At 37.1% G+C, this 113,600-nt stretch overlaps 9 protein-coding genes and 1 long non-coding RNA gene across 12 annotated transcripts; 6 read left to right on the plus strand and 4 right to left on the minus strand.

Moving 5' to 3' along the window:
- Positions 1–17,961: 17,961 nt before the first annotated feature.
- LOC104889446 (uncharacterized) lies at positions 17,962–19,088 on the plus strand. Its single transcript, XR_789569.4, has 3 exons — positions 17,962–18,148; positions 18,264–18,357; positions 18,902–19,088. It is a non-coding gene; the product is annotated as an uncharacterized LOC104889446 (long non-coding RNA).
- A 22,048-nt stretch (positions 19,089–41,136) lies between these two features.
- On the plus strand, positions 41,137–47,912 carry LOC104889448 (thioredoxin-like 3-3). 2 transcript variants are annotated; one of them, XM_010674670.4, is made up of 5 exons: positions 41,137–41,409; positions 41,528–41,621; positions 42,065–46,818; positions 46,919–46,944; positions 47,545–47,912. In XM_010674670.4, exons 3-5 carry the CDS (start codon positions 46,606–46,608, stop codon positions 47,762–47,764), a joined length of 459 nt encoding a protein of 152 aa, XP_010672972.2. In that variant the 5' UTR covers positions 41,137–41,409; positions 41,528–41,621; positions 42,065–46,605; the 3' UTR covers positions 47,765–47,912. The 2 variants fall into 2 exon arrangements, 1 of the variants encoding a protein (XP_010672972.2); XR_008968513.1 differs by lacking the exon at positions 46,919–46,944 and having other exon boundaries at positions 47,545–47,686.
- Positions 47,913–47,985: 73 nt separating this feature from the next.
- On the minus strand, positions 47,986–53,286 carry LOC104889449 (L-galactono-1,4-lactone dehydrogenase, mitochondrial). The gene is made up of 6 exons (XM_010674671.4): positions 52,543–53,286; positions 51,111–51,361; positions 50,065–50,250; positions 49,251–49,653; positions 48,452–48,592; positions 47,986–48,367 (listed from the first exon to the last, which is right to left on the minus strand). The coding sequence occupies exons 1-6, from the start codon at positions 53,167–53,169 to the stop codon at positions 48,209–48,211; spliced, it is 1,767 nt and encodes a 588-aa protein (XP_010672973.1). The 5' UTR covers positions 53,170–53,286; the 3' UTR covers positions 47,986–48,208.
- A 968-nt stretch (positions 53,287–54,254) lies between these two features.
- LOC104889450 (uncharacterized) lies at positions 54,255–56,950 on the minus strand. The gene is made up of 3 exons (XM_010674672.4): positions 56,591–56,950; positions 55,690–55,954; positions 54,255–54,806 (listed from the first exon to the last, which is right to left on the minus strand). The coding sequence occupies exons 1-3, from the start codon at positions 56,835–56,837 to the stop codon at positions 54,566–54,568; spliced, it is 753 nt and encodes a 250-aa protein (XP_010672974.1). The 5' UTR covers positions 56,838–56,950; the 3' UTR covers positions 54,255–54,565.
- Positions 56,951–62,323: 5,373 nt separating this feature from the next.
- Positions 62,324–64,459, plus strand: LOC104889451 (lycopene beta cyclase, chloroplastic). Its single transcript, XM_010674673.4, has one exon. The coding sequence runs from the start codon at positions 62,804–62,806 to the stop codon at positions 64,304–64,306; it is 1,503 nt and encodes a 500-aa protein (XP_010672975.1). The 5' UTR covers positions 62,324–62,803; the 3' UTR covers positions 64,307–64,459.
- Positions 64,460–64,912: 453 nt separating this feature from the next.
- On the minus strand, positions 64,913–70,523 carry LOC104889452 (pyrroline-5-carboxylate reductase). 2 transcript variants are annotated; one of them, XM_048641649.2, is made up of 8 exons: positions 70,243–70,523; positions 69,916–69,964; positions 69,136–69,227; positions 68,932–69,004; positions 66,943–67,063; positions 66,699–66,804; positions 65,712–65,759; positions 65,443–65,631 (listed from the first exon to the last, which is right to left on the minus strand). In XM_048641649.2, exons 1-7 carry the CDS (start codon positions 70,438–70,440, stop codon positions 65,745–65,747), a joined length of 654 nt encoding a protein of 217 aa, XP_048497606.1. In that variant the 5' UTR covers positions 70,441–70,523; the 3' UTR covers positions 65,443–65,631; positions 65,712–65,744. The 2 variants fall into 2 exon arrangements, with proteins under 2 accessions (XP_010672976.1, XP_048497606.1); XM_010674674.4 differs by lacking the exon at positions 65,712–65,759 and having other exon boundaries at positions 64,913–65,631; positions 70,243–70,518.
- A 13,546-nt stretch (positions 70,524–84,069) lies between these two features.
- Positions 84,070–85,865, plus strand: LOC104889453 (uncharacterized). Its single transcript, XM_010674675.4, has 2 exons — positions 84,070–84,290; positions 85,007–85,865. Exons 1-2 carry the CDS (start codon positions 84,141–84,143, stop codon positions 85,661–85,663), a joined length of 807 nt encoding a protein of 268 aa, XP_010672977.1. The 5' UTR covers positions 84,070–84,140; the 3' UTR covers positions 85,664–85,865.
- Positions 85,866–86,968: 1,103 nt separating this feature from the next.
- LOC104889454 (uncharacterized) lies at positions 86,969–88,912 on the plus strand. The gene is made up of 2 exons (XM_010674676.4): positions 86,969–87,209; positions 88,059–88,912. The coding sequence occupies exons 1-2, from the start codon at positions 87,045–87,047 to the stop codon at positions 88,701–88,703; spliced, it is 810 nt and encodes a 269-aa protein (XP_010672978.1). The 5' UTR covers positions 86,969–87,044; the 3' UTR covers positions 88,704–88,912.
- Positions 88,913–94,474: 5,562 nt separating this feature from the next.
- On the plus strand, positions 94,475–97,819 carry LOC104889456 (mitochondrial fission 1 protein A). Its single transcript, XM_010674677.4, has 5 exons — positions 94,475–94,752; positions 95,602–95,737; positions 96,597–96,721; positions 97,339–97,402; positions 97,497–97,819. The coding sequence occupies exons 1-5, from the start codon at positions 94,660–94,662 to the stop codon at positions 97,580–97,582; spliced, it is 504 nt and encodes a 167-aa protein (XP_010672979.1). The 5' UTR covers positions 94,475–94,659; the 3' UTR covers positions 97,583–97,819.
- Positions 97,820–109,939: 12,120 nt separating this feature from the next.
- Positions 109,940–111,879, minus strand: LOC104889593 (GDSL esterase/lipase At1g28610). The gene is made up of 2 exons (XM_010674851.2): positions 111,566–111,879; positions 109,940–110,956 (listed from the first exon to the last, which is right to left on the minus strand). Exons 1-2 carry the CDS (start codon positions 111,831–111,833, stop codon positions 110,100–110,102), a joined length of 1,125 nt encoding a protein of 374 aa, XP_010673153.1. The 5' UTR covers positions 111,834–111,879; the 3' UTR covers positions 109,940–110,099.
- Positions 111,880–113,600: the final 1,721 nt, after the last annotated feature.

The raw sequence follows: 113,600 nt of genomic DNA on the forward strand, positions 1-113,600 counted from the left end.
CAGATAGGCGGGCGTGACTCGGACAGGGGCTAATGAGCCCTGGAGAAGCCGACCAGATACCCTCTAGTATCTGGTTTTACCGACCGAGTAAGGGGAATTGTAGAGACCTGGTCGGACAATGGGTAAGGTAGCCCCATGTGACCGACCAGGTTCTAGATGACGGATGCAGCTCGGACAAGGGCTAATGAGCCCTGGAGAGGCCGACCAGGTGCCCCCTAATACTTGGTTGCATTGGCCACGTAAAGGGGAGTTGTGGAGACCTGGTCGGACAATGGGTAGAGTAGCCCCAGGTAACCGACCAGGTTCTAGATTGACGGGCGCTGCTCGGACAGGGGTAAACGTGCCCTGGAGAGGCCGACCGGGTGCTCCCTAGCACTTAGCAAATTTGGCTAAGTGAAGGAGGCAAGCAGAGACCTGGTCGGGCAAAGGGTGATGCAGCCCCAACTTGACCGACCGGGTCTGGATTGACGGGCGCTGCTCGGACAGGGGCTAACATGCCCTGGAGAGGCCGACCGGGTGCTCCCTAGCACTTAGCAAATTTGGCTAAGTGAAGGAGGCAAGCAGAGACCTGGTCGGGCAAAGGGTGATGGAGCCCCAACTTGACCGACCGGTTCTGGATTGACGGGCTGCTCGGACAGGGGCTAACATGCCCTGGAGAGCCGACCGGTGCTCCCTAGCACTTAGCAAATTGGCTAAGTGAAGGGAGCAAGCAGAGACCTGGTCGGGCAAAGGGTGATGGAGCCCCAACTTGACCGACCGGGTGGATTGGACGGGCGCTGCTCGGACAGGGGCTAACATGCCCTGAGAGGCCGACCGGTGCTCCCTAGCACTTAGCAAATTGGCTAAGTGAAGGGGCAACAGAGACCTGGTCGGGCAAAGGGTGATGGAGCCCCAACTTGACCGACCGGGTTCTGGATTGAGGGCGCTGCTCGGACAGGGGCTAACATGCCCTGGAGAGGCCGACCGGTGCTCCCTAGCACTTAGCAAATTGGCTAAGTGAAGGGTGCAGAGAGACCTGGTCGGGCAAGGTGATGGAGTAGGACTCTCTTGCCGACCGACTCGGATACGCTGTTAGCCGAAGGGTGCTTTGAGCTGGAAACCAGTGGCTTGCCACATGGCGTTTCTCAGCTGGGTAGTTGAGCTGGATGGGACTTTCTGGAAATTTTGACGTTTCATCTTCCATTGGCCATGTGGAGGCACTTGATAGGTTTATGGAGAGACGCGTCCCGAAGCACGCCTATATATTTGTACGGAGAGGAGAGAGAAATCATTTGTGCAAAATCTTCCAAAAATTCTTCACTTTCTCTCTCTAAAAGCTCTCGCTTCTCTCTAAGTTTCTGCAATTTCTCCGGTTTCCGTCGTCCGACCAGGTACGCTCTTGCTTTTTTAGTTTTATTTCGCTTTTTCTTTTCAATAACCTCGGCCGACTCCCTTGTCAATACAATAATGGGAGAATCGTCCGAGTCGGTGACACCTCCGACCTCACCTCCCTAAATCGGTTCGAGGAGGTGAGGGGGATGGGAATAACGTTGGTGTCGACCTTAATAAGTTGCCCGACCCCTCGGCCGTTCCTGACGCGGTTCTGCTTCCGAGCCCCTCATCGTCACTAGAGGAAGAGGCCGAGGGCGCTGTTCCCTTCCCCTGGGAAGTGTCCCTGGCCTTTTCTTCTAAAGCCAGTTACTTAGATAAATACCTTGCTGATGGTGTAGTGAGGGTGACGATGTCGGACAGCGAAGAAGTGTCAACCTCCGGCCGACCGGAGTTTCCGGATCCAGATCCGCAAGGAGGACCGGGGTCTAAGTTCCCGCTCCCCGCACTAATGAAGGCCCTTCTTGATGATCCGAGGGGGCAGGCTGCCAGGTTTCACATAAGGGACCCTTATATGTTAGTCCGACTGGAGGCCTTTCATACGGTTCTTACTCCTCCCCCGGGCTGCACCGCGGTCTATTATAAATCTATGGAGATGGGGCTCCGATTTCCTTTGACTCCCTTTGTGAAGGATCTCCTCAACGCCTACAATTTGTGCATAAGTCAAATCTCCCCGAATTCCTGGGGAGGAATCATCGCTGTTCAGACTTTATGCGCTATGCTGAGCGTCCGACCGCAACTATCAGGCTATGGCGCAATATGTTCAAGTTGGTTGAGATGTCGGCCGGAGACAACGGTCCAGGTTTGGTGGTATTTTCAAGCCCGACAGGGTACAAGGTGGTGCTCGACCTGCCTACGTCTCAAAAAGGCTTTAGGAGGAGTTCGCCTTCGTATTTTTTGGAGGGGACTGGGGAATCCCACAGTCCGACCGGATGTCGAGCCCAACCACGAGCTTAACTTCAGGGTTCCCGAGATGTCTGAGGAAGAAGCCGTTGCGGCTATATACATGCAGACTGAGGCCCAAATTGTTCAAGGGGGAGAAGTTTATGTGCTAGCAACTGATACCGAGCTGCCGCTTGTTCAAGAGCGAGCACTTGCTGTCGGCGGTCGGGCTTAGCCGGACATTCCCCAGGGGTAATCGGCCGAGGGGTTACTTTGCATGTTTGTTTTTGTTTATATTCCAACTTTATGACAATATGCTTCTCTTTGCAGCTTGTTCTTTGACGCGTCTCTTGGAATCCGACCCCGAAATGGCTGAGAAGTTGAACTATGCGGCAATGAGGGCGGCCCAGCTCAAAGCTGAGTTGAAGGCAAAGAAAATCGGAGTTCCCAACCCTCCAAAGGTATGTCTCGGGTTTTGGCCGAGTACTTTTTCTTGCTAGTTCCGAGCTGATCTTGAAACTTTGCAGGATCCGTCGAAGCCTAAGGCTTCCAAGAAGAGAAAAGAGCGGGATCCTCAGAAAGTGGCCAAGACTGAGAAGGCGTTGGCCAAGTCCCAGGACGAAAAGGCTAAAAAGGCCAAATCTGTCGAAGTCAATAGTCCCCGACCGGAGGAGCGGGCAGACAGGTCCGAGGGGACTCGGATTTCGGTCCATTTGAGGATTTCCGACGGTTCAGAGTCCTCAATATACGCCGGCCACTCCTCGCCCTCATGACGACCCGGAAGGAGCTCAACCTTGCGCTGGCCAACACGTTCGCCGAACTGGATGCCCAGGGCTCGACACCCGTTGGATGAATGCGGTCGAGTGCCTGTACAGCCCCACCGACCGGGAATACATTGCGCAGTCCAGCGGCCCGGAGGAGACGAACGACCTCTTCCGCAGCTGGGTTGAGGTGAGCTCCTCTCGTTTTTTTAACTTTGCCGCTTTCTTTGCCAAGTACTGAATCTTTTTGTTATTGCAGTTCTCGCTCGGCTGGTCAACGTGGCTCGGAACAAGGTGCACCTGGCCGACAAGGTCTCTGACTTGGAGGCTCGAGGCAAGAAGCACTATGAGGAGCTCCGCGCTGCTAAGGAGGGCCAAAGGATAGCTGAGGCCGACCTCGTCAACGCCAAACGCTGCATCGACCGGGACCAAGAAGACTTTAAGGCCGAGCGGGCGCAGTGGGATTTGGCTAAGCAGAAACTCATCAAGGAGAGGGATGAGGCTGTGATTGCCAAGACGGCTGCTGAGGCCCGAGTGGTGGAGGCGGAGGGCCAAATTACCCAGCTGCGATTCCAACTTGCTGAGCTAGAGAAGGCCCCCAAGACCGAGGACCAATGGTTTGCGGGTTGGAAGGAGACTAAAGCCTGCGAATTGTTCGTCAACGAGGTCGGCTCACGCCCAGAAATGGGGGTGGATGACGCCCTCAAGGGATGAAACGGCCTTGGGAGATCCATCCTCTCTTCCTTGGTCCGAGGTCATGGGGAGCTATGAAGCTCTTCTGAAGGAGGAGGATCAGGCCATCCTCTCGAGCTGCATATGCCCTCTCGGATGATGACGATGATGTGATGATGAAGAGATGAGCGAAGAGGCGGTGGCTGATGAGGGACAAGACCAAGGGGTGGCTAGGTCCGAGGAGCATCATGGAAGCACCAATGATCAGACCGACGCCCCTGTAGCTTAGGCTTTGCTTTGACTTGTATTTTGTTTTTCTTTTTGCTCTTAACCTTGGTAGTACCAAGGTTTTAGGATGTAATATTTTTCTAACTTTAATGAAATCCTCTTTCTATTTTATCCGAGCACCTTTTATGTTTGTCGATTGCAATTTTCGTACTGATTCTTCGAACTGGTTAAGTTTTGCCTGATAGTGCTGGTCGGATTTAACTCGAACAACTCGTGATTGAAACTGGTTAAGTTTCGAAAAATATAGTTGGTCGGCTAAATTCGAATAATAAACTGGTTAAGTTTAATTGAACAGACAATAAATGACTGGTTAAGTCTTTTTATAACTTAGAAGATTGACTGGTTAAGTCTTAAAATTTCCCGGACTGGACCGAGTGACTACATGCCACGTCTGGCCAGTATCTCGGCTATATGCCCCTAATTGCAATTGACTATACATAGTATTTCTTTAGATTATCCAGATTCCATGGCCGAGCAAGTGGTATGCCTTCAGGATTCTCGAGCTGAAATGTACCAGGCTTGATGACTTTGGTTACTTTGTAAGGACCGTCCCAGTTGGCCCCTAGTTTGCCTTTCAGATGTGATAGCCCCGTAGCTTCGACCTTTCCTGACCACCCAATCTCCGAGCTGGATCGGCCTTGACTTGACTCGACGATTGAACTGCCGAGTTACTCTTTGCTTGTAGCGGATCGACCTTAACAATGAGTTGCCCCTTGTTTCTGGCAGCAGGTCGAGGTTGACAGGCTTTTCTTCTTCATTTTGCTCGAAGTCATAAAAGGTGATCCGAGTGATGGGATACCGACCTCTACGGGTAGTACTGCCTCACTACGTAGACTAGTCCGAACGGGGAGTGTCCCGTTGCTTCCTTTACAGTTGTCCGAGCAGACCACAAGACTCCAGGCAGGTCGTCCACCCAAGCCCCTTTTGCTGCGTCAAGGGATTTTTTGATCCCCTTGAGCACTATCTTATTGGCCGCTTCGCTTGGCCGTTAGTTTTGGTCGGGACAACGGCAGAGAACCTGGTCTGTATTCCAAAACGAGCACAATATTCCCGAGTTGGTCCACTATTAAATTGCCGACCATTGTCCGAGACCAGGGCTCGGGGACTCCAAACCTTGTGATTATGTTCCTCCAATGAAGGCTTGGACTTGTTTGTCAGTGATGGAGGCAAGGGGTTCGGCTTCAGTCCACTTGGTGAAATAGTCTATGGCCACTATCAAGAACTTCCGCTGACCGATGCTGGTGGGAAGGGCCGAGCAGGTCCATGCCCCATTTGTCAAAGGTAGAACTGCCTGAATGGGATTGAGGGGCGTAGCTGGGGATCTGGGAATATCCGAATGGATTTGGCAAGATGGGCATCTCTTCACCAATTCTTGTGCATCTGCCTTGAGGGTAGGCCAGTAATACCCAGCCCTTAGAGCTTTTCCTGCTATGGTTCTCCCCCTTGATGGCTGCTACACGCCCCTTGGTGTATTTCCCTTAGGATGTAATTTCCTTCTTCAGGGGTTACACACTTCAGCAATGGGTGCGTGTATGACTTCTTGTAGAGCTGCTCGTCATGCCATAAGAACCAACCTGCTCGGTGCTTGATCCTTTCGGCTTCTTTGGCATCTGTTGGGAGGACTCCATCCCTTAAGTATCCGACCACCTCATCCATCCAAGTGGCCGTTCGGTCTAGAATCAATTGTTCCTTGGCATTTATGCTGGGCTGGCGAAGCACCTCCCACATGATAGTCCGAGGGGCTGACCCCTCTGCGAACTAGCCATACGAGCCAGAGCGTCGGCTTGTTGATTCTCCGACCTGGGTATGTGGCTGATGCGGAAATGGGAGAGTTTTTTGATGAACTCTTGTGCCTTGGCCAGATACATTCTCATATTGTCCTCCTTGGCCTCGTACTCTCCCGAGACCTGACCGACTATAAGTGGGAGTCCGATCGGGCCTCAATGGCCGTGGCTCCTGCAAGAATGCACAGCTGAAGTCCGAGGATAGAGCCTCATATTCCGCTTCATTGTTCGACCCCAGGAACTCGAATTTGATTGCATACTCCATTTTTTCTCCGACCGGGGGCTTAAGCACTAGCCCCGCCCCACATCCTGACTTGGTGGAAGAACCATCCACGTATAGTTCCCACTCTTCATTCTGGCCGACCGGGGGCCGAGTTGTGCATTCAGTTATAAAGTCCGCCAAGGCTTGAGCTTTGATGGCCCTTCTGGGCTCATATTCCAGGCCGAAATCAGCCAACTGGTCAGCCCAATCAGTCATCCGACTGGAGTGGTTCCTGCTTTCTATGACCTTGCGGAGAGGCTGTCCGGTAAGGACCTTGATTTGATGGGCTTGGAAGTATGGTTTCAGCTTTCTACTAGCCATGACGAGGGCGAAGACCATCTTCTCCACCTCACTATATTTTGCTTCTGCCCCTCGAAAGGCATGGCTTATGAAGTAGACCGGGTGCTGCGTCCCTTCCCTTTCGGCTACCAGAACGCACTTAGGGCGTATTCGGATACGGCCAAGTATACAAACAATGTTTCCCCCGGCAAGGGGGACATGAGCTTGGGAAGAGTTGATAGATGAAGTTTGAGGGAGGCGAAGGCTTGCTCAGCTTCTTCGTCCCATGAACTCTTTTCTCTTAAGGGCCTTGAAAAGAATAGGCTCTTATCAGCCGACCGTGATAGGAACCGTCCAGGGCAGCTAGACATCCTGTTAGGCGCTGCACCTCCCTGACGTTCCGAGGGGACTTCATTTCCAGAACTGCCTTGATCTTGTCGGGGTTGGCTTCAATACCCCTTTCATCCACCAGAAATCCGAGGCACTTGCCCCCTTTCACTCCGAAGACGCACTTTTTAGGTTGAGCATCATACGATACTTCCTCAGTGTGCTCAGCGTCTCCCTCAGGCGTCTGGATGATCAGAGTGGGCCTTGCTTTTGACGATCATGTCGTCAACATACACCTCGATGTTCCGACCCAACTGATCACTGAAAATTTTATTAACTGTCCGCTGTAGTGGCTCCGGCATTTTTCAGTCCGAATGGCATCATTTTATAGCAGTAACCCCTTGCGGGGTGGTGAAAGCGGTATGAATCCGATCATGTTCCGCCATGGGAATTTGGTGATAGCCTGCATTAGCATCCATGAAGCTTAGAAGGGCATGACCAGCTGTCGAAGTCGACTAACCTGTCTATTTTGGGCAGAGGATGGTTGTCTTTCGGACAGGCCTTGTTCAGGTCTGTGAAATCCACGCACATGCGCCAAGCCCCGCTCGGCTTTTTCACCAATACTCACATTAGCCAGCCATTCCGAGTACTGGCATTCCTCAATGAATCCTGCCTCGAGCAGTTTCTTGACCTCCACTGCGGCAGCTTTGCACCTTTCCGGACCTTGATGCCTTAGCTTTTGCTTGACTGGTTTGTACTTACCCCTTCTAATATTCAGCTCATGACACATAATTTTGGGGTCAAGTCCGGCATCTCTGAGGCCTCATAGGCGAACACGTCCTGGTATTCCCTGAGCACTTGCACTACTTGTGCTCTTGTTTCTGGGTTTAGGGCCTTGCCCACTCTTACAGTCCGACCGGGTTCTGTCCCGATCTCTACTTCTTCGTCTTCCTCAGCTGGCTGAGGTCGTTCGTACTGTTTGGGGTTTTCTGTATGTACACCCCCAAGTTCCTTGGTGAACTTTCTTCCCTTTCTCTTCTTCGAGTCCTCTTGGACGTCGATCTCAGTTCTGCTCTTTAAGCTATTAACATAGCATTCTCGTCCAGCCTGCTGATCTCCCTGAATTTTTCCGACCTTCCCCTCATCTGTTTCGAACTGCATGAGGAGTTGGTAGTGGAGATAGCAGCTTTTGTTTTGTTCAGAGTGGGTCGCCCATTATTATGTTGTATGGAGGGGATGTCGACCACTAGAAAGTCGATCGGTAGGCTTCTGCCTTTGCCTTTCTCACCCATCCGAGTGGGGAGCTTTATCGATCCAACGGGTTGTACCGAGTTACCCCCGAAGCCTATGAGTGGCTGGTCGAGTGGCATGACATCCTTTTCGCTGTACTTCAGCTTTTTCAGGCATTCTAGAGTTATGATGTCAGCGGATGACCCGCTACACCAAGACTCGCCTACCCGGGAGTTGGCTACCTTGAGCTCGATGACCAGGGGGTCATCGTGGGTACACTGACTGGTCGACTGGATTCCCCGAAGGTCATCACAGGACAGTCCGACCGGCTTGGTTTGACCTCGAGTACTGGTGCTTGAGGTTTTGGAGATGAGCTTTCCTGGCTCGGCCGGTTAGGCCCCCGAAGCGAAGCCACCCGAGATGACCCCAATGTAGCCCTCTGATCCCCACTTTGGACTGACCGACCTTCTGCTTTCCCTTCTCTTCATCGTGTGCTTGAGGTAGCGGTTCAGCTTCCCCTAGTCAGCTAGATTGTCCAACTTTTTCTTCAGCTCCCTGCAATCTTTTGTGGTATGACCACATTCCCGGTGGTATTCGCACCACTGGCTTTTGTCCCTCCGGTAGGCTGAGGTCCGGATGGGTTGGGGGTTGGGCAGCATGGACTTGTGCTTGATGTCCAGGTATATTTCTCTTCTGTTTTATTGAAACGAGGGTCGTTTCCATGATCAGTGAACCTATCCGACCTACCGCCCGTTTTCTGCTGTTTGGGCTGATCTCTGTTTTTCCTTCTTCCTTTCTCTTCTTACTTCCCTTTCCGAGTGGCGGCAAATATCCGCCGCTTGGATAAATCTTTGAGCCTTTGCCATGGCCTCTGAAAGGTTTTGACCTCACTCTCAGCCAATGTCCATCTTAGCCGGCCAGGTTGTAATCCGGACATGAGAGCAGCGAAGGCCACAGCATCTTGTAGGTCGGATACTTTCAGGGACTCTTCATTGAATCTTTTTATGTAGTCGGCTAGACTTTCATTCTTCTCTTGCTTGACCCCCATGAGTAGGGGTGAAAGTTCGGTGTGCGGTTTGGATTAGGGCCTAATCCAATCCGATCCGAATAAAATTTGGATTTCAATTTTTCAATCCGAATCCAAACCAATTAGGGTTTGAATCCGATCCAATCCAATCCGAAATTTCATACTCTAGATTGGATCCGATCCGAAAATCCGATCTTTTTAAAACTTTAATTTTTCGATGAAATGAATTAAGCACAATAGCAGCCTAGTAGATTTAGGAAATGAGGAATTAAGTGTAGTTAGTGCTTTAGGGGAAGCATTGAAGTTCTATGTGTATCGGACTATGGAGTAGGTTTTTTTATAATAAAAAATCAGGTAAGCACTTAAGCCCAATCCAGATACATAATACAAGGCATATTACTATTCGGTTATATTGGATTTTTGGATCCAATTACCCTCAATCCAATCCGATCCGAAAATTTAATTTTTCGAAAATTCTCAATCCGAATCCAATCCGAACACGATTCGAATCCGATCCGAATTACTAATTTGGATTGGATTGGATTGGATTTTGGATTTGATCCGAATAACTTTCGCCCCTACCCATGAGGTGTAAGCTAGTTTTCTTTTGCCTCTTTCCGGCCACGAACTGATGGGTAAACATATCCTCGAGTACGGCGAAGTCGGTGATGATTCCGGCCGGCAACTCTTGGAACCAATTTAGCGCGAGCCCTTTCAGTGTGGTAGGGAAGAACCGACACCATGTGGCCTCGCAGCTGGTCTGCACACTCATCTGAGCCTTATACGTGGCCATATGGTCTTCCGGGTCGGTTAGGCCCGCGAATGGTTCGATCAGCGGCGTTTTGACTTTCCCTTGGGTAGGGGTATCAATAATCTCTCGGCTGAACGGGGTCATGAACTTGAGGCTCCCATTGTCGAGCCTTAGGGGTTTGGACTGAGCGGAATCACCATGACCCTCTCGCTGAGCAGCCTTGCGATCTAGGAACTGACGAGCATCATATCCCTGACTACGGCGTTTCTCATTAAGGATATTTCGAGCATCTTCCGGTTTGCGGCCAGGATTCCCCCTTGGCGATCTGGAAACATGTGTCTCCTCCCTTCGGAGAGCAGCTTCCCGAGGGGCCGACCTCTCGCCCAGAGGAGGGCGTTCATCTTGCCGGGAGGGGGGCCTTTGAGACCGAGTAAGCTCCCGAGCAGCTGACCTTTGCCGGTTAGGCTGGTCATGAAGGGAGCGAGGGTTTCGCTCTTCCCTATGAGAGGGTCTCTGGACGTTGTCCTCACGTTGCTGGAGGTTGAGCTGGTTATGCCCTTGCCCTTGCTGGAGAGTGGTCAGCATTTGCATGATGCTTTGTTGCAAGGTTTGTTGCAGCTGAGCTGCTATGAGTGCAATGTCAGCTGTGAGTAGAGGTTGGGGGTCAGCGCGCTGTATTTCCCGAGAGGGAGAAGGCTGAAGTTCCTGGGAGAGCTCCAGGTTAGGGTCCAGTGTATGAACCGACGGGGATCTAGTTCGTGCTGACCTCCTTGGTTGGGGTGAGGGTTCCCTCTCGGTTTGCTGAGGTTGGGTAGATCTGTTACGGGCGTTCTTGGAAGGTGCCATGGCTGACTAGCACTGTGATTAAGTCCTGCTGAGCAGCAAGTGAGTCTTTCGAAGTGGTGGCGAAGTAACTTTTTGTACTATCCCCACAGACGGCGCCAAACTGTTTCTGTCTAGAAATTAAGGTTAATGGTCTGTGCTGAACAAGTCCTTAGGTCCGAGCGAGTGCTGGTTATCAGTTCACCGGAAACCTGCAAAACACAGAAAAACTACCCCGGGGGTTGTTCCGGGATCGCCCCTCCGACGCTCAAGTCAGTTGATGATTGAGGTAGAGAGAGAATCTAGAGTGAGAAACTCAAGTTAGTTAGGTGAGTATTCAATACCTTTGCATTGATGGGACAAGAGGTATTTATAGTGGTGAGAATTTCCATAAAGTGGTGTGCTGGACATGACAGCTCACTTGGGGATTGGTGATACCTTTTCAAAGGGTGATTCTGGTGGGGCCCACGATCCTTAGGTGGCGGTGCCACGTGGCATAATTTCCTTGGAAGGATTTAATGGGCCCAAACAGTGGCTATTGCTCCTGCCCTGTATCCTTAATTGATAAGAATAATTTCAACTGCATGAGTCACGTTAATTACCTACGATTCCAATAATCGTTCAATAACATTACTTAATAATAAGATATAAGTTTGTTACTAAAACGAACGTAGATGGTTGAAGATGGATTTGGTGGCAATTGTTGTCATCAAATTTGTTTTATTATATATTGTTTAATGAAGAATACAAATGCAAAAAATTAATACCGTAATATGAAATCAACAAAACAACAAATATGTATGGTCAAGCTCAACATTAAGAATCTGAAACTAATTGGAGCGAAGCATGGTGTAAGGACAGTCAACATCTTTGCTTCCAGTATTAAAATACCATATGAATTAATAAAAATGCAGACTAAAAATGATGATTAAACCGTAAGCATAATTGATTATTGCATGACTACATAGCAGCCAATTAGCAGGTTCGTTAGATCATCATTTAACAAGTGATGCTGTAGTTAAAGCATCGTAGTCATAGATCCTTCAATGTACACTTGCTAATGATAAACATTTAATTAACTTGAACTGACGTGTGATATGTCAATAAATCCCAACTTAATATTAACATAATGCTAATTAACTTATTACATCGGATAAAACAAGTTAAAAGTCAAAATGTGTAGATTGCAAAAAAGCATATGTAATATATTGAATGCTTTTATGTAAATATTAAATAGTTTTCAGTGTTGAGTAAATGGAATATACATTTTTCATTGATATGTGGATTTATTTTTCCTAATAGATGGAAACTCTTGAGTCTGCCCTATCTCATGGCGACAAGGCCCGATTATGCAAGAGCCTAACACTATTCACTCCCTTACCCTCGGTCCCTTAACTTCGAAACTGCTATCATGTAAATTCAGAGTTATGACGATGTCTTAAATTTTGGAGTGAGCTCTACTAAAGTGTCACCTTTTCTTTATGAAATTTTTAATTTGTTTCTTTTTTCGCGTCATTTTTTTTTTTTTACAAACATGAGCATGGGATGAAGCCAAATTAAGTGAAAATGTCCATTAATTCAAATTGTTTCTGCTTATGTAAACAAGCATAGAGAGCTTCTCAAGATTTCGAGCTCGTAGAGCGCGACAGTTCTAAGCATAGAGAGCTCCTCAAGATTTTGAGCTCGTAGAGCGCGCCACGTAGAATTGTCATGTCATCAATTTCTATTTTTACTTTTTACAAAAAATAGAATTCTACATAGATTTAAATACATATATGAAATTCTAGATAAGCAATAATTAAAATTTTATTTTGAATCAACAACCTAATTTATCAAATTAGATAAATAATTGTGTATAACTTTTGCTACATATTTCAGAATATTATGATTTCATACCGTTTGAGAGCATTCGAAAAATGCTTCGAAACATCATCCATTTACAATATAGTTCGATAACTTTTGAAATGGAGAGCGCCAAGTTGGATTGTCATGCCAAACATTTTTATTTTTAGCTTTTAAAAAAATAGAGTTCTATATAGATTTAAATACATATAATGAGGTGTAGATAAGGGAAAATTAGCATTTGGTTTTGAATGAACAACCTAAATTATTATATTATGTAAATTGTATATATCTTTTGCTACGTAATTCGAAATAATATAATTTTTGTACCATTGGATTGTGCCTGAAATATGTTTCGAAATAAGATTCATTTACAATATAGTTCTACAATTTATGAAATAAAGAGCGCCATGTAGCACTGTCATGTCATTAATTTTTATTTCAAATATTTTAAAAAAGTAGAGTTCTACATATAGTTAAATACATAAAAGGAGTTTTGGATTGGGAAGAATTAGTGTTTTATTTTGAACAAATAACTTAAACTATTATATTATGTAATTAAATATAACTTTTGCTACCTAATTCAAAACGTTATAATTTTTTAACATTGGAGAGTGTTTGTAATATACTTCAAAATAAGATCCATTTATAACATATAGTTTTACTACTCATGAAAATATATTTATTTAGATGAATCGTGAGACATTATATAGTCTTTTTTTAGATAAATATAATAATTACTATAAGTATAGTAAACTATATATATATGTGTGTGTGTGTGTGTGATTATAGCCTTTGATCATAGGTCCGATTTACGGGATCAAATATATTATTTTTCAAAACCCCGGTCTTACTCAACGAACCAAAATAGTTTAGTATTGCAACAAATTTGTTAAGGAAACTTTGTTGCTACAACAAAAACTAAAAACTATATATCAATAAAGTTACATATATATTAGAGTTTGGATGATGAAAAAGTAGAGTTTGATTTTAAAAAACAACCTTAGAGTAAGAATACCGGTAGTCTGGAGCACCAAGTCTCAGCGCAGACTTCGGTGAGTTTGGCTCCAGACTGCTGATAATCTTATGAAATGGAAAGGTGAGTCTAGGATTGAGTTTTGGTTTCCCAAACTCAATCTCAGACTTGCTTATGGACCCCACAAATTATTTTCCTTTTTTTGTCTTCCTTCAATGCAAATAACACTCATTTGCTTCTTAAAAAAAAGCATAAAATAAATGTTATATAAAATAATATATTCAACTTTTGGTAGAGAGTCTGGAGTGAGTATGAGGGATAAAGTGTAAAACTGGAATGAGTCTGGAGTAAGTCCGAAAAATAAAGAGTAGTAAAAATTAGTGGAAAGCTGATGTGGCACAGTCTGAAGGTTGGGTTTGGGGATCTGAGGGATAAACTCACCCTTAGAATATTTTACTCCATCCGTTTCATTTTAATCTACATACTTACACTTTTCACGCATGACAATGCAAAACTTTGATGACATATATCTTTAGTTTTGTATTTGTAAAAATTATAAAAAGTACATATTAATAAAATACATGTTATGATGAATCTAACAAGATCCCACGTGGCTATATTTTCACCCGCTTATAAATCACAAATGATGGTCAAAGTGAGATTTGTGAATAGTGTAAAATATCAAAGTGTAACAATTAAAATGAAACAGATGAAGTAGATTTTTAACTAATTGTTGCAATAAAAAAAAAAGAACGGAGAAAGTATATAAATATAATGGTGTTGAAAAATCTCATTACACAACAACACAAAATCAACGATGTAAACAAAATTTGTAGAAAGTAAAATAAGCAACAAACTCGTACAACGCACGTACTCCAAAACTAGTAATCCACTCTATTATTGTTGAAGAAAGATGAATCACCCGATCGAGATCAAGATTGTTTGCTTAAACCAATCAACATAGCCCACATGTGTAAAAATATGTCAAATTAGAACATAACAAAGATATGGTTGAACGCGTATTACATGGCTCCATCAAAGTTTTGTCAAATTGATCACGCACTCTTCTTGGGACAACGACAGCTTAAACAACCCCCTTTTATAATATCTTTCTTTTCTTTCATTCTATCATTTTTCCTTACAATATTATGGCGAATATATTCCCAACTTAAATGTTCCCTTTAATTTGCTTTCGGTTAATAAAAAGAAAGGAATCTGATTAACTTTATCACATGTATAAGGTATTACTTAGTTTGATCACCATTATAAAGAAACGCAAAATAAAAAATGGCTTTTTTCTTTACTCAAGTGTGGCAAAAAGTTGAAAAACCCTTTGAATTAACCATAGATCACCAGCTTTTGCATGTTCTTTTCACAAGTTCTGAGTTGTAAAATAAATCTTTGGAGAGCTTCAAAGTTATGTTCTATTTAAATGTTCAGACTATAGGGTTTAAAGAATATTCTTAAAATTACTATTCCCCGATCTATTTTTTTTAATAGATAAGAAAAATCATTTGGACTGTCATTGTACAAAGCCTCCACCTAAAGGTTGATTACAATCATACATCCATCCTATTTTAAATTCCAAGTGAATACTTAGCGGAGAAATTGAACCCTAAACTTCATCAGCGAAGATTATAAGAAAGCTCACTATTTTGTCCAATGGACGGAAAAAGTTTGTCACTCAATAGGTGATTTAACAACTAGAAATAAACATCAATAATAATTAGTAAAGTACAATTTAGTAGATTTAATTATTTTTTAATTGTTTATTTCTAGTAGGTAGATTATAATCTTCATATAACTAAGTGTATAATCATCTCGACACGTAAAATGATCAATATAATAGGTGTTGCCAAAAAAAAATATGTTGTATTTACATTAGTACACCCGTGGTTGTAACAAATTCTGAAATTCATGATAGATTTTTATATTTATAGTTTTTCTTCCGCTTATTTTTTTTTCAATTACAAGTATATCTTAAATCTCCTCCAGAACTAATTAATGACAACTCATGGTTTTGTTTTTTCTTCAAAATTTTCTTTCTTGATCTAGTGACTGATGTCCACTAAAAGTGCCAGCCTCAATCAAATTTTAGTTTTGTGTATGCTTAATGCTTTACCAGTTTACCTCTTCAAGAACTTTTTTGTCGTCTCGCAACGTCACTTATGAATGTAAGTACTAAGTTGTAATATAAAAAAAATAGTATTTCCTCCGTCCCATAATATAGTGTTATTTTTTTTTTTTACATGATCTCCAAGATGTAACTTTGACCTTTAATATATTCAATTTCGTATTAATAAAAAATATAAAAAGTTGATAGTATGAAACTAGATATAGAGACCGCCACATGATGAATTATATGTTATTTTATATATACAAATGAGAAAATTCGGTTAAAGATTTTAAAGTTTGACCCACCAAAAATGAAGTAGGCCCTATATTATGGGACGGAGGGAGTAATAATTTTGATGGATTAATGTAAGGGTCTATTCTCCCCCATCTTATTTTCAGTTCAGTTTAGTTTAGTTTAATTTAGTTCAGTTTAGTTCAATTACAATTAGTTCAGTTCGATTCGGTTCACTTCATCCAGTTGTAATCAGTATAGTTCAGTTCAGTTCAACTCCAACTATAATTTCTATAAGTTATAAAATTTAATTCATTTCAATTCAGTTGCAATCAGTTCAGTTCAATTCGGTTCAGTTCAGTTGCAATCAGTTCAATTCAGTTGTTTTATGTCGAAAAGAACAGGCTCTAAGGCTTATCAATCTCTATTATATAAGGGAAGGAAAAGTTATGGTGTCCTCTTATAGATTTATGTACTTAACTGCCCATCTATAAATCAATTACTACCAAGAAAATGGGGAACAGAGTCAAACTCTAATATAGCATTAAAAATTCAACTAAAATATTGATGGCAATAAAGTTATAATTGAGCCATCAGAAAAAAGAAACACTAGAAAAGGAATATTACATTTATGTTTTAAAAATTAATCAAATATCTTATCAATCAATTCACAAACATAATCAAATATTACATGAAAACGAAAAATTCAATCAATAAACAAAGTGAAATGATGTGTTTCATTAAAAAAAAGATTGTGTTAATACAACATAAGAAATCATAAATAAATGCACTTAACATTGTTATCAAGTTTAAACTTTGAGACATAAAAGCAAGAATAAGTAAAAAAAAAATTAATAAAAGAAGGGTTAAGTAATAGACGCTTAACCTACTAAATTTAGCCAAAAAAATGTCTAATGTTCAAATTTTTACCCCTATTTATACCCAAAAGGCTAGAATCTATGTTTTGAAATATAAGAAAAAATCAGGCATGCATCGCATAATTTGCTAGTTTCGATTTTTCTATATCATTAAAAGGTCTCTATATAGTTTCGATTTTTCTAACCTATGCAACTCGTGCATAGGTTTAACTATTTGTTTTTACTTTTATTCAACAAAATTGACAAGTATGGTATAGTTAATTAAAGATATTATTCTCATAATTAATATCTAATTTCTGTTACAAAAATGATATTTTTAATTAACTATATCACACTTGTCAATTATGTTTAATAAAGCTAAAAATAAATAGCTAAATATTACACTAGGTGCATAGGTTAGAAAAACCTATATAGTTTTAAATAGTACTATATATTAAGAAATATTGTTCTTAGGGAAATTCTTAATAATGAGTCTTACAAAAAAAAATCGAACTAAGATCAAAGATGCGAGCAAAATAGGAATAGGAGTCCTAACAAATTACATAGAATAAGACTTTAAATGCATGGATTGGTGTGATGACGATTTATTAATTTGTTGTATGTAATCTGGTCTACCGGCCTTATAATTCGCTTGATCATGATATAAACATGGCTGAATTTTAATTTGTCATTTGTTAAAGCAAAAAACCAATATCTCTGTAAATAACAAGCTATTAATAACCATATAAATAGCCAATGACCTTGGAATCTTGAGCAGTGAACACCGTGATATGACCAACAAATTGGTGTCTTCAACCGACAAATTGAAAGGAAAAACAATATCCATACATATCAATAGTCATTGCTATTTCGAGAAATGCTACAACTGAATTCAATATCCAAAACATTCTATCATAATAAGGGCAACTGTTATTTTCGGGTAAATGGATTTCTTGTAACTGAGTAAGCCAAAATAGTATTATTAGGTCACAGCACAAACTGAAATCAAAGTTTTGAGGAAGTTATGACTTAATGCAAATTATGTTGATGTCATAAAGTCGTAACTTCGTGGATAAAATTGAACAAATAGCTGAATTACCTTGGATTCTTAACCACGTATAGCTGCAATGTTAACCGTATCCGAGATTCCTTAACTTAGCTCCTCATAGAATAACAAGATTTCTATTTTATATCCGTGAAATGTGAAATATACCAATAATAAACATTAGCCTAACCAAGTGATCATAGCTTAGTGCGTGGTTGCTCAATTCGCCCCTTAACCAATTGATTCGGGGTTCGATCCTCAACCTTTGGGAATGGAAAAGCATTTGGGACGAGGAGATTAGTTACTACTATCGTCAATCGATACCTTGATTGTTCAAATAAAAAAAAAACTTTAGCTTATTTAGAACCTTCTTTATTCTTTCTTTATCATCCAGCTAGTCTATATATGCCACCTTTTACCTTCTTTTCCTATATATACTTACAAGTTGGTGATGCCATAACCCATGATTAACTATTTACATCTTTTCATAGAAGGAAAAAAAGAGAAGAGCATCATTGAAGTTTGCACAAACAACTACAACAACTCCTTTACCAAACACAAAACAACATGAACAAGACAGAAAATCAACAACAACAACAACAAAACATGGACAACGTTCCTCCTCCTGGTATCTTATTTCTCTCTTTTTCATTATCAAGCATATTAATTAAAAAGAAAGTAACTAAGATTGTTACATTTTTTTTTTTACTTGAACTTTAATGGTTTTAATTTTATGATTATAGGGTATCCAACTTTGAATTCTCCTGAAGGAAAGATGAAGAAGAAGAGTTGGTTCCGCACCAAGAAGAGGGGAGAGAAGGGTTTCATTGAAGGATGGTACGTCAAAAACGTTCTCCCTTATTTTAATTATATTTTCGTATGTAAGCAGGTGAGATGTAATTCGTTTAACTTCAAAATAATGTTTTGGCGACCTTAAATTCCGACTTGCTTCTTATAAGATCGGAGTCGGATTATGCATAATTCGGTCCAAATCCGACCTGTTATCATTCCTACGTATATTAGTATCAGGCCACCAAGACTTTCCACAACCTTCACTTAATATTTTGTGAGCATGAAAGATTTAATGCATGAAAATCGTGGTAATGTTAGACTTACACTATAATTTACTAAATTACCACTCAATTTAGAAAATTCTCAATTTTTCCCTTAACAATCTAATCTGAATCCCCTAATTGTTACTTTCTTTTTATGCACAATTATGGAGGCTTCATTATGTTTTGTCTGCTCCCATCCTTAAACTATGAAAGAGTTTAAGGAGGCATTAATTATAGAGATTGTGAATAAATTTAAGTTAAACTCATTTTCGATTAGGGTTCTCTTTTTATTCTAAATTTGTGTATATTGTCAACTACTATTGCAGCTTGGCTGGATTATGTTGTTGTTGGATATGTGAAGAGTGTTGCTGCTAAAAAGATCATGGCTTGGCTTGGCTTGGTGATCAATATATGTCATGTTCTTTAAATGTTTTATGTAGTATCTGAATTTTATTTTTGGAATATGTGTAATTGATATGAACATACCATGCTATATATATATTTTTACATATATATGTATGTCGTGTGATCTAAAATCATTTGTTACTAGTTGTTCAATGATCAATTGTGGTCTAATGTTTGTCCGATCCATTTTTTAATTGATTAGTACACCTTGCACCCTCATTATCGTTGTTAAAGTCTTCTCCTTTAAAAAAAATTATTATTTCTTTTTGGAGACACCATATTAGATGAAAAAACTTGTGAGTTGCGATAATAATATTATATTTAGTGGGTTGAGAATGAGAATCAAACTCTATGAAATCGAGCCTCGCTCCTATTCTTCCTCATCAGCTCACTAATAGAGCACTCGACTATTAACTTATCTTTTCGCTCTTTAAAAATTTTGATATGGAGTTTAAGTCTAGTGAAATTTATGATGAAATTAAGAAAATGACACAAGGAAGCTAAAGGCCAAGTAGATAAGGGTGGTTATTAAGATTCTTGCAGAAAGTCTAGACCTATGTAGATGCGTAGAAAATAATAAAGATTATTGTGGACCTCCTTTTTTAATGGTGCCCACAAGTGATTCCCTCCAATCGTATTCTTTAATCGTGATAATAAGCATTAAAAAATCAGCAACATTTGTGACTATCTTGGTGGAAACTTGGAATCATGACAAACTTCAAAGATTATTGTGGATCAATTGATAACCATGAAACTTGCCGTTGGAACTTGGAATACCATTGATCCATTATGACTGTCTCACTATCTCTCGAGGTCTACCAACTTGGAAAATCATTGATTCATTGGATTATCCAAATTAAACATTCTCCTACCATCATGGTTAAGTCAATAATTTTTTTTAAAATTTATATGAACTGCGAAGGCAGTACAAAGTACAAAGTAGGAAAGAAGGGATTCGAACGTGTGACCTATCATTCACAGCATCTCATTCTTAACCACTGGGCCAAAACATCCTTGGTTTAAGTAAATCAATAATAAATAAGTTTAAAGACTTCTCAATTTTCTTTGAAAGTTTGGAACTTGCATTTCCTTTTCAATGTCTACCTTTTCCAGTCATTCTAGCTATATTCACTGTCGTCCTCTTCTGTAGACTTTATCTTTGAATGGAGAGAGAGTATATGCTTATATATATGATCATATATACATCAATTACATATCAATTAGTTTTTTAATAGATATATTAGCTCCTATATGAGCATAAGATACATTAGAACGAGGTGATACGCCTAAAGGATACAAGAGCATAAGACGATGTTGCATATAACATGATGAGCCATGCATGAATGCCATCTATCTATGAGAAGGGAAGAGGAAAAAAAGAAAATTACACATGTTTTAAGCTACATATTCTTTTAGTTACATCTCTATGTTCTTTCTATTATAAATGTACTTGCGTGAACTTTTTGTTGCACTTTTCATACTTTTTAAATCAATGTACTTGCATGAACTTTTCATTGGACTTACAAGTTTTTGTATCTAGCATTCACATGTTCTTTTTATGATACATCTATATTCTCCCTACAACCATGTGTAAGTGAGAGCAATGATGCGTATTATCCTCCCAAGTGGAGAATGTAAGCAGTGTGGAAGGAGGCCAGATAGGGTTAATAATCAGGATTCCTGAGTAAAATTCTATACTTATATCCAACACATGTTAAACAAAATAAGTATATTCCTTGTTTTTATTCTTATCTTATTTCATCAACTTTTTATCATCATATCATTCTTGAATTCCAATCATCTTTATCCAGCATATTAAGTCTCATAAACACAACAAACCATAATATGTACAACATGTGAGAGTTTGGTGAAAAGTTATTTTATTAACAAGCCAAAGGTTGACTTTAAATAGTACAGCAAGAGATTAGCCTACGCCTATAGTTTGTTACAAAGATTAGTTTACAGAATAATATCTTCCCATATTATAGGGATATGCTAAAGAGATAAGTATGGAATACAAGATTACATTATACAAGATAATATAGGAAGGAATCTGTTAGTTAACTTCGTCAACTCTATCATGGCCCCGCAAGATGGAAGGCCGTCGGGAAATTAAAGTCCAATCTTGGATAACAACATATGAAGGCGTGGTCGGGCCAGTGGCTTTGTAAGAGCGTCAGCCAGTTGATCATCTTGAGCAACATGAGCCACACGCAGGATACCACTTTGAACTTTTTCGCGAATGAAATGATAATCTACCCCAAGATGTTTCATGCGAGACTGGAAAACAGGATTAGCGCTGAGACGCGTGGCACCAACATTGTCACAATAAATAGCAGGAGTTGTAGTGAGGGACACACCAAGCTCATGAAGCAAGTTGGTGAGCGAGACAACCTCTGCGGCAGTTTGAGCGACTGAGCGGTATTCAGCTTCGGTGGACGAGCGAGCCACTGAACTTTGCTTTTTGGAGCACCAAGAGATGGGGTTGCGGCCAAGATAAACAATGTACTCCCCTGTGGAGATAAAATCATCACGGTCGCCAGCCCAATCATCATCCGAGAAGGCATGAAGATGAGTGGTGACTTAGCATGAAGAGTGGGCCATAGTCTATCGTGCCTTTGAGATACCTGAGCAACCGTTTGAGAGCTTGCCAATGAGCAGTGTGGGGCGCCATGAACAATGCAAGGCGATTAGTGGCAAAGGCAATTCGGGGGTGTTAGCGCAAGATATTGTAGGCCGCCAACTAAGGCCCTTGTCCTGGGACAGTCGAAGTATGCCTGAACCCAAGGTAGCTGTGATGTGGTTCCATGGGAGTGGAACGGTTGGCTCCCACCATGGAGCTTTTTCAAAGTAAGTCCGGTGTACTTTCGTTGGTTGAGAAAGAGGCCGTGAGGGCATGGTTGAACTTCCACACCAAGAAAGTAGGAGAGGGACCCAAGATCTTTGAGCGAGAACCGTCGAGCCAAGTAATGAATGAATGTGGAGACATGAGTGGAGTCCGGACCTGTAACAATAATATCGTCAACATACACGAGGACATAAACTTTGTTAGTGGGGTGAAAAAAGAGGGAAGTGTCGGACACTGCATTGGTGAAGCCACAATCAATGAGATATGTACGGAGCTCAGTATACCACGCCTGGGGGGCTTGCTTAAGACCATAGATAGCCTTACGAAGATGGCAAACATAGTCAGGATACTTAGGATCCTTGAAGCCCGGGGGTTGCGCCATGTAGACATCCTCAGTGAGGGTGCCTTGAAGAAAGGCGTCATTAATGTCCAGTTGGCGGAGGGACCAACCGCTAGTGACAGCTAGGCTCAGGAGAAGGCGAACGGTGGATAATTTAATTACCGGGCTGAAGGTTTCGGTGTAATCTAAGCCAGGACGTTGATGAAATCCTTTGGCGACTAATCGAGCCTTGTATTTGTCAATGGTGCCATCGGGTTTTTACTTGGTTCGGAACACCCATTTACAACCAACAATGTTTTGCGTGGGGGTGCGCGGAACAAGATCCCAAGTTTTGTTATTGAGGAGAGCCGTGTATTGGGTGGTCATGGCAGCATGCCACACAGGGAGGGTGAGAGCAAGTTTTACGGAAGTTGGTTCGGGGGGGTGAGTTGGGCTCAAAGATTGAGTTTGGTGATGGGCTTGTAGATGTGGTGGGAGGCTCGAGTGTTGTAGGGATGAGGAGGAGGGAGGAGAGAGAAGGAAGGTGGGCGGAAGCGGAGACGTAGCAGGTGGGGTAGGGAGGAGGCAGGAGGAGAGGATGGGGGGAGCGAGGCTTAGGAGGAGGAGACTGGGAAGGGGAAGAGGGGGGTGAGGGGGTTGGGGGAGGCGAGGCAGCAGGGGTGAGTGAGGGTATTGCGGCAGGAGAGACGAGGGTGGGGAGAGAGATGGAGCACCACTCATCAGGGGTGGGGTGCGGGAGGGGTGGACAAGACGGGGTAGGAGTGGCGAAGGGATAGATGTGCTCGACAAAACGCACATGGCGTGAAGTATAGACACGATTGGTGGCGGGGTCGAGACACCAATAGGCATGTTGAGTGGGTGAGTAACCGAGGAAGACACAAGCAATGGATTTGGGATCGAGTTTGTGGGAGGTGTAAGGACGGAGCCAAGGGTAGCAGAGGCACCCAAATTATGAAGTTGTAGTATTGGGAGGATGGCCGAAGAGTTTAGAGTAGGGGGAGAGATGACTAAGAGAAGGGGTGGGCAAACGATTTATTAAATACGCAGCCACTTGAAGAGCATGAGACCAGTAGGTAAGGGGCATCGATGCGTGATGAAGTAGGGCGAGGCCAGTTTCAACCACATGACGATGGCGGCGTTCAGCATAGCCATTATGTTCAGGAGTGTGGGGAGGGGAAGTGAAGTGAGAGATGCCATTTAGAGAGAGATAGGGAGTGAGTTTTTGAAATTCACCACCATTATCGTAGTAGAGAGTGAGAATGGGACGACTAAAGTGCTTTTCGACAAGAGCACGAAAGCGGTGAAAAACGGCCTCCGTGTCGGATTTGTGTTTAATAGGGTAGCCATCAAATGAGTAGACAGGAGAAGTCCATAAATCACTAAATAAAACTTCTAAAGGAAAAGATGTGGTGAGAGATGAGTCGCCAAACGGCAATTTGTGACTTTTATTGATAAAGCATGAATTACAATGCGAATCGGGACAAGAAAAAATAGAAAAATGAGATAACAAGTGCTTCAAAATAGCAGGGGAAGGGTGACCAAGGCGATGATGAAGATCCGAAGACTTGGAGGTGAGGGCGTGGACTTGAGGAGAAGAGGAGAAGGTGGTTGGCCATTCATAAACGCCGTCCTTAGCTGGTCCTATTAGTAGTGTTTTCCCCGAGGTGGAATCCTTGACACAAAATACATGAGATGAGAATTGAATAACAACATTGTTATCTTTCAAAATGAGAAACAGATAGGATGTTTTTATGCATAGCAGGCACACATAAAACTTTAGAAAGTGAAAATGAATGTAGAGAAGAGGAAAGATGAACTGAACCAATGTGAGAGATGGGTAAACCTGAGCCATCACCAATGACTATTTCATCAGTACCGTCATAGGGATGATGTAGAGAGAGATTGGCGAGGTCGCTGTGAGTGTGAGAAGCACCACTATCGAGAAGCCAAGGGGACGAGGAAGAGGGGGGTGAGGGGGGGGGGGAGCCACGGCAGTTTGGGCATGGGGAGGAGTATGAGTAGGGCGAGGTGGGCGAGGGGGGGTGCGAATAGTGGGATGAAGGGAGCGGAAGGTGGGGCAGTAGGTGAGAGTGTGGCCCTGGACGTTACACCATTGGCAACGTCCTTTGAAAGGGTTGCGAGGGTTCTGATTGGGCGAGGAGGGGGCTGGGTGAAGGTGGGGGAAGGGCGAGGGTGAGTTGGATTGGCGGTTGCAGGGAAGGCTGAAGAGAGAGAGGGAGAAGTAGTGTCATTGGCAAGTTCCTGTTGAATCAATTTTTCATGAAGTTCCTCGAAGGATATGGGGGTGTCGCGAGCGCGAACAGCATCAATAATAGGTTTAAACCCGGGATTGAGACCATCGAGAATTTGATCGGTAATATCTTCCGGATCAAGAGTGGTGCCGAGGAGGGAAAGTTCATCAACAACACGTTTGATGGCTTGCATATAGGTATCAATATCACGAGTGGCTTGGGTGAGATGTTTAAATTTGTGTTTGAGTTGTTTAATATGCCCGCGAGAGGGTAGGGCATAAGTCTTGGAGAGGATATCCCATGCATCTTTAGAAGTAGATGCACGAGTGATGAGGGGTCCAAGAGAGGGAGAAAGGGTGCCGGCGAGGGCACCGAAGAGGAGTTTGTCTTGACGGATCCATGAGACATGGGCGGGATTAAGAATAAAGGCACCATAAACAGAGATTTTGGCTGGAGGACAGGGAGTAGATCCATCAATAAACTGATGGAGATCATACCCAATAAGGAGGGCAGACACTTGAGCCTTCCATATAAGATAATTGGAAGAAGTAAGTTTCTGGACATATTGCACATTCACCATGACAAGGGGTTTAGTAGGATCGTGAGAGTTGGGAATAAGGGAGGTTTCGGGATTCATGGTAAAAAAAAACTCAAGCTCTAGATACCATGTGAGAGTTTGGTGAAAAGTTATTTTATTAACAAGCCAAAGGTTGACTTTAAATAGTACAGCAAGAGATTAGCCTACGCCTATAGTTTGTTACAAAGATTAGTTTACAGAATAATATCTTCCCATATTATAGGGATATGCTAAAGAGGTAAGTATGGAATACAAGATTACATTATACAAGATAATATTGGAAGGAATCTGTTAGTTGACTTCGTCAACTCTATCACAACATTTGTTACAAGCAACAATTGATAAGAATAATTTCACCTTTGACCGGTATTCTTATAATAGTTAATTCACCTTTTAATAATTCAAAAAATAATCCCTCCTTTAAGGAATGTATTCAAAATGGGTCACCTGATTTAATATATTTTAAAATTAAATACCTAAATTTAATTAGATTACAAATTTAATGTAAGCCACCATCTCCCCCCTCCTTCCTCTTCCACTAGCCCCCACCCCTGAAATAGAGTACTAACTACACAAGGAGCTCCGGCACGCCAACGTGACTCTTGGATACCAGTTAGAGTAGCACAGATAGGCCTAAATAGAAGCTGAACAAAAAAAAGAGACAATTGAGAATGAGTTAGAAATCTGTATGTATTCCCCATCTTATATGATTTGAATCGGTGATATGATATATGATGCCAGTTGCTTACTCATCATCCCTAATGATTCTCTCGCCATTCCAATATATTTCCAGAACCATTCTTCAACAATTTCTTCCACCAAAAAACCAAAATTTTCTCACTTAATTATGCACAAATTTTATTCGATTCTCTCTAAAAAATGGCAGGAATTTGGGTACCCATTTGTTGAGTCATGTAGTGTTTTGATGATTGTAAACAAATGATGATTATCTAACTAACATGTGTATTTGAGATGTGCATATCACATTAATATAGAACAAGCTAGTCATAGAAGGTTAAATATATCACATCATGAGGAGTTCCTAAAAGAAATCCAATAAGTGAAGCTCATGAGGAAGAAATCCAAAGACAGAAGACGTTTATATACAGTGCTAGACTTTGTGTAAGTTTCTAAGATGGAACCAAGCATAAAGAGTTTAAGAAAAATGATATAGAAGCAAGCACAAACAAAGTTCTTAGAAGAGTTCCTAGAAGGAACACAAAGAGAGCAGTTCCTAGGTATATCCTAAGAGGAACATTGAATATGCAGTTCCTAAGTGGGAACAGTTCCTGAGTAGGAGGAGTTTCTAAGTGGAAGCAGGAGCAATTCCTGAGTGGGAGCGGTTCTTGAAGTTTCATAGAAACAAGTAGTTCCTAATTAAGAACTTTAAGTGTGAAGTTCCTTAAAGAACTAGCACGTCGAAGTTACAGAGGTGGAGCTATCAACATGTAGTTCTTGAGTTAGAGCAGCATGGATCATGAAGGTAGAAAATATGAGTTTATTTTGTAAGATTCATGTAAGTATATGGAAACGTGAAAGGTAATGGAACAAGGTGTCAAAAGAAACTCGTGGAACTTAGAGTCGAACGTATTAAGAGCGAGTCAGTGAATCTGTTGTATATTATTATCTTAATCTGTAGAATTTACTTAGAGTTTGTTTCTTAATAAATCTCTATTACTTGATTAATTATTTTTAAATAATATGCATTAGTTGTTTTAGGATAAGTTTTAGTTTTTAAATAAAAGATAAGTTTTAAATAAAATTGTTTTAAATAAAATCGGTGTTAATTTAAGATACCGATTTTACATCTTTAGTTTATTTAATCTTATCTTATTAGTTTTTGAAAATAACAAGACTACATTTATAATACGTGTAATGATTTTTGTGAGTATAGAAACTTGACGCGAGTTCCTATACGCACAGGAACTCATGTACTTATGTCAGGTTTATGAAAAAAGTTTTCAGTAAAATATTTTTGCATAAGAAAAAAAAAATTTAGTTTTGGAAAAATATCTCTTGGATTATATTTTGATAAAACATTGTTTTTTCTCCAAGTATTTATTTTCTTTTTGGTTCCTATTTTTACTCTAACTGATTTATTATAAACGTGACATAAGTTATGCCCACGTTTTTGACTACTCCTTCCCCAAGTTTCTCCGAACTAACTGATCATGGGTTAGTAGATAAATAAGTGGAAGTGATGCTCAAGTCTTGAGCGTATTATAAATAGAGGCTTATGTAATCATTTCAAATTGTCTGACTGGTGTCTTTTCATAGTGTCTGACTGGTGTCTTTCCATAGTGTCATTCCATAAGGTTTGGCTTATGGAAGAGCGTTACAAAAATTATATTTTCTATTCCTTGTTTGAGTCAATTTCTGTGAGTTCCAAGTTCCTACGAGCGAGTGTCATGTTTCTTTATAGTTCTTCAATTTCTATATACTAGCTAGAGTCAAACCAAATTTTCAAGCGTTTGTATTTGAGTTTAGGGTTAAAGGTTTTGAGTGAACTCTTGTAATGGGAACTTGGTGAAGAGTTTGAGTGAATTCTTGTATCAAGTTCGAGTTAGGAACTTGAGTAAGTTCTTGTTGTTTATGCGTACACTTGGATGAAGTCTATCTAGGGGTGAAGGATTTGAGTAAACCTGTTGTAAAGATTTGTGGGAACTCTTAAGAGGCTTAGATCAGAGTTAAGTCTAGAGAGTCAAAGTTCCGAGTGGAACTTGTGAGAGAGCTGGAGTTCCGAGTGGAACTTGCGCATGTAATAGGTTGTAATAAAGGAGGTTCCCTATTACAATGAAGAGTTTAAATCTTGAGGAGGTCGTGGTTTTTCTTCTTGTATTAAGACAAGAAGTTTCCACGTAAAAATTTCTCTTACACTTTGGGTTCCTTATTACTTATTATGTTTTAAATTTTCCAATTATTAGAGCAGTAACTTTTACGCTATACAATTCACCCCTCACTTAGTTCCTTCTGAGTTAACACCATTTCCCTCCCAAGATTTTTGCTTCATCATCTGGTATTTCTCAATTCTTTACTCTTTTGCTTAACATGCACTCAAATTTGTTCTTAGAATTGAAAAATACCAATGCTGACGCTGCTAATGAACAAGTGAAAATATTTTCATTCTTAGAGCAAGCAGCACCGCACAACAACAGTAGAGTGAGAAGAGGAGGGAACCAAAAAGTCAGGGACAACGTAGTGGAATGGGTTCAGTGAGATACAAAGGTGAGGTGTTGATTTCATGCGGCGGAGGTGGGCGATCATTTTCAGGGTGTAGGAGAGCTGTTGTGGGGGTGGTTTTGGGGATGGGGGGTTGGCCGGCTGGTGCAAGGGGGGTGGGCGGTGGCTTTTGGGGGTGGGTTGGAGGGTTAAGTTTTTACTTCCTCCATTTCTAAATAAGTGCAACATTTGCATAGTGTTTATTATTCATAGTTTAAACTTTAATTAGCTTAAGTGATTTACATTTTAGGAGAAACATAGTCATGTGAGAGATCTTGTTAGATTCTTCTGAATGTGAATTTTTTTAATATTAACTCTTTATAGTTTTTACTTATTGATAATTGAAGATATTAATGGTTAAAATAATGCATTGGCAAACATGAAAACAAGAAGTGTTGCACTTATTTAGAAACAAAGGAAGTATTTATTATTGATAATTGCTTTTGGATAGGAAAAAAGAGTCAATATGTAATTTTTTACCGGTCAATCAGGTAATTGATAGAATTTGTGGCGCATGCAAAAGTTGTAATGGACCCGAATAGTATCATAAAATTGAATTTTCATTGATAATTAATTGTACAAGTGTGTTTGTGAGAGCTCGTGTCTCTCATTTACCTTGGTAGAACCCTTTGTTTCTACCTTTTCTAATATTTTGTGTGGAGCTCACTTGTTTGGCTCCCTCTCATTTGAGCTCATCTTTCATCTCATACAACTATTACATATTTATACTAGTTACATACTTAACTCTAGAATTTTCTATAATAATCTAATGCTAGATACTTCTACCTACAAATATCTCTAGATATTTCTACAATTTGATATCTCTAGACTTTTCCACATCATTCTTCCATCCTAATCTAACTTAGAATTTTAACAAGATATATCTCGATACATCACTTAATTTTTCAACTTAATACAAGATTTTTCTAGAATACATTATTAGATATTTTCTTAGAATTTACATCACTCACCTAGAATTTTCTAGATTAATCTTCTTGAAAATTCTTGTAATTCAATATTCTTTTGTTGACGCACTTGTCATCAACGATCCCAATCAAGATTCCGATTTTTTTCCTTGAAATTATTCCAATTCTCGTTGGCGTCCATATCACCGACCATCTCCAAGTTCACTTTTATTTTTCTCACATATTGTTGATTTTCAGCATTTTGTGTTGGTACCCTTGTTACCAACTTGCTCCCCTTAATTATCACTTTTTCTCCTTTTCTTTGTTGGTACTCATGTTACCAACAACTCCTTTTTTCATTGATTTTTTGTTGATCATTATGTTGACACCCATGTTGTCAACCATTCAATCTTCAATCTTTTTTTTTTCTTTCTTGTGGTGCTCATGTCACTACCCACCACTGCTAATGTGCATTAGCAATCCAATATTCTCTTTCTCCTTTTTTTCTTTCTTTCTTCTCAACTGTCGGTGCTCTTGTCACCAACATACTCTGCTAATGCCTTTGTCATTAGCTTCCTCTTGTTCTATCTTTTTCCCTACCATTTTTAACTTCATTTTGTTGATGCTCATGTCATCAACCCTCCAACTTATCATTTTAATCCTTTTCCACTTTATCTTAAAATTTTCCCTTCACCAATTTTTTATGCATAATTCTTTAAACGTCCTTAAATATTGAAACTTGATACTTACCTTGATTGATGTTGTCAATGTCTCCTCTTCCAAGCGTCATATTCTTATCTCTTGGGCCTCTGAACTTCTTCGCAATCACAACGTGGCTCTGATACCATGATAGAATTTGTGGCGCATGCAGAAGTTGTAATGGACCCGAATAGTATCATAAAATTGAATTTTCATTGATAATTAATTGTACAAGTGTGTTTGTGAGAGCTCATGTCTCTCATTTACCATGGTAGAACCCTTTGTTTCTACCTTTTCTAATATTTTGTGTGGAGCTCACTTGTTTGGCTCCCTCTCATTTGAGCTCATCTTTCATCTCATACAACTATTACATATTTATACTAGTTACATACTTAACTCTAGAATTTTCTATAATAATCTAATGCTGGATACTTCTACCTACAAATATCTCTAGATATTTCTACAATTTGATATCTCTAGACTTTTCCACATCATTCTTCCATCCTAATCTAACTTAGAATTTTAACAAGATATATCTAGATACATCACTTAATTTTTCCACTTAATACAAGATTTTTCTAGAATACATTAGATACACAACAAGAATCCGCCTTTTTAGCGTCTGAATTTAGCGTCCGACGATATAAGCCGACGCTAAATTTAAAATTAGCGTCCGATAAAAGACGGATGCAAATTAGCGTCCGCTTTCTGAGATTTAGCGTCCGTCCTTTTAAACTGACGCTAATTAGCGTCCGTTTAGTAAAAATACCGTCCGTCAGACGGACGCTAAATAAGAGGTATAAATAAATAAAAAAAAACTCCCGTCGACCAAACTATAACCCTAGCCCACGTTTCTCTCTCTTCCTCACTCTCATCTCACGTTTCTCTCTCTTCCTCACTCTCATCTCACATTTTGGTGCTCACTCTTTCTTGCAGATCTCACGAAATAAGGTATTTCTACTCAGATTTAACTAATAAATTTGTTTTTTTTTTAGTTTTAATTGTTGATTATGTATTTTATTTTCTCGATTTTCTTTGTTTTTTTAATTTTGTTTTGCGTTTTCTTGTTCTTGGTTTTTCGGTTTTTCCTAGATCTGAATTCCCTAAGATTTTTTAATTTTTGTTGTTGTTCGATTTTTCTTTATTTTTTTGAGTTTTCGGTTTTATGAGATTTTGATTTTGTGTGTTTATATTTTCGATTAGGTTATTCAAGTTTTCAATTGCTTGTTTAAGTGATATCAAGTCCTTTGGCTGGAGAGTTACGTACTTGAGAATTATTGCTTGGCATCTTGGGTTGGAAGGTGAAGATGCTGGTTTGAGATTGATTTCAGTACTTCCATGTTTTCTTTCTTGTAAGGATGTCTGTTTAAGTGATATCAAGTCCTTTCGCCACTGCAAGAATGAAAGGGGAGTTTCCAGAAAGGACCGGTCAACCTGAATGCCAGGCATGAATATATTTTCCTTTTCTTCACTTCTATTTTTTATCTATGATTATGGAAAGGGAATGCATATTCGCCTTGGATAATCTCTTGGGGTTGATTTTGTTTAAATGCATCCTTATTACTTGTAACTGACCTCTCTGTGGACTCTTTCAAAGGCGGGGATGTGTTGAATTACTGCTTTGCTTGTGCCTGATATTTCTGGAAAGGTCAATGCTTGTTGAACCACTACATAGAAAACCTATTGCTTGTTTAAGTGATATCAATTCCTTTGGCTGGAGAGTCTAACCTCCTGGTCATTTGAAAACTTTGAATTACTCGGGGGCCAATAATGGTTGACACATTCTTGTTTGGGAATCTCATTAACTTTTTGGGATGAGGTATTGAGGTTTAACTTGCATCTAGGCTGCATTGTGTATTGCAGCTACAAGATAATGAGAACATCTCAAAGTAGACTTTTTTTTTGTTACGAGTCAAAACTTGATAGGATTTCTTAGTAAATTGAAGTATTAACTATTAAGTAGGTAGTAAAGAATCTTGATTGACAAGTTCATATGCTCAGGAGTGAAATAATCTAGCCACTTCAATATATCCCTTCAAGATAGGAGGACCCTCACGTGCCAATAAAGGAAAGTCACACGCCATAGATCTCATCTGAAGTGAAAGGTATAGTTGATGAAAGATTAAATGCACCGAGTACTTGAAAATTTGAAAGTCTGCAGATCTGATATCTGGACTGGACATCTAGGAAATCCAGAAAATTTAAACAGATTATAGTTGGCATTGTCTTGCTCATTGGATTGGGGTGGATGGGTTTAATATGAGAAGGTTTTCCGAATATTGATAATTTCAGTGATTGGTATATTTCGATCTTTATTGGTGATTCTTTTTGTGAATACAGTATAACCATGGACAAGTTTGAATTACTTATGTAATATGTTGGTTTATGTATGGGTTCAATTGAAAGAGAAGGAACAAAATAAAAGCTGATTATATCTTAGAAAACATCTTAGAACATCGCAGTACGATTTTAGTGTAAGCTTTAGAGCTATTATGTTCTGTACATCATACTGTCTAGATTTCTTCATTCTACTTGAACACCTTATTGGGCTATCTTTTTCTTACATTTTCTTTTTGTAGGTTCATATCTAACAACTTAGTAATCTTATAGATTTTTGTATATGTTAGATATTCTCGAAGATCAGGGGTCAATCCAATGTGGCAACACACATTCAATAGTCTATAAAAAGCATTCAACGTTATTGCAGCAATTCCTTCATGGGGTCACCAAGCTTGGAGGCGGTACTTCTGACAAAGCAAAGCGGATCACAATTTGCGTAGAGAATGTCAAAGATCTTTGACATTCTCTGAACTGTGATGGGATTAAGCTAAGCTAAGGTTTAATATTTACTTCCTAACATTTTTGCATTAATTCTTTCTATTATTTGCAATGTCTATATTTTTGCATTATATTCTTTCTCTTTTCTAGCATATGTTTATTTTAAGCTCTCTATATCTTTCTCCTGTGCTTGGTCCTTGTGCATATTTCAACGTTGCAAGTATTCAAAAACGGAGGAAGTACTTATCTACTAGTAGAGGATTATTGAATGGGACGAACTAAAACAGAAAAGGAAGGCAATCAGTTTGTGTCACAGTGATTATAACCTGTGTTTTTGCAATTTTAAACAATGCAGATGATAGCAGCCTCGTTGTATCTTAGTAAAAATGTATGTATACCGGCCAAAGACTGTTTCTTAAAGGCTCCATTCATGTAGTTATGGTGATGAAGGTGACTAGTGTCGAAAAAAAGCCAACAGTACTATGGAGCTGTAAAGAAAAAGGAAACTTATGAGTTATATGTAGACAGAAAGTCAAGATCTTGTTATTCATTTAATTCTTGTTAGTAATTGTTTTTTTCTGGTTAATTTCATTAATTTCTTTGTTTTTGTTGATTTGCAGAGTTATGAGATTTGCGTTTGAGTTCCAGATTTGAAGTTGGTTTCGATCCAGATACCAGATTTGAAGTCCGTTTTGGTTCCAGATTTTTTTTTTGTGGAGTTTAAAATGTACATGTAATTATATGAGATTTGTATTAGATTTTGTTCTAAGTATACTACAATTTAGTTCTAGAATTATTTTTTCATTTGTATCTACATTTATTATCAATAATAATTGAATTGATTAATATGTTTGCCTTAATAATAGAAGTATATGGTATTTGCAACATTTTATATCTTATTACATTTAATATCAATTAATTAAAAGCAAAAAACTATTACATTTAATACTAGTTAGCCAAAAGCAAAAAAAAAAAAAGCAAATGCGAACCAGTAGTTTACCAACTGCTTCCAAGATTAGCGACTGCCAAAACGGTCGCTAATTAGCGACTGCCAGGGACACGGTCGCTAATTAGCGACTGCCTAGGCGGTCGCTATCTGTGCCTGACGGTCGCTAATTAGTGACTGCCGAAGAAGCGGTCGCTAATTAGCGACTGCTGAATAAGCGGTCGCTAAATTCAAAATATCAGACGCTAAATATTTAGCGTCCGCAAAGCGGACGCTATTTGGTTAATTAGCGACCAAGGGTTTTGCATCAGCCATTTAGCGTCCGTTGGCGGACGCTAATATATTTAGCGTCCGATTCCGCGTTTTTAGCGTCTGATCTTTGCGGACGCTAAAGGCTGACATTCTTGTTGTGATATTTTCTTAGAATTTACATCACTCACCTATAATTTTCTAGATTAATCTTCAACAGTAATCTGTTGAAATGGTCCAATTTGAGAAGATATAGGTCTTAGATGGGATTATTCTAAAATTATTAGGCCAAAGGTGTAATTATTTCTATCTTTTTTCTTTGTTACAATCATACTATTAGCTGAACAAAAATATATATATAATAGTAAAAGTAATTATCTTAGTTGCTAAAAGTTTTGGAATAGTATTCCAAACCTTAGACAATATCTTAGTTGGTTAAACTTTTGATGATTTGTTGGATTTTTCTACTTGATGCACAATAAAAAATATTGGTAATGAAAAATAGGCATTGCACACCGTAAAAAAAGGTAGGTAAAACTCACATGAAAGACTTATGAGTAGTGAGTACATATTGGAATATTAGAAAATAACCCTTAAACGTACCAGTTGTAATTTCTACTTGATACAATCAAATTTTACAAATCTCAAAAAAAAAAAAAAAAAAAAAACACCTTACTTATTTGGAGTCGTAAGAGGGAGTATATTGCTATAGAATATAATGATCTATATAGCAGAGATACTTCTTATAGGTCCCATACTTGTATATGTACTTGTGCCCAATACAATACATATATTGTATTATTATGAGTATCTATTCCTAAAATTTCCAAATCCTACCGCGTTTTTTGTCCTTGTACTCGAATTTAAACCCATATCCGTCTTTACGCAACCTAGGTAATACTTGTACTGGAGAATTCCCGCTGAAATATGATGGTGCACAATCACAATTATGGAAAACTAAAATTATTGAAACAATCTTCATTTTGGTGCGGACTATTACTTTTGTAATGACAGCCAAAAGCAATAGACTATGCTTACTCGATTATTTTCAAATGGGAAAGCGCGGAAAGTCCACCCATTCAAGGAGAGAAACAGCTCATTCAATGCTTCAAGCTATATGTTCTTTTTATTGTTTCCTAAATTTTAGCTAAAATTGTCAACAACTACCTAATATATATCACTTTTCATAAACAACTACCTAATATAAAACTTTTTTAATTCAACTACCTAATACAGCTATTCCGTCAACATAACACTACAAAACCGTTAACTTTTGAATTTTCCGTTAACTTTTCGAAAATCCCCAATTACATGAACCCTAACTTTAACCATTTCAAACCCCATTTTGATAAATCTTAATTTCATCAATTTTTCCTCAAATCCCAATTTATAAACCCATATTTCATTAATTTCCCAAAAACCCAATTTCTAAACCCTTATTTGTTAAGTAATTGGGGATTTCATTAATTTTCCTTAAGTAGAAATGCTCCACCAAAATTCATGGATGAAAAACTGGGTTTATAAATTGGAATTTGTGGAAAAATTGATGAAATTAAGGTTCATCAAAATGGGGTTTATTGAAATGATTGAAATTAGTGTTAATGTAATTGGGGATTTTCGAAAAGTTGACGGAAAATTCAAAAGTTAACGGTTTTGGTAGTGTTATGTTGACGGAATAGCTATATTAGGTAGTTGAATTAAAAAAGTTTTATATTAGGTAGTTGTTTATGAAAAGTGATATTTATTAGGTAGTTGTTGACAATTTTGGCTAAATTTTATTATAAAGAGATTTTAGACATGAATAATATGTTTTTTTTACTATGAATAATATATTTTTGACCTAAAATATGTGTTTTTTTAATTTTTAATTATATGTTCATATACTAATACGTTCTTTTTTATAATAATAATAATAATAATAATAATAATAATAATAATAATAATAATAATAATAATAAGGAATATTTGCTTCTATAATGCAACCTTTTATGGCCATTTGCATATAATAATGCAGCATTTTAATTATTCCTGAATAATGCAACGTTTATACCTCATTATCTTTGAGTAGGATAAAGTCAGATCAAACCTATAAAAGAGGTAAATTTGAACATTTGATGGTAAACAATTGGTGAAAAGGTAGCCTATAAAGGTTGCTTAGAACTTATAAAAAGAAAAGAAATTACCAATTTTTCAAGAAAATTTTATATTATCCTACTCAAAGAAAATTTGGTATAAAAGTTGCATTATTCAGAAATAATCAAAAGATTGTATTATTATTTGCGAATGGCCAAAAAGTTGAGAAACAATTATTCCTAATAATAATAATAATTATTATTATTATTATTATTAGACTGTATCATATTGTATATCTCATAGTTATGTTAATTAGTGATTAGTTTCCTTATGTAGCTAGTATCCTAGTTTGTATGACTATATATTCTTAATGTTAACCCTAACCCTAATTAGGGGATTCACTATCTATCATGGTAATCAGAGCAAGGTGATTTTTTTCTCCTTCCTCCATCTTCCTGGACTGCCAGCTGCCACGCGCGCCGCTCCTCTCCTCTTCTTTAAACACAACCGACTCCCCGCCATTAGCCTCAGCTTCATCTCCGAGGTTATAAGGTGCTTCATCATGTTGATGGCACACCACCTCCGGCCTCCACGGATGCCGCCTTCACTACATGGCAAGAAATTGACTCCCATGTTCTTCAATGGATTTACCAATCCATCTCCGATGATCTTTGCCTTCGAATTTTGGAACCGGAAACCACGGCTTATGAGGCGTGGCTTGCGCTCAAGAACTTGTTCCATAACAATAAGGGATCTCGTGCGGCATCCCTTGAACATGAATTCAATAACCTAAAACTTGAATCCATGCCTAGCCTTGATGCTTATTGTCATCGTCTCAAAGAATTGGCCGATCAACTTTCTGATGTAGATTGCCCGGTCACCCAAAATCGACTTGTTCTTCAACTTGTTCGTGGATTACCTACTGAATTTGACACCGTGGCTTCGTTTATTAACCAACAAGTCCCGTCGTTTGAAACCGCGCGAAGCATGCTCCAATTGGAGCAACAACGCAAATCTGTGCGTGAGTCTCCTGCTCCGACTCCGGCCGTCCTGGTTGCTCCCACCTCTCCACCTACTGACGCCTCTCCGTGGTCTGACCCTCCACCGCGTCCTCAGTCGACCCGAGGTGCCGCACCAACCGTCGCACAAACAATAACAGTCGCGGGCCACCCCGCGCTGCTATTGCCAGGCCTGCTGCCTCGGTGTCAACCCGGCCATACATGGCCCCCTACCCACCTTACTACCCTCCATGGCAACCTCCTACCCCATACTGGAGTGTACCCCCCTGTCCGTACCCTACTCAGTCCGGATGGACTCCTCCGTGGCAACCTCGTGCACCAGCGCCACAATGGCGTGGCTCTTCGGTTCGTGCTAAACAGCCCTGTGGGTATGGGCAGGCCCATATCATTGAGTTTAATGCTCTTGAGCCCACCGGCATTGGAGCTGCTTTTCAAACCATATCTCTACACCAACCTGATGACTCTTGGTACATGGATACTGGCGCCTCCTCTCACTTGACTGCCGATTCAGGTACTATTGTCCCTTCTTCTACTTTGAGCACTATTCGTTCTATTTATGTTGGCAATGGTAACTCTATTCCAGTTATTAGTTCCGGTACCTCCCATATACCTACAAATGCCCGACCCCTCACCCTTAACAATGTTCTTTATACGCCTCACATCATTAAAAATCTCATTTCTGTACGTCAATTCACTAAAGATAACAATGTGTCTGTTGAATTTGACCCTAATGGTTTTTCTGTGAAGGACCTTCGGAGTGGGACTACCATTATGAGGAACAATAGTAGAGGAGACCTTTACCCTGTTTCACCGTCTTCATCAGCTCCTGTCTCTCCATCTGCCCACATTGCTCAGTCCTCTCATGATTTGTGGCATGATCGTCTTGGTCACCCAGGACCTAATGTCATGGATTTTCTTAGAGTTAACTTATGCATCAAATGTAATAAAGGATGTGGTTCCTATATTTGTAATTCTTGTCAAATTAGTAAACACAAAAGACTTCCTTTTTATGATTCTACTTCCTCCACTATTGCTCCATTTGATATTATTCACAGTGATTTATGGACTTCTCCTCTCTTAAGCAAAAGTGGTTATAAGTATTATCTTGTGCTCATTGATGATTTCACACATTATGTGTGGGTGTACCCTCTCAAATATAAGTCTGAAGCGTTTACTAAAATTTTGCAATTCCACACTTATATTCGGACTCAATTTAATCTAATTGTCAAATCTTTTCAATGTGATTTGGGTCGTGAATTCGATAACACTCCATTTCATCAGTTTGCTCAAAATAATGGTCTCTCTTTCCGCTTCTTATGTCCTCAAACTTCCTCTCAAAATGGTAAAGCTGAAAGAATGATACGTCGCTTAAATGAAATGGTTCTTGCTCTTCTCTATCACGCTTCTCTCCCATCTTCCTTTTGGGTAGAAGCTCTTCACACGGCTACCTATCTCCACAATATTCTTCCCATCAAATCTCTCCGCTTCCGCTCCCCCACCTCCATCATTTACCACAAACATCCATCCTATGATCACCTCCGTGTCTTTGGTTGCTTATGCTATCCTAATCTCTCTTCCAAAAGACCCCACAAATTAGCTCCTCGCTCCACTAGATGTGTCTTCTTGGGCTATCCTTCCAACTATAGAGGGTATCGTTGTCTTGACTTATCTACTGGTAAAGTCATCTTGTCTCGTCATGTTACCTTTGATGAGACCACTTTTCCATATCATACACTCACATCTCCCTCTCCCTCTCTTACCTCATATTCTTTCTTGGATCCTGACTTCTCTTCTCAATTCCCCATCACCCACTCCCACACCTCTTATCCCTCTCCTGTTCGGCCCCCGGCCTCCACGCCCTCCTCTTCCGCTTCTCCATCTCCCCCTCCCCGTGACATTCTCTGCCCCCCCACCACCTCTTCTCCCCGTCACCCTACTGACCTACGCCCTTCACCTACCCCGAGCCCTCCCCCGGCCACGACCCCTACTCCTCCTCCCTCCCCACCTATATCTCCTCCATCCCCGTCACCTGCACAACCTACTCCGCCACCTCCCCCTCCACCCCCACCACCTACCCGACCCCCACCGCCCCCCCGTACTATGACCACCCGCTCCCAGCATGGCATATTCACCCCTCGCCGCATCCTTGACCTTCACATTACTACCAAACCACCCCTCTCTCCCCTACCAAAATCCCACCTTTTTGCCCTCCGGGACTCTATCTGGAATAAGGCCATGCAGGATGAATATCGTGCTCTCATTGATAATCATACTTGGGACTTGGTTCCTCGGCCCCCGGGTGCTCACATTATTCGGAGTTTGTGGTTATTTCGTCATAAGTTTAACTCTGATGGTTCTTTGGCTCGTTATAAGGCCCGTTTGGTTGGTAATAGTAAAAATCAGCAGGTTGGCATTGATTGTGATGATACTTTTAGTCCGGTTGTTAAACCGGCCACCATCCGCACAGTTCTTGGGCTTGCAGTGTCCCGTTCTTGGCCCATCCATCAGCTGGATGTCAAGAACGCCTTTCTTCATGGTGACTTGAAGGAAACTGTTTATATGCATCAGCCTCCTGGCTTTGTTGATCCTTCTCTGCCTCATCATGTCTGTCAGCTGCGAAAATCCCTCTATGGTCTTAAACAAGCACCGCGTGCGTGGTATCAGCGGTTTGCCACATTTGTTTTATCTCAGGGGTTTCACAGCAGTGTGTGTGACACTTCTCTATTCATCTATCGGCAGGGCTCTGAAATGGCATATCTATTACTTTATGTTGATGATATTATCCTGACTGCATCTAGCACTGCTCTTCTCACTCGCATTATTGGTACACTGTCTCATGAGTTTGCTATGACTGATCTTGGTTCTCTGCATCACTTTCTTGTTATTACTGCCTCTCGTTCTTCTACAGGTTTATTTCTGAGTCAGGAACAGTATGCCAAAGACATTCTAGCTCGCGCATCTATGACTGGTTGTAATTCGGTCACTACTCCAGTTGATACCACCTCCAAGCTCAGTGCCACCGATGGTCCTCCTGTCAAGGACCCCACTTTGTACCGTAGCCTTGCCGGTGCACTACAGTATCTCACCTTCACTCGCCCGGATATTGCCTATGTTGTTCAGCAGATCTGCCTCTTCATGCATGACCCCCGTGAGCCTCATTTTCACTTTCTCAAATGGGTGCTTCGATACCTTAAGGGTACTCTTCATCATGGTCTCAGTCTCTCGGTTTCTAAGTCTCACTCATTGACTGCTTATTCTGATGCTGATTGGGCTGGGTGCCCTGATTCTCGACGATCTACTTCGGGCTACTGTGTATTTCTTGGTGACAACCTGGTCTCATGGTCCTCCAAGAGACAGGCCACTGTTTCTCGGTCTAGTGCTGAAGCCGAGTATAGGGTGTTGCCAATGCTGTTGCCGAGACCAGTTGGATTTGTAACTTGTTACTTGAACTTCATCTTCCTATCCGTCGTGCTACTATGGTCTTCTGTGACAACATCTCTGCCGTTTATCTTTCTGGCAACCCCGTGCAACATCAGCGAACTAAACATGTTGAACTTGATATTCATTTTGTTCGCGAAAAAGTTCAGGTTGGTCATATCCGTGTCTTGCACGTTCCTTCTGAGCATCAGTATGCTGATATCTTCACCAAAGGACTGCCTCGACATCTCTTCACTCGGTTCCGATCCAGCCTGAGCGTTTGTCCTCCTCCCGCTCCGACTGCGGGGGTGTATTAGACTGTATCATATTGTATATCTCATAGTTATGTTAATTAGTGATTAGTTTCCTTATGTAGCTAGTTTCCTAGTTTGTATGACTATATATTCTTAATGTTAACCCTAACCCTAATTAGGGGATTCACTATCTATCAATAATAATAATAATAATTATATTATTATTATCTTCTTTATTCTTATTATTAGAAGTGGTATATAGTAATAAAATGATAGTAATAGTAACACTAGTAATGAAACATAAAGTAATAATATGTTTTATAAAAGATAAGTTCAGATCAGATCAAATTAAATAAATTTAGATTAATAAAAATAAAGTGAAATAAATATATCCTAAGTCTACGAAATGAAAACGAAGTTTAAAAAATGTATGACTCATACACGGCAATTATTGACATTTCAAAGTGGATAAAACTTAAGGATAAAAAAGAACCTGAAGCAAAGTTTGACTTGCCTCTGATTAAATTAACCGACATATAGCAGCCGTGTTAACCCCAACATAATAACATCACGTGAAACTTTTTCAAACGAAATGAAAAAATCGGAACTTTCCTTAGAAAAACCTTTCTTTACCACCCATCTACTCTTTTGCCTATATATACCATGTTTGGAAGGACATCATAAACCATCAATATTCACATCTTTTCATAGCAAAAAAGAGAGAGAGTATTATTGAATTAAGCTTTGCACAAACAACTACCAAACAACTCCAACCAAACACACCAACACAACATGAGTAAGACAGAAACTCAGCAACAACAACAACTAAACATGGACAATGTTCCTCCTCCTGGTACTTTGATTTCTATTTCTTTTGATTATCAAACATTTAAGCAAATAATTAAGGAAGAAGTAACACTTTGATTTTTTCGTTAGTTGTTTAAATGTGATTTTGAATTTGATGATTATAGGGTACCCAACTTTAAATTCTCCTGAAGGGAAAATGAAGAAAAAGGGTTGGTTCCGCACCAAGACCAGGGGAGATAAAGGTTTCGCTAAAGGATGGTATGTCAAAAATCACTCCTACCTTTTTATTTTTGTTTTTCGTCGTATAAGGATCAGAGTGATAGAGTATAAATCTATTCTTGGAGCTTCAACCATCAGCTTAAACTTTTGGTTGAGTTGATCCTTTGACACGGAGTGATAGAATCATGCTAACCTATAATGATTCGAGGTGGTTCTAGGGTGGGGCGGGGTGAACAACTGTCCAGGCCTCTTAATTTGAATTTATAATATAGTGTTAATTACGTCTAATAAGTTCAGATCAGATGTAGATAGTCAGGTTTTGTCTGGTTTAACACAACACTCAAAACAAGTTTCAATCACGTCTAATAAGTTCAGTTTAGTTCAGATTTTTCTAAATGAAGATAACACACGCACAAAAAATTTCATGTCCTAAATTAATTTCATCCTGTATTGTACTGAATTCGGTTTTATGATTATTGCAGTTTGGCCGGATTATGTTGCTGTTTCGTATGTGAAGAGTGCTGCTTCTAAAACGATCATGGCTTAGTTAGCTTGATGATCAATATCTATCATATTCTCTATATGTTTTGTGTATTGAATTTTATTTTTGAATTCTTTGTAATTGATTATGAACATACTGTGCTATATATATATTTTTAAAATATATATGTATGTCGTGTGATAAAATACCATCTGCTGCTTATTTTTTCAATGATGGTATAATGTTTGTCCATTTTTTTCAATTTATTTGTACAGCCTTTCAGCATTATTCTGCTGTTATTGGCTATGTGAAGAATGTTGTTAATAAAGCTTTAATTATTTTTCAGTTAGATTAGTGATCAGCGTAAATTCTACTTTCATTTATCTTTCTTGTTGTTGGTTCATGGTTGAGTCGTTGGTGTTTGTTGAATAGTTTTGGTGAAAACTTCCACCTACTCATAAAGTATTTCTCATTAGTTTTATAAAATTAAGAAAATGACATGCGGAAGGAGATAAAGAGTGATTATTAAAGATAATCTTGACCTATATAGACGTGATGAAGACGCAAGAAAAACAAAGTTATGGATCATTTTTATAATGGGGCCGGGCGCACAAATTATTCTAAGCATTCTTTTTTTTCTTTTTTTTACAACGAATTCTACGCATTCATATGCATATATGATTATCTATCTTTCGTTTCAAAATACAGTTTTCGTTTTCATTTTGTGAGTCAAATTTTAAAATTTTTGATTAAATATTTTTATTAATGTATACAAGAAAACATATTCATGTACGATCTTGTTAGATTGGTCTCAACGTGTACATTTATAGTATCAATTTTTTATATTCTTTTACTAATACGAAATAGAAGATATAATAGGTCAAAAGTACGTCTTGAAGATTGTGCAAAAAGAAATAGGAATTATATTTTTAGACAGTGATATAACCATGAACGAATTTGGGCAAGGGCAGTTGTGCAAGGGCGTAGGGTTACGATTGTCGGGTGAAGTTTACATTCTTGAATTTGGGGTTTTGACATACATAAGTTAGGGCTTTTTTTCCAACTTATTTTCAATTCAGTTCAGTTCAGTTCAGTTGCAATCAGTTCAGTTCAGTTCAGTCGCAATCATTTCGGTTTAGTTCTATTCCAATCAGTTCAGCTCCTAATTTATTTATTAGCATTACTATTAGTTATAGTTTGATTTAGTTTAATCCAGTTGCAATCAGTTTCGTTCAATTTAAATCAGTTCGATCAGTTGCAATCAGAGTTAAGTTCAGTTCAATTCAATTGTTTTATGACGAAGAAAACACTCTTAATATACAATTTTTTAACAAAAAGGAAATGTAAATCATAAAAAGCATTGTCAAGTACTAGAACTGTAATATTTGTTAATGGGTATGAGTGGAACTTTCTTTAGGGGATGATAATAATGGGACTTTGATATGTGGAATTTAGGAAAAATAATTGATGGGATGATATCTGGAATTTCAAAGGATGTGGTTGTTTGGTATGCGGGAAGAAACATATGCAATGGAAATTCTCGTGAATTTCTAAACTTGTCAATTATTTGGTTAGCCAGAAGTAATAGAAAATGGGGGAATTTCAAATTTCTGAGAATTTGAAATACTCACAAAACATGGAAATTTATTGACTCACTCCCTCCTTAATCATTCAAGGTTTTTGAAAATCTCAAATTTCTTGATTTCAATCAAACAATTTTAGTAAATTAATAGGAATTACATGAGAGAATTAACTTCCTATATATTGTAACTTCCCACATAAATTAAGTTCTTGTATGTACCACTTGTTTAAAAGACACATCATCTAACCAACTTCTCCACATTGTCTTTCTAATTAAGTAACAGAACTCCCCTAAAAAAAGCTGAGTAACAAAAATTTTGAATTATCTACACTCGCCCACCTCACACCGGCCTAGAACAGCCACCGAATCCGGGACTATTTTATTGGAACCATGAGAAACTTCAAAGATTACTATTGATCAAGTTCATTTCCATGAAAATCAAACATTACAATATTTTTATTAATCCATCGCATCTTGAGTCATAGCTAAGTTAATTTGATAGAGTATAAATCTATTCCTGGGGCCTCAATCATCAGTTTAAGCTTTTGGTTGAGTTGGTCCTTTGACGTGGTATCAAGAGTCAGCGTGACAAAAAGGTCACGGGTTCGAATCTCATCCACTTCTTCTTTCTCAGTGGAATATAGATCTATTCCTGGGATCTCAACCATCAGCTTAAATTTTTGGTTGAGTTGGTCCTTTGACATAATTAATAACTTACCCTCAAAAAAACTAACCTAATATACCATTTGGGGCAAACAAAAATGTGAAACTATTGTCGAACATTTGAAATGTGCAAATCTCAACTTGATTTTGACTTGGGACACTACAATCCTTATCCCATCATATCGTACCTAAGAACCAAGCATTAATGAACATGAAGGAGCACAATTTGGATCTTAGACTCAAAAGTATAATGCATGCGCACACATCATACTTTGGCTTACATGTTTGTTTCATTACACTAGTATGTTCTTTTTATCACAATTTCTTGTTTTTGTACATAATCTTATTTATATGCTTGCATTTCTTTTCATTGCACTTAGGTGATTTATTAAAAACAACTTTATGTCTTTTTCATGATGCCTTTACATTCTTTTTCAATAGGAATATATAGGTGTAATAATAGCAGAAACATGTAACTCAGAGCATGATGTCTATCATTTTCCCAGTGTAGGATTTAAGCATATTGCGAGGAGGGGGAAGATTAATAAGAGTACTTGAGTACATTATTATTATGTCCAACTTGTATCCACTGCATCAAAATATCAAATAACGTACTGATCACTTGGTATTTGGTAAAACTCTTATCTTTAATTTGCTAAATAAAAAGGTAAAAGTCTAAACTCTAACTCTAAATTTTAACAATTAAACTTTAAACTCTATTTGTTAAATAAAAAGGTAAAACTCTAAACTCTAACTCTAAATTTTAACAACTAAATTTTAAACTCTAGTTGCTAAACAGGGTGCAAGTGTGGTGCTTGGGGGTACGAATTCTCCTATCTTCCTCCAAATTCGCAAGCACCTGACTCGCAATTTGTGTTATTCATTTGCTTGATTTAGTTTTTAACCGATGATCATAACCCCGTATATCAAATATTGGATCCGCCACCAGGAGTAGTTGTAGATAGAGGTGTTAATGAGCCTGGTCTGTTCGTGAACAAATCTGCATCGTCTCGGTCAAAGCTCGGCTCATGGTAGCTCGTAATTCGGTTGAAGGCTTATTTGACAAGTCGAACTAAGCTAGGGGAAGCTCGTCTCGAAAACTCGTGAACATGCTCGATTATACTTTTATATAGAAAAATAATATATCTATATACATACATAAATATATTAACCTAGATATCACATAATGATAAGTTAATAGTCTCATTGTTTAAAAAGAAAACCTATAAATCTCAAATATTAAAAAACAAAAAAGAAAAAAAAATATGTAAAAACTAGGGGTGATAAAGAGTCAAGTATGTTCGTGAACACTTCGAGCTTGGCTGGTCAAAGCCCGGCTCGAACAAGTTTGATTCGTTAAATTTCGAGCTTAAATAAACTTAAACGAACACAAGTTGAGCAGACAACATTTCGAGCTTGGCTCGACGGATAAGCAACTGTAGTTGTAGTCTTGTAGATGATTGGTATGTCATCAAAATATTAGTGAGGCTCAAAGCGTAAATTTTGCATCAGGGTGCACAATTCTCATTGTGTATCCAAAAAGAACATTTTTTGAAGGTAAGGAGAAGGCGTCCAAACCGGACCGAAACCTCGCACAGGTCAATCTAGTTCGGGTTTGCAGGCAAGGCCCCTTGGGAGTAGGAGGAATGGTAAGAGGAAATCCCCACCCCCAAAATGCATCTAATTGGGTTTGATCCCACAACCTCAATGTTGTGAGATTTAAAACAAACCACTAGACTAAGTACTACTTGGTTGCAACAAAAAAAAAACATACTATTTATATAAAAGAACATGAACTTTTTTCAACAACTTTTCTACTTTAAAAAAGAACACACGACTTAAAAATTAAGGAACATGTAAATGTATATTTATAAAAGAACATAGGTTATAATGAAAAGAACATACTTCCTTTGTTCTGTTTTAAATTATTAATATCTTTAGTTGTGCACACGAAAAAAAATACAAAAAAAATATAATTTGATAGTATGTATCGACACGAATTTAACAAGATTCCACTTGACTATGTTTTTCTTTATATAATGGCGACAAATTGAGGTCAAAATTGATCAATAATGAATAGTATCATTTCATCCAATGTTTCATTTAAAATAGAACGGATGAGGTATAATAAAAGATCATGAATGCTTGGTAAAAGGAATCTTTAATGGCACAATTTAAGAAAATATATAACAACAATCTTTTAAAACTATAGAGTCTAAAAATAATAAAACAAGATTTAGAACAAGGTGCACGGTGCACCATACTCTACTGATACAGAAACACTTGTTTGCGAGCTCATGGTCAAAAGCCCACCAGTAAGGAAGGAGACCCAAACGACGCCTAAAAACTTGTTGACAATCTACAGAGAAAAATTACCCCGGCGAAGAGAGAAAATGGGAGGTGGCGTGAAGAAAGAAAATGAAAAGAAGGAATTAAGCAACTTCAACACAACTTCCACCGACCAACAACTCACTGATATCCTCCTTCAAATTCGTGCTTCCAAAACCCCTGTATGTCAATTTCTTTTACCTCCCTTTTTTTTGTAACTTAAATTAGCTCATGTTTTGTTTGTTTTCGACAAATTGAGTATTTGGGTATGTAATATTGCAGGCAGTAATCAATTATGGTGCTTCTTGGTAAGTCTTCTTTTTTATGTTTTAATTTATTTTGTACTTGTATTTGTTGTTGTAGTATTATTATAGGCTGGTGGATTAGGTAAGCAAAAAAAATAATTTAGGGAGTAATTATTGTTTTCAAGTTTGCTTTTATGATTTATTATATGTGTAGTTGTTAGACTTGCTATCTATATTAAACTGTAGAAGATGCCCTTTTCTAGGATGTTATGTTAGTACTTGAGTCTCTTTTATCTTTTTTATTTTCCTAGTTGGAACCTTTTTTAGACATGAGAGTAGTCGAACTAGTAACATCAAAAGGAAACGGAGGAAGTATAAGAATTTTGCGGAAATAGGTTACAAATGAAAAGTTAATGAAAGAAGGTGATCTTTTCATAAGGATGTGTAGGTAATTTATATGGCAAATTGACAACCGTACCTATACTGGGTGCTTTCGTGTTTTGCTTTAGTATTGTTCATTTCGTTTATCTTGAATATTTATGCACAAAGTGTACATGGTTCGGTTTTATCAATGGTCAAGTTCTTTGCGATCTTATCAGGGTGATTCAAGACACTTGCGAGTTGCGAGTAGTATCATAATATTTGATGATAAATCATTTGCAGGTGCCGAGTTTGTAATCAGATCCTTCCTGCATTTCAGCAGTTCAGCAAGGACTTTCCGAAGCTTTCGTTTGTATATGCTGATATAGATGAGTGTCCGGAGACCACTCAACATATTCGTTACACACCTACATTTCAGTTCTTCCGTGATGGTGAAAGGGTTGATGAGATGTTTGGCGCTGGTGAAGAACGACTTCACGATCGTCTGTGGTTGCATTCTTGATGTTAGTATGCCCCTATATACTTGTTGCAAGGATGAGACCAATTGTATGATCCTCCATCATGTATTAGCTAAAACCAGCTTTGTTTAAAAATTTGAGAAGCATGTAAATGTAGTTGGGATATATTTGAATCGATGAATCATTGACAAATCACTTCTCCCAGTTATATGTTCCAGATTGATTGATGCTGTAGTAAACTTGTTGTGATCAGAAACTTCAATGATGAAAAAGAAGAGGCATTCACTACCTCACTAGAACTTTTATTGTATAAGGTGTTATCAAATGACTATTACATTCACATGTTAAAATCCATCAACTACCTCACTATGTTGTATATGTTCAAAAAGCAAGAAAAACTACTCGATGAACACATTGAGGACTTTAATATCAAAAAAATTCACATGAAACAAACCCAAACAACATGATTAGTTTATGCTTGATACTTTTCATACGGTTTCTGATAATGGGAATAGCTTCTCAATCATGTTGTTCGACAAGATTGTGTTTGGGTCCAATTCTTTTCGTGCTTTGACATATGCATCCACCGGAAAACGCTTCTTTAACCTTGCTTGCAAATCTATGCGCTCGTCCTTGTCCTTGGGAATCTGAGAATTGAACATGTGAGCATAAGAAAATGCTTCAATGAACCTCTTATGGAAACATGAGAATGAGTAGTGTGCATCAAATACCTCAATCTTTGCCCAATGTTCATAAGCAGAGTAGATATCCCACAACCGCGTTTGTGTCAAAAATCTGTAGTGGAAGAATTTCTCCGTTATCTCCTTCCTTTGGCGAGGATCCATAGTGGGAAGATACATTATGATACCAACCTGAAAAAGAGGTCAAAGATCTGAAATTCCCAATATTCTGCATGCTTGGTAGACAATAGAAATTAATCTACCCATCTCAATCTATTTGCTACTAGCACTTTTTGCACAATTTTTCGAAAAAGTGAGTGTAGAGAAAGTACTGGATGACTGGTTGTGGGGATCAACTATAGAGAAAAAAAATACTAAAAATAGTATGTAGCCAATAGATTGGAAAACACAAAAAGAAAATTGAGGCAAATAACTGTGACTGAGAGCATAATAGTAATTGTGGCAAACTTACAGGTATATATTTGTGAAGAAAGTCTCATGCTAACGTGTAAGTCCATGTTAATTATGTTTATCCACCAAAAAGTCTTTTTCTTCATATAATTTTACTACCACTTTAGAGGTGGTATCGAGTGATTAATGAAAGTTTGTGAACAAAAAGATATGTTCGAGGATGAAGTTCCATTACCATGGTCCATGGGAATTAGCATTAGACTTTCTCTAAATAATTGCAGATGAGTTCATTACTATTACCACCATTTATTTTTGGCTACCAAACAGTCCATTAGAATATGAATTATGATAGATGTCCCGAAATGAATAAAATTCTATGAAACAAAAGAAGTGACCAGAAACCATTAAAAACAAACGAAAACAAAGCCAGAGAGGTTACCCAAGAGAATATATCATCATCTGATGAGCTTGATGCTGGACTCATAGGACTCTTACTCCGAGCAGTCCATCGTTGCTCAATGGGAGCAGGTGCAGGAATTCTTTCCTTCTCTATCAGTTGCTTCAGTTTCTCTATGTACTCGAGGTCCTTCATGGTAGGCTTTGCTAAGGTTCCAGCTGGGAAACATGTCTCTGAGACCCACTGTTGACCTCCACAATCAAACCCTAAGATTTCATCACTCCAGCCCACTCTATATCCCTCTGATTTTGTCCAGAATTCAGCTTCAGCTTGATTCACATTGATGACATGGTCAGTATCCAGAGGATCTAAAGCAAGAAGTTTGTCTCTTAGCTCTGTAAACGAGAGCTCGTTTACGTCTGGTTCATTCTCGGCAGGAGATACTCTACACAAAGCATGGGAGCTGTCACGTTGCTGAAATGCAAGTTTCTATTACCAAAAGAAGTAGAAGCCCGTGCACATGAAATACCAGTTTTAATCAAAGCAAACTATAAACAGTACTCAGAACTCAAGAGCTGCAAATGTTTGAAAGATATCTAACCCAAAGGAAACAGCTAAGAATAAATTAAGCAGAAACTGCATAGACAGAGTGTGTGCATTATTGAATTTGTCTTTACAGAAATGTATAATAATTGGCTTCGTACACCATAAAGCAAACAAAAAAGGCATATGTCATGGCAACCTAGATATCATCAAACAAGTCACTTATAATAATTCATAAGCAGAGAAAAGACTTAAAAAGCAAGACTACTGACCTGCAAAGTCAGAGCTACGCGATGCAGTAAATTAACGTTACCTGTACTTCTCCAATGAATTCTTGTACAGATCACGTAACTGTTGAAGCGCTTCATCTTTAGTATATTTAGGTTTGAAATTCTTTGGACGTCTCCATTTTGATACAGGATTGCATGTCACAACCACAACAGAATCCGTGTATGGGATATACAAGTACTTTACATGCTTATTTTCAGAGAGTAGTTTCCTGCAAAGGGAAGCAGATACTTGTTCAGTTCTGGTGGCAAACATTCTATAATTACTATGAGTATTACAGCAGTACTGTAGAATGTAACTTTCAACCAACAGAATCTTGCATAAGATATGGATATAATAGTTCATAATCTTTTCTATAGTTTACACCCACAGTCAAAGAGAAAACTGAAATGAAGAAAGGGGTGAAACCAGCTTCACTGCATCTCATAGGTGTAACCTTGTGTCGGCATAGTGTCACATCATATCTGTATACCCATATAAAGCTTTGATTTAGTGCAAAGAAGCTTTTTTTACCAGGAATGCCCCTTCCTAATAAGCCAGTCATCATGGCTAATTGAGAACATCATCCACAGACAAAACCATCATCTGAGAATGTCTATACACAGGTTTTTACTAAACTGGCCCCTACAACTTATTTATTGTAAGTAACTAGTCAATGAATGCCTTTCCAATTAGTTTGTCATTACAGCCAAACATTTTGCAAGAACTAAGATTATGGAACATTACAGTATGGTAGAGATTACAAATTCTATAAACAATATAACATGTGAAATGATTGAGAACCGGTTTCACAGCAGTGACAGCATTAAATCCATCTTCCCCTGGCATTCAGAAACAAATCTAACTAAAGGCACAAAAGAAACTTGTAAACAATACTTCACTGCCCATTCCCCCACCCCTCCGGAAAAAAAGAAGTCCCAAAGTAAAAGAGATGGAGAGGCAGAGGGAGCGAGAAAAGATTCATTACAAATGAAATTATGAAGAAATTGATCAAGGACTTTTCTTTCAGAGTGTAAATGCGAAACTTTTTTACCAGAATCATCAAATAATCCAAGAAGATAAAGAAATTACTTGTGGTTCTTCTTTATCTCATCCATATTAGAGATGTAAGTGTGCTCCACAAGCTCCTGCCTATCAACACACTGGAGGGTGACCTCAGCTACCACTCCAAGTCCTCCAAGACCAACACGAGCGAGATAAAATAGCTCTGGATCTTTCTCTTTGGAGAGTTCTATAGTTCCCTTGGCAGGGGTAACCAATTTCATGGAAATAACTTGCTCATCAATGGGAGGCAATCTTGCACCAGTCCCGTGTGCACCAACCTAAACCACTTTGGTGTTAGAAAAAAAGCTACTTGGTAGAAAAAGCTTACACCACATCATACGTAATCTTCTAAGACACTTAGTAAAGAACTAGAACATCTAATATACAAACAGTTTACAATCAAACATCCCAATATTACCCCCCCCCCAACCGGGCCCCCTCAAATTCCAAAATGACATGTCTGTCCACAAACCTGAAAAGAGACCAGTTCTTTGCCTTGCTTTTCAAGTGGACAGAATATGAGTCTTCTCCTATATTCCTTACCCCTAAGAACCCCTCATTAAGAAGCAACCATATTGAGCAAGAACAAAGACAATGGCAAAATGAGGTACGTAGACACATATCACACCATGAAACAAAAGAAATTTACTTTAGTAAAATCTTACTGCCTCTTTCCTGCCAAAAGTGCCATAGTTTCTATTCAAGTTTGTCTCCTCCAACACTTTTCCATCTTCAATACATGAATATTCACCCAACAGTCTTTCTTACTTCCCATCATATATATACACTATTGATTAAATCTATCACAACTTCGGTAGGAGTGTAGGATCGATAGCATATATAATGGTACATACATAACGACATGTGAGAGCTCTGCTAGGTATAAAGTCATTGCTAAACAGAAAATACATAGACTGAATGCTGATTACACGGGCACTCACTTTCAAAATTTCATGTAAGTACTTAATTACCATATAGTCATGCAATTATCAAAGCAATTGAACTACAGAGCAAAGTTCTTGTTACGCCACATTCTAATTAGATTGAACAATACTACAATCCTAGAAACACACTAGTTTCTTCCACAGCATGCAATGATATACTCCTTGCCTCCCATTCGTAACCAATTTCTTTCCTTCATACACCTAAAGCTCAAACAATGTTCACACATTTAAGGAATAAAAAAAAATCAAAATCATACAAACTCAAACACTCAATTCTGCCTACATTTTGCAATATTAAAAGAAACCCACAATAAGTAAACATTCAATAAAACAAAACTACTCCCTCCGTTTTTTTCAGTTCTACCCTTTTGACTTTTGACACTATTCACAAATTCGATTTCTGCGGGATCATGTTAGATTCATCTCGATATATTTTCAAAATATCACGAATAATGTTCTTCTAATAAAAATCGGAGGGAGTAATTAACGAACTTTAAAAAAAAATCGAAAAAAACCTGAAGAATGCCCCCAACTTGCTGCTCTCTAATAGAAGCAAAATTCTGCAAAGTAAGCCCAAACTCTTTAATCTGATCAACAAGTTGCTGAACTCTAATCCCAGCTTGAACTCTAACAATCTTCTTCTCCTTATCAACCTCCAAAACCTTATCCAACAAGCCCAAATTAACCATCCCAGCCCTAGAAAGCCCAACCCCATTAGGAGAAAGGCCAGACCCAACGGGCCTAATCTTGATACCCTTTTGATGGGCTTCCTTAACAAGACGCTCAAGTTCGGGTAATGATTCGGGTTGAAAGTAATTGCGGGTATGAACTTCATGGGTACCACTCCAATTAGAGATGGTGTGAAGATCTTCAGGAAGTGGAGCATATTTGAAGAGTTGAGCTTTTTTGTGTTTTGCGTTTTCTGGGAGTGGGAAAGAGTAGTATGTTCCTGCGCCACAACCTAAGAGGAGGAGGAAGTATCCGATGTATTTGCGGGTTTCAGAGGAAGAAGAAGAGGGTGGGTCAGAGGAGAGAGAAGAGAATTGACGAGGGTTTAAGAAGGGGTTTTGGGGGTTTGGAGTTTGGTGGTAATGGCGGTGGAGGAGAGAGATTGACCGTCGGAAATGGGTTGCGCGGTACATTGTGATGGTGCTGGATTTGATTGTAGTGAAATTGAATAGTGATGGTCCACTACTGTTTTTAGAGTTGAGATTTGAGGAGTTTTTGGTGAGCTACCTCTAAACTCTAAACTAAAGGTATCCGACGGATCGGGTTGATAATAATTTATTGGCGTTTAAATTCGTTTTATCACATAAGAACTTACTTTATTATATTAGAAAAAAATGTACAATTAGTGACTATATGAAATGTGATTATATTGTACATAAATTGATTATAACAAATGAAAATTGACTATATCATGTGATGTCAAACTGATTATAAAATTTTCAAACAATATTCATTAGTAAAATTCAATTTTAAATAAATGATTTATATTATAGTCAATAAAAATAGTTTCGAACGTGGATTATGTCTCCAAATATGCTATTTTTGATGATGAACTCTTTCAATTCGTTGGTTGGTCTCATGTTGAAAGAGATAGCTATGATGTGATCAAAATACGGGGTAGAGAGAATGCGTCAACGCAAATGGTGATATAAGGTTGATCAACAAATCTAGATTATCGAGTGAAATGAGTCTATTGTATCTGAAGTCTAAACATGTATTTATACATGAAATTTATCCTTTCTATTTGTACCGTGATGTATTAGGATTTAGAAAGTAGTTTTAAGAATTTCATTTTCTCTGTTGTTTTGTTTTTTTACCAAATGCTCTTCAATATCCAAATTTAGGAAGCCAAATCTGTTGCATATCGATTTCGTCATATTAGATCCGGAGTCTTTCTAGTTTCTATATCGAAATTCTATTACATTTCCAACCACAATAGATTTGGGTAGCATTAAAGATGCCACGCATACACCCCATTACATGAAAAAGAGAGTTCTGGTGTCCCCGTCAAACAAATAAAAGATAGAACTAATGCAACAAAAGTTGGATTGTGAAGAAATATGATTATGTTATTGTAGCTAGATTAATAATGTTAAGGTAACAAAAACTAATCTATAGCCTTTCTGCAAAACCCATGTTGAGATCATCAGTCATTTGCAATTGATCACGATTCATGCCTTGCCAATCCAGTATCCACCACAATACAAGTCACAGTAACTTTTGACAAGCAAAAAAGAAGCAGATTCTTTCTAGAGATAAATGAGTTAAAGTGGTACGAATACAATAGCATGTAAGCCAAAGGCAAAGCTAAAAGAGCCTAAACCATAGGAACCAATTACCCCTCAGTATATATATTTTACAGCAAAGGCACTTTGTAGCTCTAGTTTAGATCATCATCATCATCTCCATGATTTACATGGGGTATATTACAATACACTTTCTTTTCCAGTTTCCACAACTGCATAAATTATTCTCTACATTTTATGATGGGTTCTTTTTCGCCAAGTCTTTGGCACGAGGTGTTCAAACTCAAGATATTCGCTCCCTAGATGCCCACCTTTCTTCATAATCATACCTCCCAAGAGAGTAGGACATGGAAGGAACCTCAGTCAATTTCAATGGATCTGGTTCGATCCCATAATCAGTTAGTGGTCTGTGCTCAAGTATGTCATCATGGCTTTTCACAAAATCAGGGATCTCAATTTCTCCTTTCTTAATGTCATCCCAAAGGTACTGCAGGCGGCTGACATACTTGACTTTCCAATATAAGCTACAAAGAAAAAGAAAACAACTTAACTGCAGTTATACTGAAGCTAAGTGACAGAATAGTATGGTATTACATTCATAAAAGAAAACAACTAAATAGCATATGCTTTAAAACCTACTCCATATAACCATTGATATGAATTGTTCAACAATTGTGGATGACTTGTCAGCCATTTTGTCCAGGGTACACAACTACAAATCATGCACGAGATCTGAAAAACTATTGTGGATGACTTGGCAGCCATTTTGTCCGGGGTACACAACTACACATCAAGCATAGAAGCTACACACCAAAGTAACACCATGGCTGCACAGGAATAGTGGACACATGACAATCTAGTAGCAGAAAATGCTGAAGCAAAACACATTGAACTCTTGCTTCAGATAACATGTTAATATCTAATTCAATCTGGCCACACAAATAATATAAATGCAGCCAGAGACCCCATGCTTACACCAGAAAACATATACTCTTACTCTTACAAGCCTAAAACTAACATGTCAAAGGCATTTCAAACGAAGGGCCTATTTAGTTTTTGGGTTAAAGATTTTAAAAGTCGTATAACATAGGTTGTACGATGATCTTAACATTTACTCATACTTCAACTAGTAAAAGAATAATAAGAAGAATAACAACAGAAAAGTATGTTTTTAGGTTTCAAATTTAAGACAGAATTGAATAACAAACTGCCACAGCCAAGGAAATCGCACGATAGGCAGCAAAAAGTAGATGTTTAAGACCTCCAAATCAACCAATTCTGAGAGAAACATTGGTACCTCAATGCCTATGCACTTTTGCAATCAAACATATGTAATATTGTGATACAGAAACTAGTAATTTATTAGTTCAAACTTAAAAGTGGCATTATATGAAAGAAAGCACTCACTTCCCGCTCAAGAAGAACCGTCCAAGTGTCGCAAAGGCAAGCCTCGACCGTAGACCAGGGTGAAGAAAATACACGACCTGAAGCCTATCTTTAATATCAGCAGGGAGGTCCTCATAGATCCACCGCAAGATGGTTATTCCCGGGGAATTGTCCTCCTTTTGTACTGTAGTATGCATGTAAAGAATGCAAAACGGTCCCTCTGGTAATTCCGTGTATATTTTGTAGAAAACATACTTTTTCAATCGTTCAGAACTGACAACCTGAGCTGAAAGAACCATTGCACAGATACCTCACATGAAAATGCACACCTTATAACAACAAATCTAACAAAAATCAAAGATAACCACCATTGTGGTAATCAACTAATCACTTATAACCCTCCAGCCCTCGCTAAACTTAGTCAAGGAGCATTCTCTTCGCCTTAACAAAAAGTTTCAAGGCTGATCAGGTCCAATCAAGGTTAATAAATTCATGTTATGAGAACGCACCCTCAAAGTAGACAATAAAAAAATTTCCTTCTTTACCTAACAATTCCTGGCTAATTTTTTTTTTCAACAATCTACAGTAAGAAATAAGAGCATTAAGGGTGTGTTTGATTGAACGGAAAACATTTACAATGGAAAGCGGTTTTCATGGGTTTTCCTTTGTTTGGTTGCAAGGTAATTAACCCTCATTCGAACCCATTTTCCTTTGTTTGTGTTCTGTGTCTTTCGATAGGATTCCCAACCAAACACACCCTAACATCTAATTAAGCTAATTGATCATAGAATCACTTTCATGAACTTTGATTACGTATAGAAGAACAAAATAAGTATATTGAATTTCGCAATATAAGTCTCAATAGTTATCCAATTCATAAACCCTAGAAAAACGATAATGAAGAAAAAAGGGGGGAAATTACCAGGAAAGAATTTTCCGACGATGCGGAAGATACGATTGCCAGATTTATCAGAGCCATGAAGATGGAAGAAATCACGAGTTTCGAGATCGGAAAAGTCTTCGTCGGCGAAGTAAGAAGGACAATCATGCCAAGTTTCAGCGGGTTCTCTGTCTCTTTCAGAAGGATTTAGGAAGGGTTGAGCGTCGATTCCTAAATCCGATGCTAAAACAAACACTGAGAAATCGTCATCTTCTGCTGAACTAGTCATTGCTCAAATTTAGATGATAATGGATAAACCCCTACAGAGTAAAGCCAGAGCCGAGAAGGATGTTTGATTTCTCCTCGTCGTCGTGGTCCTCGTGGACGATAATAAAAATATAAAATTAGATAGAAAATAGGAGAATTTGAGGAACAACGTATTTCTAATTTTAGAGCGGTCAAAAAATATTCGGTTTTTTCACCAAATATCCCTGACAAAAAAATTTATTCACCAAATACCCCAACTTATATCAAAATTCACCATATACCCCTGACTTTTAACAAAATTCACCAGATACCCTTACTTTTAACGGACGTTAGTGCTCCGTTAGCCTGTATTTACAAGTTTGCCATTAGTCAACCTAATTAGCTCTAAGTCAACCTAATTAGCCCTAAGTCAGCCTAATTAACCTAATTAAACCTAACTGAACCCTAAACTCTCTCTAATCCAATCCTAACCCCCAACCCTAGACCCACCAGCCCCACCACCCAACCCCAGCCCCACCCATTTCCGGCAGCCCCCATGACCCCCATTTCCGGCAGCCCTCGTGACCCCCATTTCTGGCAGACCCCATAACCCCTTTTCCGGCAGCCCCCATAACCCCTTTTCCGGTAGTCCCTTGCCTCGCTCGCGCCTCCCCTCCCCCCCTTCCCCGTACCTCGCGCCTCCCTTCCCCATCCCCCACTCTCGCCGGCCGCAGCCACCGACACCAACCCTAGTGTTCATTTCACTCTCTCTCCTCCCTGTGAAGTAACCCCAAAGAGGAAACCCGAAAATCCTAATCCCATGGAAAACCCGAAACCCCTCTCTTTAACCTCGTGATTTCTTCCTCTCTCCTCTCGCCTGATGTCGCCGGAGTTTTCTTTCTTCCTCTTTGCCCTGTTCGTTGCTGGCCGGAGACTTGTTGCTGCGCGCCGTTTCGTCGACGAACGACCGCCAGAATCGTGTCGTCGGCGTCGGAGAATGAGGGAGGGGGAGGGGGAGCTGCGTATAGTTGCGTGGGAGGTGGAGGGGGAGGGGGAGCTGCTTGGGAGGGGGAGGGGAGCTGCTTGGGAGGGGAGGGGGCTGGTGGGATAGGTTTGTTGGGGGTGGGGGTTAGGGGAGAGAAGGGGTTAGGGTTAGTTAGGTTTTTTAAATTTTTAGGGTTAATTAGAGTTTTTTAGGGTTAATTAACACTAATGACTAACGGAGTTAACCGCCGTTAGTCATTAAGGGTATGTTTGTCATTTTTTTCAAAATTTGGGGTATCTGGTGAATTTTGTTGAAAGTCAGGGGTATATGGTGAATTTTGAAAAAAGTTGGAGTATTTGGTGAATAAATTTTTTTGTCAGGAGTATTTGGTGAAAAAACCGAAAAATATTTTAACATGGGCATATGCTAAGGATGAGCTCTACTTGGGGAAAACTGCTTACATGCTAGGGAAAGGAGAAAATTTAGATGATTTTCACTGTATTTGGGGTATATTATAGAGTTGTATCACCAAAGGTGCGTCATTTTCTTTGGAGGGCTTGCACACACTTCCTTCCTGTGAGGTACGTTCTTAATAGGCGCCACTTGACTGATGAAACTGTTTGCCCATGCTGTTCGGGTGAGACCGAAACCCAACAACACTTATTGTTCTCTTGCACGAGTTTTTGCGAGCCTATGGGATGCTGGAGATTGCCGAGACTTGCTGCAAAATATTGAAGAGGAAAGCATGTGTGAAACTTTAGTGAGATAGAAGGATCTAGACCCGAAAGTTGTTAAGAGAGGCTGCTACATTATTTGGAATATATGGGCTGAGAGAAATAGGAGAATTTTCTAGCATCAAAGCCAACCTGTGGTTGTGCTGGGCCAACGCATCATGCGGCAGGTTGAGGAATTCAACCAATATACTCGCATATATGGCGGTATAAGGGCGAAGAGTGCGAGCAACCCCTCTCGATGGTTCCCCCCCCCTACTATGTGATGAAGCTAAACACCGATGCAAGTGTGGGCGAGGAGGGGTGGATTGGTCTTGGTGTTGTGGCCCGTGACTCGGCGGATAGAATAGCTTTCTCAGTTGTGCGAAGAGTTCGTGCATTTTGGCCTCCCGAAGTGACCGGATGCAAGGCCATTTATATGGCGGTTAGGCCAACAAAAGCTCATGGGTCAGCCAACGTGATCATTAAGTCGGATTCGCAAGTGGAGACGACAAGGTTAACAACAATTGCTCTTTACTTTTCTGACCTAGATACTATTTTTGGTGATGTTCTAGAGATATGTAATGTTTTTAATTCCATTAGTTTTACTCATATCAAGAGGGATGAGAATATTGCTGCCTATAATCTTGCTAGAGTTGTGCCATTTGGAGTAGAGCAATGTTTGGAGAATCATGTTCCTAGTGATGTAGCTCCTTATGTACTCATGGACACCTTGTCCCTTGATTAATGCACTTCTCTTTTCCCCTAAAAAAAAGAGCTGTTAAAAAATGACTTGATCTGATAACCCGATCTGAACCTGTAATGACTTGTAACTTCGCATAATATGGCTCTCCATCGCATAATACGGTGTTTGTTTCTCTTTGTTGAGGTCAAGGTTTGAAATTTTTAATTTATTTAGGTTTGCCTCGATATATACTTTCATAATATCAACTTTTAATATATTTCATTAATACGAAATTGAATATATATATTGAAGGTTAAAGGTATATTTTTTAGACTATGCAAAAGAAAACGAGCATTATATTATGAGATAGAGAAAATAATATTCATGATAGGCAATTTTAAGTGTAAACCTTTTGAGAAATAGGGGTTTAAAAAGGGTATAAAATATGTAGTGTTTAAATGAATTATAGTATTATAAGTTATAGTAGTTACAAATTTTGAGTTTCATGGAAAGTACATTATTTATTGTTTCTTTTGAGCTGGGACTTCATGACAACTTACTTCTACTATTTCTCTTTCCTCAATATGATATTACGCCTAGTTAGAATCCATTTACGTCAAATATCTTTCAACATTAGGGAATGAGAACATCTTATTAATTACTTGGTCTCCACAATGAAACTTTCGATTTTTCCGATTCCAGCATGGTGGGACCACAGATTTACAAAATATATATCCGTAAAATAAGCTTTTTTTACAAAGGTGGTAGCTTTTTAAGTAAAATACCCTGGAAAAAAAGTAAAGGATATCTATATTGTTAATTTTCAAGATGGTTTAGCCTCTAATTTTTTTGTGATTTGCAATCACATGGACACAGTGATCTTGGTTGGGGCCAATGGTATCCCTTCTTTCCAGTTTTATTTTCCAGGTTGAGGCTGGGCTCCGTAAAAAGTATCAAGGCGGCAATTTCCCTTAGGTCTAGCTAATGTTGAGATTAAAGGAGAAAATTTGTATGTCATTAATGTTATTTCAAATATTTGGAAGTCGCTATGAATTATTAATCCTCTTATTTTGGATGCAAGTAGGTTGCAAAGCGTTAGGTACTCTTATTGCTTTAGGGAAGTGAATCAAGTTGCGGACTGGATGGTTAGCAAGGGTCACTTGGCGTCCAATTTTACTTATTATTTCCACCATTTTCCTCAATCTTTTTCAATTATCATCCTTAGAGATGTTTTTAGGATGACCTCCTAATTAGGTCTAACCCTAGTTTTCCTCTCCTAACAAAAAAATATTGTTAAAACATCGAATATTGTACAATGTATTATTATAAGCGCACCTATAAAGTTATATTCTCTTCAGCTTATTTCAAAACTTATTTTTAATTTTTGTTGTAATCATATCAGATCAGATCAAATAAGACCAATTCAGTCCAGATCAAACAGAGTTTCTTAGGGGGTGCTCGATAATAATTTTTGAAATAACTTTTAGTATTTGGACCAAGTCAAAACTTTAATAATGGTGAAAGATAGAGTTCGGTGAAGTAGTGTTTGAGTTAGCTTTTAATGTTTGAGTTAGTGTTTTGCAAACCTGTAAATATTAGCTTTTAAGATAGAGGTAGATTTTGGAGTTACTTTCGCAAATTGAATATAGTTTATTCTTGCTATTTTTTCTAATTTACAACTAGTATTACCTAACTCCAATTATCATAAAAGAATAATTTTCACAGTCGAACTCTAATAGTTGATATCTGACAGCAAACAATTAATACGACAACTTACAACTAATGCTAATATGACAACTACTATAACATCTACTTTTGTCGAACATAAATATATTTTTCCTTCTAACTCAATATAAAAATATGGTCAAAGATCAGTCAAATAAATAAATCTGATTACAAATAATTCAAACCATGTTTATTTAGAGTTTGTCTTGTAAGAGACCGCCTACTTTTTAAATTAAAATTAGACGTGAGTCCAATATTAAAAAGAGAATTAGCCCAATAATGACTAGGTTAATTTCTTTCGAATGACTAGCTTAATTCATTTAGGGCCTGTATGTTTTCTTCGGCAGAAAAAAACTGAACTGAACTGAACTAAACTGAATTGAATTGAATTAAATTGAATGTAATAAATATATAAATAATATTTAAACAATAATATTATAAATATTAAATAATAATTATAATGATAAGTAATAATAATGAATAATAATAGTATTTTGGATATTTTTAAATTATAGTTATAAATACATAATATTAATAATCATAAATTATTAATAATAATAATTAATGATAATTAATAATAATTATTTTATATTATTTGTATTAATATATTAATACTTCATGATGATTATATAATAACAATAATATCTAAAAAAAGTAAATTAATATTACTATTTTAATAATTAAATTTAATAATTATAATAATATTTAGTAATAAAAATAATAATTGGGTCGGACCGCGCAAAAGTACATCATAAACCGTTTTGACGCGATTTGATTGGTTTATGGGCTAAAAAACGTGAGTTTATTTGTGCTTTTGACCTAAACCATGTTCCTCCTAATAATAGTAGTAATAATAATGAATAAAGCTATAATGAACAAAATAATATATAATAATAATAATAATAATAATAATAATAATAATAATAATAACAATAATAATAATACTTAATAATAAGGATATAAAAATAAATAATAATAATAATAATATTAATAATAATAATAATAAGATTAATTAGTAAAATAAATTAGACCAACATAATGATAATATTTAACAAAATAGTTATAAAAAAATGAACCTGAACTGAACTGAATTGAACTTAAGAAATTAGACCCTTAGTGATTAGGTCTACTTTTATATTAAAATTAGATTGTTTCTTTTATAATTTTTGGTCTATTTATTTGGGAAAAAAGAATTTATGAAATGGATAATTGATAAAAACAGATAGTGACGTGAGTACCTCTCGAAACTCACCACGTATGTTTAGCACAAGCTATGAATCTGAAATCAAACAACTACCGGTGAGAGCGAGGCATGCAAACACCAAACACCTTAAAACTATTTCTGAGGCTACATTTTCATGTGCCTAACAACAAAATGCGTATTTTGGCCCATAAATTAAGATATTTCAACAACATATCTAAAACATTTTATGAAGTACTTGTATTTCCTCCATAATTTCAATAAAAAAAATACATAATCCAAAAGTAGTCCTACATCACAAAATCCACTTGTTTTGCTAGTGCTTTGCCGCAAGGGCCACACAAGGTGCATAGTCACCCAACTTCTTCACTACTCAAAATCTTTTTTCTTTCTTGTTTTCCTTCTCATGGTGGAAAGTGGACACACTCAACCGTCCAATTCCACAAAATAAAGGATAAATTCAGTGTCTAATCTTCATTAGCTGGTAAATACACTTTATAATTACATCTTTAATCTTTGTTTAATTATGTCTTTTTGTGCAATTAAGTGTATTTATGAAATGGGATCTGTTTATATGTTTGTTATCTGTTGAGTTTTTTTTTTTAATTTTTTTCCAATTTTTTGAGTACCCTAGATTGATATAGAATATTTGGAGGATACCCAATTGGGAATTTCTCCCATTTTTGTCCTTGTAATAAAATAAATGGGTACTTTGCTTAAGATTCATAATAAGTTTGAATTTTGCAACCCAATTCAAGGGTTTTCTGAGAAATGGGGTAATTTGAGTTTTTCAAAGGGACATCAATGTTGTATTAGAAAGCCCCATAAAAAATGGTGCAAAAATGGGTTAGTTAGAGCCAGTAGTAGTACCCTTTTGGAGCTTGTTCCAGAGACCAAGAAGGAAAACCTTGATGTTGAGCTTCCCTTGTATGACCCATCAAAGGCTAAGGTGGTAGACCTTGCTGTTGTGGGAGGTGGCCCTGCTGGACTTGCTGTTGCACAGCAAGTTTCCGAGGCGGGTCTCTCGGTTTGTGCGATCGATCCTTTCCCTAGATTGATATGGCCTAATAACTATGGTGTTTGGGTGGATGAATTTGAAGCTATGGATTTGCTTGATTGCCTTGATACTACTTGGTCTGGTGCTGTTGTTTACATTAATGAGGGGTTGAAAAAGAATCTTGATAGGCCGTATGGAAGGGTGAATCGGAAGCTACTGAAGTCGAAAATGATGCACAAATGTATATCGAATGGGGTGAAATTCCATCAAGCAAAAGTTATAAAAGTCATCCATGAGGAATCTAAATCTTTACTTATATGCAATGATGGAGTCACAATTCAAGCTTCTGTGGTTTTGGATGCAACGGGGTTTGCTCGATGCCTCGTGCAGTATGATAAGCCATATAACCCTGGCTACCAAGTTGCTTATGGCATTTTGGCTGAAGTTGAAAGTCACCCTTTTGATGTGGATAAGATGTTATTCATGGACTGGAGAGACTCACACTTGGATGGTAATATGGAATTAAAAGAGAGAAATAGCAAGATTCCAACTTTCCTATATGCTATGCCATTCTCTGCTAATAGGATATTCTTGGAGGAAACTTCACTTGTTGCGCGGCCTGGTGTTCGTATGGAAGATATTCAACAAAGAATGGAAGCTCGATTGAAGCACCTTGGTATAAAAGTGACGCGCATTGAGGAGGATGAACGCTGCGTGATCCCTATGGGTGGACCCCTTCCAGTGCTCCCGCAAAGAGTTGTGGGAATCGGTGGGACTGCTGGTATGGTGCATCCTTCTACTGGGTATATGGTGGCTAGAACTTTGGCAGCAGCTCCGACTGTTGCCAATTCAATTGTTCAATATCTTGGCTCAGAAAGAAGTGATCCTGGAAGTGAATTATCTGCAGGAGTGTGGAGAGACTTATGGCCTATAGAGAGGAGGCGACAAAGGGAGTTCTTCTGCTTTGGCATGGATATTCTGCTCAAGCTTGATTTGCCGGGTACAAGAAAGTTTTTTGACGCATTTTTTGATCTAGAACCACGATATTGGCATGGATTCTTGTCTTCTCGGCTATATCTTCCAGAGCTTATTGTTTTCGGGTTGTCTCTTTTTGCTCATGCCTCTAACTCTTCTAGGCTAGAAATAATGACAAAAGGAACTTTTCCTTTGATAAATATGATCAACAATTTAGTTAAAGATAGGGACTGAATATGTTTAATGTTTTGTTCATGTCATATGTGATCATACATACAGGTCATCTTTTTCAGCTAGTAAATGTGTAATATAAATTGTCAATTACTGTCAGTGTTCTCCTGGCTGTATGTATAGCCTTCTTGATACATGCAATCGTTGTTGAAGATCGCTTATGAATGTCCAATTCAGTTTTTTTTTTTTGTCACAGTAGAATTTAGTTACTCTATTGACAGTGTAATTTTCTGGCATGAAACTCTTCTCTAATTTTGCATTTAATACCAAGACCTTCAATAATGCATTCTCTGTCCCATAATATAGGTTTATTTTCGATTTTTATTAATGCCGTATTATGAATATTGGCATGAAACTTCTCTTACACATGTTCGTTCAAGTTCATACTTGACAGCAAAAGGAAACAGATTTCATTGGAATTGTCTACCAAATCAATGGCTCATAATAAGTCATCTACGTGCCACTCTCATTTGTCATTTCACCATTGACCCTAGTAGCGAAAATGCAAATTCTTTTTTGTGGAAATCACCAGGTGCAACATTATGCAAATAGAGTAAATTGTATGCCAAACACTGTCGATATCGAAGCTTACAAAAAGGAGAACCAATCTCTAGAAACATGTGTTTTCTTATAAACAAACTCTCATATATACAAAAGAACATACAAAATTTATGATATCCTTTTATTATGAGGCATGATCTCCATATCGTGGTCATCTCATAGTCTCGTTTCTTTTGTGACAATGAAGTACCAATGCTTGGACAGCAGTGCACCGCCGTTCAACCATAGACGTGATATCATCTCTTTTAGATTGTTACCCTAGAAAAATGACGACCTTCTAATATCAATTCACTGTTTGGAAATAGAAAACTATTACAGATTACCCTGACTGTTCAATGAAAACAATTAGGGGCACTTATTTCGAAAGTCGACTACAGCATGCTAGTATTCGATAACTGATATGCTTCCGGCGGTAAAAAATTCCAAGCATTCAGCCAAAACAATAGACAAATGCGCATTACGTAGACCTCTACCAATGAGTAGTGACTATACACGATTTTCTGTAGCCTTTTGCGTGGTTCAGCTCCACTGGCTGCTGCCCTCAAAAATTGAAAGTTAGAGATGTTTCCTTGACAAAGTTAGCTCTGGGAAAGTTCACGGCCACGCTTTGCAGCTGCCACTACAGCATTAATCAAGGTGCCTCGAAATCCACCTTTCTCCAACTCATGAATGCCAGCAATAGTTGTGCCTCCTGGTGATGCAACATCATCTTTGAGTTGAGCAGGATGCTTTCCACTATTAACAGCCATGGATGCTGCTCCAAGAACCTGGAGGGTAACCATTGAACTTGGTCATAATCATAACAGATACAACGGATAATGCTTGGCTAAAAGAGAAGGAAATTCGCCTATATTTAACAATCTACGTGGTGGATAACACTTCAGCTTGAGGTTTCCTGCAATTGTCAAATTTTCTCTGTTATTCTTTCGGCTTTGTATTTTCCTTGGATTTTAACTGCTATTAGAGCAATTCGAGTATCAAGGTATTCTTTAATATTGGTTCCCCTGGATTTTTTTTGAATCAATCTCCAGCGCAGCAAGGTGTGGCTATCTATTATTAAAACAAAAATTCTTCAAATAATATTTGCTATCACCTCCATCAAAATATACTCTCATGTCGCCAAGCAAATTTCATAATTATACTTATATTTCCAGACAGGAGAAATGTTACTGAAAATTTTGAATTGATTAAAGCAGTTTCTAGTACCCGAGGACTTCCAAAAAAGTTCCATTATCACTGGTTTGTAAGAGATGGACCATCAACTGGGCATTGGAAATAATGGATTTGAAGGATATTACGGAAATTTCTTTTTTTTGATCCATATGTAGGTGTCATGTTACAAAGTTCTAATGTTAAGAGTTGAGTTTCTGGATGGTAGATACATATCTATGTCGCTTTTATGCCAGCAGCACTCTTTTGATGCATCTTAAGAACGAGCCATTACAACAAAGAACGAGCTGAAACCTAGAAAAAGAATGAAAATCTTCACCTCACTTTATACATATTTCGCTTCAGTAGGGTTATGGTTGAAGAATGACAACTTCGTTGAGTTGAGGACAGAATAACAAGTTCACAAGCACAACTTATTCTGTACACTAACAGGATAATAGATGATGAAAGGTGCAACTTGCAGCCAAAGGAAATGATGGTTGTACACAAAGGACTAAGGTATTCTAGGTGAAATAAAGGAATGAACAAAGAATAAAGAAACAAACTACTATTAAAAAAGGCAAAGGAAGGGAACAGTCAACTAAAAAATTACTCTAGGGTTTCCGGAGTTACTGAGCCAAAATTATGTAATTGCAAGTAAAGACGTTGTCGAAACAGAACTTACAGTTTGAGCAGCTAAACCTTTGGCAAGTTCTCGTGGTAGACCTGCAGCAACTCCTCCATCAGCCAAGGCTTCTATGGCCAAAAATATATATGCTGGCCCACTCCCACTATACATCTCAAGGGCAATAGAGCTCAGTTAGTAGAGATTTCGTCTGATGAACCTTCATCCGTTACAAGCTTAACCTCATAATATTCATGAGATGCTTAGAATAATAAGTCAAGAGCTTCAAGTAATTCTGACATACCTAAGACCAGTAATTGCATCAAACAATTTTTCGTCGGCTCTCCAAACCTTGCCAATTGCTCCAAATAATCTTTCTATAAGATCACCATCCTCCTCAGTTGCTGTCCCTCCCAAACTTATCACTGAAACATTGTCAGCACATTACCCAAAATCGATCAGATGCAATCATGAAACAATAAGGTAGGACAAGAAAGCACAAACCAGAGATAGGCTCGTCAAACAGACATGAAGGACTTCCAAAATGGCTTGCACAAAGCAAAGAGCTGAGCTGTAGAGAACAGATCTGTTTGAGATCCACTACCTGCCCAACTACCCTCCCACATGCCAATTTTCTCACATTCGAGAACAGGAGATACATTGACAAAATTAAGAGCATATTAAGTTACTTTCATTGCTCCCCTTACAAAACAAAGTTACTCCTGTTGCTAGTTGTTTTTTTTTATGGAACTTGGGCTAATAAGTGATTGACTCTCAAACCCATTATATATTTAGCAGAATCAGATTCATCAAGCAGTTGCTAAGTTATTTATGTCTCTTTGGTCGGTGGTGAAGGATTCAGAAAACGCAAAACTTCTTGCTCCATTGCATGCTTTCATAATTAAACAACAATTGAGCAATGGGGAGCAGCTTAGCATTATTTCTACAAGTTATTTATTGGATGAACAATATTCTTATTTCATAAGATTGATTTCATTGTTCAACTTAGAATTTAAGTTTTCTTGCATTATGAACAAAATATGGTGCCTGATTCCCTTGCTATGGCAAGTATTAGGAGGGGGAAAAATGTGGAGAACCGTGTCTGTAAATTAAGCTCTGGTATTTGGAGTTTTGGATACTAAATTATAGGGCTTGATCTGTGTTTCACACTTTGTAATGCTTAGTTGTCTTACATAAATAGTGGCAGGGTTCAACAACCCTCTTCCCCCCCCCCCCCCTTCTTTCCCCATAAGAGTTTGAGAAAGAAAAATGGAAAAAGAAGGTAGAAAAAGCATACATCTCTAAGCTGTTCCTCTATCAGAAAACAATATGCAATGGTTGACACAACAGCAGTTGCAACAACTAGCGCTCAGTAAACCAATCATCAATGATGAATCTCAAGAGTGAGGAACTGGGGTGTCAATCCCATACGTCATTTCCAGATTCTGAAACTCACGGATGTTCACTATCTACTTAAAAGGAAGTAACTACAATACCTTGGCAGTTTGAGCCGGAGATAATTATATCAACAAGGAATATCATAACATTGGTTTCCAGTCTATATGATGCCAATAAACACCAATAAACATTCTATAGAATTAACAACTGGACTTAGATGAGTCACATTACCCAACTCCTTCCTATCTAGCTAGACAGTTTTCTTTTATTTTCTTTGAAGATATGACTCCAATTAAGACCACGAAAGACAAATAAAAACCAAGTCATCAAGTTAAGAGACAGGGATTTCATTCAGTGTCACATAATCAGGTCACCCCTACAAGTTGCCAATTGGTTCTCCCGAATTCTGTTTCCTAGTTCCCTCCTTCACTAGGCTAATACCTAAAACCCAAATGCTGTTCCCGAACCTGTTCTTTCCGCAGCAAGCTGCAAAATTTATGACCCTGCTCCATTTCAAAGTGTCCATCCAACTAACTTTTCTTATATAATTTGTCACTTGAATGTCAATGCTTTTAAAGATTGTCCCTCAAACACAAGCAAAATTAACTAGTTATAATGCAATGAAAAATGATTTCTTAAAATGTGAGCAAGAGGATGTATAAATATTATACTTCAAAAGAAGTATAAGAGACTATCACTGTAATCTGTCTCCAAAGTCCCCAAAGCTCCAACATCTATATTCAGCAAGAACAAGAGCGAGGGTTGTTCACAAATCGAATGAAAGGCCATAGCATGTTAAAAATGAATTTTGATTATCATTCTTAAACTTAATAGGAAAAGTATCATGATTTAAATATGTAGCAGATAATAATTATACCAAAAGATGAAAACAGACCTGATGCGGCCACTCCAACAGCAGCAGGAGTATTAGGCATCACCCTAATAAAACGGCTTTGCCCAGCCCATTCCTATTAAAGACACAGCAGCAAACATATTAAAAAGTGTCAAAGCTCTATGCAATAAGATAACAGATTAAAAATAAAGGATGCTTAAAAAGCCAATAAAGACCCTAGTAGTTCCCATATTCCTCCAAAAATACCTGTAAGTCCTTCAGTTTTGTTCCCGCAACAACTGATACCAGGAGCTGCTTCTTTGAAAGCTTTGGACTCAACTGTAGCACCACATCTTTGACTGCTCCATATATCAAAACATAAACAGGTTAAATAACAGAGTCAGCCCCCAAAAGAAACATCGTATTGGTACAAACGCATATCTATAAAGCCATTTGAATCCTGTCAAAAAAAAGCCATTTGAAAGTCCCTCCGTCCCATTTACTGGTCAAAAACATCCTTTTCTTCTTGTCTCGTTATATTATCTTCAATCTTCAACAGTTCAAAATTTTTTCAATCATTTAGGAGAACAAGCAAATGTATATGCGTAAGCCTGATACAAGTGGTCTTCTACATTGGACATGTCATTTGGTATGCTTCCATGTTCCCAGTATTTGACGATACATCTCGGATTTCGGAAGTAAAAAATGAACAATCTATTAATGATTCAATAAAACCATAAACTTCACAAAAAACTCAACAATAGGTCTTGAATTTGACGGTGTGACCAAAAGCATTTGGTTGAACCAAGTATTAGTTACACAACAAATATACAAATTCAAGCAAAGACACATAAACATTTAACCTCTTGCAATGATTCATAATCAATACTTTATAAAATAACTTGGTACAAGTTTTGCTCAACTTTTAATGTATTTTGTGTAACTAATATACATGATTAGACCAAATGCGGTCACACCATCGATACCAAGAATTCGAAAAAACCTCAAACATAAGAAGCACCAAATTTGTAGAGAAAGCACGAGTACCAATTTGAGGTTTTACAGAGAAAATAATCACGTCACAATCTTCAACAACCTGTACAAACCACAAATTTACTCCATTGAAAACACATAGTATTTGATAAAAAGGACTAAAGACAAAGATAATCAATCATCGACACAAGCGATTAACCGATTACTATAAAATAAAAATTCATCTAATCTCAAACCTAAATTACTCAAATTCGCTGACACATAAATAAAATTTACTCTACAAATATATAGTACAATAAAGTGAAAGTAATTCTACAAATTAATGTAGAAACACGAAAAAATTGATAATTTGGTAATGAATTATGAAAGATAGAAAGAAACCTGGACATTGTTGTCGAATACAGAGACTCCGAAGGACTGGAAAGCTTCGCGACGAGGGAGACCAAGGTGAGCGGTTCGAATCCGAGAAGGAGGCAAAACACCGGAATTAACAACACCTCGAGCAATACTTTCCGCCATTTTTCCAGCTCCAATAAACCCTAGCTTGAATGTGTCACTAGAAATTGGTGTCATCGCCATTTTTTTCCCCTTTCTTCCTTTGCTTTGCTTCTCCCAGGTTTTAATCCTTCTGAGTTTTAAGTGATTAGTGACCGTATTAATTATGAATATTAAGCATTATGTAGAAACAAGAGAGCAACAGCATAAATTCTTTAAATACTACTCCCTCCGTCCTAAAATATACTTCTCATTTCTATTTTGGGAGTCAAATTTTAAAAATTTTGACCAACTATTCTTACTAATGTATTGAAAAAAACATATTCATGAGGGGTTTTATTAGATTCGTCTCAATGTGTAAATTCGTCATATCAACTTTTTTATATTTTTTACTAATAAGAAATAGAAGATATCGTAGGTCAAAGGTATGTCTTGGAGACTGTGCAAAATAAAACGGGAACTATATTTTGGGACAGAGGGAGTAATAAACTATACGAATTCAAATGATGATAACAAGAATCACAATTCACAAATCACAAATCATCAAACAATCAAATTGTAAGGGTTTCTTTTTTTGATAAATGTGAATTTTGGGGGAAAAAATTGGAGAAAGAGAATCAGTAATTCAGTAGAGAATTATAGTAGTGAATTATAGTAGGCGTCAGGCGACGAATGATGAATTGATGATTGACGAATAAAACCACAAAGGTCAGAGGATTACCGATTACGGCTATGTTCAGTTCACCTTATTTTTGCTTATTTCAGATCTAATCAGATCAGATCAGATCACAAAAAAATAAGTTCAGATCAGATCAGTCATGCTTATATTTAAAAATCATTATATTTTCATTACATATTGTAAAAAATATAATAATTGAATATAAAAAGTACTCACTGAGACGAATCAAACAAGACCCCACATGACTATTATTTTTCTTATATATGAGAAAATCTAAAGATAAGATCGTGTAATCAGAAAAAATAAGTTCAGATCAGATCAGAAAAAATAAGTTCAGATCAGATAAGTTCAGATCAGAAAATTTCAGGTGAACTAAACATAGCCTACGTTGGTTCTTCAACTCTAATGTTTGATGTTTCTTCCGCTTTTCAGTTCTTAGTTTTTTTTTTTTTTTTAAATTTTTTTTTTATAATAACTGAACTCGAAAATTGGGCCCTGAGCGTGGGCCCTGCTCGGCCCACCCAGGGCCGGGCCTGCTTGTTGGCACGAGAGTTTTATAGAAGTAGTAAGTCGCAAATTCGACGAACTAAATTTGATTTTTAATTCATATAAGATATGAATATATGATGATATTGTTCCTATTGTTTTTACATGATATTGTATATGATAGTTTTTAGAGTATGTGCATATAATATCATAAATAGAACATGAATGTGTAAAACAAAGAACACAAATTTAATTATACAAGAACATGTGCATATAATATGTTAAAAACAAAAAACTAGAAAAAATTGAATAAAACCATAAAAGAACATGAAGGTACAATAAAAGAACATCATGTTGATAATAAAAGAACATGTGTGTATAATACTTGAGGAACAATATATTATTATAAATCACAAAAATGATTGAAACATAAAAGCAACAAAAAAGTATCAAACAAAGAACACCATACGAATTATAAAAGATCATATACATATAAGAGTGAGAAAAAAAACTATATAAAATCACAAAAATGAAATTAACATAAAAAGAAGAAGGTATAAAACAAAGAACACCATCTGCCTGTAAAAAAAAAAAAAAAAGAACACCATCTGATTATGAAGGAACATGTGCATATACAACTTGAGAAACAAAAAACTATTAAAATTCGGAAAAATGTTTTAAATTATAAAAGAACATAAAAGTATCAAACACAGAACACCACATTGATTATAAAAGAACATCTGGATATACAACTTGAGAAACATTAAATTAAAAAAAAAAATTATAACAATGAATAAAAACATAAAAAGAACATGAAGAAATTAAACAAAGAACATCATACTGATTATAAAAGAATATGTGCATATAAGATTTAAGAAAAAAAAAACTACTTATTATAATAGCACATGTGGATATAAGATTTGAAAAGTAAAAAGTTACAAACAATCACAAAAATGAATATTATGTAAAACACTAAAACGTGAACAACAAAAAAGGGTCAAGCCGCTCAAGTTTTTCAAAGTTGGTATGTCTCCTGTCTCTTTTTTTTTTCTTTTCTTCTTCTACCTCTACTGATTTCTCTGTTTTTTTTTTCTTCCCATTTTTTAATCTTCACCAATATATTTTTCAAACTGCAATTATTTTTTAATATTCACAAATATATCTTTCTTAAGTTTCAATATCTCAATAAAAATAAAAATAAAAAATGAAGTTTTTGGGGTTTCAACGAGATTTGTGGGTAAAAAAGCATTGTAATTAGTAATTACTTAAAATCTTCATATTGTTTGAGAGATATTCTTTTCCGTTTAATTTTGAAACAAGACTTGCGTTTCAAATATAAGATTCTGCGTTTTGAAACAGGTGCACAATACCCATTGTGGTCTCGAGACCACTATCCATGATTTGGTAACCCAAGTTGGGTTACTACTTACTTGATTACTTCCAAGTCTTCCAGTTCTAGTCACAGTTCTGAGTTTTCTTCTTGTTAATTACTCCATTCGTTTCCTAAAGATCTTCCCTCTTTTCGTTTAAGTGCGTTTTCAAAAGATCTTCCCTCTTTACTATCCTTATTTGGAAATTTTTTCCCTTTTACCCCTCATGTCTCTATCATATGGGTCCACCATTACATTATTAATTATTCAATTTTACTCCCTTTATCTCTCCTACTTTAACCCCTTTTTATTTGTTTATTTATTTTAACCCCTTTCTCTCTCCTACTTTACCCACCCCATAACCCACACAAATGGATCCTCCTTGATATCTGTAGGAACAGTAACAAGGAAGATCTTTAGGAAATGGAGGTAGTAGTAGGGAACTAGAGATGGTAATGGATCGAGTAAACTTGAACGGTTGAACCCATACCCACACCTGCTCCACAGTTCAGGTTTGTTGGGTTTAGATTTTAGATTTTTCAGACCCAGACTCATAATTTTTGTGTCTAGCGGGTCCACAAGTTCTATATGGACCTTTCATAGTTTTTAGTTTTCAATACTTTTCATCATATTTTTTAATTTATGAAACTCAATTTTTTTTGCCCTGATATAGATATAGGTTATGCATTTATGAGTAAAGCATTAGCTAAACAAAAATTTAAAAAATAACTCATAAAATTTTAAAATGTTACAACTTATAAAGTTATAAGTCTTAAATGGAGTTACAATACTAATGAGTTGACAAAATCACAACTTATAAAACATTAGAGTTTAGGTAAAAAAAATTTGTAAATATGTAACTGGAGTCTTCGAGTCGTATCCGGGCTTGACATATGTGGATCCGATCCCGGACTTGTTGGGTCTAAAAAGTCTAGACAGACCCTTATAAATGGATTTGATCCTAATGGGTCTAGGTCATGTCTAGGATTCGTTACCATCTCTACATACAACTCAAAGGTGTAAAAGAAAAAACTCAAAGGTGTTTAAGTGAACACAAAGTCTAGGTTTTGTGTATTGGAATACATCATTCACTCAGGGAAAAGCTTAATTTTTCGTAAATCCAGACAATAGTTTTATTTAATAACCCTAATTCGAGTATTCGATCAATAAAAAGAATAATTAATAGTAGTATACGGTTTTATTTATATAATCTTACTTGAACTAAGATTCCTAACATGTTTAAAACAAGAAAAACAAACTATTCGAGGTCTAATAGTAAATCTTGCAAGCAAAAAGATTTGTTAGGCTATGTTCAGTTCACCTTATTTTTGCTTATTTCAGATCTAATCAGATCAAAAAAAATAAGTTCAGATCAGATCAAATTAAATCATACTTATATTTAAAAATCATTATTACTATTAAATATCTTTCATTACATATTAGTAAAAATTATAATAGTTGAATATTAATAAAGTACTCATTAAGACGAATCAAACAAGATCCCACATGACTATATTTATTCTTACATATTGAGAAAAATCTAAAAGATAAGTTCTTGTAAATCAAATCAAATCAGATCAGTTCATGCTCAGCCAACTAATAACATGAATCATTATTAGTCATCATCTTTAATCAGAAATACAATATAATAGTATTAAGACTATTAACCCACTGACTCTAACGACTCGTTTGGTAGTTGGTCATAAATGGTGGTAATGGGAATGAATTTGTGTGTAAATTTGTGAAAAATATCATTGTCCATTCTCATGGTAATGCTAATTTATCCTAAAGTGTCCATTTTCCTTCTTGAATTTTCATTCCCATCCAATACCACCTTGTAGGGTGGTAATGAGTGGTAATGAAAATTGGTTCCCCTTGGAGACAAAAACACAAGTAGGGGTGAGATTGCTTGCCCATGAAGGAAAAATGTCTCCCCATGGAGATTTTAAGGGTCTTTCCCTAATAAAATTACACTTAAAATTCATTCCCCTTACCATAATTTATTAACGACTACCAAACGGACCATAAAGGTTGAGAATCTACAATACTATTGCACGCAAGACTTCATGCTCTCAAGTGATGCAGCAATCAACAGCAATCCAAAGGATAAAGAATCCATATTCCATCCTTGGACGTTTGCCACATCAACTAAGGAGCGCTCCCACGTCCACCTAACAATTGCCAAAATAGACACCCACCAAGAGCACTGATAGGAAGTCCATTAGGCACCCAAAATTGTCTTCTTCCGAAAGCACCAACCGTTATCCTTACAGATCCATTGCTTCTTATAGTGTTACTTCCTATATGCAAATTACCTATACTACAAAACAAATTATTCAAAATGACCTCCTTTCCATAATTGTAGTAACAGTTACTTCTTTTATGGTGTGCAAAAAGCCAGAAAAAGTAGCCATGTAGACGGGATTCAAATTGATCTCACAACAATACATTACCAAGTCTACTTTCACCAACATAAATGTCATTACTTCCTCCATAAGGTCAGTAAAACAAACCTGAAGTTATTAAGAGTTAGTAGTTGCGTAATTTCTATAATAGAGTTCCTCATTAAATGTCGAAAATACTTTCAAGTCACCAACAAGTATCTCAACAACCTTAGATTTGTCTTGCCTGAGAAAATCAAACCAAGTTAATAACACCAAATTCACATTCAAGCAACAACAAAATGACGATAATTTACTTAGATGAAACACGAAAAAACATACTGGTCAAGAGCTTCCAAATACTTAGGGCCTGTTCTCCCCAGCTTATTTTCAGTTCAGTTCAGTTCAATTCTGTTAAATATGACTTGAAATCTTGTGAATGGCATGAGGCTAACTTTGAATGCACATATCTCTCAATATATAAATGATTTTGATGTGATTCAAATTGGAGGTGATAGCTTGTTCAAAGAGCTTTCCAACGATAGTCATATGCCCAATTCGATGAGAAACGAGAAAGTTATGACTGTTTTACGAAAAACTGACGAAGCTGTTTCGTCCCGGGCCCGACCGGCGGATTTCGCCCGACCGGTCGGCGGTGCGCAGTTTTGAACGCTGAACGCGTTTTTCGATATATTTTTCGTTTTAAGTTATCTTTTAGGGTTTGTACGGGTTCCTTATGATTATAAAAGGGATCTTAGTGTTCATTATTATTAACACAACTTATGAAACACTTTTAGCCTCTAGATTTAGGACTCTTGTATTATTCTCTCTGATTTTCTCCATTATAGTGAAGAAGCTCTAATCCCCCACCTGTGGATGTAGGTCAAATTTGACTGAACCACGTAAATCCTTGTGTACTTTGTTTGTTCATCTTTATTATTTTCTCACCTTCATTATTTCATTGATTTTCTGTTCCGCATTAATCAAACTACAACACATCCGTTATAACAAATTCAATTCAGTTCAGTTCAGTTCAATTCAGATTAGTTCAGTTCAGTTCAGTTCAGTTCTTGACAATACTTTTACTCTCACATATCACTATTCATTTTAGTTCAGTTCAATTCAGATCAGATCAATTCAGATCAGTTCAATTCAGATCAGATCAATTCAGATCAGTTCAGATCAGTTCAGTTCAGTTCAGTTCAGCTGTTTTATGCCGAAGAGAACAGGCCCTTAATCATTGTATAATAGGGTTTGATTACTGTATAATAGTTTATACCTAATCATGCCTTGTATATTAAAATAATTCATATATTCATTCATACAAACTAAACCAACAAACATATATAAATCCTATTGTCCTACACATTCTCTTTATTTTAGCATGAATAAGCGTAAAATTTAGATCCAACTATTCGAATTTAATTGATATTGCCACAAGAGTGAGAAGTAATGAATGAGGAAGTTAGCAGTCATCTGTTCTTTTCTTTTTCCTTCTATCTTTTATCTCCTTTCTTTTTCTCCCCCATTCTCCTCTCTTCTGGTCTGCTTGTGTTCTGCTTCTATTCCTCTTAATGAGGCCCCCTTTTCCCAGTCCATCTAAAAATAACCTTCTGATCAGACTGTTTTCTTAAAGAATATATAGGTTTTTTTAAAATTACAACAGTTAGCAACAAGTAGCTTAATTGCATGGGTTAAGTTAAAATACCGCGATCATAAATTTACAGAATGACAATGACAAAGGTAGGAGAATACTCATCGAAAATTTAGCCTTTTTGTTACATATTTAGTTGCTTGTGCTGTGAAATTGCATAATGATGTGATGTCCAAGTTATGAGCATTTGTTATCCTGTGTTGGAGTTCAACCGGAAGTATGTCAAAGGCCTTTATAGAAGGGCTTCTGATGAAATTGATGCACAATACTACTTAATGATTAGCAATGATTACATGAATAGGATGTATGGTAGTGGCTCCATGATATTTGTCCTAGGCTGTTTCTGTACTGATGTTCCAGTACTTTTTATGCTGCTGTGCCAGCCTTTATTGCTTTTGTCTTTTAGCTATTATGTGGTGACTAGGCACCTGTGTGTGACCTAGAAGTAAGGGTAGTGGCGCCTATATAAGGGCAGCCTTTTGTCTGTAAACACAAGGAGAATGAATGAATGAATGGGAGAAAACCTTGGAGAGAAAAATATCCATGGCTACTGAAATTATTGTGAGCTGCAGATATGACATTGTTAATGTCAACATGGTATCAGAGCCACGGTTCAAAGTAAGGTGATTTATTTCAGCTCTTTGTCAGTAGTCTAAAAATATAATTTTTATTTTCCTAAAGTTTAAATCTTGCCTGTTATTCCTTTCTTTCTGCTCTTCAAGTTGTGTGTTAACTTGCAACTCTTAAAAACTCTGTCTTTGCTAAATCATGGCACCTGGAATAGACAGTAGTAATCCTCTCTACCTACATCCTTCTGATGGAAGTAGTTCCATCACTGTAGAAAAACTTCAGGGATCAGGAAACTATAGATCTTGGAAGAGATCCTTGGAAATAGGGCTTGCCTCTAAAAGGAAGCTTGGTTTTGTTACTGGAACTGTGAGAAGAGATGGTAGTGATAGTGTGAAACAAGAAGCATGGGATACGTGCAATAATATGGTTATATCGTGGATCTTGGGTAGTGTAAGTGAGCCTATAAAAAAGTCCATCATGTTTTTAACAAATTCTGCTGAAATATGGAAACAACTTGAAAAAAGGTATGCAGTGACCAATGGGTCTAGAAAGTATAAGTTGAGCAAAGAAGTCTATGAGACTAAGCAAGGAGGAAAGTGTATAACAGACTACTACACTGAGATGAGAGGATTATGGGAGGAACTAGAATCCCTAAGTAGCCTACCTCCTATAACCACTCTTACCTCTGAAATTAATGCCTTTATCACAGCCTTGAGTGAACAACAAGAAGAGCAAAAGTTGTTTCAGTTTTTGAATGGGTTAGATGAAACCTATAATGTGCAGAGAAGTCATCTTCTCATGATGAGTCCTCTGCCATCTGTGGATGTGGCTTCTAGTTACCTTCATCAGGAAGAGAGTCAAAAGGAAATATTGAAATCTGTAAAGGAAGAAAGTGATGCAACTGCAATGTTGAGTAAAAGTAGTGAGCTCAGTTGCAGTGAATGTGGGAAAATAGGGCATGTAAAAGAAAAATGCTGGAGGATTGTTGGGTATCCAAGCAAACATCCAAGGGCTCAGAGAGAAGGAAAAGAAAGACTGAGGGAGCCATGGAACAATGGTAGAGGAGGTAGGTACAGTAGAGGAGGAAGATACAACAGAGGAGGCAGGAGTGCTGCTCATGTAAAGAGCAATGTGGAGACAGCCTCCTCAAACACAACTGGTGGTGCCACTATCACTGCTCAACAGCTTGAGCAACTCATGAAAATGTTACCCACACCATCCAAGGCTGTAGGGTCAGACACAGAAGAAGAGATGGACTACAGCTATGCAGGAATGGTGAGCTGTAACTTGGCAGATTCAGTCAAAACTGAGTGGATCATAGACTCGGGTGCTTCTGACCACATGACAGGGTGCCTGAGCTTGCTTAAAAATCCCACTACAATGAAGAAGGAACAAAGAATTAATCTTCCTACTGGAGAAACAACTGTAATCTCTCACACAGGAGAAGTAGATTTACAGAATGCTTTGAAGCTTAAAAATGTTCTCTACATTCCCACCTTTAAGCACAATCTTCTCTCAGTGCAAAAATTGACAACTGATGGAAATTGCAAAGTAGACTTCCATTCAGGATTCTGCATTATACATGACAAAGAGAGTGGAAATGTGCAAGGAGTAGGAAGAGCTGAGCATGGATTGTACTACTTGATAAACAAGCCTATGGATAAAATTCTGAAAGCATGGGAAAGAAGCAGTGAGTGTTTAAAAGCTCAGGATGAAAAGAAGGAAGGTGTGACAGCAATGAGTGCAGAAACACAAATCCAAATACCAGGCACTATCACTGATGTGCCTAATGTTCCTGTTACAACTTTGTGGCATTGGAGACTAGGTCATGCTCCATTTCAGAAGCTGAACAAGATCAAGGATCTCACTGGGTTCAAGCATGACCAGGCAGATGTGTGTGTTACTTGCCCTCTTGCCAGATTTACTAAGCTTCCATATAAGCAAAGCAAATCAAGAGCCTCTAGAGCCTTTGAACTGGTGCATGTGGACATTTGGGGCCCATACAAAGTCCCAACTAGGCACAATCAGAGATATTTCATTACTATAGTTGATGACTATAGTAGAGTGACATGGGTGCACCTCTTGAAACAAAAATCAAGTGCATTTGAAGCCATACAAAACTTTGTTCATATGGGACAGACACAGTTTGAAAAGAGAGTCAAAGTCATCAGGAGTGACAATGCTTTAGAGTTTGATGACAAACAATGTAAGCCCTTCTTTGCTAGCCTTGGAATCACTCATCAGACACGCTGTGTAGATAGAGCTCAGCAAAATGGCAGGGTAGAGAGGAAGCATAGGAACATTCTAGAGATGGCAAGGGCTCTAAGGTTCCAAAGTGGGCTTCCATTGCAATTCTGGGGAGATTGTGTCCTGTGTGCTGTGCATATTACAAACAGACTGCCTAACAGTGTCCTTCACCATAAGACACCATTTGAGGTACTATATGATACACTTCCTATATATAATCATTTAAAACCTTTTGGCTGCTTAGTTCTTGCTACTAATCCATCTAGAGTGAAGGACAAGTTTGCTGCTAGGGGTGTACCATGTGTTTTCCTTGGGTACCCTTATACTCAAAAGGGGTACAAACTCTTGAACTTGTCTAACAATAGCACCTTTGTGAGCAGAGATGTAAGATTCTATGAAAATATATTTCCCTATAAACTTTTCCATGTGACTGATAAACCAAAGACAGATAACATTGTAGAGCATGGCTGTGTAACATTAGAAGAAGAAGAAGTGCAAGAAAATGTGAGAGAAGAAATTGAAACAGGAGAAAATGACACAGGAGAAGAGAGACCTGCAGGGGGTGTAGAAGTAAGGAGATCCACTAGAACACCTAAACCTCCCACCTGGCATCAAGATTATGTCACAGCCAACTTAACTCAAAACTACAAACCTCACAAAATTCATCAAACAACTCAAACTACCACCACACCTCAATTCTCATGTTTTATGTCCAAAACTCTTACCCTTCATGAACCAAACACCTTTAGAGAAGCCATAAAAGATGCTAAGTGGGTGGAAGCTATGAATGAAGAGCTTGATGCTCTTGAAGAAAACCAAACCTGGACCATAACTGACCTTCCTCAAGGAAAACATTCCATTGGGAGCAAATGGTTGTACAAAATCAAGTACAACTCAGATGGAAGCATTAACAGATACAAATCTAGGCTTGTGATCCTAGGTAATAGGCAGAAATATGGGATTGACTATGCTCAGACTTTTGCCCCAGTTGCAAAAATGGCAACTGTGAGGTCACTTCTTGCTGTTGCTGCTATAGAGGGGTGGCATTTACATCAAATGGATGTTAAAAATGCATTTTTGCATGGTCATGGTCATAGGCTTACTGTGTTGCCAGGAGATGAATGGATGCAAATGGAGAAGAGTTCTAAAGTGTGCAAGCTGAATAAGTCCTTATATGGACTCAAACAAGCCCCTAGGCAATGGTTTGCCAAACTGAGCAGTGCATTGAAAGAGAATGGTTTTGTGCAATCAAAATCAGATTATTCTCTCTTCAGTAAATAGAACCACACCAGCTTCATGGCTATACTAATATATGTTGATGATTTGATCCTAGCTAGCAATGATATTGAAGCAATACAACACACCAAGCAGCTTCTCAGTAATCACTTTCAGATGAAAGATATGGGAATCCTCAGGTACTTCCTAGGGATTGAGGTTGATCATTGCTCTCAAGGAATTTTCTTATCTCAAAGAAAATATGTTCAAGATTTACTGAAAGAGTATTCCATGGAAAAGTGCAAACCAGTAAAACTTCCCATGGACAGTCATACAAAGCTTAACACTCACACAGGAGTTCTCCTTCCTCACTTTGAGTAGCCCTATCAGAAATTAGTGGGGAAGCTCATCTACCTATGCCTCACTAGGCCAGATATCACATTTACAGTGCATGTGCTCAGCAGGTATATGCACCAACCTACCAGTGCTCATATGCAAGCTGCCAAGAGGGTACTTAGATATCTTGCAGGCTCTACAAGTCAGGGTATTCTTCTTGCTAACAACTCTAGTGCTCAGTTAACAGCTTGGTGTGATAGTGACTGGGGAGGCTGTGCTAGTACTAGAAGATCAACTTCTGGATTCTGTATCTTACTAGGCAACTCACCTATTTCTTGGAAGTCAAAAAGACAGTCAGTTGTAGCTAGGAGTAGTGCTGAAGCAGAGTACAGATCCATGGCTTTAACTATTTGTGAGGTCATGTGGCTCAAACAGCTCTTAAGAGACCTTGGCATGAGACACATTGGGAACACTTTGGTTCACTGTGACAATCAAGCAGCATTAGCCATCGCCTCCAATCCAGTTCATCATGAAAAGACAAAGCATGTAGACATTGATTGTCATTTCATCAGGGACAAGACCAATGAAGGGATCATACAGCCTACATATGTGCCTACCAAGGAGCAAATTGCAGATGTGTTCACTAAGCTTCTCACTACTACTCAGCATCAATTTCTTTTATCCAAGCTGGGAGTTCAATCTAATCCTCACTCTCAGCTTGAGGGGGTGTGATGAAATTGATGCACAATACTACTTAATGATTAGCAATGATTACATGAATAGGATGTATGGTAGTGGCTCCATGATATTTGTCCTAGGCTGTTTCTGTACTGATGTTCCAGTACTTTTTATGCTGCTGTGCCAGCCTTTATTGCTTTTGTCTTTTAGCTATTATGTGGTGACTAGGCACCTGTGTGTGACCTAGAAGTAAGGGTAGTGGCGCCTATATAAGGGCAGCCTTTTGTCTGTAAACACAAGGAGAATGAATGAATGAATGGGAGAAAACCTTGGAGAGAAAAATATCCATGGCTACTGAAATTATTGTGAGCTGCAGATATGACATTGTTAATGTCAACAGCTTCAGCTTCTAAGGAGAGGGAAAACATTAGAAATCAGAAATACATAGCAGTTTATGTGATCTATCAGTTTTTGACCCAGATTAGAAACCACAATTTGGCAATACATTAATACATTTCAACTAAATCATGCCCAAAATTTACAACTACTTAGAATTTTGACCAAGACTTTAATTAACATAAAATGAAAGAAAGAGTGAAAAGAGTAACCTGACCTTTGTGCCCCACATTTTTGGGTTTGATATAATCTTCTAGGGATTACCTGAAAGTCGAACAACGGAGCTCTTGTCAATTGTTATGCGATAAAAAAAATTGCAATTTACTCTTGAAATAAGATGGCTAACATGAAGTAAGAACTAAGATGAAAAAAAAAGTGATCTTCAAGTGAGTGTTAATATAGGTCTAACATGAAGTAAGAACAAAAACAACCCTCAACTGATAGGTTCTCTGAAAGTTCTTAAACATATACTTCATATGAACTGCTAAGTGAAAAATTAGATGGCTAAGCATAATAACATGCCAATTTGAATAGACACAACATCATAACTGTATGTTGTATTAGCATTACAATTTAGAACACAAGTCATGTTTTGAATCTTAGAGTAGTGCGGTGGTTGATGAACATTGGATAAAGGCAATCATAGGGCAGTGAATAGCAAACAGAAAACAGGTGCAAGACAATGATCAGTTTCATGATCAAGAAAGCTCGAAGATACTTGATTTAGAAGAATAACCATATATCAGGCACACACAGATGAAAGTATCAAATTAAATTGAGAAAGGGTTTTGTCGCCTAAATGTAATGGAGTACTAATTAATCACAATACTAAGCGCTTGAGTTATTCAAGCAAAATACTCAGAAGAAAATTGTGGGCCAGCTCCTTAAATACCTTTTGTTTTTTTACCCAAAACCTACAATTGGAGGACAAATTCCCTTGTTACTAATGGACCGATAAGGTTTACCAGCATGTAATAATTACGAAAAATAGATTAAATGAAGAGTAGTATGCGTATAGTACCCTTCAATTTGTTTTTAACGACCTAGTACTCATTTTTTTGGTTTCACATAGTACCCGTCATAATTGAATTGGTTTTTAAGCTCAAAATTCAAATCGACTTGCTTCTGAAGTTTCTCCCCACTCTCAGGTAATCTTGAAACAGTAGCCTAGAGAGCAAAAAAAACAACAATCATCAATAGGAAATTACATAAAGAAGGCTCACAAGTCATAGTTGAAAAAAAACATTAGCTTCATATCGATAGCTTCAAATCATCAATGTATTTTGCTCATGCATCTAAGGGGGTTTGTCTTTGGTGCATCTATGATGTCTGTAACTGTAATATACATTGTGCTTATCATAGGTTTCTTTGCTACAACATATCATATGGGTTGTAGACTACCTCATTGCACAAATATAAAAACATTGCACTGTTTAATACTAATAATAAAAAATACTTGATGTCAACGTGCAACCAGTTGCATGAATATTATGGGTATTAATGTGTGTTGAATTCAGCTCATACAAACTTTCTCCTCTACATAACTTTAAAAAGGAAAAAAGGCAAAGTTGAAGACGGCTTTTAAAAGGTTATGGAATAGATAGAATCATCATGGATGACGTCAAATGGCACAAATTTGGGATTGGCAAAATTGAAGACGGCTTTTCTTTGTCGATTCCTTCTTTAATATAGCACTATAGTCTATAGTTTATAGTTTATACCATTTCGATCTCTACCTACATCTCCAAATTAAATTAATCGAAGAGAGAAAAATGGCGGAATTGTTTATAAAGCAGGCAAAACAGTACGCAGTTGTAAGACCAACATACCCTAAACAGTTGTTTGAATTCATCGCTTCCAAAACCCCATTTCATCATCTTGTTTGGGATGTTGGTACTGGTAGCGGTCAAGCCATTCCACCTGTTAGTTACTTCTTCCCTCTTTCTTAATTTACATATCAATCTTCGCTCATCACCAGTATGCTGCTATGTTATTGGGAGTACAAACTTCTATTCTTATTAGAAAAACATATACTACTTAACATAAAAAAAAAAAAAAGCTTTTCTCCCCAATTCTCATACTATTAGAAATGTAGAATCTGCATATTAAAACTAATTTCTTTTATTAAACTATTCCTCATTAATATTGACTTTTGATACTAAGAGGTAGCTGCGGTGGCTAGTGGTATATGTTAGTTGTGAGAGTAGCGATTAATAGTTAGTGTGTAGCTTTTAGATATTAGGTCATGTCAAAGTAGCGGTATAATATGTTGATGTTCGGTAAAAGGAGATGTCAAGGTAATTGTTTATGAATAACTAGTTAAAACCTCAAAAGAAACTTTAATACTTCATCCGTTTTGATTTAAATGAAACGTTTGTTTTTTCATGCAACCTAACACGCATCTTTAATCATAAATTGACCTCAACATCCTGAACTATAGCTCGGGTGCACCCGACATGTCGACATTACCAACTACGACTAGTAGCCTAACTAGGTGGTGGTGCATTCCTACATTTGAAGTATTTTATTTTCTTGATTTCATTTGAAGTATTTAGCATTTTTTAACTTACCTAAAATAATTTTCTAACACAAGTAAAACAAAATAATTGAACTTATATCTAATAATCTTTATTTTCAGTTAGCAAAGATGTACAAGAATGTCATAGGTACAGATACCAGCCAAAAGCAGCTAGAGTTTGCACCCAAACTCCCAAATGTGAAATACCACCATCATACTTCTCCAATCATGTCTATTGAAGAACTCCAACAAAATGTAGCCTCTCAATCAACCATTGACTTAGTAACAATAGCACAAGCATTACACTGGTTTGACCATCCCCAATTCTTTGACCAAGTGAAATGGGCCTTAAAGAAGCCCAATGGGATCATTGCAGCCTGGTGCTACACCACTCCAGAGGTTAATGAAGATGTGGACGCGGTCTTTGGGCTTTTTTACAAAGTTGATTCAGGCCCATATTGGGAAGAAGCCCGAAAACGCGTGGATAACAAGTATAAGGATATATCTTTTCCATTCGAGGCGATAGATGGGTTGGATCACACAGGCCCATTTGAGTTCAAGGCTGAGAAAGTGATGAATTTGGAAGAATATTTGATGTATATAAGGTCTTGGTCTGCCTATATAACTGCAAAGGAGAAAGGGGTGGAATTATTAACAGATGAGGTGGTAGAGAAATTCAAGCATGCTTGGAATATTAGTGGTGGGGAGAGTGAAAAGGTTATGAAATTTCCTATTTATTTGAGGATTGGCAAAGTTGGGAAACTCACTATAGAATGATTGTCGTACGGTTTTATGGTAATTCTTTTGTGATGTAGTACTAGCCTATAATGAGAATAGACAATAAATTACAACTTTAATGTACTAAATCAAATTTCTTCTCTCTATTTAGATGTTATTGACATGTATCAAATCTTCTCCAAGAATATAAGTGTCATGCGACGCATATAATTTGTATTATAAGAATATCTATAATTTTAAATATCTAGAATAATATGATCTCAACTAAAATTTGTATTTATATGCTTATTTATTTAGCAAGTTGATCGAATTTGAACATATCATAATATTCGTTGAGATTCAACATGTGAGCATATATAGGAATACTCATTGATATAAGGTTTCACAAACAACTTCCTTATCAATATTCTAAATTATTGATATAAGGTTTCACAACTTCCTTATTAATATTCTAAATTTAAACAAAAAGGTTATGTATATTTAAATAAATTATAGGTCAGTTGTTGAACTCTATTCCGTCATGATTTCATTATAATTTAGGTTCTTTTTGTTACAAGCATAATACTCATTTATATAAAGCTAATTAACGAACATGGCTCAAATAACAAGTAAGCCGAACTCAAATACATCAACTCCTAATTCCTTATGAACAAAACGAGCTCCAACATATGATTGAGTATAACTTATGGATTACAACCCAGTTCGGATCTGACCCTAGTCCGCTTCGATAGGAAGGAAAAAATCTAAGCCAACTTCGACAAAAAAGTAATTCGACTCCGACTCTATTTAAAAAGTCCGACTCTGAGTCGGATCTCATAAAATAATCCGACATCCGAATTCGACTTTGAGTCAATCAATACTCTTTTCTTATTTATGTTAATGTATTATTTATGTATAACCTGACTCTGACTTTCAGCCAATTGTATTATACAAGATTTCTCATTGAAGAAATGATTGTTAAAAACAATAGTAATATTTAGATTATTTCTATTATATAAGATTTTCATATAATTATTAGATTAAATTGTAATGATTAGATTATTGTATTATATATGACTATTCTATTATTAAAAAAATGGGAAGAAAATTAAGTCGGATCGAATTCGGAGTTGGGTGTTCGAATTTTAAGTCGGGACGAATTCAGAGTCGGATTTTCGAATTTTAAGTCTGGTCAGATTCAAATATTGAACTCGAATTTAAGATCCGATTTCTTGTAAGACCGGAGTCGCATTATGCATATCCGATTCAATTCCGACCTGTTGCCATCCCTAGTGAGACCAGCTTGGATTGGCTACTTATTACATCACGCATGATGTCAATCCAACCCGCGGAGTATCATTATTCATTCCTATTCTCGTAGCAAAATTCAGTTACCCTTGATTTGATCTGGGATCAAGAGAGAGAAAGAGAAGAAAATAAAATGGCGGGGACAGGAGAATTGCCAAAACCAAGTTACAATGCGAAGCAATACTCAGGTGGGAGACCATCTTACCCGCCTCAACTCTTTAAATTCATCGCATCACATACTCCTTCCCATCTTCTTGCTTGGGATGTTGGCACCGGCACTGGGCAAGCCATTCCTTCTGTATGTTCTTCTTTCTCTCTCCTTTTTTTTTTTTTTTTTCCCCCTTTTCAAATTCCATTATTCAGAATTTACATCCCATGATCCCATTTTCCCAATTACTATTTTCTTATTTTTGTATCCCTAAATAACAGTTTCATTTATCATCTAATAATCGCCTACTTCAAGATTCTAATTTGTAATTTATTGTTATATTATTAGGATTTAGGGATTTTATGCAAAAGTTATATAGATTTAATCAATCAAAATTTTACATGGTTTTTAAACTCTTTGGGAGTTAGTCTTCACCTTGATTAACTTAGCTATGAAATATGAAGTATGAGGAGGTACACAACATCCGTATAATATCAATAGAAGGTGTATAAAATTATTATTTTTTTAAAAAAATTGGTAAGAAGAATTCTTATGGGTTGCCCTCGCACAGGGCCCCTACTCAGAAGCCTATTACAAGCCAGACACCTCCCAACCCCGCTCCCCTTATCAATCCCAAGCAAATGCTTGGGGTAGGAGCTGAACCCTATACCTTGCTAGGGAAATGGGAAATCTTACCACTTGAGCCAACTCCAATTCTTAGGTGTATAAAATTAATAGAAGGTGTATAAAATTAATAAAGGTGCACACGTTCGTATAAATCATTTCACAACTGAATTTCAACAAGGTGTTCATTTAATTTAGTAAGCCTCACATAAAGCAAATTCCACAAATCACCAAATCCTATTAATGTTGGTGCTTTTTTTTTTTTTTTTTTTGTGGTTATGCCATCATTTATTGTACCAGTTGCCCCATTAGAGCTAAGTTAAAGTTGAACTTGTTTACTGAGTTGTTATACTCTTGTTTGTTTTGGATTTTGAGCTAGCTGAGCTCTACAAGAATGTGATCGGCACAGATGTTAGCGCGACACAACTAGAGTGTGCACCAAAACTCCCAAATGTAAACTACTATGATACTCCTAGAGTTCTCTCCATCAATGATGTTGAACAAAAGATAGCACCCGAATCCAGCATAGACTTAATAACCATAGCCCAAGCAATGCATTGGTTCGACCTCCCAAAATTGTACGAGGTAGTGAGATGGGCCTTGAAGAAACCCCATGGGATAATTGCAGCCTGGTGCTACACCACCCCTGAGGTGAATGAGGAGGTGGACGCGATCTTCTGGCCATTCTACAAGGGTATTTCCGGCCCAGGTTGGGAGGAGACGACAAAGGCAGTGGATGATAAGTACAGGAGCATTCACTTCCCGTTTGAGCCTGTTGATGGATTGGGACATACTGGTCCGTTTGAGTTCAAGGCCGAGAAGGTAATGAGCTTGGAGGACTATTTTGCATATATAAGGTCGTGGTCGGCTTACAATGCTGCTAAGGAGAAAGGGGTGGAGATGTTGACAGATGAGCTGCTAGTCGAATTCAAGCGTGCTTGGATCAATGACGGAAAGAATGACAAGGTTGTTAAGTTTCCCATTTATCTAAGAATGGGGAGAGTTGGGGATTCAAAATGAAAATGCTTCATGTTATGACAACACATGTACTTGTGTCCTGATTATTATATACTTCGGCAGCACAGAAGAGTTCCCTCCTCTCCTAAGCCAGAATAATATGAATTAAGTTCATGTATGAAGCAACAAATGTAGATTATAGCCATATGATGGCATGCTGCTGAGCTTGAAGGATTTCAGTCTTTCAGATATAATAGATTGTTTTTTGTTAATTTCTGCAATAATAGCTTGTTTTAAATTATGTTTTTATGTAATTGAAAAAAATTATATATGGCAAACTTTAGTATTTACATAGATAATGTCAAAAGGCAAAACTACGCAATAAAAAAGCCAATGGAAGACGGAAGTATAACTTTTGTGGAAGAAACAACCAAGCGTAGTGGAAGTAACAAGTAACAAACTAACAACCAACGTATTGGAAGCTAATTCTTATTTTGGTAAAGTTTATTGGCGTGGTACGGTGGTAGGCATACAACACTAATATTGGATATTTGAAACATTATTACACTAGAATTTAGGCCCGTGCATAATGCACGGAAACTATTTACTATAATAACAATGTGTATATATCAGCTACAATGAAAACGTGTAAACGATTCTTACGTTAATTTGATAAAAAACTTTGTGTTTAAGAGATATACACCTTTATATTAATTATAAAGTTGTTTAACATATCCATGATACTCATATGTTTTGGAAGACTTCTTTTTAGTGCAAAACGAAATTTATTAAGAAGTTACTTCCTTCGTTCTATTTCTATAATATTGCAAAATGAGATTTTTACACAATTCATTCACCATCATAACCTTTCACTATTATTATGATTTTTATGTAAGGAAAAATATTGTCATGTGTGATTTTGTTAGATTCGTCTCGATTTATACTTTTAGAATATCAATTTTGTATAATTTTACTAAAAGTAATTAAAGATATTAATAGTTAAAATAGTTTTGGCAAACGTGAAAACTCAATTGCTGCAGTAGAAAAAGAACGGAGGTTGTATAACATAGTCATAAGCAAAGCCAACAACACCTTAAGAGGAAATTTGGAATTCCATATTTTCTCCACACTTTCGATAACCGCTAATAACTTATGTATGGGAATTCTTCGAAAAATTAATAAAGTGATGACATGATTCAATATAATATATCAATTTTGGTGTAGCCCCACAAAGCCATCATCTAAGGGTTGAGATGAGAAAGGTAAATTAACGATCTCAACTGCTTCAAAAAGGGAGAAAATTTGCACGAACTTGGTCTTATCCCAATAACCACTTAGGGTCAATTGTCTTAGATACCTCTCCACATTACAGTCTTCATTTTTTCTCGAACTGGCCTTAAAGTGTTAGACTTTATGTTATTTCTCATAAATTAGTACTATTAGGCAATTTTTACTCGTGACTGAGAAATGGCTACATAAAATTAGCCATGACTAAGAGCTGATCTCGGGAGATACAAACCTACCATGTGATAGGGATTGTCCTTGACTTTTAACACATGGTCGAAAAAACTGTCTTTTTTGAAACATCATAAGAAATTTTGTTCCAACGGACGGAATAAGTACCATATGCGGTATAAATACCTTATTCCCCATTGCTATATGAAATTACCACAATTTTGATGAAATATTATATCATACCTTATTCTCCGTTCCATCTGACATAATGAGTATCATACGGGGTTTCCCCACTTTACTTTTTTGCCTAAATACCTTATTCCCCGTTGCTACTTGAAATAATCCTTACTCATTAGTTTCTTCCTAAAAACAATTTTAGAATATATTAAGCCACCACAATTTAAAATTAAGAATAATTTAGAAAATGATAATTTTGCATATAAACAAATATAAATACACATACTTGTATAATGTATGTATGTTTTATAAGTTCTCCATATGATTTACATTTCAATATTTACATCAAAGAAAAAAGAAGCTGTCAAAACAAAGTGCATAGGCAAATTAACAACTTTTCTAATTCGATAACCTCTTTCAACAACAGTTTTACTCTCTTATAGACCAACTAAAATTGAATACTTATAAATCCCTCTTTTGATATATAATTAACTCATTTTGTTGATTCACCTTCTCAATTAGTGTCTCGAAGCTCATTAAAGAAAGCTACATTTTATAATTTAAGCACATGGGCCATGTTTCACTCTCTCTGCTAATCCTTTATTTTAGAATTTTATATAGAATGGGCAAAATTCAAAGTATACAATTTCTTTAAAAATAATATTAATATCAATCGTAAGTTCATAAGTGGATGTGTTTATATTTTTTGTTATTTGAATGTAAGAGCGTGGGAAAATTTTGAGTATCCTAAAGGTTAACCCTCTTAGACACAATAAAATAATAATATTAATATATTATACAATAAATTGGAGAGAGAACAATCATAAAATTAATGTCTGAATGTACTATTGGCCAAGGAAATTTCAATAATTAGAGGGTTGGCAACCCGCTGGATCATTAATCATCTAAATTTTTTCGAACTTATATCTCCATAGTTTTGTCAAAATAAGTTGAAATGAACCGACCCTTATATGTTGGTTTTCACTTTTTTTTACCTTATTTAATTTCTTGTTTCATATATTGTCTCTTGTCTTACTTCTCCCACTTCAAGAAACTGTTTTCCCCAGCTTATTTTCAGTTCAGTTCAATTCCTAAATTATTATCATTACTATTAGTTACAATATAATTCAGTTTGATTCAATTCAGTTCAGTTGTTTTATGCAAAAGAGAACAGGCTCTAACTCTGTTTTTTGTTTTTTTTTTTAAAAAAAAAATTTGTATGTATTGGTCGTGGATATGATTTGTTATAATGATTCATATTAGCCCACCTTAGACCACTTTGGGACTAAAGATTGAGTTATTGTTTTTGTTGTTTTTGTTATATGTAACCTCTGATCATAGTCATAGTGTGACATTTTTTTTTTTGAACAAAACATCTTTTTTTCTTATTTGGTAATAAGATAAATTTGCATGACTATTATTATTGCATTTGTATTTCCTCCTAAACGGGCTAGCATCTCATTATGTTCATTACCAAAAGTGAATTAAGAAAAAAGAAAATTAATTAGCTGGCTAACATATTATCAGGATTTATCATATACTCTTACATTTGCAATTTTTTCATACAACCCATTACCCATGAGTTGTTTTATACTTCTTTCATGAAGTATGATATATAATATGATGATTATGTCATATATGAACACTGCGAAAAAGGTAAAAGAGTAAACAGAGGAAGGAATGTGTGTATATTCTTACACGGATTTATATACAGTCATTCAATTGTGTGGAACTAAATTTCCTTAAACACTTTCAGTATCAACTCTAAAACCATCTTCAAATATTTTTCAACTTCAAAAACAGTAACTGAATGGAATATTTGACAGGAAAGGAAAAACCTTGGAAGATTTGAGTGGAGATTTCCTTCTAGTGAGGAATCTTTTTTTTACAGCCCAAATCACGGATTTTCCTAAATTAAAGCATTCAATGACTGATTTTTAAAATTTTGGAAACTAATAATATCATAATCAAACAAAATCATTTTAATGGGATGTGACACGTGGCATCTATTTCATTGCTCTATGAATGTGGGGGTGAATTGTAAGAGCAGAATTTCTATGAGGCTGCCACGTAGGCTAATTTTTTCTTGCTTTAATATTATATATGATGTGGTATTTCTAACACCTAAATACTTTATATTTTGTGTGGTATTACATCATTGTTTGATTTGAGCCCTTAAACAACAAGATTTAAACTGAAATTTTGCTATGTCATCGTCCATTTTGACTCTCTTTAAAATAACGGTTGGAAGAAAAAGAAAATCAAGCCTACAAAAACATATTCAATAATAAGTCAAATACTTATTTAACCTAAGCATACCTCATCAATTTTTCAAGCAAGTAAACAACAATGGTTAGCTACAAACCCACAACCATTTATTTTGAATGCGTTCCAATATCAAACTAAAAAAAAAAATGATATTGTCTTTCTTCATCCATCCAACTAAGCTAAATTTCTCAACAAAGCTAAAATTTCCTTTGCCAAGCAAATTCCATCTTTCTCTCCTAATGATTGAGCTACTAACTCAAAAGTCAAAACTTTGCTAAATTGCAAGCAAATCCTTGAGATAAAGTGTTGGAGAAGTGGTAGAATACTAGAAGTAACATATTCATTCACATCCTTATTCCATTATTAGAAAAAAAACACTTATAAAATAGACCTGGTTAGTAGATAAGGTAGCAGCCTATAATATCTAAAGGATTAGGGTCAATTTTAAAAAGTTTTTAATGAATAAGACAATAAGGGACAGAACATTATTAAATAACATCATTATAGGGTCTATTGCAATAATTTTTAAATATAGATATTGTAAAAGAAATTATATGTACAAACTTATATTTAAGTGAAAGTATTGGGTCAGACCGTCTGACCCAAACATTTGGTCAGACGGGCTGGCCCAAGTTCATTATAGAGCAACCGATATAAGATGCGTTCTGGTTCATCATCATCATCCAAATTTCTCTCTAAAAAAAAACCCCCACATTTTCTCTTTCTACTGAATCATCAACGACGTAATCGATCATGGAACCAAAATCTCCTCCAATAAGTACTCCTGATGAATCTGCTGCTTCTGGTTCATCATCATCATCCAAGAAGAGAGGAACAGAGGAAATAGAATTGGACCATTCTGGTCTTAATGATGCCATCGCTACCAACATTGCTAACCTCGCATTTGTTAGTCATTCTTTGGAACCTCAGGAGAATCGGTTACAGTGACAGTTCGACAATACATATTCTCCATAAATACCTATTTGAAAAAAGAAACACACATTTGCAAAATCATCTGCAAAAATATCCTGCTCATCCACCTCGCGTGAAGGAGGAGAGAGAGAGGAAAGTGGAAGTGGAGAAGAGGTGAAATAGTGGAGAAAGCAGAGGTTAGTGTTTTGTTTTCTTTTCAGTTGAACTTTGTTTTCTTTCAGTTGGACTTTGTTTTCTTTTAGTTGGACTTTGTTTCGTAATATGTATACCAACTGAAACAAAAAATGGACCAACTGAAACAAAAAATGGACCAACTGAAAGAAATAATGGGCCAACTGAAAGAAATAATGGACTAATTGAAAAAAATGAAGACTACGTGAAAAAAAATGAAGACTACCTGAAAAAAATGAAGACTACCTGAAAAAAAAAATGACCTAAGTTACTTTCATTTAGACCTAAGTTACTTTCAGTTAGACCTAAGTTACTTTCAGTTAGACCTAAGTTACTTTCATTTAGAGGTAACTTACTTTCATTTAGACTAACTGAAAAAGAATGAAGACTAACTGAAAAAAAATGAAGACTACCTGAAAAAAATGAAGACTACCTGAAAAAAATGAAGACTACCTGAAACTCAAGTGAAGTGGTCCGACGGGCTGATTGTGTCGGACTCGTCCGACACAATACGAACTCTATATTTAATTATACTCACTTTTATCTTTCCCCGTTCACCATTTTTCTTGCTCGTTTATCGACCCGTCCATAATTGGCTCGCTATCGACACGGCCCACCATGTCCCTTCATGAGCCGACCCTTTACATCCCAAACTGCTTGCGACCCGCACCAATCCTGACCCGACCTTCCTATAACAAAGTCTACTTATTATAAACAAAAGTGAAAATATGTATATTGAAGAATTAAAGTCAATTTCTTAATCGCGTCCACTTTGACTCAAAAAACCCCCAAAGCGTATGTATGTATATAAAATCGAACGAAACAAACCAAAATATAAAGCCGTTGTCATTTTGTAAAAATTTGACGTATTAATCCTGGTCGTTCGTTCTTTTAAGACATCATCACATTTGCTAAATTGCTAGTTTGCTACCAGTTCTTACATTTTTCCATATCTTTCTCTCTCCTCCTCTTTCTCATTCGAAATCGCAAAGTTTTTCAAATTTAGGGCAAAATTATGGACGCCAAGATCGGAAAATTCTTTGAATCTGTCGGAAATTTCTTTGGTGGTGGCGATCAAATTCCTTGGTGTGATCCTGATACTATTTCTGTAAGTTTTTCATTTTCTCTCTCTTTGTTTGTTTTGTTTTAATTTTAGGGTTCATTTGTCTCCATTTTTTTTTTCTAATTATGATTCTGCAATTTTCGCGTTACCTTTTCGTAATTCGCTGAATTTATTTTTGTAAGGTGTACACGGAATTTTGTTTAATATAATTGTTTTTGCTGAATGTTGCGTTTTTTTTTTTTTTAATCTTTTGTATGATTCTATTTTATATTATTTATGGAATGGAATTCTACATACTAGTCTAGGAGCTGGTGACTGGTGAGTGAGATGTTTTTGTTATGAAGAGGAAATTATTGAATCATGACTCAGTTTCGGGGTTGTTAGGGTTTGTTTGATTGTTTTGGTGGTGTTGATTTGAGCTACGATATCATTGTTATTGAATTCTATTTGAAATTATCTTTTCAAAGTTTTTTAATTGCCTTGGTTGTGTTTTTTTTGTTTCGAAAGTGTTTTCTGTTTGTTACTTTGTTAGTGGTGATCAACATGTCTATAATGCAAGAATTATGATGTATGTTTGTGTTGTTTGATAAGTTACATTTTGCCTCTATTGGGTTGAGTGAGATTGAATAAGAATTTTGTCACCTAATCTTGAAGAAGATTATCGAATTTTTAGCTTTAAAATGAAAGTTCGTATGGTTTTATTAGTATGAAACTTACTCGTCGTTTTTTTTTCTCTTTTATGTGTTTGTTTTGTATGTTTACTCTTTTTTCTGTCATTCTCCCCTTTTCCACACCTTATACACCCGGCAAAGTAGAGAAGGCGGAAAGAGAAAGAGGGGGAGAGAGGGAGTGGTCTATCATAGCTTACGATCTTTGCTCAATTATTATATATAGGGCCTTGAACGAGAGGTAGCAGAGGCTTCTAATGGTAGTGAACAGCAGAGAAGTGAAACTCTCATGAGGCTTTCATGGGGCCTTGTCCATTCTAAACGTCCTGAAGATGTGCAGCGAGGGATAGCCATGGTTGAAGGTAAACTTGATCAACTCTTACCATTAAGGGTGCATTCTCTTGTGTCATTTATGCTATAATGTTTAATGATGATGGTAATTTGACTAGGTCATCCCCTGTTAGGTTTCTTTTATGTGGCTCCTTCTGGCTGCCCTTCTCCGAAAAGAAACTCAGTTATTATGAGCTTATAGCTAATGGTTTGCGTCGATAATTCTGTAGCACTTCCCAGGCTTTTTTTTTTTTTCTATAAAAAATACTATACCTAAAGCCAGATTCTTTTTTTTGTGTTTCCTCCCTCACCAACCCATAAAATAATAATTCTGTTGGTTATATTGTAGTTTCATTGTGAATATGTATCTTATGTCGAGAATATGCTCAGGCTATTGAAGGAATACTATTCTAGATATAAATTTTATTAACATAAACCTATCTCTTTGACTGGCTTTTTCACGAAGTTTTTTATCATCTAATTTTCTCATTTCTATATGCAATGAGATAATAATGAAAACTCCTCTGGTGAATTATGTCAATCTACTTGTTTATTGTGTCATTGCTGTAATATGTTAATCAACCTAGAACAGTAATAGCCATCACTGTAAACTTGCATGCCCATGGTCTGGTGGAGATCCTTCATTATCATACTGAACAGAGTTGTTGGTTTCTTATTGCCTCTTCTATTATTCTATTTCAGATGTAGATTCACCTGGAAAACATAACCATGAATATTTGACATCTTATTGTTTCTGCATTTTTTTAAACTAGGGTCTAAAAGTATGCTGGAAAGAAATTTCCATACCTTTGTTTTGAGCCCCGTTCTTCTACCCCCTGAATAAATGAATGGTTGAAGAAAAATAAAGTTTGTGTCCTGGCTTATTGGCAGCATCGCTGGCCAACACTGGCAGTAGTCCGCTTGAAAGGAGAGAGAAAATCTATCTGCTTGCTGTCGGCTACTACAGAAGTGGTGAATTTTCACGAAGCAGGCAACTCGTGGAACAATGTCTGGAGGTACTTTATTAGTTCTATGATTTATCTGGTTTGTAATCTCACATTGGCTCAGCCTACGGAAGCTGCTGCTTACCATTGATTGAATTGCTATTGTCTGTCACTCTGTTGTCCTTATTGTGAGACTTTGATGGGTGGTCTTCACTGCTCTATTCTGTGTGGCATAACATATTGGCTATGATGGTTTTGAGGCCATAGTTTCTGAGCATCATGCTCAATAATTACTGCAGAAGTTACATATTTCTTATTTAGCAGGTTAGCAAGGGAGGGGGTGGTCTTTTGACTGTTGTTTAGATTAACAGCGCATAGATTTAGAATCAAAATAAGCTCATTATTAATCGGCAATATTGCAATGAATAAATTGTTTTGACCATTTTATCATCCCAAGGTATGTGCATGAATTATTTGGTAAACACTTCAAAAATGTTTATGAGAAGATATAATTCCATGATAAATAGCAGCAAAAAAGTTGGTGCATCCAATACTGGATCGATTCCGTGTGCAATTTGACTTTAACATATCTTGTGTGAAATGCAATTACGTTTGCTGCAGCTCTTGCTATTGCTTACTATAGATGTGCCTTGCTGCGTAAAATGATGTCAATACCTCTTGTTTCACAGATTGCACCTGACTGGAGGCAAGCATTAACCCTGAAGAAAAATGTGGAAGATCGAATTGCCAGAGGTAAGAAATGTGATCCTCAACTATGTGATCATCAGAAAGTATCGTGTATGCAAAGGGCTGTTGTCTTACTACTGTGTTGTGTTATCGAATGCAGATGGTGTCATTGGGATAGGCATAACAGCCACTGCGGTGGGACTCCTTGTTGGAGGGATTGCTGCAGCTGTGACTCGAAAGAAGTGAGGATCTAAATCTTATTCAAGTCAAAAGGATAAATGCAAACAACCATATATTTTTGACTATGCTTTCTGTGAAGATGTAATGGCTACATATACTTTGTTCATGGATTGACTTGATAAATAATCCTTCAACGTAGTTAGGGGTTTTTTTTCTTTCTATTTCATACATGACTTGATGTATTGCCATTAGGCAGTTTTGTGTTTCTTGACAAACCAAATTTTATCTGAGTATATTGTTGAAGATTTGCCTCATTATGTATTTATGTTCCCTTCAAAGTAGGTAGATTTGATTCAAAATGGAAGCCAAAGATTTTTACAGCTCTTTTCCACTCTCCTAATCACATAACCAAGTTCTCCACTCTGATCAAGTGAATTACTAAAACTCGAAGGAACTTCCCCTCAAAAAAAAAAAAAAAAAAACTCGAAGGAACTAGTCACCCAACTAATCGCAATGTAAAGATCATCAACCCTCTCTGTCTCTTTTCTATAACATATGAGATGCTAAAGTTAAGCTTGTTCTAGTAGGGGTGAAAGTTATTCGGATAAAAATTAAAATTCAATTCGAACTAAATTAGTAATTTAGATTGGACTCAAATTATGTTCAGGTTAGATACAGATTGAATTTTTTTTTTTTTTTTTGGAAACTTTGATTTTTTGATCGGATCATATCGAGGGTGATTGGATCCATAAATCTAAAATAACCGAATAGTAGATAGTCCTTGAATTGTATAATTAGAATTGGCCTTAACATATTCGTTTTATAGAAAACCAAATGATTCGGCGGCGACCTTTCCCTTCCCCTAAAATTCAAACTAGCTATCATTCTAACCACTATCAAAAATTCTATTTTGATTTTCGAGCCTATCGAAAACTTTATTTTGATGATCATGCCTAAATATGGGTTCGTACAAATTAGATATACTATTGAAACTTTATTTTGATGCTCGTGCCTAATTTACTTCATCGTGAAATAAAGTTTTTTAAAAAATTGGACATTTCGGATCGGATCCGATCTATCGTCTGAAAATTCGGATTGGATTTGTTTGTACTCAAACTTTAATTAGATTAGATTTATATTGGAAAACTAAAATACAAATTTTGTTTGAATCGGATTCAATTAGGCCTAAGTCCAAACTGTGTACCGAACTTTTACCCCTAGCATATACTCCCCCCGTTTCCTAAAGATCTTTTCTCTTTTCGTTTAAGTGCGTTTTCAAAAGATCTTCCATCTTTTACTTTATTCCTTATTTGAAATTTTTTTCTCCTTTTTACCCTCTCATGTCCCTATCATATGGTCCACCATTACATTATTAATTCAACTTTACTCCCTTTATCTCTCCTACTTTAACCCTTTTTATTTGTTTATTTATCTTAACCCCTTTCTCTCTCCTACTTTACCCACCCCATACCCCACATGAATGGATCCTCCTTGGTATCTGTAGGAACAATAACAAGGAAGGTCTTTAGGAAATGGAGGAAGTAGTAACATAAGCTTCAAACACAGAAAATTCATAATACTCCAGGAATCAAAATTTTCAGTTGAAGTTTGCAACCACCAAAATCGACATAGCGTAACTCATTTCCTCATTCTCTGATCACCTTCGTGAGTCTCTCTACTTGATTCGTTTACTGGTAAGTAGATCTTATGATAGAATCATTATAACTAGCAATTTATGCACGCGATGCGTGCCTGATTTCTTTTTTTCAAACATAAATTCTAGTCTCTTGGGGATAATAAGGGGTAAAAGTTTTAACATTAGACATTTTTTTTGGCTAAATTTCGTGGTTAACCCTTCTTTTATTAATTTTTTTACTTATTCTTTCTTTAGAGTTCTTAAAATTAACTTTGATGAACGATAAAAGAATTTTAAGTGAATTATTTTTGGAATTTCTTACGCTGTATTAACATAGTCTTTTGTGTTATGTAATTCATTTCACTTTGTTAATTGATTAATTTCGTTTTGATATAACAATTGATTGTGTTGTGAATTAATTATAAGATATTTGATTGATGTAATCTTATAGTCAATGTTTCTTATTTTTGGTGGTTCAATTATTACTTGATTGCCTTCAACATTTAAGTATAATTTTTTAATGCTATATTTGAGTTTGCTTTTGATTTTCCTTTTGGTAGTAGTTGATTTACTGGGCAATTCAGTAAATTTATAAGGAGACACCATAGCTCCTCCCTTCCTTTATATAATATAATATAGAGATAAACACTGAAAATCTTAATGACTCATGCATGACAAATTGTAGTAAAACTGCTTCACATAGTCATTATAGAAAATTATTCATATGCGAGGAAGACTCTGAATAACGAGAATGAAGCTAATCAAAGTTGAATACTTCATCCTTTTCATAATACTCGCTACACTTTCCATTGTGGGAAGTTTCACATTACTTACTACACTTTCTTTTTGGGCAATAAACTCTCTCTATATATCTCTCTCCTAACTCCTCTCACATGAGTTCTTTTTTTGTTTACTCTCTACCTCTCTCTTCTTCAAAAATTACCTAGGAGTCCGTAAATTGAGAAGTGCAGCGAGTAATATGGAACGGAGGAAGTACATCAAGATTACCTAAGATGTTTGAGCTACTATATACCTTCAATTCTTAAAAACTTCTAGTTTTTATTCAACACATAAGAGCAAATGAAAAAGACACCTAAACTCGATTTGAGATTCCCGGGATAATATTGTTGTTCAATAACCAACTTGCCATTAGTTAAGTGGCGGATCTTGGAACTTTAATTACCGGGGGCCAAAAACTATTTACAGATATGGAGACACTATTTTAAAGTTAGACAATACGACTTTTTTTTTGTATAGATGTATGATATTTATTTAATTTTTAGATAATTTTCAACTTTGCAAAAAGACGAAATAGGAGCGTTAAAAATATAAAGTTTTAAATGTCATAAAGTTAAATATGTATATAAAAAAATAAAGATAAAAAATAGTAATCAATGAATTATAAAATAAAGCTTAAAAAAGAAAAGAAAATGCTGCAAAAAAAAAAAAAGAAATACTAAGCATCATGATTCATGAGCAGTTGAGCACGTGCCTTCTGTGGGTCCCTTACTCCCCCTTCCTTATTTCCTCTTTCTACATTTCCCTCTCACGGATAAAGCTGCGCCTACTATCTATTCTACAGTAATATTTTGGGCTTTGTTTTTTGGGCTAGACAAAATAGCAACTGTATTTTTTTCTCAAATCTTTCAGGGACCAGGCCCAGTCCTGCCCCTTGAAAGATCCGCCTCTATAATTAGTTTATATGTGTTTTGAGTCATATGAACCCCATCCCAACTCACACGCTGATTCGGATGCTTGCATACCGGAACTCCATTGAATCCACACATACTCGTCATGTTAAAGTTGTATTCATTGTTGCCAAACCCACAATATGCCTTTTGCACTTCATCCTTCTTAAATCCAAGTGAAGCTGTGATAGGAATATATCTTAAGTGACAACTTTCCTTGTAGATATTATTTACTTGTATAGTGGTTTCCTTTTGTGTACACATATATATATTGTAATATGATGAATGAGAGGCCAGGCTTTTAACCCTAATATTATTCTTGACATGGTATCAGAGCCCTAAACATTTTTTTCTCTCTATAGCCGTCGCATATCTAGCCGTCGCCCCTCCCGCCGCCATTCATGGCCGGCGACAAAGACTCCGGCGAGTCTCCCTCTCCCAAACTTGATCTCACTAGCCCGTTTTTTCTCAGTCATGGTGATCGCCCAGGCGATTTTATCACGCCCACCCGGCTTCGTCACGATAACTACGACGACTGGGCTGGGGATCTTCGTCTCGCGCTTCAAGCCAGGCGCAAGATGGCGTTTCTTGACGGCACTATAACCGGTCCCGTCGCACCGTATACCGAGTCAGATTGGCTCACTGTCAACGCCATGTTGGTTTCTTGGATGATGAACACCATTGATCCCGATGTTAAAGGTACGCTCACTAAGTTTAATGAGGCTCGAAAATTATGGCTTCACCTTCAAACTCGCTTTGCTACTGTTAATGGCCCCCGAATTCATCAACTAAAATCTAGTATTGCGAATGTGAACAAACTAAATCTATGAGCGTTTCCACGTATTATGGCAAATTAAATGTGTTGTGGAAGAATTGTCGAAACATGAACCTTTAATTACATGTAATTGTTGTGCGAATTGTCATGCGGGGCCGATCATGAGGCTCGTCGGGAAACACAAAAGTTACATGATTTTCTTATGGGTTTATATTCTGAATTTTATGCCCGTTTGCGTACTCAAATATTATCCACTGAACCCCTCCCTTCGCTTGACCGTGCGTACCACTTAGTGGTGCAAGAGGAGCGTGTACGCACGGCCAAGACGTCCCTCGACGACCCTCCCCCTGCTCTCGGCTTCTCTGTCCGCGCTGCTGCTGGCCGCGGCAGGGGCACTCCCGACCGAACCCCATGTTCCCATTGTCACAAGCCGGGTCATGATGTATCTCGTTGTTGGACTTTGTTGGCATGCTCTCATTGTAAGAAGCATGGGCATGATGTTAGCACTTGTTATGAATTGGTGGGTTACCCTGAAGGAATGGATTCTAAGGCTCGTTCTAAGCCTTCTCTCGGCCGTGGGCGTGGGGCTGTGAAGGCCTCGGCCAATGCCGTGTCTTCTTCTCCTTCGTCGAGCTCTTCCGTGGACCCGTCTTCTTCTCTTTTCACTCCTGAGCAGTGGAAAGCTTTGGCTGGTATATTTGGTTCTGCTAAGGTTTCTGATGATCGTCTTAGCGGTACGTTTCTTTCCACTTCTTGGATTATTGATAGTGGTGCTACGCATCATGTTACTGGTGATATCTCTGGCATGTTTGATTTGGTTTCTATTTCTTCCTGCCCTGTTGGTCTTCCTAATGGTAGCACTGTTGTGGCTACTCAAAAGGGGTCGGTTCGCTTATCTGATTCTATTACTCTGCATAATGTTCTTCTTGTTCCTCAGTTTAGTTGTAGTTTACTTTCGGTTGCACAACTGACTAATGATTTGCAGTGTTTTGTTCAATTTAACTCTTCCATGTGTGCTATACAGGACCACATGAAGGAGCTGATTGGAACGGGTCGTAGGGTGGATGGGCTATACTACTTCAACGGAGGTGACAGTGTGCATTCAGTGGCTGTGAATGGTGTTTCTGCGGAGTTTGATTTATGGCATCGTCGTATGGGTCATCCTTCGGAGAAAGTGGTGAAGTTACTTCCTCCCCTATGTGGTCATGTGGGTAGTTTGTCAAATAAAGCATGTGAAGTTTGTTTTCGTGCTAAGCATACTAGAGACAAGTTTCCTTTGAGTGATAGTAACGCTAGTAGAATTTTTGAAAAGATTCATTGTGATTTGTGGGGTCCTTACAGACATGTATCATCTTGTGGTGCTCGTTATTTTTTGACTCTTGTTGACGATTTTTCTAGAGCTGTTTGGGTTTATTTGATGGAGGATAAAACTGAGGTGTTTGGTGTGTTTATGAGTTTTGTAGCTATGGTTGAACGTCAATTTTCTCAAACTATCAAAATTGTTCAATCTGATAATGGAACTGAATTCAATTGTTTGCTTGATTATTTCTCTGCTTCTGGCATTATTTTTCAAACCTCTTGTGTTGCTACTCCTCAACAAAATGGAAGAGTAGAACGCAAACATCAACATATATTGAATGTCGGTCGTGCTCTTCGTTTTCAAGCTCATCTTCCTATTTATTTTTGGGGGGAAAGTGTCCTTGCTGCAGCTCATTTAATTAACCGTACTCCTTCCCCTCTCTTACAAAATAAATCTCCATTTGATATTCTGTTCGGTTTTCCCCCTGCTTATGCTGCTATCCGTACTTTTGGATGTCTATGTTTTGCTCACAATCACAAAACTAAGGGTGATAAATTTGCCAGTCGTAGTCGGAAGTGTGTTTTTGTTGGTTATCCTTTTGGGAAGAAAGGTTGGAGGTTATTTGATCTTGATAACAAAGAATTTTTCGTTTCTCGGGATGTTAAATTTTTTGAGGATGTATATCCCTTTGCTTCTCCTGATGATGTTAATATTGATGTCCAAACTTTGGTGCCTTATAATGATGATTTGGTGCATCTTGATTTTGCTGAATTTGATCCATCTTATGAGCCTCCACCCACTTCTACAAATATTCCACCAAATGAGCCTCCCCCCTCTTCTACAAATATTTCACAACATGATCCTATTTCTGAGCCCACAAATTTATCCATTTCTCAGCCCACAAATGTTTCTCACCCTGCGCCTATCCTTGACACCACAAACTCTCCTCCTTCTAGCCCCATTTCTTCCGAAGCCCAGCCCACTTCCTCTGCGCCCAGCTCTCCCGTGTCTCCCATATCCTCGCTGGGCTCGTCTGGGCCCACACGGCCTGCTTCGCCCGGTTCTACCGAGCCGCCTAGTCCGCCCGCTACTGCTGCTTCCCCTACGGATTTGGGCCGCGGTTTACGGACTAAAGTCCCCTCCGTCTTGCTCAAAGATTTTGTTACACACACTGTCGTCTCCGATGGCCCGTCTGTCCCTGCTTCCTCTCCATCTTCTTCTTCAGGTACTCCCTATCCTATAGCTCACTACATAAATTGTTCAAATTTTTCTGCAAATTATTTGAAGTTTGTTGCAGCTGTTGTTTCTACTTCTGAACCTCGGTCTTTCAAGGAGGCTATGCGCAGTGATGGTTGGAAAGCTTCCATGCAGGATGAAATTCATGCTTTAGAGGCAAATGGTACTTGGACATTGGAGGAACTGCCTCCTGGTAAACGTGCTTTGGGTAGTCAGTGGGTGTATCGCACCAAGTTTCTATCTACAGGTGAGGTTGAGCGCCTCAAATCTCGGTTGGTTGTGTTGGGGAATCATCAGGAGGCTGGTATTGATTATACAGAGACTTTTGCTCCTGTTGCTAAAATGACCACTGTTCGGGCTTTCTTAGCTATTGCAGCCTCTAAGAATTGGGAACTTCATCAGATGGACGTTCACAATGCCTTTCTTCATGGTGACTTGGAGGAAGAAGTTTACATGAAACTTCCTCCTGGCTTTGCTTCTTCCAATCCCAAGCTTGTCTGTCGTCTCCGCAAATCTCTCTATGGCTTGAAACAAGCTCCCCGTTGTTGGTTCGCCAAACTGGTTGCTGCTTTGAAGGATTATGGTTTTCTTCAGTCTTACTCCGACTATTCTCTCTTCACTTACACTCGCCAGTCTGTTCAGCTCAATGTGCTCGTTTATGTCGACGACATTATTATTTCTGGTAACGATTCCGCTGCTCTTTCGACCTTCAAAGCTTATTTGTCTGATTGTTTTAAGATGAAAGATTTAGGTCCGCTCAAGTATTTTCTGGGTATTGAGGTGGCTCGCAGTTCTTCTGGTATCTTTCTTTGTCAGCGCAAGTACACTCTCGACATCATCTCTGAGACTGGTTTGTTAGGCTCTAAACCGAGTGGGTTTCCTATTGAGCAACATCACCAGTTGGCTCTTGCTTCTGGTCCTCTCCTGTCTGATCCTGCTGCTTATCGTCGTCTTGTGGGTCGTCTCATTTACTTGGCTGTTACTCGTCCTGATCTAGCCTACTCGGTCCATGTTTTGTCTCAGTTTATGCAGGCCCCGCGTAGTGAGCACTGGGATGCTGCTTTACGTGTGGTTCGTTATCTGAAGGGTACTCCTGGTCAGGGTATTCTCTTACGTGCTGATAGTGAGTTGTCTCTGCAGGGTTGGTGCGACTCTGATTGGGCTGCTTGTCCCATCACTCGACGCTCTTTGTCAGGTTGGCTTGTCTTCTTAGGTTCTTCCCCTATCTCTTGGAAGACTAAGAAGCAGCACACTGTCTCTCGATCCTCGGCTGAGGCCGAGTACCGCTCCATGGCCTCCATCACTTGTGAGTTGAAGTGGTTGAAGGCTTTGCTCTTGAGCTTGGGGGTTCATCACCCCAAGGCCATCCCTCTTTTTTGTGATAGTCAGTCTGCTCTTCATATTGCGAAGAATCCTGTCTTCCATGAACGCACAAAACACATTGAGGTTGACTGTCACTTTGTGCGTGATGCTATCATTGATGGTCTCATCTCTCCGTCTTATGTCTCCACCAAGGCACAGCTTGCTGATATCTTCACTAAAGCTCTTGGGAAGACTCAGTTTGATTTGTTATTGTCCAAGTTGGGCATTCTTGATCCTACCCATGTCCAACTTGAGGGGGGGTGATAGGAATATATCTTAAGTGACAACTTTCCTTGTAGATATTATTTACTTGTATAGTGGTTTCCTTTTGTGTACACATATATATATTGTAATATGATGAATGAGAGGCCAGGCTTTTAACCCTAATATTATTCTTGACAAGCTGCGTGTTTAAAGAGTTCCCTCAATGCATTGTAATAGTCAGCATAAACAATTGCAACCTTGGGATGCTGCTCTTGAAGCTTCCTAATAGCTTGTTGTAAGTGATCATTTTAAAATGTCGCGAATTCGTTCAAATCTATATTACAATGAAGCTCATCATACATCTTTAAGTCCTCTTGTTTCTTTTATTTCCTCTTTACTCGAAGCCTTCTTAGGAAATCAGTTAATATTAAGTCAATTATAGTTTAGTTAATAGTTTGTGTGATAAGAATAGAAATACTTCATTTGGACAACATTTAGTGATTTAGGATTGAATTAAGGCATAATATACTGTACCATATTTTATTTGGTAATGACTAACTCAGATTATCACCTAAAACAAAAATAGCTCGAACTATAGGGAAGTCGATAAATATTGGTTTAGAGGGTCACGTTATTAATGGACCAAAACGGGTTGAAATCATGCAGATTGATAGAGGGCGGGACTATGGAGGAGCAAGGAGTTGGAGGATAGGAAAGGGAGTGATATGAAGTTATATAAATATGTAATCATACATGAACTTTTTTCTTACCATAATTCTTCGATATTACAAAATTATCCGTCCATAAAATTTAGAAATTTCATTACAAGTTTATATATCTCTATTATATAAGCCAAGAGAGGAGCTAATTATGGTGTCCCTCTTTGAAAAGACTTTTTAACCCTTTATCGAATAAAAAATATTACCTATTAAGATTTCGAGATTTTCCTTAATCATAATCCTTCCTAATTTAAAATATGTATATCAAAGGAAATTCAAAGTAGCTAAAATAAACTTTCATAAAAATATGTATAGTGAAAGAAAAAGTTTATGATTGAAAAACAAATTAACATAACTAAAACAGATTTCAAATCAATTATAAAACCAAAGACGTAAAACTTTAATTTTACCTAAACTTTGAAATGCAATAATAATACCAACATCCATTAACAAGTAATAAAATACCTAGATTACAACTTCTTCATCAAGTAAATTTTATATTTTGTATTTACACCACATGATTTAATTAGAACTAATGATGATTGTAAATTACATCCTTCAAAATTACATTTAGATGAAATTTAATAATAATCGCCAAAATAATCCACACACGCATCGCGTGCAAAAAAGGCTAGTATTAAATAAGCATAACACTCCACTAACCCCAATTAAGATCTCATTTTGACTTGCATGGACCCGGTTCACATTAACTAGTGTACACCATGCCAAAACAAAAACATGTATCATTTATGAACAATTCATTATATCACGGAGAAACACAATATCATGGAGAAACATATTGTGTCATGCATAAAACATGCTATCTATATCATGCGAAAACTACATCATTTATAGACACTCCACAATATTATTAAAATACTGATTATTATATCATTTAGATACTCATTATATCATGTAATAACTACATCTTTCTATATGTTAAAACATGTGTCACGGTATATACTACATAACCTACATCTTTTTGCATGTTACAACATCTATACAAATATAATAAAAGGCGTTTCTATCAAAGGAACGGTGCCATGTGGCACTACTAGGAATCGAACACCTGAGCTCTGAAATAAAATGTGAGAGTTTAACCACCCATCTACTACAATTTTAATGTTAATGTTTCAAAGTAAAACATAATAAAGTCTTACAATCATATTTAACTATGAAAACATAGACAAAGCCTTTTGATGTCTAATACTTTTTTAAGGTAATAACATTCTTTTACCCCAATTCCGCTGACATTGTTATTTTTATCCCCAATTTCTTCAAAGTTTTTTTTAAAAACAATTAATCATGTCATAATGTCCATTTTTCAATTTCGCACTAGAAAAAAAATTATGAAAAGCTCATAAAATCAATTATGAAACTTATGAGATATAATATATTTGATAATTATAACTATCTTGGGACATCGCCCGAGCCAAAAACCGAGCCAAAAATACTAGTCAAAATTACATCCCACACTATATTGCCAAAAATTTCACTATCTGTTTTCCGTTAATAAAATCCACTATATATTGTATATAAGTTCATTATATCTTTATAAAACTCACTATATGAAATTACTATCAATTACCAACCCGGTGCACTCTAATAAGCTAGTGTGCACCAGCTCTATTTAAGTTTTTTTTTTTTAAAAATTAAGATTCTCCGAGCTTTTACCCTATCTATGTCCAATTTGTGCGATTTTTTTTAAAAACCTAATTCTTACCGTCATTGGACTACATTATCCATTGAAGTTATACCTATAATTTTACTATTTAAGAAACAAAAACAGCAAAGAAAGAAAGTGGGATGATTAAAAAAAGCATTAATTGAGGGCTTTAATCTCATATATTATGCACGATAAGTCGATAATCCACTGCAAATCTTTAAATGGGAGTGGATTGCGGGTGGGGTGGGGTGGTTAGGGTTAGGGTTAGGATTAAGGCCAGAATTAGAGATTATTTTGGGTTTAAAGTAAAAAATTAGGATCAATAACTAACGACGTTAACGTCGTTTAGTCATTAAGGACATTTGGGTGCATTTATATAAAACTGAGGGGTACCTGATGAAATTTGAAAATATATAGGGTACCAGCCTACCAGGTGAATTTTTTGGAAACTCGAGGATACTGGGTAAAAATGGTTCTATCTATTTCATACATGATTGATGTATTGCCATTATGACGTAGGAAAGTCAGCGGATAAGTTCGATAACGAAGTTCGACAAAAGAGCCTGAAATGATTTCTACTAATCGGGCCGACAGAGTCCAATTGCTTATTGTGATACCTTTCTGGAAGCGGAACGGGCAACGAGTCAAACTCACCGCTATGTCGTGACCTATAGGCTTTTTAAGCCATCCGAGTTCGTTTAAGCCCTGAAATCGGCATTTTAATTATTTCCGAATTTTTATTATTTCCTTAATTTCGTATTAGGGTTTGGTGTTAAGTATTTAAACATTATTAGGTCATTATTGGGAGGCGGTTTTTGACTTTTAATAATATATATCACATAATTTCTACTCTTTTCTGGTGGATTCCGGATTTTCTACAGATTTATCGCTTGTAAATATGTTCGTTCTTGATCGAGACTAGCGCTTGCTTTTCTCCATATTTTCCGACTGCGTCACATTAGATAGTTTTAGTTTTACTTGGCAAACTAAATTTTTTCTGAGAGATAATTTTGTCTAAGTTTTAGCCTCAATATGTACTTATGCTTACTTATAATTCAGAATGGAAGCCGAATATTTTCGGAGCTCTATCATCTGATCTGTAGGTAGCTATTGTCTATTGGCCGGAAAGTATGCCGAAAAATTTGGCCATATGAATTACTGAAAGGTGTATTTTTAACTAATAATTACCCCAATAATAAAAGTGTAAAGATGATCAACCCTCTTCTCTCGCCTACAATATACATGATGCTCAACTTAAGCTTGTTAATGGAGCATCTAGTATAGTAACATATATAAGCTTCAAACACAGAAAATTCATAGTACTTCATAATGAATTTTTTGATTTAAAGATGGTTATTGAAGAAGAATATTATCCATCACATCGACATAGATCTTATGATAGAATCATTATACCAAAATGGAGAAATTAGTCCACAATGATTCAACACTCTTCCTCTTCCCCCCATTTTTTATGTTCTAAACACATTTAATTCATTAATCCAATTGTATATTACATGATCATCCATCTTATAAACTCGAATAATTAATTATATGTATTTTTCCCATGGTAGAAATCATATTCCAACACTTTCTTACATACTAGCTAGCTTGATTGATAAAAGTTTGCGGATTAATAATCAAGTCCTAAAATCCAATTCGATGCATCACTGACTTTTGTGGCTTTTTATACCCCGTAAAAAAATTAAAGCCATGAAAATCACCTCTTTACATAGCCACATCAAGCTACACATGCAGCCTAAGGCTCCAGCTACAGATTTCACAAAGAAAATGAAGCAAAATAATCGAAAAATCAAACCATATTAAAGGAGGATTTAGACAAGGAAATTTAATTGAATATAAGCTAATCAAAGTCTAATACATCAAGATCATGGGAACATTATTAAAGCTAGTAAAATTGTACATCTTAAATTCTGAAAAATTCTAGACTAATATAGTAATATCATTTGATCGAGAACTAAGAAAAATGAAAAAGATGTCTAAACTCGAGTTGAGATGCCATGGATGATATTCTTCTTCAACAACCATCTTGCCATGAGTTTATATGCATGCTGAGTCATGTGAACTCCATCCCAACTGACGCGCTCATACGGATGCTTGCAAACAGGAACTCCATTGTACCCACACATGCTTGTTATGTTAAAGTTGTATTCGTTGTTGCCAATCCCACAGCATGTCTTTTGCACTTCATCCTTCTTGAATCCGAGTGAAGCTGCGTGTTTAAGGAGTTCCCTCAATGCGTTGTAATAGTCAGCATAAACAATAGCAACCTTTGGATGCTGCTCTTGAAGCTTCCTAATAGCTTCTTGTAAGTGATCATTTTGAAACGTCGCGAATTCGTTCAATCCTTTAAGACAGTGAAGCTCATCGTACATATTTGCGTCATTCGTTTGGAAGGCGCTGAGATAGATAGGCATACAACCAATTGGGAAGTTACCAGGAATGACAATTTGAGTTGCACCTGAACTAATTACTTCTTGTACAGCACTTGTGATGCCTTGAATAACTTCATCTACCATTTGTTGAACATCTTGGAGTGATTTTTGTTGGAAGAAGGCATAGTTGAAGTCATTACCACCTGTTTCGATGATGAAAAGGGTGTTTGCGAGCTTGTGTTTGCAGTCTGAAGAATGCTTACAAAGTGACTGAAGGTGAGACTTAAACCAACCCAATTGAACAGGTAGTGAACTGTTTGTGACAGGAGATAAAATGTTCTTAGCAGCTAATGTTGATGTGGTAAGAGTTGTGGACCCTGCAACTGCAAAGTTTACTCCATGTTTGAAGTTGCCAGCTTTATTAAGATATGCATCCAAAAATGGCAGCTTGAAGTATTCGGCTGAAATACATGAAAAGAACAAAAGATATTAATTATTGTTGTATCAACAACACAAGAAGAAAATTTAGGGTTACAGTACTCTTTACCCTACTGAAAGATAGATAAAAAAGCATGTCATATTCACACATAAACAGTTACACATGTGAATCTTGAAATATTTTTCTATGAGATCTCAAGGTTGAAAGAATTTAATTCTTTTATAACTTCTAAATACAGTAAATATTTATTGTCATATACTTATACTATTCTATCTACATATAAAGCTTCACAACTCACAAATTAGCATGCGTACATATTACCAACATTCCGTATAAAAGAATTAGTATCAAACATAACAAAAAAAGTCCTATTTTTTTCCTTATAAGACTTAACATCATATTCCGATTGATAAAAAAAAGTTTCTTTACAAAATATTTATGATGAATAATAATCAACGTATAAATTATGTACTCTTCGAGTTCTGATTACTAATGATTCCCTATAGTATATACTGATCCATTATAGGAGTTAAACATATCTATGATATCAAGAACAATTTACAATATAGAAAAATTGGTAGGAAATTGATCTGATGATGTAACTAAATTATGATGAGTGACATACACATACCAATAAAATCGATCATGAGAAGACCATTAGAGCAACGACCAGTTGGTTTATGGAAAAAGTTTTGTCCATAAGGAAGTCGTGCAAAGGCTGAATGTGATCCAACTGGGTCCTCACGAATCAAATTACCCGTGTCCGAAATCGAATCTCCAAACTGATAGATTGCATCAACTTCAGCTTGGTAATGGGGAGGAACTGCATTGAGACCACGAGAAACACAAGAGAAAAGAGCAACAATCACCAAGAACAAGAACAACTTCATACTAGCCATTATTATTATAACTCGCTCAAAGACTATAGCAGAATATGTAATGCAAGTAATTCTGTGAATTTTTACAGTAATAATGTATTAAGAGTTAGGAGGGGGAGGTTGTATTTATAGAGTTTAGCAAAATATCCTAATCCAACTCGGTGATGTCTTTTGTTTGCACTTTACTCCAAGCCTTCCTAAGGAAATCAGTTTACCGAGTTAATTATGGTTTAGTTAATGGTTGTGTGATAAGAATAGAAAAACTTTGTTGGATAATACTTCGTGATTTATGATTGAATTAAGGCATATTATACTGTAATATATTATCTGGTTATTATATCTAGATAGGATTATCACCTAAAAGGGACTGTGGAGGATATGAAAGAGAGTGTGAGATGAGGTCATATAGATCTCTATTACATAAGGGAAGGAGGGACCTATGGTGTCCTCTTTTGAATTGACTATTTTGCCACCCCTTTCCCTTACTGAATTACAAAAATAATATCAATACCAAAACGGGGATTCAAACAAAGCTACCGAAAATTAAATTTCAACATCACTCCCAAATCACTTATGTTAGGAAACTTTACAAATCCCTTTCTAAATCACGTTCAAGAAATCCCGCAAATCACTAAACTTTACAAAAAATTAAAATTAACTTACAAACCAAAACTAATATAGTAGGGCGTAAATACATAAAAAAACATTCACAAAATTCACTTACAAATATTATTCTCAAGAACTCACAAATTTCACTTACAAATTATTCTTTACCTATACACGCTATGCATAAAAATCTGTAAAAAAACATAAAATTTCGACGGGGATATCACACATTTGTCCATCGCGATTTGCAAACTTCCAAAAAGGTACATAATTCTTTTAATCTTCCAAGTTATTTCAAATTAGTTGAAAAAACAATAGCAATTGTTATGTAGCGACTAACAGAAAAAAGGGAGATGATAGCAATTAGTTAAAAAGGACTTAAATTTAACCCTTTATTTTCACATGAAATGAGAGAACAAGATAAAAGTAATAAATTTAGTTTTTTTTTAAAAAAATTCCAATATTAAAAATTCTGCTCATAACTTTTGCAAAAAAAACCATTTTCACAAATAAATTTTGAAAAAAAACCAAAATCAAAGTTTTCGCGAACGGTTTTGCAAAAATCAATTTTCAAAAAAAATTAAATTAATTTGCTAAAACCATTTTCAGAAAAAAAAATTACATTATTTTGCGAAAACAAATAGTGAAATTAAGCACCAAGACAACTGTAAAATTTTGAAATGGAAAAAAAGGGCTTTTATACAATTTAAATTTAATTCATTTTCATGTTAAATCAGAAAACAAGATAAAAGAAACGATTTTTGTTTTTTTAAAAAAATTCCAATATCAAATTGTGTATGAAAATTTACAATTTTATCTCAAATATAATTTTAAATATGAGACTGATGAAAATTTTAAATATAAGTTTGTGAAATCATAATTTAGATGTTAGGCAAGGGAAAAAAAACTGAAATTGATTCATACTTTTCGGATTAAATTTTGGGATGATAGAAAATCGACCCAAGAAAAAACTGAAGTTGATTTAAGAAATTACCTTTCTTTGTTAGAAAATCGACCTAAGAAAAAACTGAAGTTGGTTTGCTTCCTTCAAAAGTGGTTGATACGGCTGATGGATTTTTGATGAATTAGATCTACTGCTTTGCTTAATACTTGAAAAGGCATTTTCTTATTGTATAGTGTATAGTTTGATGAACTAGGTTCCTTGAAAATATGGTTGTAGAT

Source organism: Beta vulgaris, chromosome 3 (assembly GCF_026745355.1).
Source record: "Beta vulgaris subsp. vulgaris cultivar EL10 chromosome 3, EL10.2, whole genome shotgun sequence".
Classification (NCBI taxonomy): domain Eukaryota; kingdom Viridiplantae; phylum Streptophyta; class Magnoliopsida; order Caryophyllales; family Amaranthaceae; genus Beta; species Beta vulgaris.

Bases quoted from the DNA above. Each gene is read 5' to 3' on its own strand.
- LOC104889451 (XM_010674673.4), top strand. From the start codon at position 62,804: ATGGGTACTTTGCTTAAGATTCATAATAAGTTTGAATTTTGCAACCCA.
- LOC104889452 (XM_010674674.4), bottom strand. From the start codon at position 70,440: ATGGCGATGACACCAATTTCTAGTGACACATTCAAGCTAGGGTTTATT. The intron at 69,965-70,242 runs GTTTCTTTCTAT...TGGTTTGTACAG, and splicing joins TATTCGACAACAATGTCCAG to GTTGTTGAAGATTGTGACGT. The intron at 69,228-69,915 runs GTACTCGTGCTT...TATATGGAGCAG, and splicing joins CTCTGTAAAACCTCAAATTG to TCAAAGATGTGGTGCTACAG.
- LOC104889453 (XM_010674675.4), top strand. From the start codon at position 84,141: ATGGCGGAATTGTTTATAAAGCAGGCAAAACAGTACGCAGTTGTAAGA. The intron at 84,291-85,006 runs GTTAGTTACTTC...CTTTATTTTCAG, and splicing joins GCGGTCAAGCCATTCCACCT to TTAGCAAAGATGTACAAGAA.
- LOC104889449 (XM_010674671.4), bottom strand. From the start codon at position 53,169: ATGTACCGCGCAACCCATTTCCGACGGTCAATCTCTCTCCTCCACCGC. The intron at 51,362-52,542 runs GTTTTTTTCGAT...AAAGTGGTTTAG, and splicing joins AAGTTGGGGGCATTCTTCAG to GTTGGTGCACACGGGACTGG. The intron at 48,593-49,250 runs GTAACCTCTCTG...CCTCTTTTTCAG, and splicing joins ATGATGATATATTCTCTTGG to GTTGGTATCATAATGTATCT.
- LOC104889448 (XM_010674670.4), top strand. From the start codon at position 46,606: ATGGTCAAAAGCCCACCAGTAAGGAAGGAGACCCAAACGACGCCTAAA. The intron at 46,819-46,918 runs GTATGTCAATTT...GTAATATTGCAG, and splicing joins TTCGTGCTTCCAAAACCCCT to GCAGTAATCAATTATGGTGC. The intron at 46,945-47,544 runs GTAAGTCTTCTT...AATCATTTGCAG, and splicing joins ATCAATTATGGTGCTTCTTG to GTGCCGAGTTTGTAATCAGA.
- LOC104889593 (XM_010674851.2), bottom strand. From the start codon at position 111,833: ATGGCTAGTATGAAGTTGTTCTTGTTCTTGGTGATTGTTGCTCTTTTC. The intron at 110,957-111,565 runs GTATGTGTATGT...CATGTATTTCAG, and splicing joins TCTCATGATCGATTTTATTG to CCGAATACTTCAAGCTGCCA.
- LOC104889450 (XM_010674672.4), bottom strand. From the start codon at position 56,837: ATGACTAGTTCAGCAGAAGATGACGATTTCTCAGTGTTTGTTTTAGCA. The intron at 55,955-56,590 runs GTAATTTCCCCC...TGGTTCTTTCAG, and splicing joins CGTCGGAAAATTCTTTCCTG to CTCAGGTTGTCAGTTCTGAA. The intron at 54,807-55,689 runs GTGAGTGCTTTC...TTTTCTTTGTAG, and splicing joins CGGTTCTTCTTGAGCGGGAA to CTTATATTGGAAAGTCAAGT.
- LOC104889456 (XM_010674677.4), top strand. From the start codon at position 94,660: ATGGACGCCAAGATCGGAAAATTCTTTGAATCTGTCGGAAATTTCTTT. The intron at 95,738-96,596 runs GTAAACTTGATC...GCTTATTGGCAG, and splicing joins AGGGATAGCCATGGTTGAAG to CATCGCTGGCCAACACTGGC. The intron at 97,403-97,496 runs GTAAGAAATGTG...TATCGAATGCAG, and splicing joins GGAAGATCGAATTGCCAGAG to ATGGTGTCATTGGGATAGGC.
- LOC104889454 (XM_010674676.4), top strand. From the start codon at position 87,045: ATGGCGGGGACAGGAGAATTGCCAAAACCAAGTTACAATGCGAAGCAA. The intron at 87,210-88,058 runs GTATGTTCTTCT...TTGGATTTTGAG, and splicing joins CTGGGCAAGCCATTCCTTCT to CTAGCTGAGCTCTACAAGAA.